This window comes from Macaca nemestrina, chromosome 14, assembly GCF_043159975.1.
Source record: "Macaca nemestrina isolate mMacNem1 chromosome 14, mMacNem.hap1, whole genome shotgun sequence".
In the NCBI taxonomy this organism is placed as follows: Eukaryota; Metazoa; Chordata; class Mammalia; order Primates; family Cercopithecidae; genus Macaca; species Macaca nemestrina.
In genome coordinates this window covers 11,052,557-11,196,735 of record NC_092138.1, presented here as the reverse complement: position 1 = coordinate 11,196,735, position 144,179 = coordinate 11,052,557, and the positions used below count along the sequence as shown (strand labels likewise).

The 144,179-nt window shown below is 40.4% G+C and overlaps 2 long non-coding RNA genes and 1 pseudogene across 6 annotated transcripts; 2 read left to right on the top strand and 1 right to left on the bottom strand.

Annotated features, from left to right (window-relative positions):
• Positions 1–42,968: 42,968 nt before the first annotated feature.
• On the bottom strand, positions 42,969–44,550 carry LOC105498776 (nuclear transcription factor Y subunit gamma-like; annotated as a pseudogene).
• LOC105498777 (uncharacterized) lies at positions 44,521–93,661 on the top strand. Of its 5 annotated transcripts, XR_011612362.1 has the most exons (7): positions 44,521–44,690; positions 45,082–45,196; positions 56,712–56,770; positions 59,871–59,944; positions 81,142–81,345; positions 86,037–86,158; positions 92,967–93,661. It is a non-coding gene; the product is annotated as an uncharacterized lncRNA (long non-coding RNA). The 5 variants fall into 5 exon arrangements; XR_011612361.1 differs by lacking the exon at positions 92,967–93,661 and having other exon boundaries at positions 86,037–86,693; XR_011612364.1 differs by lacking the exons at positions 56,712–56,770; positions 92,967–93,661 and having other exon boundaries at positions 86,037–86,693.
• An 11,078-nt stretch (positions 93,662–104,739) lies between these two features.
• On the top strand, positions 104,740–114,498 carry LINC02872 (long intergenic non-protein coding RNA 2872). Its single transcript, XR_011612360.1, has 2 exons — positions 104,740–106,530; positions 114,108–114,498. It is a non-coding gene; the product is annotated as a long intergenic non-protein coding RNA 2872 (long non-coding RNA).
• The last annotated feature ends 29,681 nt before the right edge of the window (positions 114,499–144,179 follow it).

Sequence of the window (144,179 nt, the reverse complement as noted above, 5' to 3'; positions counted from 1 at the left end):
CAAATTGATCTCTTAGGATGATTATTTGATTCAAGTGAGCTGGGGCGAGGCCCTGTGATTGACGGTGTGAAGTGTAATATAATGGAAAGGAACTGGAATGGAAGTCAGAAAGGCAGGTCTGGAAGAAAAACTGTGTCTCCAGTCAGCTGCAGTTACCACAGGCCACTCAAACTCATGGATCTGCTCCCTCAAAAATTCCTGCAAAAGGCAGAGATTATACCGGATAGTTCTTCCATCATTTACTTCTCTAATCCATGTATCTGATTCCAGAATCGTGGGTTCAATGCTTTCCCTGTGTCACTCTGGTATAGTTGGGTGATAGGATTTCTACTCAGCCTGCCCCTGGGCACTAGAACATGATCAGGTGTCAGCAGACTTTTCTATGAGATGATGTTCTATGTGTCTATCGTGATGAGCAGTTATGTTTCCATCACAGCAAATAGAAATGTGACCTATGTTTGACCATAATCATAGCTAAATCTCTCTTAGCTAATTAATGTCAACGTTATATCTTATGCTGTGATTATTAACATACTGTAATATGTCTAAAAGTTAAATTATTTTGCTTCTCTGGGATGTCTTTTGTCTGGAGGGTGGTGGGGAAGCCTAGATGGGGAAGGTAGGTGTGATATCCTGGGATTTATTGTGATAGTTCCTCTTATCCTGTGTTTCCCATGATGATTATGATATACCAGCCTAGGTAGGAACTTCTGCACATTTTAAAGCTCAACCATCTTTTTAAAAATTACGAGGCCAGGCACAGTGGCTCATATCTGTAATCCTAGCAATTTGGGAGGCAGAGACAGGTGAATCCCTTGAGCTCAAGAGTTTGAGACCAGCCTGGGCAACATGGTGAAACCCCATCTCTACAAAAAAAAAATACAAAAAAATTATCCAGGTTTGGTGGCGGGTGCCTGTAATCCCAGCTACTTGGGGGACTGACATGGGAGGATATCTTGAGCTCAGGAGGTTAAGGCTGCAGTGAGCCAAGATGGCATCACTGCACTCCAGGCTGGGTGACAGAGTGAGACTTTGTCTCAAAAAAAAAAGATAAACGTTTCAGACATGCAAAAGAATATAAAGACTTACATAATGACTACTCTTGTAGTAACCATCCACCTTAAGAATGAAACCTTACCAATACAGGTGAGCTGCCCATGGCCCCTCCCAGCTGTATTCCTCTCTCTCTCTGAAGGGCTCATTATCTGGTAGGGTTTTTTTTCTTTTTTTTCTTTTTTTTCTTTTTTCTTTTTTTTTAATTTATTTATTATTATTATACTTCAAGTTGTAGGGTACATGTGCATAACGTGCAGGTTTGTTACATATGTATACTTGTGCCATGTTGGTGTGCTGCACCCATCAACTCGTCATTTACATCAGGTATAACTCCCAATGCATTCCCTCCCCCCTCCCCCCTCCCCATGATAGGCCCCGGTGTGTGATGTTCCCCTTCCTGAGTCCAAGTGATCTCATTGTTCAGTTCCCACCTATGAGTGAGAACATGCGGTGTTTGGTTTTCTGTTCTTGTGATAGTTTGCTAAGAATGATGGTTTCCAACTTCATCCATGTCCCTACAAAGGACACAAACTCATCCTTTTTTATGGCTGCATAGTATTCCATGGTGTATATGTGCCACATTTTCTTAATCCAATCTGTCACTGATGGACATTTGGGTTGATTCCAAGTCTTTGCTATTGTGAATAGTGCTGCAATAAACATACGTGTGCACGTGTCTTTATAGCAGCATGATTTATAATCCTTTGGGTATGTACCCAGTAATGGGATGGCTGGGTCATATGGTACATCTAGTTCTAGATCCTTGAGGAATCGCCATACTGTTTTCCATAATGGTTGAACTAGTTTACAATCCCACCAACAGTGTAAAAGTGTTCCTATTTCTCCACACCCTCTCCAGCACCTGTTGTTTCCTGACTTTTTAATGATTGCCATTCTAACTGGTGTGAGATAGTATCTCATTGTGGTTTTGATTTGCATTTCTCTGATGGCCAGTGATGATGAGCATTTTTTCATGTGTCTGTTGGCTGTATGAATGTCTTCTTTTGAGAAATGTCTGTTCATATCCTTTGCCCACTTTTTGATGGGGTTGTTTGTTTTTTTCTTGTAAATTTGTTTGAGTTCTTTGTAGGTTCTGGATATTAGCCCTTTGTCAGATGAGTAGATTGCAAAAATTTTCTCCCATTCTGTAGGTTGCCTGTTCACTCTGATGGTAGTTTCTTTTGCTGTGCAGAAGCTCTTTAGTTTAATTAGATCCCATTTGTCAATTTTGACTTTTGCTGCCGTTGCTTTTGGTGTTTTAGACATGAAGTTTTTGCCCATGCCTATGTCCTGAATGGTACTACCTAGGTTTTCCTCTAGGATTTTTATGGTATTAGGTCTAACATTTAAGTCTCTAATCCATCTTGAATTAATTTTCATATAAGGAGTAAGGAAAGGATCCAGTTTCAGCTTTCTACTTATGGCTAGCCAATTTTCCCAGCACCATTTATTAAATAGGGAATCCTTTCCCCATTTCTTGTTTCTCTCAGGTTTGTCAAAGATCAGATGGCTGTAGATGTATGGTATTATTTCTGAGGACTCTGTTCTGTTCCATTGGTCTGTATCTCTGTTTTGGTACCAGTACCATGCTGTTTTGGTTACTGTAGCCTTGTAGTATAGTTTGAAGTCAGGTAGTGTGATGCCTCCAGCTTTGTTCTTTTGACTTTTCTTTTTTTTAACTAAATCTTACCTAAAACTCCTTTATGCAGAAGGCATGAAAGCTAAATGTCAGCATAAATAAGGACAATAAAGATGTTTGACAGAGAAAAGAATGTTTCATCTGTGATTGTGGATGATGACTGGTGTCTTTAAATACCCGTATCATTTATTTATGGATCGTCTTACCTAATGATACATCAGAAATATCCTGCAAGGATAGGCCACCATGTTTTCAGTCTTTATCCTATTACTAGCTATTTAGATTGTTTCCAGCTCCTTAATAAAGTAAACAATGTTCTAATAATCCTATGTGTGTGCAGATAGATGGACAGATAGATGAATGGATAAGAAGATGGATGATAGATATAGATAGATGAGACATAGAGAGAGATAGATGATAGATAGATAGATAGATAGATAGATAGATAGATAGATAGATAGATCCATTCTAATGTACTGAGACATTTTATTTCTAATGGAAGGATTCCCCCAAAGTGTAGGTGCTAGGTCAAATACAGTATGTATTTTTAATTTTAATAGAGATTGTCAGAGTTTTCCATAAGGCATTAATTTGAAATTGAAGTTTTCTACACTTGAAGCACAGTTATGGAATGTTTGAGTTTCTTGAAACATTTTGAAAACCATTGGACCTAGGATTTTCAGCTATTTTGTTTACCATGGCTGCCTATGTGGCCTTTGAGAAATGTGAAACTGTAAAATATCTTTATTGTCCTATGATACAAAACAGAGAAAGAAAAATACCTAGCTGGATGCTAGAAAATGGAGCTAAGGCCTGACTTCCTGACTTCCTAGACAGTTTCTGGTTAGAAAAATGGAAATAGGTCCCAATCAGGGAGGAAATAGAGCATTTATTTGATGCTGCATTTCAGTACAAGCATTACAATATGCCAAGTAATGGATGAAAGCCCTTTGTGATTATTTAATGAAGACACGGAATTCTGTGGAGTTCTGCTTCTTATGTGAATAAGAGACCCTCCAGCAACACAATATTTCAGCTTCCATTTGTGCAAAATTAGATGAAACAAGTTACTTTAAAAATAAACAACAACAAAAAATCACAACTCAGAATCATGCATTATTCTCAAAAGTAACTTCCTAAAGTCAGTGTGAGCAAGACTAGATGAAATGAAATCACTGTGAAATAAAGTCTAGAATGTATTCTTTGCAGAAAATTAATTCTAGGTCATAGGAAAGACTCAGTCTTAATTAATAAAACAAATTTGAACAAAATCAGAATGTGCAGCAATTTGTATCTGCTGCTCTGGACTTTTGGGTCTCCTTTGAACTCTGGCCTTACATATTCTGATGGATTTTCTTCATAAGCCCTTATATTCTCACGGAGTAGGCTAACGGCCTTTTGAACAAGCACAAGAATTTCCCCCTTTGCAGTCACCACATATGTAGGCAGTACATCTCTAGCAAATCTCCAAACCATCCCAGACAAAGTAAATCCTAGAAAAGAAGAAAGGAAGAAGGGGTGGGGAGGGCAAGAATCTTCCCCTGAGCAAACCTTCAATGCTCAATAGTTAGACTTAATGTTGCGGTGGCATTGGAGGCAAAAAAAAAAAACAAAAACACTCCTAACTTGAACTGCTAAGAGTTTTTTAAAAGAAAGAAAAAAAAAAAGAAAGAAAGAAAGAGGCAGAAAGAAAGAGGCAGAAAGAAAGAAGCAGAAAGAAAAAGAGAAAGAGAAAGAAAGAAAGAAAGAAAGAAAGAAAGAAAGAAAGAAAGAAAGAAAGAAAAGAAAGAAAGAAAGAAGTTAAAAAAAACAACTAAGCCATGTAAGCAAGCAAACAAACAAAAAAGGATAAAGGGAAATGTTGGGATGCTTTCAATCAAGCCCTTTTAGATCAATTAACACTGTTGTTTATTTAATCTCCAAATTCCATCACATGTGGCAGGCAGGAGTGCTGTTCTTCTTTTCAACTGAAACAGTGCAAAACATAGTCTGAATTCAAGGAAATCCTGCCAAAATCCCTGGCAATGTATCACTTTTTTAAACCCTGTTTTGCTTTTGTGCTCATGGTAACGTTTGCAGCTGTCGAGCGTGGCTTCGGGCTGTCTGACTCCCTTGAGAGAATTTATGTGTTTTTCTACTTCCTTTCCTTATTAGGAGGCAGGAATCTGCGACACCTATTAGAACAAGTATGCATAAAGGGTAATGACCATGCGATTTATTAGTGGTCTGTTCTTCCTCAAATGAGCTCTCAGCCCCTGTTCGGCAAGGGCCATGCCCAGGTTTGAACTGGCCTCCGCTTTCTCGACAGCAGGTGGGCAGAGTGGCTTTAGTCAAGGGGACAAGGAAAGATGCTGGCCTCTGGGAAAAGCCGGTTCTTTCTTCCACACCAAGGCATGGAAAACAAACTGGAGTGTCAAGGTTTGGATTTAACGAATATGAAGTATTAGCTGACAAAGGTGAATGAGATCGAAATAGAAACATGAGCTAGATTTTCATAATAGCTCTGTGGCAGGAAAAAGGCTCCCAGAACCCTTTTTTGTTCTTTTTAAAATGGTAGAATGTAGGGATGATTTTGTTCCTAGAGGTCTGGGATAGGGGAATGAGCCTTTCCTAGGAAAGCATGGGAATTCCTCTTTCCTCTGTTTCCAAGGAGTAAAAAAGTTGCCATTTGGGGAAAGGGATGACTTCAAGAAGCTAAAAGTGGGCTCGTCTGCAGCGGACCTCTCACAAAAACGTTCAAACAAGGAGTCAGGAAAGAAGCTGCAGGTTTTAATAAAATCCACACATCAGCCTGAAAACAGTGGGCCAACTACACCTCTGTCCAGCCTCCTGCTAAGGTTTGGAGTCCAGACGGAAAGTTCAGGAGAACAAAATGCTTGGGGCCAAATTCATTTTCTGCGAAAATCACCAGTATGTTCAAGAAAACGTAATCCATATGTTTTTGATTCATTCATCAAAACGTTTCAGTGAGCCACTGGTGTCCACAAAGTTTGTCGGGCCATTCTTCTTCAAGGCAGAAAATCATGTTTGGCCACAGAAGGTGGATTCTAACCACAGAAAGGGCAGGTTCAACTTGAAACTCACTCTCAAGGTGTGAGTGGGCTCTACCTTGAAAACGTCTAATTAGCTCTACTGAGAAATACCAGGAAGAAAAATGAATACATTTTCCTCATGCAGTTTTTAGGGTGGGGATAGTAACTGGGGGAAGACAAGGGATCAATGTTCTTCTGAGCTTTTAAGTATGACCAATATTGTGAGATGAAGAAAATTCTCTCAATTACCCTTAGTCTGTTGAGAAAGTTAAAACTTCTCCATAATCAGTTTTTGCTTTTTTTTCTCATGAACTCTCAAAGACTCTTCTCCTCTCACATCATCTATGATCTCCTACTGGATAGATTTATTTTTACATTCCCCTAGTACAGTATCTGAAACATTCTAGTAGGCACCCAATGAATGTTGACCAGAACTGAAACAACAAATATATTTCTTTCCTATACTGATCAATACATAACATTTTGCTTCCAGCTTGGGTGCAGTTATATCCAATAGCTTGTAGTGTTAAAGTCAGAGAATAGGCATTCTGTGTTGAGAAAATAAAAATGATACATAGACCTAATGGTGCAGATAAGTTGACAGGAAGATAAGGCTGGAAAGCACACTAATTAGTTCCCCTCTTCTACTGGGGTCCTCTGGCATTTTTCATTTGGAGCATGCACTGGAATAAAGAAGGAAGGGACCTACTTCAGGCTTTGTCCAGAGTCATAGCAGAAGGAGAACATTTCATTACCGTGCTTCATGCAGCTCACCCGGGTCCCCCGACACATTCACTCTGAACTGCATAAATCTCTCCGTAAGCAGCAAATGAGACCCATGCTTGGGTTTCTGACTAAACTTCTGGCTTCTTTTCACATTTTGCGCAGTCATTTCAAGTGAGCTAGCCAAAGCTGCTAATTAAACAGAGAATGATTTATTTCATAAGTTTTCTTTTCCCTCAGGAAACATAACTCAACTCCAGGCACAGCTAGTTTACCTCGCCCTAGTCAATAAATTACACCCACCTCATTAATAGTTAATTAGGAAAACTGGAAACCCCTTGACAAAACCTCAAGAAGGAAAGGGTCAGCCAGCTCCAAGCCAGAAATGTACAATAAGCCTGATCTGATGCTCCTCTGGTGCTCCCAGGCCCAGGTGCCCAGCCCTGAGTGGGAGCCTTGGCTTCTCCCTGTGTGCTTAGGAAGCTCATTCTGCCCCGCACTGCCCTCCTGAAGTGAATCTTACATGCATGTCGTCTTTGTGAGGCAGGGGATGAAAACCCTGTCTTTAACCTTCTTTTAAAACTGTTAAGAATTTTTTTTTTAATTATGGCAACAAAAATCTAGAGATCAATTTTCCTTCAATGTAGTGTATGTTTCTCCAACAATGAACACATCGCTAAGGTTTAACTCTCAGGAACAAGATACTTTTTTTTTCTTCTCATAAAAAAGAGAGATTGCAAAGCTTATATACTGCTGACTCGGTCTTTCCATATATAAATATTAACTGGAGGAGAGCCAGACCATGCCAGCTCCCCTAGTTCTCTATATATGGCCAATCAGTGCATTGGTGCAATGCAAGAGGCAGATTTATGTACAATGAGAAATAGAAAACTAAGGTCCACTTATAGTGCCTTGGCATTTCGAAGTATTTCACCAACATGTCACCTAACAGTTACATAAATTTGACTGATATTTTTCAAACTTTAATGTTCACACATATCTCTTGAAGGTCTTGTTCAAAGGCAGATTCCGATAGGTCTGAGATGAGACCAAAGAGTCTGTATTTCAAACAGGCTTCCAGATGACACCAGTGCTGCCAGTCCTTGAACCACACTCTGAGTAGCAAGGACCTGGGAAGCATCTTCCACCTTCCTGGGTGGGTCTGAGTACTCGCGTGAACAGGTATAAAAACCAGGTCTCGGTATGCGTTTTATTTCTCCTCCTATACAAATCCTTTTCTAGAACAGGGTTTAGCAAACATTTTCTCTAAAGTGTCAGTTAGTAATTCTCCTAGGCTGTGCAGGTCATCCAGTCACTGTTGCAACTCTTCAACTCTGCCATTGTAGTGCAAAAGTGACCTTTGAAAATATGTAAATAAATGGGTATGGCTGTGGTTCCAATAAAACTTTATTTATTTATAAAAGTAAGCCATGGACCAGATTTGACCCATGGACCTTAGTTTGCCAGCTCCTGAACAATGGTTTCCAAAGGGTTGTGTACTCAGCAGTATCTCCCATACATGCGTATTCATTTATAAATTCTATATACATCCGACTGCACTAACACAGACGTGAAACACAAAGGAGGGAAAGTTGACACAGAAAAGTCATATTTCTCTGTTCATCCAGTTGGAGCATCTTGCTATCCCTTGGGTATGCACACTCAACTTAGTGATAGAATTAGAAACTAATGATGGGGAGAATTTTAAAATACGTTTTTCTTGACAAAAGTGATCACATTTCTGAGAGTAGACCTTGGTGTTTTGATGATTTTTTTGCATTCCAAGACATAGAACAGTTATAATATGTTAAGATCTGATAGCAAAGACAAGAAAAACAAGCCTTGAATATAATTATTTTATGCAATCAATATGGTGACACAGTCGCTCTGCACCCGTTGGGGCTTATTTGGGCAGCCGTACGTGCCAGGTTCTAAGCTGGCACTCACAGTGTCTTATCTCATTTAATACTCACACAGTCCTCCAAGGCAAGTGATGACTGTTGCTGTTTTATAGCAGAGGGAGCAGAGACTCAGTACGTTCCTTATTTAGTTCATTGGTTAGATGGGGTGTAAACATCATATCGGCCTACTTAAAAAACCTGTGTCCTTAATGGCTGCTATTTACTGCCTCATCACATCATAATCATTTTCAAAATTGTACTATTTACTTATTCTATAATGACATCATACTGATGGAAAAATCCCTCTGGTTATTGTGAATGGGTTTGACATACTCCACCCAAACTCCTTCATCCCACCAAGTTGCCAGTGAAGGTAACTAGGCCTCTGTGCTGAGAGAGACTGTCATCTAATTTCAACAATATTGTTGGTTTCTAAGAGATGCTTGCTAGCCATAATGTACTGAGAATTCTTGCTCATCTGAATAGTTATGTACTCAAAACCTTCTTATTACTAAAAATCAATCAGAGATGACCAGGTGAGCCAAATGCCTATGACTATTTCTATGTAAGAAGGACCTGATTTGTAAGGCAAATAGCTTTACTTGCTTTGCAAGGTCTTCTACAGATCCAAATCAGCCATAGAGTGCCTATCCATATATCTCATTCAGAAGTGAAAGGTTCGAGTACAAACACTGACATTTATGTGACAAGGAAGGCCTTAGAATTATAAACCATGGTTCTGCAGTTTAGGAGAGAAGACTATTAGCATATTTTTAAAACTTTTATTTCAAAATAAATGATGCATCAGTGTAAGTGTGTGGCAATTATAACCAGTGCATTGATACTCAGACTGAGGATTCTCTCAATAAAACTTGGCCAGTTAATCATGAACTATAAATCAAGAGTAAGAGAATATGTTCAATGAAGAATATTGGGAATAGGAATGCAGATAAATCTAAAACCAATGAGAACAGAAACTAGGGTGACAAGATCCATATTTTGAAAAAAGAATCAGACATAGTGTGACAGATATTTCTGTTCTCAAACTTTCTCTTTGTCAGGTTGTCCTGGAACACTTAGGGCAATGATTTCTGTCACTTCAAACATTAGTCCTACTTAAACTGTTGTACATTTCACCATTATTGTTTTTTTTCTCTCCTGTGCTGTTTTACTTACCCACCATTTTACCAGTGTCTTTTGGAGTCATTTTCAAAGTAAATAATCAACTTGCCATCCTTCTTATTTAATATGACTTTTAAATATAAAATTCATACTGTGTATGGCCTTCCTTATTTATATAATTGTCTACCTCAATTATACAATTCACAAAATCTCTTTTTCAAAATATTTTAGTATAGTTTATGACCTCAAAAATGCTGTCAAAGATATAAAAGCAGGTTATAAGAGCAGAAAATATTCTTACAGAAAACTGTTATATTAAGAACAAGATGCTTTTAATTAGTAAACACATAATAGTAGATGTTTTTGTATTTTTTGTATAAATTAAACATTTAACTATACAACCTTCATAAAATACTTGAGGGTTAAAAAGTAGCCAATTTTCTGATAAGTTGCATGAAAATAATTACTTAACAGCAATACAAAAACAGTCACCAGCCTTGATTAAATGCTATGCCTTGCTTAATAAATGAAAACATAAGTACATATATAGAGACAAAACTTCTACCCTTAAGATCGTTATCCTACATGGTCAATTTTGGTACAAAATTCAGGCTTTTTTTGTATTATACTTTTGTTTTCAATGAAATTGTCAGTATTCTTTTGGCCACTTATAAATTCTTTTAATAAGTGAGTGTCTCTAATGTTTATTATTATGATTAAGAAGACAATTACTTCTCTAACTTTAAAAATAGTTTTTATTAACAATCTAACAAAAAGATGGATTCAGAAAGAAAACTTCAGTAGGGATCAATGTCTAAATGTCATCAGTGCTACCAGTGGAAAAATACTTTTTGATTGTCTAGCATCCCAAATGTCCTTTTTTTTTTTTTTAGGAACAATCCCTTATTGTATGTGCCACTGTGGTAATTCTATGCTCTGTATCTCAGTTTGAATTATCTCAGAAGCAAACTGGGAGACAATAAGTTATTTGCAAGGAGTTTACTTTGACAATTACTCCAAAAGACACTGGTAAAATGGCAGGAAAGTAAAACAGCAAAGGAGAAAAAAAGCAATAAATGCTGCATTATCAAGAGAGTCATCACTGTAGGCAATAGGAGCTTAATCCTTATGAGAAACTCTGGGAAACAGCATATAACACAACTCTCAGGGTTTTCACACCAGAGGGTGAGGGAGCTGGGGAACTTAAACATTAACACTGTGATGGTTAATATTACATGTCAACTTGACTAGGCTACGGTGCCCAGATGTTTGGTTAAATACCAGTCTAGATATTGCTGTGCAGGTATATTTTTAGATATGACTAATGTTTAAATCACTAGATTTTGAATACAGCAGATTACCCTCCACAATGTCACTGGACCTTATCCAATCAGTTGAAGGACTTAAGAGAAAATGACTGCCTGCAGACTGCTTCCAGGCTCAAACTGAAAGGTCAGCTCTATCCTGGATCTCCAACCTGCCCCACAGATTTCAGATTTGTGAAATCCTGTGAGCAAATGTACTAAAATATCTCTTCTCTCTGTCTGTCTCTGTCTTCACATACACACACACACTCTCTCTCTCTCTCTCTCTCTCTCTCTCTCTCTCTCTCTCTCGCTCTCTTTTGGTTTGGCTTCTCTGGATAGCCCTGACTAATACAAACAAATGCCCTTGATTGAGGGCTCCCTCAGGCTAAAGGGTGCAAGTACTGACAATAGAAAGTTGTGGAGGCTTGCAGTGAAATGAGAGGAGGGAATAATGGCAGGCCACCAATAGTGGCTGTTATACTTTGCCTACCACTGCTGAAGACCAAAAGGGATGAGCCAAAACAATCAGCAGCTAGGGACAGTGGCTTCTAGCAAGTCAGTGGTGGAGTCTATTTATGCAGGAGTCTTATGTCAATAGCAACGTCTTGGTCTGACTAGGCCTCTTACAAAGTGATTGGGTCTTTGGACCCCCAGAGCAGCCTCATTCTCACACATCCTTTAATTTCTATTTGCTAGTTTCCTATCAGTCCCATGAGCTATCAGTTGCTTTCCAATGAATGCCAGTCTTTAAAACTAATGACCAGAAACTATGGTTGTTCATTGCAGTAGGGAACTTTGACTGGTATTTATGCTTTTCTGAAACATTTTGATCATTCATTACTGCTCCTAGCTCATATTTAATGCATTCGTTTTTTATTTTTATTTTAGAGTCTGGATTTTTCAGCCTAGATTATCTTATTTAGGCATACATCATTATGTTTAGTAATTTTTTTGAGATATAGAACAGAAACAGATACTAATGCACATTTTATCAGGAAGTAGCAACACTTTAAACCATGGCAGTAGTAGCCATTAATATAGAAGTGTGTTCCTTTGTTCATTCAATTACAATTTGTTAAAACATTGCTATAGTAATGAGTATTCAGAATATGACAGTGAATTACACCAAGTCCTTGTCCTTACAAAGGTTAGTTTATAGTGGAGAAAGATGAAAACAATGATGAAAACAATAACAACAACAACAAAAAATACCCACAGCATTCTACCATCAGGGAAGAGAGAACCATTTTAAAGAGTGGAATGAAACATTCATTAAACAAATGAGGTATTTCAGCAGAGATGAATAGCATCGTTTTAAAGTTTCAATTGAGATACTAGAAATTTTTTTAAAAATCAGAGTTTTTTTGTAAAATTTTTTTTTCTGGGGCCCATGCACAGACTGGACATTGCCAAGAGGGCAAAACTCAGTGAATTTGAAAACAGATTGAGAGAAATTACTCAAACTGAAACAAAACCAGGAAAAAAGAACTTTACAAAAATGAAAGACAAAGAAACAAGGAAGAAAGGAAGAGGAAAATGAAAAAGGATACAAGTGCAAGTATACTTCAAGATCAAACCACCAAAAATCAAAGATAAAAAGGAAATATTAAAGGTAGCCAGAGAAGAAGAAAGGAAATTATTCAAAAGGAAGAAAGAAAAGAATTACCATAGGCTTCATATTGTAAATTATGCAAGCTGAAAGACAATGGGTAGATGTCTAAAATAAAGAAACAAAAACTTTCAACCCAGAATGCTATGCCCAGCAATAATATCTTTCAAATATGAAGGTGAAATAAAGACTTTTTCAGCAAACAAAAGCTAAGATAAATCAGTTCTGGCAACCTGAATTATAATAAATGTTAAGCAATGTTTTTCAGGCAGAAGGAATATGATACCTCATAGAAATATGAATCTAAACAAAGAAAGGAAGAGTGCTGAAAATGATTGAAAATGAGGGCAAATAATAAAGAAATATCTTATTACTTTTAATCCCTTTATACAATAATTTATTGTCTAAGGCAAAAATAATAACAATGTATTATAATATTTAGAACATACGTAGGAATTAAGAATAAAATGTGTGGTAAAAAATTGAACAGAGGCTAGGAGGTTAGACCTGGAAGTACACAAATAGGAGGTTCTCAGACTATACTTGAGATGCTATACTTTTGAAGGTAAGAGGTAATACATTAAAGATATAAATTGTAAAACTTAGAGCAACCACTGAAAAGATAAATATTCCATTAATCCAAAAGAAGACAAAAAAGACTTTGAGGGGAAAAAAAGAATATATAGGACATAAAAACAAATATAATGGTAAATCTAAATCTAATCCTATCATTGATGACACTAAATGAAAATGATCTAAAACCACTTAAAAGGCAGAAAATAGCAGAGTTGACAAAAGAAAAATAGCTAAATTGGAATTTATCAAAATCAAAAACTCCTGTGCTTCAACTAACACCATCAAGAATGTGAAAAAACAGCACACAGAATGGGAGAAAATATTTGCAAATTATATTTTTGATAAAGATCCTGTATCCAGAATATATAAAGAGCTTTTAGAACTTAACCATTTAAAAAGACAGATAACTCCATTTCTAAAAGGGAGAAAGGGCTTGAACAGAAATTTTTCCAAAGATAATATAGAAATGACCAAGAAGCACATGAAAATGTGTTCAATATCAGTCACTGGGGAAATGAAATAAAAACCATGAGACACTACTTCACACCCACTAGGATGGCTATAATAAAAAAAGATAGTGCTGACAAGCATATGGAGAAATTGGAACCTTCATATACTGCTGGTGAGAATGGAAAATGACACAGCCACTCTGAAAAACAGTTTGGAAATTTCCAAAAATATTAAACATAGAGTTATCATATAACCCACCAGTTCTGCTCTTAAGTATATAACCAAGAAACTGAAAATATGTGTCCACACAAAAGCTTACACAAAATGTTCTTGGTAGGATTATTCATGATATCCCAAATTGGGGACAAGCCAAATATCCATCAACTGATGAATGGATAAATAATGTATAATATATTCTTACAATGGAATACTATTAAGCGATGAAAAGGAACGAGGTACCAATACATATAACAACACAGGTGAATCTTGAAAACATTACCCTAAGTGAAAGAAGCCAGTCACAAAAGGCTACATATTGCATGATGCCATTTATACAAAACCTCCAGAATGAACAAGTATACAAAATTGATTTTGACTGCATAGAGCTGGTGTGGGAGGGAGAATGGAGAGTGACTGCTAATGGGGACAGTTCTGGGGGGAAATGATAAGAATGTTCTAAAATTGGACCATGGTGTTGGTTGCACAACTCTGAGCTACAATAAAAATCATTGCCTTGTAAACTTTAAATGGGTCAATTTTATGGTCTGTGAATTATAGCTTTATAAAGGTGTATTGTTTTGTGATATGTTTTTATTTTTTATTTTTAAAAACTTCATCTTTTATTTTAGATTCGAGGGTGTGTGTGTAGGCTTGTTGCAGAGATATATTGCGTGATGCTGAGGTTTGGGGTATAGTTGATCCTATCACCCAGGTGGTGAGCATAGAACCCAATAGGTAGTTTTTCAACCCTTGCCCCCTCCCTCCCTCTGCTTTCTGGTAGTCCCCAGGGTCTATTGTTCCCATCTATATGACCATATATACCTAATATTTAGCTCCCACTTATAAGTGAGTACATGTGATATTTGGTTTTCTGTTTCTGCATTAATTTGCTTAGGACAATGACTTCCAGATGATCCACGTTGCTGCAAAGGACATGATTTTGTTCTTTTTTATGTCTGCATAGTATTCCCTGGTGTATACGTACCACAGTTTCTTTATCCAATCCACTATTGATAGGCACCTGAGTTGACTCCACATCTTTGCCATTGTGAATAGTGCTGCAACGAACATACACATGTATGTGTCTTTTTGGTAGAACAATTTATTTTCTTTTGGATATATACCTGGTAATGGGATTGCTGGGTCAAATGATAGTTCTATTTTTGGTTCTTTGAGAAATCTCCAAACTGCTTTCCACAGTGGCTAAATTAATTTACATTCCCACCAACAGTGTATATGTATTTCTTCTTCTCTGCAGCCTCACCAACATCTGTTATTATTTAACTTTTTTATAAAAGTCATTTTGACTGGTCTGAGTTGGTATCTCATTGTGGTTTTGATTCACGTTTCTCTGATGATCAGTGATGTTGAGCATTTTTTCATATGTTTGTTGGCCGCTTTTTTGTCTTCTTTTAAGAAGTGTCTGATCGTGTCCTTTGCCCACTTTTTAATGAATATATTTGTCTTCTCTTGTTGAATTGTTTAAGTTTCTTATAGATTCTGGATATTAGACCTATGCTGGGTGCATAAATTGTGAATATTTTCTCCTATTCTGTAATTCTGTAGGTTTTCTGCTTGCTCTGTTGACAGTTTCTTTTACTGTGCAGAAGTTCTTTGTTTTAATTAGGTTCTATTTGTCAATGTTTCTGTCGCAATTGCTTTGGAGGACTTAGTCATGAAGTCTTTCCCAAAGCTGATATCCAGAAGGGTATTTTTTAGGTTTTCTTCTAGGACTTTTATAGTTTAGGTCTTACATTTAAGTCTTTTTTAAAACCTTCTGTTTTAGGTTCAGGGGTACAGGTGAAGGCTTGATACATAGGTAAATTCAAGTCACAGGGATTTGTTGTATAAATTATTTTATCAAACAGGTATTAAGCCCAGTACCCAATAGTTATCTTTTCTGCTTCTCTCTCTCCTCCCACCTTCTATCCTCAAGTAGACCCCAGTGTCTGTTGTTTTGTCCTTTGTGTTCATGAGACTCAGCAATCCCATTACGTGATATATACCAAAAGAAATATAAAGCATTCTACCATAAAGATACATACACATGAATGTTCATTGCAGCACTATTCACAATAGCAAAGACAAGGAATCGACCTAAGTGCCAATCAATGGCAGATTGGATAAAGAAAATGTGGTGCATATACTTAATGGGATACCATGCAGCCACAGAAATTAGCAAGATCATGTCTTTTGCAGGAGCATGGACGGAAATGGAGGCCATTATCCTTAGCAAACCATGGCAGGAACCGAAAACCAAATGCTGCATTTAAGTCTTTAATCCATCTTGAATAAATTTTTGGGTATGGTGATAGGTAGAGGTACAATTTCATTCTTCTACATATGGATAGTCAGTTATTCCAGCACCATTTGTTAACTAGGGAGTTCTTTCCCCATTGCATAAAGTTGTATTTTTAAAAAGGCAGACTGTCAGATTGGTTGTAAAAGCAAGACGCAACCACATGCTGTCTATAGGAAAGCACTCTAAGTCTAAATAAGTCAAGTGGTGGGTGATGAGGCTGCAGAGGTGAACAAGATTATGTACAACCTTGTATGCTCCACTGAAGAGTTTGCATTTTATATCCAAGGAAATAGGGATTTCACAGAAATATTTTAAATAAAATAGTAAGGTATAAGCCAGGTCAGTACTAGGGTAGGACAAGCCAGGAGCCTAGCAAAATGTAAGGCACCATTCACTCTCAGGCCATGTATATGCAGGGGCAGCCCCCAATTATGAGCACCCCCTTCAATGTTGTCTCCCACCTCCTCACTTGCCTCACCCTGGCCTGACCCTGGCAACAAGCTCTCAACTTTAGAAAGGGAGCTCTCCACACTCCACCATGTGAAGGTAGATTCAAGGCGTGAAAATCAGAGGTAGGAAGATCACCAGAAGATTTATTCATTTATTGTACATATTTAAGTACTGGTTATGTGATAAAAATAAAGCCACACTGCCATGGAGCCTACATTCTGACAAGGGCAGGGAAAGACAGATAACAAACACCAATACATAAATTAGATAATTTCAAGTGTGTGGTAAGTGCTAAAAACCCAGCAAACTAATATATTCTGAGAAATATATTTATTACTTTAATCTTAGACTAACGTATCTCTAATTCTGTGTGACTAATATTTTTCTAAAGATTTTTTTAATAAACATTTTTATTCATACAAATGCCTACAATCTTAAACTTTGCCTTTTAAGGTGGATACATTTGAAATTCAAATAACTCATCTGTTGATAAGAGATAAGAATAACTCTTACCTTGAAATGAAGGATATTTTCAGTTCTACTTCACATCCGGTCTTTCTTGTTATGGAAATGGGTAAATGTTTTAACCTGACTTCCTAGGCGGCTCCACCAACAGAACTGAGCAAACAGTTAAATGATATCATCAGATACTTTGGATAGAAAGTCAACCAAGTCAATTCCAATGATTGTTTTTTTTTTTTCATTCAGCTCATGAAAACAAAGTAAAGCTTTTAAAAAATTCATCCTAAGATAAACCATATGTTATTATCGTGAATACCATTGAAAGTTACTTAAAACTGAAGATATAAATATTGTTTTTGTGATGATACCATGAATATAGATTTTGGTTGCAGTGCAAATTCATATCCCATTGCTGTTGTAACAAATCACCACAAACTGGCTGGGTGTGGTGGTGCACGCCTGTAATCCCAGCACTTTGGGAGGTCAAGGCTGGCAGATCACTTGAGGCCAGGAGTACAAGACCAGCCTGGGCAACATGGAGAAACCCATCTCTACAAAAAACAAAAAAATAGCCAGGCATGGTGCTGTGCTCATGTAGTCATAGCTACTCAGGAGGTTGAGGTGGGAGGACCGCTTGAACCCTGGAGGTGGAGAGTACAATGAGCCGAGATCATGCCACTGCACTCCAGCCTGGGCGACAGAGGAAGACCCTGTCTCTAAAAAATAAGAAGAAAAGGGAAACATTTTTAAAAATAAAGAAAAAAAAACAAAAACCAAATTACCACAAACATAGTGGGCTTAAACTAACACACTTTTTAAAAATCTTACAGTTCTATAGGCCAGAAGTCTCACTGGCCTAACCTTGAGGTGACATCATTGCTATATTTCTTCTGGACGCACTAGGGGAGAATCTGTTTCTTTGCCTTTTCCAGGGATGCAACATTGTGGGGAAAGGAGGATTCCCGACGGAGCCTGAGCACCCAAGCCCTTGTGAAGTGATATAAGACCACTTCCAGCCTTGGAAAGGGGGTGATATGGTTTGGCTGTGTCCCCTCCCAAAATCTCATCTTGAATTGTAGCTCCCATAATCTCCACGTGTCATGGGAGGGACCCAGTGGGAGGTAATTGAATCATGGGGATGAGTTTTTCCCATGCTGTTCTTGTGGTCGTGAATAAGTCTCAAGAGATCACATGTTTTATAAAAGCCAGTTCCCCTGTACATGCTGCCTTGCCTGCTGCCGTGGAAGACATGCTCTTCCTTTGCCTTCCACCATGATTGTGAGGCCTGCCTAGCCATGTGGAACTGGGATTCCATTAAGCCTCTTTTCTTTATAAATTACCCAGTCTCAGGTATTTCTTCATAGCCATATGAAACTGGACCTAATACAGGGGAGAGAGAAGAAGAGGTGGGGAAGAAGAGAAAGATGAGGTTGGGAAAATTGTGTTACTTCACCAATTTGTGAAGGGCTAGCTTTTAAGCAGAGATGACGGATGACATTAATTTATGAGTGCTTCTTAAACTGTTCTTTGCGGTCCCCTTGGGCCTACTGATTTGGAATCTTCTGGAGCAGGGCAGGGAATTGGCAGTTGATTTCTCTGATGGACACTAAAGCTTGTGAATGATGATGCAGAGGTTTCAGATGCCCATGAAGGTCTCAGGTCCTCACGTGAATGGCTTGTGCTGTGCATACTTACACACAGTGGAGCTCTGTGCTGTTGGTTCATGCTTCTAGGTCATGCCACAAAATCCTGTCTTAGTCCAGTGAGTCCTGAACCCATTTGATCATGAGGCTCATCTGGAACTCTTGTTAAAACACAGATTTCCAAGCCAAGTTCCTAGAAATTCTGATTCAGTGATGCCAAGGTCTGTGTATTTAACAAGTTGTCCCCAGGTGATTCTCATGATCCGGCAAGGTTGGGAAACATTGCTTTAGTCAAAGTTTTTTTTTGTCTCATATGTGAAAATCTAGGAGCAGATCAGAAGCAAAGGGCAAACAAAACCCCAGCTGAAGAAGCAAAGTAATTCTCAAAGTCTTCCAGATGTTTCCCTGTTTGTGAAGCAAAATCTGGTTTCATTAGCGGCCTCACTTTCATTTATGCTTCTGGTTGAGTTAACCATTCAGATAATAGAGTTCTATGCAGAGACAATGTGGAGAATTATCACTTAGATTATCAAGCAAGAAACAAACAAGCAGGAGGCAAGAGAGGTAGGGGAAGGAAGGAAAGTAGGGAATTCTAAAATCATTTCATTAAAGAGTAACTAGAATAGATTTTGTTTTGTTTGCAGACAGGGTCTCACTCTGTCACCCAGGCTGGAGTGCAGTGGTGTGATCATGCCTCAGTGTAGCTCTACCTCCCAGGCTCAAGAGATCCTCTCACCTCAGAATTCTAAGTAACTGGGATCACAAGCACATGCCACCATGCCTGGCTAATTTTTCTTTATTTTTTTTGTAGAGACAGGGTTTTGCCATGTTGCCCAGGCTGGACTCGAACTTGTGGCCTCAAGTGATCCCCCTGCCTTGGCCTCAAAAAGTGTTGGGATTACAGGCGTGAGCCCTCACACTCAGCCTAGAAGAGATTTTGACGTGATATAATATTATAGTATCTCTATAGAGTTCCTTCCTCCTGTCAATTTCCCAAATAATTTATCAGCTTTCTTATAGAATTATGGATCTAGTTTATAACTCATTAATTAATTTACAATTCATTGCCTAACACAATTAAACAAAGGGATCTACTAAGCCTTCTCAAATCTATACTGTTTTGCTCCAACATTCCTCCTTCCCCATGAAATATGTATTTAGGAGTTGATTAAAACACTCTTCTCCCACCAGTCTACTCAATTCCTGCTTCAGATATCAAATGTTCAACTACTGAGATTGAATAGCAAAGGAGGCAAAATTGACTTAGTTCTGAATCCATTTGGCTCTTAAGTTTCACAGAGCAGGCAGCAAGTCTTTGACTGCAAGGAATTTATTCTTCTCATTTTTACTGCAGAATTAGAAAGCTCAGCTACTGAGTTCAAATGGTGAAAATCTGGAGAGCAAGAGTTGAGAGAGCAAGAGATTACTACAGTTTTACCGTTAGTGCAGAACACAGCAACATATCAGCAAGCATTCTGCATACAGTAATGTTTGAGACCTGTGTCAGATTTGTCAGTTATTAAATATTTGAGAAAACAACAAAAGACTGTCATCTCTAAAACATTCTTTTTTCTCTAGCTGCAGCTTAAAAATCAGGCAGTGGATTGTTTTAAACATGAATGAACATGTAAAGAAAACATAGATATTTAGCATATTATGGCTCCTGACACCGTCCCCAGGGCACTTGCAGTAACCACAACACAGGGACCCTGTAACCTTGAGCTTTGACCATGTTTGAAGACTGCATAAAGGGTCTTCTACTCAATCTAATCTCAGACTCGGGATTTTCATGATGCTTCCCTTTCACCTTCTCCTTTAAAATCTTTTTATCAATACCTTATCTCATTTTCACGTACAATATTCTTTACACAAGCTCAGTTCTTTCTTTATTTTCTTTTTAAAAAAGAGTAAATGCAAATAATAATTTTCTGTTTTAAAACCTTTTCCGTTTTTGACCATATCTATCCGGAATCATAGAAATACCCGGTCAGTTTGGTCTCCAAGCCTCCTAGAGAGTGAGACAGGGTCTCACCCTGTCACCCAGGCTGGAGTGTAGTGGTGTGATCACGCTTCCCTGCAGCCTCTACCTCCCAGGCTCAAGTGATCCTCCCACCCCAGAATCCTAAGTAGCTGCTACTGTAGGTGCATGCCAGCACACCTGGCTAGTTTTTCCTTATTTTTTGTAGAGACAGGGTTTTTTGTGGACCCCTCTGGGCATTCTGCTTGCAGTACATTTAGTAAAATGCAGCACAGAACGATGTGTGAAATGCACCTGCTGATGTTGGATGCTACACATGCACTGCTAAGAGTATATAGCTGTTCCTTTGGAGTGCAGAGATTGGGAACCTGAGGCACACAGAACACAGGAATCATAAACGTTGCTCAGAGAATTCTGTGGCATGGGCACTTCAGGAGGAGCTAGTTTAGGGGTGGATGGGAGGGCACAGAATCCACGTAACCAGGATGTGAAGAGGAATTGGTCAGAAACAACATATATTTGAGAACAGATGTGGATAATGGCAGTGGGGGGCAATAGCAGTGACAAATGGCCATGGAAGGGCCACTGGGAACAAAACTTGCCTACTTCATAATTTTCTCTTGGTCTCAAATCAATGTTATAATTAATAAGAATTTCAAGACTCAGCTCAAAGTTTAGAGACTCAAGAGAGAGATGGCTTGGAGGCAAGCATGAGTTTTGGAAATGAATTTTGAGTTCTGCGTTGCTGGCTATGTGACATGGGTGCAGTTATCCAGCTTTCTTCAGCTCCCATTCCACCATGCAGAAAATAGAGATAGAAATTCCTTAGACATGGGATCACTGCAACAATTAAATATGGTGATATCTGTAAAACTTTTAGCAAAGTGCCCGGCCCATGGAAAGCTCTAAATAATTAACCAACCCTATTATTGTTACCCTTGTTATTATATCTAGGCAATGAGTGAAGTTGTGACTTTAAGAGAATCCCATTTCTAACTGGTCAAGAACAGTCTGTTCTCCTGCAATGTGTTGTTTGTGTAACGTGAAGAAGCTCACAAACAAACGGTAAATAGGAAAATGTCATCAGTGTCACAGGAAAATCACGTTAGCTCATGCACAAATTTTCCTGGAAAAGGGGAGACAGAAAAGCAGGAAAGGAAAAAAATCTCAACTTGGCTGCTACTATAGAAGGAGCTCTTTAAGCTATGTTTTTTAAAAATGAGAAACAAGGTTTACAGTAAGGCTTTCCTCCTCCCACCCCATGTCAAGATTTGGGCTCCCAACTCTGTGCTGCTCCGGTCTCAGGAAAAGTTGGCAACTTAAGAGTAACCACTTCCGTCCAGACTGGACTCAGCTTTTGCAGTTCTGAGCCAACCCAAGCATTGCGGCCATCTTCACCCTGGCAGTTTTATTCACTTTTAGTGTCTGTCACCAGGAATGTCCATGATATCTTCCCCAGGTTCCAATGGTTGCTTTTGCTGGTGCTCTAGCTGAAGAAATGCATGGACATTGAACATTTTGCCTCTTCCCCTTCCTCATCTTTTTTTTTTTTCATAAACTTTGCTATATTTGGTGCGAAATTTTACAAAATGTGAAGTTTTGGGGGGAATGAATATGTTGCTTTATTTCAAAAACACCTTAAGTGCCATAGGACCTAACGGGAGATCCATTGAGGAATTACTTATCAAATTCTCCTGCAAAATAATTCAAGACTGAAACTATAGGCTCCAGGTGAAGATCTCCCCTCCATATCACTCAGTTAATGTCAATGATTGTGGAGGAAAGTCAGGAGGAGTGGAAAGAGATTTCAGAGAAACAAGAGCAAGAAATGAGAGGAAAATACGGAAAGTGCTTCCGAGATTATCTTTCTAAAATATAGCCATAAATCGTGAAAACATTTTATTCTATTTTGCAATTGCACACCCACAGACATTCTTTCCAGTTGACTTTTGGATTTGAGGGCTTGTGGGTCATTCACAAAGTACAGCGCGCGTGTGTGTGTGTTTGTGTGTGTGTGTGTTTCCATTATAACCTTGGTTCAACTAAAAATGAAGTGGGATTAGAGTCAACAATCTCCTTGAGTAGTCTGAGAGGCTGGAGCCAGAGCATTGTGATTTAGTGGTTAAAGCTTCTATTAAAGGAACCCTGACAAGGTCATTGTCCTCAAGAATATAGAAGTTTCAGTGAAGATAAAATTTAGGGCTTTCTGTGGCCTTTGGTATTTCTATTTTGCTATGGTTTTGTTTTTAATCCAAAGAATATTCAGAATTTACAGTTACTGTCATCAGGAACCTCCAACAGATCGCCTTTTAAAGCATTAGCAAAGGAGTTAATATGCCTGCAAGCTCCTGTTTCAGGGTCTCAGCCTTGCTGCTCCCTCTGCCTGCAATTTGCTGTACTTGAGTGTCACATGGTGTATTGGCGAGACACTCACTGATCACCTTTCCCCAGGCACTCCCTGTCCTCTTTCTTGATTTACTTTTCTTTAAAACACTCTTACCAGTTAATGCATTCTATATTACTTTTTTTTTGTTTATGGCTAGCAATTGATCCAGAAAAAATGTTTATAAATTTCAAGGTTATTCAAATTTAAAAGCACCAATTTCCTATTTGGTTTTTTGCAAGGTGAGAAAACACTTTTTACCGGGATAAAGAGAGAGACACAGAGAAAAAAATGGAGAGACAGAGAGAGACAGAAAAATGTAGAGACACAAAGAAATAAAGAAACACAATTGGAGAAAATGCTTTTTTGTAAACCTTGTTCAGATCCTTCTAAATTACATACCAGAGGCCACCCTAGGCCCAAGATTAAATCATGACTATTCTTAGAAGATAGACTGAAAACATATCCTTAAAAGCCACTTTTTGCTTCACAGGTATTGAAAAGGTAACACTTTTTCCCACTCTTGAAGGCACTTTAAATTATAATTAAACCAGAGTTTCACATGGATGCTGCATGGTGGTCACTGCACTGGAAAATACACAGGCTATATGACTTTAGAGCAGGTTTGTAGAACATAAACAGTACACAGTTTTCATGGATCAGCTACAGACAATCTAGGTTAAAAAAATAACTCAAAGAGTTGCACTTGAAAACATACTCATAAAAAGGAATGAACTTCAGAAACACACAACACGCGTGAATCTCAAATGCATTAGTCTAGGTGAAAAAGTCACACTCAAAAGGTTACCTACTATGTGGCCCTATTGATATGATATTTGGACTAGGAAAAAACCATCAGGACAGGAAACAGACTAGTAGTTATCAAGGCCTGGGGCCTAAGGAGGGGATGGGTACAAGAGAGCATGAGGGACCCTGTGAACTTGTCCAAACTCATAGAAGCATACACCACTAACAAGAGTGAATCTTACTATATGTGTATCTGCATAAACCTGACTTTAAACAAACTAAATAGCAAACAACAACAATGATGACAATAAAATGTATGCCCAATAGAAGAACCCAGTAAGAGTGGCTGTCTCTTAGACGGTGAACTGGAAGACTTGGCACAAGGGTGGGAGGAAAACTGTGAAGGTCCCACATTTTGGGACTTCTTGGATGTTATGCCATCCATACATTCTTCTCACTCAAAAATGCTAAAGTGGCAAAAATTGGATGTGTGTATACACGATACTCTACTGATTCTAAATGCAAGCTTTTTCACATTTTAGTATCTCTAAACTCAGAGTGCATCTGAGTACCATGTCACAGGTTTTTTATTTCTTAGCAGTACACACAACACTGACGTGTTTTAGATTTTTTAAAAAATAGCCTATTTTCCAGGATTGCCTGCTAGTTCTCTGTTAGAGAATGAGTTGTCAAAACTAACAAGGTAGCTAGAAAGAGCGCCCGAAGCAATTCAACTCACAGTGTCCCTTAGGCAGATACTATCGTAAAATATCTAACAAGCAAAAAAAGAAAAAGAAAAAGAAAAGAAATTAAAGAGGTGCTATTCTCTTTATTTTGGAAGAGAATATCTGAATAGCCCACAAAATGAGGGAGTCACATGGCTTCTGCAGCAGCCCGAGGGGTGGAAATCAAACTGTTCCTGTCCTCGGGAAAACAACACTGAGCCACATCTGTGATGAGCCAGAAAGCAGTTTTATGTAAAAGAATATGTAAGAGAACAGAAAGGGGAAGAAGTCTTCAAAATCCATGGCACAAACCCACAGCAAATTCATCCTGAAGTTTGCACTTGTCACTTACAATGGGAAAAGACTGGAATCAAGACAGCTCTTCAAGAGGCCTGAAACCATCACGCACTGAAATCAGAATCAAGGACCTCCCTGGGTTTTACACACAGTTCCAGCTACAGAAAAGTTTCAGGATAAGTTAGCATCCACTCGTACTTTGCAGACTAGAATAAGAATTACTCACCAAAGACCATACATGACATGGAATCAGAAAGCTTCCAAATTCATATGGATGTTTGTATTACTTTGCATCTAATTTATCACCAAGCCTTTTACTAGACATTTTAACATATGTAGGGTTCCATTCTTTCCTATCCTGTTATTTGCTAAAACATTTCTAGCTTCGCCTATCCCATTTACATCCTTGTCTAACCCTCCGCCATTTTCACATAGATCTGGGGGCTTTTGAGATATGGAGGTTGGAGGAAATGGTGAAAGGCATGGGGGAGAAAGGCAAGCAGTACTTCAGGCAGGGCTGGAGGGGGAAGCCTCAAAGATGTTGGACACTTCCGGGAATCTTACAGGAGAGAAAACAGAATGTTAGTGTAGTGAGTTTTGTACATCCTTTGAAATAAAAATAAAGAATGTGGGTAATTGAAAGATTACTGTGGGCGTAATCGGATGCATTTTCTGACTGTGCCATTGCTCTAAGGCTGCACCTCATGGATCATGGTTTCAAGTGAGGCTATATCAGGGGCTATTTTCTAGGCCATGGATTAACTGTTACCCTAGACCTAAGCTAAGAGTGCATTTTCCCCATGGCAGGCAGACTCTTGGGAAAATGGTATAAAAACAAAAGAGTCAATGAAGTCCAGCCACTAATGACTGCTAGGATAATCCCGAAGAGCTGAAGAGATGTGGTAAAGACAAATAATAGCTGTTACAATGAATGGCAGAATGCAGGAGAGGTGAACTTTTGTAGTGCTGTGTGAGTTTTGTATGACAATGGTGTTTGAACCCCATTTTGAGAACTGGTGAACTCAAAATGAGTTTTCATCCAACATCTTCTGACAACCAGGTTCTAAAATATTAAGGTACTTTGAGATCAAGAGAAAGTTGGTGTAGGAAATGCCCAGACTAGTTGGAAGTTATTGCCCTATTCTATCAGATGATGTGCTGTGGCCGTGGGGTTTAAAATTAAGCAGACTTTGGAATTGCTGGTACAAGTACTCACTGCCAGAAACTTAAGAAATTAGTGGTAGATATTTTGCTAAGGCCTAGAAAATAAGAATGAGGTTAGAACATGTCTTGGAATTGCTAGAAGGATGGCAAGACTTGGAAGTAAACACATGTTGCCGTTTATGGAGAGTTTGTTGGGCCTCACCCTAATGTTGTTTGTTGATTGTGGTCCTACATTTGTAAAAGACCAATAAGAGAGAATGACACACCATGAATTACCAGGAGATGAATTAACTGTTATATGGATGAATTTAATGGGGTACCTGTCATCACAGTTGTTCTGCCACTGCATAGTGAACATGACTAGCCCTTACCATAGTCGATCTGCTTTTGGATACTGCAAAGTTGACAGTATTTTGTCTGTCTTAACCACAATGTAAGGATATCTGTGCCCACCATCCCATCTGTCCCATCTGTCCCTAGTAAGCAGGAAGTCTATGAGTAGGGGAGTAGAGAATCCAAAACAGTGCATTCTGACTTGGGAAGATCAAAGATGGTCTTGCTAAGATGTGAGATGTGAATTTTGAGCTGAAACTTGAAGAATAAAGTTCTGTGAGGTGACAAATACGGAGAGAAGCATACCCAGTATAGGACACAGCATACTCTAAAATATGAATGTGTAATTGTGTTTGTTAAATTTGGAGTACCTTAAGGCATCGTGTGTGTAATGCAGTTTTCTCTAAGAACATGAAAATAGTGAGCCGTAGAGAGGATAGTTGGGGAGACCATGAAGGACTTGAAATACCATCCAAAGGCTGTAATTTTTTCCCCCATTTTCTCTGACATTTCTCTCCTGGCAGTAGAGTAGCCTAGTAAAATGCTGACGTTGCATGAGCTAGAATGACCCCTGACCACTTGTTCAAAAGTGATTTAACTGCCTAACCCAATACTAAGCAGTGAAAACTTGTTTGTGTCTAGGATTATAATGGCCAAGACTCAGACGCCCTAGGTAAAAAGTATGTTGAGTAAGCTAATGTAAATTTTTTATGTGGGCCAAATTCTAACTGTGGCCACATTCTAAACCCCCCCATATCTCTCCCCTGAGTTAACTGAAATTAACAGTGACTCACCAACCATCAAAGGGATTCATAGGCTTTAAAAAGATGAGCCATTAATGAAGGCATCTCTATATCAGCTTCAAATTGATGTTTTAAATCTTAGTTGACTCCTAGGCATTCAAGTATGAGGCAAAGGGGATCATCATTTTTATTAAAAGAGAAATCCCCAAATCAGAACTGGTTTAATTCCAACCTAATTTTGGCTACTTAAGGAGAGTAAGAATTAAAGAAGTAACAACCAGTTTTTAGTGGATCTGAGAATGAAAAAGTTAACAGTTGTGATTTCATTGGAGCCTATTCCAAATTAGTTTATCTGAATCTTGTATTCCAGCAAAGGCAATAAGTTCATATGAAACCAGTTCTTAGCATTAAACTCATCCATTTGGTGCCCCTTCCAATTGTATGGAGTTGTCTCATGAAGTCTGGGTGAGATGTTGTCTATTGAAGTGCTTTAGTGTATTGCATGATACAAAATTACAGCTCAATAAAAATGGATCTTATCAAAATTTGAAAACCAAACTTCATACTTTTAAGAGAGCAATCGTTTCATCTGAGCCTCACCACAAACCTGTAAGTAGAATCATTCCCATTTTCCCGATGAAGAAACAGTCTCAGGTTTGAGGTAATTCCCAGTAATCACAGCATGACAACACAGATAAGGAGATCAAGCTGCTAAAATGCACCGACTGTGGTTTACTTGCTTGTTTTGACATAGAAGCCCCTAAAATATATTTCCTAAAAGATATGTTTATGTCTGTCTACTGCCATTAACCTAAGTGCCACAAAAGGAAGTTATCACACCTGTCTTATTCACGTCTCCATTCCCAAAGCCTAGGACAGTGTCTGGAAGACAGAAGGTTCTCAATATTCATTAAGTGAGTGAACCACAAAATGCCATTTTATCTTGATTTGTTCTCTCCTTGGATTTCTTAGTCTTTTCTACTATCCAGAAGCTTATCATTAATCAAATGGATGCCTATATGTAGATACCCATTAGCAGGTTTTATCTCAAAAGAAAAGCAATGTGTGACTGAAGGTTTGGTTAGTTTTGTTTTCCACACAGCAGAAATGAACAAATGGGCGTGTACACTGTAAAGCCACCATGAGAACTGAGCTGGCATGGGGAGTTCACTGTTGTGGCAATATTGTTGTGGTAATAAGCTCACGCTTATGGCTGCAGCCAGGCTTTGGGAGAGGATCTGAAAGTATTCCTTCAATTCCACTTGTCTGAAGATTGCTGGGAGGGTTCCCCACCAGCCCCTTTCATCTTTCCCTTCCCTGATTCATCTTGAAGGAGGAACTAAGCAAAGGATGAGAGCTTTCTGTGGTTGATTATGACAAAGTTCAAGGCAGCTGTTCATTTAGAAGCTGTAGAAAGAGATTCCCTCACACGCTTACTTTTAAGGAAACATAAGCCTGGAGTAATTCATTTTCCAGTAGAAATTGTCCTGAGTCATTTCATTTTAAATTAGATCCCTAGTCACAGTTAGGGATGAATTTAGCAACAAACAACATAAGGATTTTTTTCAATCTCAGTTTTATTTTCTGCAACTGTCTTTCAAAAAACCAGGAAACAACTTTAATTTTTGAAAGAAAGAAGGAAAGAAATAAAGCAAAAGATAAAAGAAACACAAAATGACTAATGTTTTGAGATTTAGGGGCAAATTCCGTGCCCTATGGCTGAGTCTTATACAATACAGAGAAGCATTGAGATGCATTTGCAAATACAGAAGCTTGTACCTTTATTTAATTGGGTTAATATGTTTATTTTTTACCCATCTGGACAGTGGGATTTAATCTCACAACATGCACACACAGATGTGCAATGACGTATATATAAGGGGAACTCTTCACAACAAATCTATGTCTCAGTGCTTTGGCCTCATCCTTCCCTGATGCAGTCTGCCTGCACTAGAAACAAGATAACACCTGTTATTCTCTCGCCACGTGTTAGGGACTCTGTAAGTGCTTTACCAGCCCATCTCACAACACTCTTCCAAATTTTCTATTTTCGTGATCTCAATTTTACATGTGAGAAACGGAGGTCAAGAGAGACTAAATAACGTCCCCAAGGTCACCCATGGAATAAAGTACAGAGCAGGAATTCTGGCGTGTTGAGCCCTAGAATTTGAGTATTTAAGCATGATTGTCCACTCCTCTATCTCCCGAAGTGTGTATCCCTGGAAAACAGGATGTTTTCTGTACCAAAAGAACACTGGAGAGATACTTCCACAGCTAAGTATGTCTCTTAAAAGTGTTTGTGCACGTGTGTGTGTGATAACGGTGATGATTATTCCCTTAAAGCATTTTACTGTTGTTAGCTCATCATCACCTCTAGCCAATGAAACACAGGGTCCACAAAAATGCAATTTGTCTGCCCTGGTTCACCAAACGGGTAAAACTTAAAAGACAAAATTCGTCAGACAAAACTGAAAAGATAACCACGAACGTGGCTTGTGAGCAAAGTAGGGCAGGTGTCGCAGCCATCGGGGTGGAATTTTGTTGTGTTCCCTGTAGCAGCAGAAAAGCCCTACATTTGCGCACAGGAAGCCCAATAACTTTGAGTAACTTTAAGCAAAGTACCTAACCCTTCCGAGTCTCAATTTCCTCATATGTAAAATGGGAAAATAACAATTGTTCTGTCTACCTTTTCTAGTTATTGTAAGGGGGTAAAAATTGTGTCCATGGCAAACACGAAAACTCCAGATCAGTGCATTCATTTACTCAGTGTATTAGTCTGTTCTCACGCTGCTAATAAAGACATACCCAAGAATGAGTAATTTATAAAGGAAAGAAGTTTAATGGACACACAGTTCCATATGGCTGGGGAGGCCTCACAATCATGGCAGAAGGCAAATGAGGAGCAAAGTCACATCTTACATGGCAGCAGACAAGAAAGAGTGTGCAGGGGAACTCCCATTTATATAACCATCAGATCTCATGAGACTTATTCACTACCACAAAAACAGTATGGGGGAAACTGCCCCCCTGACTCAATTATGTCCACCTTGCCCCACCCTTGACACATGGGGATTATTACAATTTGAGGTGAGATTTGGGTGGGACCACAGCCAACCCATATCACTCAGCCATTCATTCAACAAATATTTTTTGGGTGTGTACCCTGTGCAGGCATTAGGTCATGGGGCTACGCAATTTTAACTATAGGAAAAGATTCTGGATTTAAATGGAATTTGAGGCCAGGAGCTGTGGCTCATGCCTGTAATCTTAACACTTTGGAAGGCCGAGGTGGGTGGAACACGAGGTCAGAATTTTGAGACCAACCTGGCCAGCATGGTGAAACTCTGTCTCTACTAAAAATACAAAAATTAGCCATGCAAGGTAGCATGTACCTGTAGTCCCAGCTACTCGGGAGGCTGAGGCAGGAGAACCACTTGAACCTGGGAGGTGGAGGTTGCAGTGAGCTGACACCATGCCACTGCACTCCAGCCTGGGAGACAGAGCCAGACTCTGTCAAAAAAAAAAAAAAAAAGGGAATTTGACTTGTTGCGTGGTTGATAACACCAGCTTATTTGACTTTCTTTTTAGGAGTCAGAGGTTACAAACGGAATTGAATATTTTGAGAAGTTCTCAACCTCTCATCTTACATTTGGCCACAGAATGCATGCAGGAAACAAAACAACCAAACTGAATGGAGAGCCCAGCCTAGATGGGGCGCATCAAGGGGAATCCTGGCTGTCAGGAGGGTGACAGCTCCTGTGTCAGCCACACTGGTGTTGTGTGCGTAGCAGAAGGAAAGCATACCCACACTGAACTGCATCCCACGCAGCCCGCACCAACTCTGCCTGTCCATGCACTGCCCGCCCACACCTGCAGTTAGCATATTCATCAGTGTGCCTGGTGTTTCCTGGTGATGGAAGGCCCTGAGGTGCTCCATTTCAGAGGTAGGCTCTGCCACCTATAGCTCTTCTTGAGCCCGTCTATTTTCTCCCATTCAGATGTACACCTTTGGATGCATGCAATGAATTTTCTGCTTTCTGTGTAGTCATTAGAGGGAGAGACCCCACGTGAGGAAAATGACCATCGCAATAAGCATGCCTATTGGCTACCTTAATTAGAAACAGGAACGTGGGCCTGAGACCAGAACAATTGCACAGAGTCCTGCCCTCAAGAGGGTTGTCCTTAGAATTTCGTATTCTGTGGTTGCCATCTTGATATTCTTAATCTTTGGCTTTGTGTTTTGTAAATAAAATTTGATGAGACAGGGAAGCAAGCACTGAGGCTGAGGGCTTGGAGGTTTGGTTTACACAGGGTCCTCTTCGGGACATATTCTTGGCCTTCCTACTCTCTGGAGTTCTGGCTCCTGCTCGGCCTCCTCCTCCTCCCTGCCCCCACCTAGCAACTGCCCCTGGTGGGGACCTAGGCACAGGCATGGAGATGGTCAGATGTCTCAAGGCAGCAGCACCATGGTGCATTGGCGGGGTGACTTGGTGGAGATGAGCCTCTCACCTGCCTTGACTGCATGTTACAAGGGTGACAATACCTAGGGGGTCATCCATCTGCCTGGGTCAGGGGAAGTGGATCCAGGGAAGGGAGGGGGATCATGGTAGCCAGTGCACACGCTCAGGCTCTGAAGACCTCTGTGGGCTTGTGAGGGTCTGCACTGGCCCTGCGGGCAGTGACACTAAGTAGGAACTATAAAACACCATAACAGATCGAAAGGGAATGGAGTTGGGGGAGAAACGCTTGATACTTTAATTCCTGACACTGCTCCCTGCTTTCTGCACAGGGGCCCCCACAATTGTACTTTGAACTGGGCCCGAAAAATGATATAGCCAAGCCTGAGTGAGAAGCTCATTTCTGGGATTCTAGAGACTTGACTCATTGTTTTTAAATAGACAAACAATAATTGTATATATTTAGAGGGTACAATGTGGTGGTTGAAATATGTATACAATACAGAATGATGAACTCAAGCTAGTGGGAACATTCAAAATCGATTGTCTCAGAAATTTTGAAATACAGATTACATTATTATTAATTATCTGACTTCATTTTTTAAAAAATGCTCACAGATTGAAAGCAAAAACAAACAAAACACAATGCTGATAAAGACGACCTATCTCCGCAGTGAAGGGGCAAGGGAATAAAAAAGACAAGTTACTTTGACCGCATGCCCTTTCCAGACAGGAGCAGGGCTGGAGCTTCGGGGACACCACAGAAAGTCTGTTTTGTTGTTGTTGGGGACGCAGGATGGTGAGCAAAGAACATCTTTGTTTTAGAGATGAGGGAACGTAGGCGCAGAAAAGTTAGCTGGCTCACCCCAGACACTGAGCAAGTGCCAAACTTGAGTCGGTGAGCACTAAATCTTTACAAGGGGAGAAAAATGCTCGGGAACCCTGGTCCTGACAAAAATCATTTTTATTAGAATGTCACTTAAATATGTAAAAACCTAAACCTAAGTGTGACCTCTATAGCTGCAAAGCTTATGCAACTGTAAACTCAAAATATATTCGCACATTAAATACAAATGAAACTACAAAGTTAATTAAATTCAAATTAACAAAAATACTGTAATCGAGGGCATTTTGCTCAAACTAAATCAAGTTGATTTAATTAACTTGAATTTATTTAATGTTTAATTTAATTGTATAAATATAGTTTCATGGTTTGTTCTGTATTAAGTATTTCTAAATTTTGACTTATGCATACATGGGGAACTCATGAACACATGGGCATAAAATAATGTTAGCAATTTCAAGATATTTTTAAATATTTTGTTTTATTTTATTATATTATTATGACTACATTTCCCATTTAGGATCATCGGACCTCATGCTTAACAAAAATCGCCACTTTTGATGGGGAGTTGCTTGGTCACTTTATAAAATTGTGTTGCTCAATTGAAGATGAATTTTATGATGACGACACTAACAAATCTGCTCTAAATGAGTATCTAAGCCAATTATTTCTGGACTTAGGACTGGAGCACTTCCATATTGAAAATTTACTACTATACTTTCCACTCATGAAATGTTGTTAAGTATTATAATAGTTGAATATAAAGGGTAGTGATTACTTACCAACCAGTTTGGAGGTAATGCAGTATTTAAATATAGGTTAGGGCTACACCATATCAGCCCAATATCAGTCTTGCCTGTCACAGAAATTTATCCTGCCCTTGGCCATGGCCTTTCCAGTCCTTGCTCATTGATGAATGTACATAAATATGCCTGTGTATGCGTGAGTAGCATAGTGTGAGTCTGTGTGCTGTGTATATGCAGATAGATGTATGTACGTGTGTGTATAAATTTGTATGTGTATATGTAAATGTTAGGAAATTTGGCAAATGGGAGGTAAAATTTTAAGGCTCACCAATAATCTTCGCTAGTTAAAGTTTTTCTTCTGCACATAGTAGGCACTCAAAAAAAAAAAATGGTAGTTGGCCAAGTGCAGTGGCTCACACCTGTAATCCCAGCACTTTGGGAGGCCAAGGCTGGTGGATCACTTGAGCTCGGGAGTCTGAGATCAGCCTGGGCAACATGGCAAAACCCTGTCTCTACTAAAAATACAAAAATTAGCCAGGCATGGCGATGGACACCTTTGGTCCTACTGGGGAGGCTGAGATAGGAGGATTGCTGGAGCCTAGGAGGCAGAGGCTACAGTGAGCTGAGATGGTGCCACTGCACTCCAGCCTGGGAGACAGAGACCCTGTCTCAAAATAAACAAACAAACAAACAAACAAACAAACAAAGTACTTATTAATCTTGTGTCACCGGACACTCTTTTTCTTAAATATTACTTTTTCTTGATCCAGGATTTCCTGTCAAATCCTAGCCAGTAAAGCACGTTATCCTATGTTTTAACTATCTCAGGCTGGTAAAAATAACGTATACTTTGCTTTTTTTTTTTTTCATTTGGCCAATATTGACCTAATACTTACTGTGACTAAGTGAGAAGTGCAGAGCATTTTATAACATTACATTCCTCTATAGTTGTTTTAGACAGTGACCAGAATTTTGCTTGGGAGATAATTCCAAGGAGTGCTAGCAAGGTTGGAGAGGTGAGAGCATGGAGGGAACGGAAGCCAGTACAGGGTGCATTCATGAACAGTTCCTTCTATTGGCAGCCAGGCCTCCACTCCACTGGGAACCTCTAAGAAAGGATGTAGAGCCTCAGAGTTGCCCCCCTACCCCCCACAGAGGCCATTAGGCTGTAGCACTTACCCGCTCCTCCCTTTGTTGGTAAGAAGTCCTGACTTCCTGGCACTCCGGTCTGTCTCACTCATGTGTTGAACGTGACTTGGTGGCCAGGAAGCCCCTGCAAAGACAGGCAGGGAGCCTGGAGTAAGAAGACATCAGTGTTCACAGGGAGAAGGCGTGCCAAGGGGGGTTGAGTGTGGTGCCAGCACCCCTACAATACTCATTGCAAATCTGTTGTTATGCATATTTTGATGGGTGAGGAAGTGGAGTCCCGGAGAAGTTAAATAACTCTCCCAGGGTCATAGGGATAATGAGTACAGGAGCTGGGATTCGAACATGGCCATCCGCTCACAGAGTCTGTGCTCTTAACCACTGCAGTGATAATCAAAATGAATTTTATTCCTCTATGTGTTTTTCTCCAAAATATTCACTTCAAAACACAAACAGGGCTGGGCGCAGTGTCTGATGCCTGTAATCCCTGCACTTTGGGAGGCCAAGGCAGGTGGATCACTTGAGGTCAGCTGTTTGAGACCAGCCTGGCCAACATGGCGAAAACCGGAGTCTCTACTAAAAATACAAAAAATTAGCCGAGTGTGGTGGCAGCACCTGTAATCCCAGCTACTCAGGAGGCTGAGGCAGGAGAATCACTTGAAGCCCGGAGGCAGAGGTTGTAGTGAGCCAAGATCGTGCCATTGCACTCCAGTCTGGGCGACAAGAGCAAAACTCCATCTAAAAGAAAGAACGAGCCTGTAATCCCAGCACTTTGGGAGGCCGAGACGGGCGGATCGCAAGGTCAGGAGATCGAGACCATCCTGGCTAACATGGTGAAACCCCGTCTCTACTAAAAAATACAAAAAAATAGCCGGGCGAGGTGGCGGGCCCCTGTAGTCCCAGCTACTCGGGAGGCTGAGGCAGGAGAATGGCGTAAACCCGGGAGGCGGAGCTTGCAGTGAGCTGAGATCCGGCCACTGCACTCCAGCCTGGGCGACAGAGCGAGACTCCGTCTCAAAAAAAAAAAAAAAAAAAAAAAAAGAACGAAAGAAAGAAAGAATGAAAGAACAAAAGAACGAAAGAAAGAACGAAAGAAAGAACGAAAGAAAGAAAGAAAGAAAGAAAGAAAGAAAGAAAGAAAGAAAGAAAGAAAGAAAGAAAAGCATAAACGGATCTTAACTCTGCACACTTCATAATTTGCAGAAGCAGAAGTCATTTGATAAACATCAGACCCTTAATAATATGTATTTTGCTTTTCCATTGTCTCTGAACAATCATTTCTGAGTGTGTTTCCGCTTTTTCTTGGATGGCTCTCTGAAATAAAGTCTAACACCTTTCTATTAAGACTGAAAGCAAATTGTTCAAAGAGAAACAAACAATTGTGACTGCTGAGTTTGAAAGAGCAGAGAAACTATGCTACCGTCAGAGTTGGCACTGTGTGTCCCAAGGATCAGGAAATGGAACTGGGCATCTCCCAAGATGAGTATTATAGTTTATTCATAACATTTGCATAAAAGTAAAAGGGAGAAAGGCATAGAGCTAACAATAGCCTCAGAGTCCAGGTGACAAGGACTTTGTTGTGAAACGAACTGGTCCTCCTGGCCCTTGTTAGTAACTCCCCATCCATGAACAAGATCCAAGACAGAGAACTTTCAGGGAATGCCATCTGGAGTGAACTGTGGGACATGGAGGTTTCCTGGATCTATGACTCGTAAATCAAAGTCCTGGAAGTAAGTCACGTCTATTTCAACTGTTTCAACCTGACTTTCCCATGCACTAGAAGGCCTTGTGCCCGCATTTCAAATCTATTCATCGTGTTCACGGCTACGTCTGTCAGGTGATGTAACCAACATCACAACAGCACAAGTCATGGTCCCAACTGCAAAGAATATTTCCATGTTGTAGGAAATTGTATGGAGATATCCATTTCTATCAAGTAGGTTATGTCTATAGAGTATAGTCTTCCTGCCCTGGCCTGCCTATTTCCAGGCCTCTTCCTACCTGTAAATTCTTCTGCACCAGGGAGGTTTGTGGGACGGTAGGAACCTGAAGCTTTTAAAGTTGGTAATTCAACTCTTCTTGCCTTTGTGAAAGCCTGGGTGGACTGAAATTTTCTGGATGTCCTTGATACAAAGGACTGTAAGGAGTCTTATCCTTCAGGGCAAAAAGATGGAAGCACGGGCTTCCCCCAGACCAACAAGTGGGTTAAGTTCCAGAGTTGTTGGTGAAACAGGAACCTACAGGCCTGTCTCTGGAAGCACCCTAGTGAGTTTGCAGGGCCCCTGAGGGAATGTGGTGGCGCTGGGCTTCTAGGAAGGCTGGAGCCCAAGCACTGAAGATTCAGCCTCACGCATGGTCCAAAAGCGGAGATCTGCCACCCAGACCCTTTTGTGTCTGGAAATCACAGACCCTTTTCTGCCTCTGAATACCAAACACAAGCCTCTCAGATTTTTTTTAAAATATAGAGAAGGAGAAGTCACAGGAGTGACTCAAAATGACTTTCTAGCCTGCCCAGCGAGGGAGGATGAGGTCAGTTTGAAGCAATTTTAAAGGTATTTCTTGACTGCTTGAGTCTGTAGTTTCACATTCAAGACAAAATAATAATGTGCAACGCACACTTCAGTGTGCCACAGGGCCAAGTACAGTGTGCGGAACTCTCATAATATCCCCACAGAACTCTGTGAACTGGGTGGTTTTGTTTTTGCCACCTCCAAATGAGGACAATGAGGCCTAGAGAGTTCTGGTCTTTGCTCAAGCTAATGCCTCATCAAGGTGAGATGTGACACAGGCCGGTGGATTCCAAAGCCTGTTTGCTTAACAGGACCCTGTGAGTCTAACTTGTGAAACAATTAGGACACCAGCTATCAGGGTATATAGGTAAGAATCCAGTTCCTTTCAGCAGTGAATGTTGGAGTATTTCAGAGAAAGCAAGACCCATGTGGACTCAAAGAAGGAATATAAGCCTCAGGAGGGCTGATGACTTGATTGATTTTGTTCAACAATGTTTCCCATGTGCCTAGAATAGGGCTTGGTCCATAGTAGGGGCTTCATAAATATTTGATAAGTCAGTGAAAGAATGATTGACAGGAGTCTAGAATTCTGTCTTATATGATGAGATGAGAGGGCTTTAAATAATCCAAAAGAAGGAAGAAAGCCATTCCATGGCCATTATTAATATTAAAAAGTAAAACAAAACAAAACAAAAACCAGGTACTGGCGAGATTGTGGAGAAAAAGGAATGCTTTTACACTGCTGGTGGGATGGTAAATTAGTTCAACCATTGTGGAAGACAGTATGGGAATTCCTGAAAGACCTAGAGGCAGAAATACCATTTAACCCAGCAATCCCATTACTGGGTACATACCCCCCAAAACATAAATCATTCTGTCAGAAAGACACATGCACATGTACATTCATTGCAACACTATTCACAAGAGCAAAGACATGGAATCAACCTAAATATCCATCAATGATAGACTGGATAAAGCAAACGTGGTATATATATGCACCATGGCATACTATGCAGCCATAAAAAAGAATGAGATAATGTGCTTTGCAGGAACATGAATGGAGCTGGAGGACATTATCCTTAGCAAACTAACACAGGAACAGAATATCAAATATTGCATGTTCTCACTTTTAAGTGGAAGCTACATGATAAGAACACATAGACACATGCGGGGAAACAACACACACTGGGGCCTGCCGGAGGGCAGGGTGGGTAGGAGGAGGGAGAGCATCAGGAAGAGTAGCTAGTGGATGCTGGGCTTAATACCTGGGTGATGAGATGATTTGTGCAGCAAACCACCACGGCACACACTTACCTGTATAACAAACCAGCACATGCACTTAAAAGTTGGAAATAAAACAATAAAATATCAATAATTTTTAAAAAGAAAGAAAGAAAGCCATTCCAAATGGGGTGAACAACTCTTTTCCAAATCACCTTGCAAAATAATTAGGGATTTGTGTGAAGGAACGCTACTTGACAGCATCCCAAAATGGGCTCATTATCCTTGCTTGTCTGCTCTTACAAGCCCTGATCACTACAGTCAAGGAGAAGGAATTCTTTCTGATTCTAGAATGCAGATAGACTCCATTAGAACAAGTAGTATTTTGGGTAAAATAAAGAAGAGATAAGCTGAGGTAAATACCTAGACTAATGACAAGAGAGCCTTATGTTTAGCATAGACTTCTAGTTTGGTGTTTTTAAGCATATAACTGCTCATTATGTCTTCATTAAAGCATTTCAAGGGATCCCCAGGTGAATTATAATGATTAAAAATAATGCAAAGCAAAAACCTTTTGGATCTATGTCAGTGAACGAAAACACTCCTCTTAAAAGGGGAGAGTGGCTCAGTTCCAATATTCTCATGGAACAGTCTTAAGAAGAAGGGAAATCTGTAACAGGCAATTTTTAGGGTAGAAGATTGATATGGTTTGGCTGAGTCCCCACCCAAATGTCATCTTGAATTGTAGCTCCCATAATCCCCAAGTGTCATGGGAGGGGCCTGGTAGGAGGTAATTGAATTATGGGGGCAAGTTTTTCCCTTATTGTCCTCGTGATAGTGAGTAAGTCTCATGAGACTTGATGGTTTTATAAAGGGCAGCTCCCCTCCACATGCTTTCTTGCCTGCCACCATGTAAGACATGCCTTTGCTCCTCCTCTGCCTTCCACCACGATTGTGAGGCCTCCTCAGCCATGTGGAACTGTGAATCCATTAAACTTCGTTTTCTTTTTAAATTACCCAGTCTCGGGTATTTCTTCATAGCAGTATGAAGGTGGACTAATACGAAGATATACGGTAATGTGAATTTAAGAAGACTCATCTTTAAATAAAACTGTCAGGCAACAATGTAACATGGCTTTATTTCTGTTTGACTGCAGGAGCACGTGAGAAATAGACACCTTAAGGGATTTTCTCCAAGACAGGAGACAGGAGATCCAAGCCTCCTAATGTCCATTCTCAAATCTATTCAGAGATTATTAGGTGACCAAATAAAAAGGGAAAATTACCATTTAACTTACAGGACAGTCTACAACTGAAATTAATAGTGAGATCAAAAAAAGAAAAAACAACCAAAATATTGCTCATCTTTTATATGAACTCAAATACCTTCTGGCTTCTTGAAATGAAAAGTCTGACATTTTTCCTGGCAGTATTGCTGAAAAGATAAGACAAATGGAAATTCCTGAGATGATCTGGGATACTTATCAGGAGGAACAGCTTCAAGGGAAACGTCTGCTTTCTCTCTCTTGGAAATTACGAAACCATTGACAGACAGAAACACGTTGGTATTTGATAATAAGAAGGCAGCATGTATCATAATATTCTAGGGCATATCTGTTCAGTGTAAAAAGAAATTGATCTGCATAATAGTCAAGAGTCATTACATCACTGTTCCCTGCCTTCCCACTCCCTAGTTACCCGCTGTGTGGCCACAGAGTGGCTGTAAAATGGCCCACTGTGCTATTTATGTCCATTGCAGCCAGTGTTCCTTTGATTTAAACCTTGAGATTCACAAACACCAGAAGAGGGAATGTTGGTAATGACGATCACTGTCTCAGGAAATAGTTTACAGTGACAGTGGATTCTATTTCAGTTTCTGGACTCTAAGGTGGTGTTCACCCCACTGAGGCCACCTATGGGATTAACATTGGCAGTGCCCCAAATACATTGTGTATACTTTCTGGTTCTTACCCAGCATCAAATTCAATCCCAAAAAGCAAACACTCATTTCACTTACTCACTTCCTTAAGACTCAGTGCGAACTTGGAGCATATTTTCCTGCTGCAAGATTTCAAGTTTTTATTGGTCCTAGAGGGGCCAGAAAAGCTACAGAAAGGCCTTTGCTTGCAGTACCAGCTTCAAAACCTTTCGGCTAAAAGCAGGAAAGTCAAAAGCATCAAATACAGTCTTATAAAGGCTATTTTGATTTAGAGAAAGCTTTTGAATTTGCGTTCAGATGTGAATCCTGATGGCAAGATTAACACTGTTTATGTAGAGAAAAACCTGCATGGAGGTGAGATGAGTGCCCGTTTTTGGTGAGAATGGCAGGATGTGCTACATGTAGATTGGGTTAACTATGTTGGCCTCTCTCTGCTACTCTTCCGCTTAAAACATTTCACAGGTTCTCTATGGCACTAACGCATATTTATCAGAATTCTGTTGGTAGCAAGGCACAAAAACCTAACCTAAAAAGCTTTAGCTTGAAAGTATGTTTATTGGTTCACATGACTGAAAATTCCAGTGCATGGGACTGGTTTCAGATGGATCCAGGAGTTCAAATAATACTGCCAAGATTTTCTCTGTCTCAGGGTGAAGTCTGGGCAATCTTTGTGCCCGGGGTGCAAGATTTGCGGCAGCAGGTCATGCAAGTACTGACTCTGCTCTAGCAGGGCCCTAAGAGACAGAGCCCATGTGCACAGCCTTGCCTTCTTAAATTTGCACTGTAGGCATCTTGCCTGCCTTACCCTGGACCCTCTTTTTCTCTTAACTCTTATTTTCATGTTGCTTTCTTTCTCGGGTGAGTTCTTCTTGCTCGGTGAGCAGAAGCTCGCCAAAGCACCAGGCACGGTTCTACCACATGACCAAACTTTTTCCTTGTCACATCTGCCTCCCTAAAACTCTTTTTCCATTTATTTCAGGAAATAACAACCCCAGGACTTGGGCTCATAGGCTCTTATTAGCCCCGCTTGAGTGTGGAAGAGTTACCCAATAGAATGTACTCCCCAAACTGTTTCCTTCTCCTCCTGAGCACACAGCTAAGCACATTTCCCAGGTGCCCTGCATCTAGGTCTGGTCATGTGCCCAGGGCCAGGGAGGGAATGTAAGTAAAAATGAAGGCCATCTCCTCCAGACCTGGACCCCACTCCACATTCACTTCTTCACTCATTGTCTGGGCATAGAACATTCAGCAGGTGACAGCACCATTAGAGGAAATGAGCCTAGATCCCTGAGTCACCACTTGGAGGAAGCCACACTGGAGAGCCGCCTGATCAGGAGTGTGCATGATGTTTGGTTTGTTTGTTTTCGTGAGGGGGAAACCAGCCACTGAGATTTAGAGACTGTCACAACAGCTAGTGTTACTCATTCTATGTAATCCATTGAGTGTTTGCCTCTTCTTGAACCCATTAGTAGTATCAAAAATGATGCGATGTTCTGAGCAGCCAGGCATGGGTCATGTGCTCATCTTTGAAGCCCTGAGTTAGGTAGAGCCCTACCCCCAACCATAAACAAGTTAGAGCAGGAGTAATTCCCCCCAAAGAAAACCAGGATGCCGCGGGGCGCGGTGGCTCAAGCCTGTAATCTCAGCACTTTGGGAGGCCAAGACGGGCAGATCAGGAGGTCAGCAGATCGAGACCATCCTGGCTAACACGGTGAAACCCCGTCTCTACTAAAAATACAAAAAACTAGCCATGCGAGGTGGCGGGCGCCTGTAGTCCCAGCTACTTGGGAGGCTGAGGCAGGAGAATGGCGTAAACCCGGGAGGCGGAGCTTGCAGTGAGCTGAGATCGCGCCACTGCACTCCAGCCTGGGCGACAGAGCGAGACTCCGTCTCAAAAAAAAAAAAAAAGAAAACAAAAGAAAAGAAAACCAGGATGCCATTACCAGAATAAGGGGGAGAAGATGCTACACAGACAACAAACCTGATGTGCACACAGTCCCGCACGTCCCTCTCGGGCTGGGCTCTAATGCAGTGCTTGAGGAACACCCAGCATTTTGAGGTCCTTTTCAAGTCATGCCGCCGCTCTCATTCTTGCTCTTCCTCTTCGTCTTCCCTTTTGCTCACCTTCTCAGCCCCCACTCTCTTACTCTCCGTTCACCTTCTGGAAATTCTGCTGATTTTTAAAATGCAGCTTGGATATCCCTTCCTTCCTGAAGTTTCTTCACATTCAAGGTAAGTTTTATGTTCTTCTCTTTCTCTCATGGGGCCCTGTGATTTCTCTTTCTTTGTCTTTACTTCATTATTTAGAAATTATTAACTGTGAAACTCTCAAAGCCGGGATGGGCCTAGTCATCATTTTGTCCCCAACACCTAGCACAGTGCTTCCATCTGGTTGAAATGTTCAGATGAATAAAGAAAGGAATATAGTCCAATCATTAAACCGTGGGCTAAATTCACCTTTGCAGTGGCTATCTACAGGATAGCTAAATCCACATTTCTACTCCTATGATTAAGGAAATAAGAAATTTTACAATCAAAAACAATCAGTTGCATGCATGTTTCTGAAACTATATGTCTATTTTGCAACTCTTACTGTGTTAAATCTAAGGACTAACTTTTGAGTAAGATAAGGTCTTATCATTAATTTCTTTTTTTTAATCTAAAATAGATTTATTGCATTTCATGCAGTTTGAAGACCATGGAAAGGGGACTAGCACAGTTTTTAATGCATTTAAAAAATAAAGGGGAGGTGGGCAGCAAATGCCTAAAGTCCTAGACTCCTGGGTCCCTAGGAGAAAAGAGTGTGGCAATGAACCCACCCACTCTCCATGGGGAATAAATCGGTCTCTTAAATGCAAGGACTGTTTCCATGGCCTCTGGATGCAAATACACAGAGCTCCGTGGTAAGAGTAAGGGATGGGGAGAGGACCACTAGTGAAAAAGCAGCTACACATATTACCTAATTCAATCTGAGGGTAGAACAACATGGCAAATCTTGGGGGCAGCAACTGTTCCAAGGGTCAAGAAATATCGCACACCCACGGGCAGATTTGCTCCTTAAAAGAAGTGGCTGTAAGAAACAAAAGGAGAAATATTTCTTCAGCCACACTCTTCAAGAAAATGCCAAAAAATATGTGATTTAATATTTTAATTTCATAGCATTGGACACACAGCTCAACATATTGAAATATTGATTCCTTGGAGAAAAAAGGAAACAAAAAATACTGCATCTTTCTGTTGGAGAATCTCGGCCCCCAGGCATGGGGCCTAGTGCACCAACGCCCTAGCCTGCAGGAGGCACTGAGGTTAGTCAGGTTCTCTGGGGAGGGAGGCTGTGCCCATGACCTGGGGCTGTATGGCAACGATTGTGTTGGATGTCCTTGGCCTTGACAGCTCAGGCTCTCAGTTGCCAGTCACCTGGGGGGCCTGCCCATCGGAGGGCTGGTTGACTGACTGGATAAACATGGGCTGGGCAGGTCCTGGCCTGCAGGTATGGTTATTTGCTGGATCTGGTAGAGCTGCTGTCCACCTGTGAACTGGCTGAACTACTGCTGTCTTCGCTGGACCTCTGTCTGTGTAATCGGTTGAGAGTTGGTGTCAAGTGTCTGGATCTATCCCTGCAGAACCTGGGTGCCTGATACAGACTGGGCTAAGCAGATACACTGCAGTTGGCCAGCTTTCAGCTGCACTGGGATCTGCTGGATCTCTCCTGTGTTAGTGAGGATCTGCTGCGTCACCTGCACGGACCATCCAGTACCACTCTGGGCCTATTGGGCTTGACCCTGTGGCTGGGTCTGCACAATCTGCACCTGCTGACCTTCTGCAACCTGTGTTGTCACGGGTGTGGTCTGGCCCTGCTGAGGCTGTGCGATGATGAGCTGCCCAGGCCGGATGGTGGTCATGGAGCTGGCAGTGGGCTGCTCTTACTGCTGCCCCTGAACTTGGACGGTGGTGGGCTGCTGAGCCAGCGTGAAATAGTACTGGACTAGCTCAGCAGGAGTTATAGACTGCAGCACCTCCTCCTGACACTTTGGAGGTTTCAGTTCATCTCTTGGAACAATATGGAGGAGAAAAGCAAATTGATCAAATTCCACGGGGATATCATTTCTCTGTAGAGTCTGGCACTTGTTATCCTGTGTGTGAATCCAGGCTCGAAGAGTCAACTCCGTGATAAAAATCTGAGCCGCCCTGGCAAAGAGCACAGGGGCCTCTGCACTGATCATCTTCACATCCTCATCCAGTTTCATAATCTTCTTTTTTTTTTTTTTTTTTTTTTTTTTGAGACGGAGTCTTGCTCTGTCACCCAGGCTGGAGTGCAGTGGCGCGATCTCAGCTCACCTCAAGCTCCGCCTCCTGGGTTCACGCCATTCTCCTGCCTCAGCCTCCCGAGTAGCTGGGACTACAGACGCCCGCCACCTCGCCCGGCTAGTTTTTTGTATTTTTTAGTAGAGACGGGGTTTCACCGTGTTAGCCAGGATGGTCTCGATCTCCTGACCTCGTGATCCACCCGTCTCGGCCTCCCAAAGTGCTGGGATTACAGGCTTGAGCCACCGCGCCCGGCTCATAATCTTCTTAATAACGAGCCAGTGGGAGTTCGTGCACTCAGAAATCTTTCACTGCTAAATTCCGGACTTCTTCCATGACCCGAGGCCAGAAGGACTTAGGCTTTGCTGGCATCACTGCTGTTAGTACCACTAAATCCTCCTTCTGTGGACATTTCGGCAAACGCCTTTGCAGGGAGTCTAGGAAGAGCAGGAGCCGCCCTGGCGCTCCTGCGGAGTCGGGCAATGCAGAGGCTCAGGCACCGTGGAGGGAAGCGGAGAGCGGGAAGCGTGAGTCCTGGAGAACGGCGCATGCGCGAAACTGGGGCACAAACAAGATGGCGGGCACGCCGTTTGCACCGTCTCGCGTTTTCCTCTCCCTTTCCCCTGGTGCCCCGACTCCTATAATTAATTTCATATAAGAGGTATTCTGAGAGCGTAGTTATATCAAAAACTCACCTGCATTATTTCCGTGTGTGTGTGTATGTGTGAAAAATGAAGATAAAGAACATATTTAAAAGTAAAATCTGCTTTGTGGGAATGGAATTTACTTTTCACTTTTATTTTTCCTTCCCTTTTACATTGTTTGGGATCCACAGAGTGTGAGTGCTCAACGTACAGCAAACAGGAGGATAAAGCTGTAAGGAGTGTTTCGGATTTGATTGTAATCTCTCTCTCTTAAATAAAGATAATGTCCTCATTGTCTGATTGAGACAGAAACTCCCCACCTCCCTATTAAAATTTTTTTTTAAAAAAACCCTGACCCAGAGGTTTCTGAAGCCTCCATTGATAACACACAATGGCCTGTTCTTCTAGGATGTTTCATGGCCCTTAAGGAAGCCTCTGTTCGCCCACATGATGAAAGGGTGAGAGATGAGCAAGGAGAAGCCGAGGTTCGCCTGCCTCGCCCTGCCTGGGCAGAGGACTGTGGGTAAGTGCAGGAATCCATTAAGGACATGCTGGGCCGAGGGAAGTTTGTATCTCAAGGACGAGAAATAGGCAAACTTTCACAGGAAATATTTCCCAGCACCTTTCAGCTTAGGGGATAGAGGAAAGAGGAGGCAAGAAAGAAAAGGGAAACAAAGGCACAGAAGTGGGAGGAAAGGGAGGGAACCTAAGCAAACACCACCATGAGCCACAGCCAGTGCTCAAGGTGGCTTTGCCCTTTTTCTCGTCGTGGGCTTTCCGATGCCAGTCCTCGCCGCCCTGGCCCTTGGCTGAGGCCATTTTTCAATGGTCTAGAGGTGAAGTATCCCAAGCGGATGTGTCGTGCTGAGCTGTATTAGCTAAACTCTGTGCTGGAAAAATAAGACTGCACTCTCTGTCAGCTTGACCTGGTGCTCACCCATTGTGAAGGCCCTCACTCTAATCCCTGAGCTTCTGAATGTGTCACCTTACATGGCACAGGGGACTTTATGGATGTGAGTAAACGTCCAGTCTTTCAGATTAGACTGGGCTCGTCTGGATTATCCAGATGAGATACAACGTCACTGGCTTTGAAACTGCAGGGAGGGGCCACAAGCCAATGGAGGAATGTGGGCTGCCTCTAGAGGTTGGAAAAGGTCATGGATTCTCCCCACATTGGCCTTCAGATAGGAAAGTAGCCCCGCTGAAACCTCGATTTTAGCCCAGTGAGACCCATGTCAGACTTCTGACCGACAGAACTATAAAATAATACATTTGTATTATTTTAAGCCACTAAATTTATGGTCATTTGTGGCAGCTATGGAAAGCTAACATATTCATTAACAGATCTTGAGAAGAGCTAGAGGCCAGAGGCCAAAAAACACTTCATAGTCGGCTTGGCAGCTAATAGCAGGAAACAAGCATTAAATTGTGTGTCCTGTGCTGCTCTGCACTAGTCCCACTCTGCTCAGTTATAAAGGGCTGTAATGAGAAGAGGGAGATGAAAAAGAACTGAAAGTATTTACCGACGTGGAGAGGAAGTAGATGACAAAGGTCAGCATAAATTGGGCTGTCTCCCGTCTTTTAGGGCAAGTAAAAGGCTGGTGAGCCATAGAGTTGTGAAAATTGTATTTTAAAATCAAAGTTGGGAAAGGCTTCGAAGTTGGAGTACTTTTTTCAAGCTCTAGGATTGTAAATATATTAAGGTGATAAAATAAAATGGTGCATGTGAGATCTCTTTGAAAACTATAAATTATAAGATGAAGTGGGCTAGATAGTTGTCTCCAAAAGAGTAAGTCCAGGTCCTAATTCCTAGAACATCTAAATGGACCTCATTTGGAAAAAGGGTCTTTGCCAATGCGATCACATTAAAGATCATGAGAAAAGGTATTCTGAATTACCCCTAAATGCAATCACATATATTTTCCCAAGACAGACACAGGTAGGAGAAGAGGAGGAAGCAATGTGGCCACAGAGACAGAGACTGGAGTGATGGAGCCAAAAGCCCATGTTGGCAGCTGTCATATGCTGAAGGAGTCACAATCTTTCCTCATAATCCAGAGGAAGTGGCACCCTGCCAGCACCTTGATTTCAGACTTCTGGCCTCCAGAACTGTGGGATAATACCTTTCTGTTATTTTAAGGCACACAGTTTCTGGAAATTAGGTATGGCAGCCCTAGAAAACTCATATATGTAAGGTTAGGAGCTAAGCTAGAAAATACAAGTACTACTAGAAATGGCAATATGTTCATTTATGAGTGTTATTAAGTGGTCCACTGACATTCCTATGTTATAGTAGGATGATGTGAGTAGCACGTGAACACCTAATCGGATTTCAAGTTCATGAGTAGGTGGTGAGATCCTTGAGGATCCTGTCTTCTCCTGGTGCCCCCCATAGTGCTGGGTGCCAAATAGGTGCCCAACAAAATATTTTCGGATTTGCATCTCGTAACAAGGAGTAATTCCTCCAAAGAGGAACTCATCAAGAATGTGGAAAAGTAGAACTGCTCCCGTCAGGAACTGTGGCCCTGTGGAACCCCAGGTCACTCTTTCTCTTGGGAGCTACTGAATTCTCAGGAAAAGCCTATATAAGTCCAGCAACTTCAGGGTCATCTATGACACTCTGTGGACCCCTCATGAAGGTTTTCCCCCTAACTCATGCAAGAGAAGTTGACCGTTCCCCAAAGCCACATTGACCAGATGAATTCACGTGATATGAGGGGATGGGATCAAATTTTCCAAGGTCCGGGTGGTGAAGCTACCTCTACCCAAGAGGGAGCCTGTTACGTCACATTCCCATTGGCCTCCATTCAAACCTGAGTCCTGCTGCACCATGAATTTGAGAAAACTTTTGATCTTCGGATTGCTGCCTCATTTTCTAGAAATATCTAGAAAGTTTCTAGAAATAGTCATTTTGTGTGGAAGCTTCAAGGTCCTTTACTGGCTAGCTTTGGCTCCTGTCACAATACCTTTCTCTCAGTCAGCATGACAACCATCTGCCCTTGAGGCTGACAGGCCAAAACAAATATGATTAGGGTTGCTATCTTCAGAGTGCTGACAGCACCCTAGGTGTTGGACAACTGGCGTGTTGGTTCCAGAATTGTTCCCCAGCCAAATGCAGCCAGCCCAAGTCACAATGCCAAGCCTGGTTCCCAAGGGACTTTGCAGAAACTGAAAAGTGAGAGAGGATACTATATACATTTGGATGAGAAATATGCTTCCATCAGCACTGGTTCCCCTACCCGATTCAGCAATACATGAAGCTATTAAAAAGAATGCATGTTTTAGTTACAAGTTTGGCAATTGTTCATTTATCACTATACAGTCTCCTTCCACCCAAATATGCCCAGGAGTCAAACGCCCCGAATCTCTTTTCTCTCTCATGGATGAAATTAATCATCTATCCAAATGAGATTTTCTGTGCTACGTTGGCATGACTGCCCCTGTCTGGGATCCTGATGTCCCACTCAAGAGAATGGCTCTGTTGTTCTCCTCAGACTGAAGCCCGGAGCAGCTAATTCGCCTCCTCACAGAGGCAGCCTCCACACTGAATTTGTAGGTCAGAACGTCTGTTAATTCTTTTGATCCTAGGCTTCCTTCCTTGCTGCAACAGTTCTTGCATCTAGTCTGGTTGTGTTAGGATGGCTATGACCAGTCTTTGTCATGGTAATGGGGTTATATTCCATTCTATTTTAAAAGTAGAAGTATGATGTTTTGTTGAGGAAGTAACAATTCCTGTTATGTCAACTGCACATTGCAGAACAAATTCAGTTTTCAGTGATTCTGTTTTTTGAGATGAAATTGGAAAGGAATTTGGAAATTGTCTGGCTCAGATTCTCCATTTTCATCAGGAAATCAGAGATTCTTCCAAAGTCAAAAGCTTGTCTGTAATGGAGCAGGATTTGCAGTCAATTCTCAAAGTCCCCGTTCTAAGCTCTAACCATGACCTCAAGCTTCCCAGAATGATTGTCTGAAGATCCTTGACCATCCTGCACTTCCTTGTTAGTAGTCCCATGTCTCATGCTCCTCCTGGAAGGTGATTTTGATATCCATTTATTTTGATAGGAGAGTCCTGGCCATCATCTGGCATGAGCTGCAGAGAAGCTTGTGTCCATCTGTGAGGTGGGAGGCGTATTATTTCTCAACATAATTGCAGCGAAGCCACCAAGACTCTAGATGTTAGGGTGAAATGTCAGTCGTCCTGAATATTGGCTCTTGTTTGACAGCATCATTCACTCTTACTGCTGGGACTCACACATGGCAGTGACAGAACCCCTGAATGAGTTAAGGTGGATGCACTGATGGCCCCTCCTATACTGCATTAGATGTCATCTGTGTACCCAGCTCATGAAGTTTGGCAGAACATGCAGAAAGATATGAGTAAGGAAGGCATGCTCTTCCCTTAGATGAAAGCACTATTCAAGCATCTCTCAGATAAGAGTTCCTGGCATGATACATCATCCTATCTTACCTTCTAAACAGGGTTGTGTTGAGGATAACATAGCAAGATGACATGTAAAAGCACGTAGAAGGTTTTCATCAGCAAAAATTAATATGACTGATAAGTACTTGACTTTATGTTACCAGTCCCTTTGAAAATGTATTTCTTAAACGTGGACAAAATTGCCACATAATATGTAATGTAAATTATCTGGGAAAAATTTGCTAACCATCTTATTTTGGCCAAATGACTCCCCCAGATGGACGTGGAACAAAGACCCAGATCCAATATTGGCTGTGCCAAATGAAGAAATGGAAATAGATTTGAAAGGTGGAAACTTTGAATGGAAAACTTTTTTTCCTTGCTTTCCAACCTAGAATCTGTTCAAAAGTGTTAGACAGCTCTCAGAATCCACAGTGGGAGAATGAAATTTCAAATGGAAAATTGTAAGTGCCAAGAGCCTCTCATCACTAGGATAACGTTTTGTTTTTTTCTTTCTTGAATTCTCTGACTTCCTCTCCTTTGCTGAACTATTTTCTAACCATTTTATTAGTGTTTATCTGTTACAGTGAATCTTTTGGTTTGGGTTTTCTATAGGTTTTTGTGGACATGTGGAATAACGTCAAATCTTGTATTTTTGTAAAATTTTATCAATACATTCCAAAGAAGAGGTTCAAAGGGTGACAATAGAGAGAGGAGAGCAATTAGTCCTAACCCTTCATGTTATTCTCCTCTTTTGGCACTTTGATTCTTAGTAAGGAACAAGTCTTTCTTTTTCTTTCTTTTTTTGTTTTTTGGAGAAAGGGTTCACTCTGTCACTCAAGCTGGAGTGCAGTGGCACGACTGTGGCTCACTGCAGCCTCAACATTCTGGGCTCCAGAGATCCTCTTGCCTCAGCCTCCTTGAGTAAGTCTTCCTTGAACATTTACTTTCAACCAGGTTTGATTATCAGTTGTTTTGTTTCATTTTGGTTTTGCTTTTGCTTTTTTCTGAGTTCAGCATTTTCTTACAAATTGTCACAGTTACGCTAATTCTTAAGGAAATAGATTCACTCCACATTTGCGTTGTTGGTGTTGTAGCTACCTTCTTTGTGCAAGTGGTTCACTGATGTGTTTTTTTGGGATAATCAATACAGGTGAATATTATATATTCATCAGATTTCAGATTAGTAGTCCTCAAACACAAGGACATTGCTGGGTAAATATGAGTGAAAGAGGAAATCTTTAAAGTTAGTGTGGCTGACTCACAAGATTGATGCACTGAGAACAAATCCCATGTCATCTCCATCCCTGGATCTCAGGGAGGTGGCCTTCTTCCTCTCTTGCTCTCTGATATGTGACAGTCTGTAACATCACACAGGAAGTTTATCTGGATGGTGGCCTCCAAGTAGACCCCCAGTGGTCACAGAACAGAAAGACTCACAAGTTAATGTCCAATCGAATTTGGACACAAATTAATGTCCAACCAATTTGGACAAAACCAAATTAATATCCTTGAGTCACACAGTTTATTGACTCAATTTAAAACCATTAGTCAGAAGCAAAGGAAAAGAGATGGGTAAGAAGTTACCCCAGTCACACAAAGGGTAGAAGGACTACACTCTTACAATCCTCAGTTGTGCAGTATTGATCAGCCCCGTCTCTCTCTTTCTCTTTGCTGCCTGAGCCTTCCCACTGACAGGCATATGTTAAGAACATAAGAGTGAGGCTTCGGCAAGCCCAATGCAAGCCCAGTGAATGAAAGAGGTAACAGCCAACAATACACACTCTATTGCACGGATGCAAGCTGTAGCTTGCCTGTGAGCCTGATAAATAGCTTTAGATTGTATCTGCCTTTTTTGGGGAGAGGACAAGTTGGGCCAGAATAGATGTTACTAATGGGTAGCTGATGTAAGGCTTCATGAATATTGAGTGCCTCTGTGACTCATGTATATTTAGGGTGTCATGAATATTCAGAGCCTCGTATATCTCATGAATATTTGGTTTCTATTGCCCTATGTATTAGTCTGGGATCTTCAGAGAGACAGAACCAATGGGATAAGTAGATGGATGGATGGATGAATAGATTAGATAGATACATGACTGATAGATGATTGATAGATAGATAGATAGATAGATAGATAGATAGATAGATAGATAAGATATTTATTAGGGAAATTGGCTCACCTGATTATAAAGGCTAAGAAGTTCAACTCCAAAAGCCTCAGAAGCAGCAAGATAATGTATAATTTTCGGTGTGACAGGGAAGGCCTGAGAAGCTGAGATGGGGCTGAGGGAGGATGCTGGAGCAAGTCCTGGAGCCCAAAGGCCTGGACTTCTGATATTTAAGGACAAGAGAAGGGTGTCTCCACTCCAGGAGAATAAGAAAGAATTCACCTTTTCCCTGCCTTTTTGTTATATCCATGCTCCTAGCCAATTAGATGGCACCTGCCCACAATGAGAGTGGGTCTTCCCTACTCAGTCCACGGACTCACAATCACCTCTGAATACACTTCACAGACACACCCAAAGGAAATGCTTAATTACCCCGCTAGGTATCCCTTAATCCAGCCAAACTGACACCTAAAGTTAACAGCACACCCTACTTCCCTTTGTTTCTTTGTGTAGTGCACATAGACTGTTTTTGTCCATGCATAACATGTCTCCCAGGTTACTAACATATCTGTATCTAACACGTCATGAATCTGTATATTCCTCATAAGCTACTTGCCTATACATCTATGATTTGCATCTATCCCATTTGTTTTCTATAGCAGAATTGAATATTTTCAAATAATACGACAAACACAATATAGCAACATGCACAACTGGTTGAGTGGTGTATTAGGAAAAAAATAGAATTAGTAGTCATTCATCAAAAAGTGTTCTTTATTGTTGGGAAACATTTATTTGGACTGACACCCTCTTAATGGTCACATTGAGGACAAAACAGTGCCCCAGAAATCTTAAAAAATAATAATAATAATAGTCTTCTCATTTGAGTTAATAACACTGTGCTTTGCCCAGTTGTTTAAGTCCAGAACCCAGCACTATGTTGATTTCTCACTACCTCGTATTTCATCCATCAATCAACCCTGCTGATTGCACCTCCATCTCTCTTTAACATTATCACCCACACTGGTTTAGACCACAATGGTCTCTTGCTTTGACAGGGCAGTAACCTACCAACCAGCATCCCTGTGGCCACTCCCGTCTCTCTGCAGCTCATTTTCCACATGGCAAGCTGAGTGGTTTTTTAAATATGTCAATTCGTGTGAGTGTTCTCCAACTGCTTCTAGATGAGTGTCAAGCAAAGTATGGTCAGTGAAGATGGAAACAACCAAAATGTCTATAAATTAACAAATGAATAAATAAAATGTGGTATATCCATATCATGGAAGATTATAGGTTATTTGTCCATAAAAGGAAGAAAGTTCTGACACATGCTACAACATGGATGAATCTTGACATTATGCGAAATGAAAAAAGCCAGTCACAAAAGCCCACATATTGTATAACTCCATTTATACAAAATGCCCAGCACAGGCATTTTATATAGAGGCATTTTTATTATAGAAATAGAAAGTACATGAGTAATTGCACAGAGCTGGGGAGGGGTGGGTGGCAGCAGGGCAGGGAAGTAGCTACAGAGTCAAGGGTTTCTCTTTGCAGGGTGAAAATATTCTAAAATTAACTGTGGTAACAATTGCACATATCCATCAATATACTAAAACTAAATTCTACACTTTAAAATAGGTAAATTGTATGATATGTACATTATTTCTCAATAAAGTTTTTTTGTTGGTTTCTAAAGTAGTTTGTGAGCAAGCATCATCTGAATCACATGGCAGCTTGGAGAAATGCAAATTCTTAGGGCCCACTTCAGACCCACTAAAGAATCTCTAGAGATGGGCCCAGCAATCTGTGGTGTTGGGTTTTTTTAATCTAATTTTTATTTTAAGTTCAGGGGTGTATGTGCAGGTTTGTTATATAGGTAAACTTGTGTCACGGGGGTCTGTTTTACAGAGTATTTTGTCACCCAGGTATTAAGCCTAGTATACACTAGTTATTTTTCCTTATCCTCTCCCTCCTCCCACCCTCCACCTTCCAATAGGCCTCTCTGTTGTGTTAATGTGTTCTCGTCATCTAGTTCTCACTTATAAGGGAGAACATGCTTTGGTTTTCTGTTCCTGCATCAGTTTGCTAAGGATAATGGCCTGTAGCTTCATTTATGTTCTTGCAAAGAACACGACCCCATTCTTTTTCATGGCTGCATAGTATTCCATGGTGTATATGTACCACATTTTCTTTTTTCAGTCTACCATTGATGGGCATTTAGATTGATTCCATGTCTTTTCTATCGCGAATAATGCTGCAGTGAACATGCGTGTGCATGGGTCATCTTTATGATAGAGCAATTTACTTTCCTTTGGGTATATATCCAGTAATGGATTACTGGTTCAAATGGTATTTCTGTTTTTAGGTTTTTGAGGAATTGTCACACTATCTTCTACAATGGTTGAAGTAATTTACACTGTCACCAAGAGTGTATAAGCATTCTTTTTTCTCCAAAACCTAGCTAGCATGTTATTTTTTGCCATTTTAATAATAGCCATTGACTGGCAAGAGATGGTATCTCATTGTGGTTTTGATTTGCATTTCTCTAATGATCAGTAATGTTGAGTTTCTTTCATATGCTTGTTGGCTGTGTGTGTATCTTCTTTTGAAAAGTGTCTATTCATGTCCTTGTAATGAGGGCTTTTTTCCTTGTAAATTTAAGTTCCTTATAGATGCTGGATATTGAACCTTTGTCAGCTGCATAGTTGGCATTTTCTCCCATTCTCTAGGTTATCTGTTACTCTGTTGATAGTTTCCTTTGTTGTACAGAAGCTCTTTAATCAGATCCCATTTGTCAATTTTTGGTTTTATTGTGATTGCTTCTGTCATCTTTGTCATGAAATCTCTGCCTGTTCCTATGTCCAGAAGGATATTGCCTAGGTTGTCTTCCAGGGTTTTTATAGTTCTCGGTTTTACATTTAACTCTTTAATCCATCTTAAGTTAATTTTTGTACATGATGTAAGGAAGGGGTCCAATTTCAATCTTATGCATATGGCTAGCCAGTTATCCCAGTACCGTTCATGGAATAGGAAGTCCTTTCCCCACTGCTTGTTTTTGTCAGCTTTGTCATAGATCAGATAGTTGTAAGTGTGCGCCTTATTTCTGCGTTCTCTATCCTGTTCCATTGGTCTGTGTTTTAACAAACACTAAAGTTTGAGAAACACCAAAATAAATTAAAATCTAAATTCTGCACCAGGGCCTACAAGGCTCTGTAAGATCTTGTCATCTCTCTAACACCAGCTCTGATCCTGGCTGCACTGACCTTCTTTCTACGTCATGCAGAGGCCAAGTGGGTTCCTCTCTTAGGGCCTTTGCATAATCAATTCCCCTTACCTGGAATCCCTTTCCCTTTTCCTCTTTGCGTGTCTGGCTCCTTTTCGTCAATCAGTTTTCAGTTTAAATGTTATTTCCTCAAAGAAGCCCTCCTAGACCATCCTAGCTAAATGAGTCTCCCATTCACCTGGTCACATCACCCAGTTGTATTCTCTTCACCACACTTACAACTATCAGATACTCTGTGTATTATTTACTTGCAGACTGTCTGTCTGCCTTCCTAGAATACAGGCAGGTCCTTCTATCTAGCAGGCACTCAGTAAACATTTATTGAATTGATGAGGAAGCACTGACCTTGAGCCCAAGTACCCCGGAATACATACCCTACCGTTCACGACGGCCTCTGCCTGGTTTCTGAGTCCTCTGTACTTGCAAAGGAATTGTGTTGGAAACTGTCTCGCCAAAATTATTCACATTTCCTGGTAACACAAACAACCATCCTGAAGACTGATGCTACAGAATAAGCTAAGGGCAGCTGAGGGAGATGAGCAAAATGGATGAGGAAGCAATATTTCTTCTTCGCTGTACTAAAAATTCTCCAAGAATGGCCCCAGTGCCTGATACAGATTAGATGCCAAAAAGATGTTTGCTTAACTCTTGAACTAAATGCTTAAGAAATGGAAAGAAATTCACTCTCACTTTGTAAGAAACCAGACCCCTGACAGATATGCCCCCTCAGCTCCTTCAACCCTTTGAGAATCACCTACACATTCTATTCTCTGCCCTCCCCCTCCTTTCTCTTAAATGAGATATTTGTGTTTTAAATGAAAACCATTGTTTACCCATCGCTAGCAGAAAAGAATCAATGTGCATGCATTCCTCATGTAATAAGAATTAAATCCCTTAATCCTGTAATTTGCTCTTACTGGTTTAGAATTTTGAAGTCCAAAAACACATCTGCCATCGAGGAAGTTAATTCCGGGGCTGGCTGGCTCTACGGCTATATGTATGTGGCCATTGTTCCTGCCTGAGGAATGGTCAGGAGGGGCTCAGGGCTCTGTTCTCATAATGAACCTTATGTTTCTAAACACAGGTGCGTTTGGATGTAGACATCTGTGTCATTAAATGGGGGGAGAAATAGCACAATAGCAGCTCAGAAATGGGCCCCTTGGAAATGCAAGGTGGGGTTATTGCAGTAGCTCTTATCAACACCATCATGACTTCTTTGATGATGGATCATGGTACTGAGATGGTGGTGACGAATAAAATTATCTCACCAGCATGTTTTCAACGTGCAGCTTTTCACTGTGGGGCGGGTGGGGCGGTCTTGCCAGAGTTCACCCCATTGTCTTCTTATTGAAAAGAGTTGTCAGAGGGCCCCTATTCTATCCTACAATCATGCCAATCTGCTTTTTACTCCAACTTTACATTTCATCTCTGCTATTTGATGTATAAGAATGAAAGAGCTCCTGGGAAATGTTTGTACCCTAATGGCTCAGATGAGATGTCCTGGGAAATTATCAAAAATGCGCAGGGCAAAGAAAGGACGGCTATCAGATGACCCGCAGACACTCTCCTGCCACCCTTCACTGAACAGAGCATAAACGTGTGCTGTGTCACGATTGCAGGATTCCTGTAATTCAGACACCTACAGGTATTTAGGACAGCACAGGTCTTACAGCAATTGATATTTTGGGCTGTTTCACAGGCACATATGCTCTGGGAATTTAGATTTTTGGAGTTAGTCATATGGAACATGACACTGTGCACTTATCCCATATTAATAATTTTTAAACATGTTATAACAAAAGTGTACTTCAGCATCAAGTCAACAAAGTTAATTTTTAAAAATTTTTTAAACTACAAAGAAATGACTGACATACAAGGAGCTGTACATATTTAATCTGTACAACTTGATGAGTTTGGAGAGAAGTTACACTTGTGAAAACCATCACCACAAGCTATGCCATAAACCTATTAATTACCTACAAAAGTTTCCTCCTGCCCTCTTTATTATTATTATTTGTATTCTTTTGTCATAAGAGCACTTAACATAAGATCTGCCCTCAGCAAGTAGTTGAAGTGTACAACACAGCATTTCTAACGGTCAACACAGCATTTCTAATGGTAGACGCTATGCTATCCAGTAGATGTCTAGGACTTATTCTTCTTGTATAACTGAAGCTTTGTAACCTTTGGCTAATTCTTTCCTATTAATCCCTCCCTGCAGCACCTGGCAACTACAGTTCTCCCTCTGCTTCTGTGGGTTTGACTCTTAAGATTCATCATGTAAGTGAGGTCATGAGATATTTGTCTTCTGTGTCTGGCTTATTTTACTTATCATAATGTCCTCCAGGTTCATTCAGGTTGTCACAAATGGCAGAATTGCCTTCTTTTTTTTAAGGCTGAGTAATGTTCCATTGTATGTAGATACCACATTTTCTTAATTCATTCATTCATCAGTGAATATTTAGATTGCTATTTTGAATGATTCAAAGTTAATTTCAAACTTTGCAAAAAATTAATATGCAAAGTTATATTTTAATGGGGATCTTAGATACATAGCTTCATTTGACTAAAACATTCTCCTAGCTTTTTTCTTCTTTCTTTTTTTTTTTTTTTTTTTTTGTGACAGAGTCTCGCTCTGTCACCCAGGTTAGAGTACAGTGGTGCGATCTCTGCTGTCTGCAATCTCTGCCTCCTGGGTTCAAACCAATTCTTCTGTCTCAGCCTCCTGAGTAGTCAGGATTACAGGCATGTGCCACCATGCCCGGCTAATTTTTTGTATTTTTAGTAGAGACGGGGTTTACACCATGTTGGCCAGGCTGGTCTCAAATCGCCCTCCTTGGCCTCCCAAAGTGCTGGCATTACAAGCGTGAGCCACCGCGCCCAGCTGCTTTTTTCTAATTCTAAAACTCGAAGTGAACATAATGTCTCAATAAGTTGTAGATGCTCTGGAGGTGTTTTATTAACATTCTCAAACTTTGAGCTGGAGCCGCAGCTAATGTTCATGTAATCTGACAAAACAGAGATACGGAAAAGTCAAGTGATATTCCAGGAATACACAATGAGGCTGTGGTAATACCTGGACCAGAATCCAGTCTCCCGACTTGAAGTTCATTACTCCAGCCTACATCTGTCTCTCTACCTTCAACCTCAGCTATGTAGGTGGCTTGTGATAAGAAACTGGCAGTCTTCACCCCACAAGGCACACCTGCACCTGGCCCAGGATGCAGACAGGCAGAAGGAGGAAATGGGCAGGAGCCAGGACACCTGAGGCCCAGCCGCTGCCCTTGCCATCAGGGGAGCTCACAAATCAGCACCCAAGTGGGAAGCTGCTGCGACACCAGGTGCCCTACCTTGACCTTAGGGGTGTAATGGCTATTGCCTCACTGCCACCTTTGAAATCTCACGCACATTTCCCTATGGCCAATCCTGACCCAGAATTAAACAGAGAAGGGAAGTCTGGAAAGCCAGCTCCACTTTGGCTAAGTAAAAAGCCACCATGCTATGTTACATCTGTTGTTGTATTCACAGATGCCTTTGGCTTTTCTTTATGACACATATAAAAGAACAGGTATATAGAGGCCTTTCCTGGATTTCCTTGATGGAATTATTGATTTTCTGTCATTCTGAGTATGCCATTGCCTTAGATCACTGTCTCATCATACTGTCATTTTTGGAATGAATTAATGCTACCCGCCTATTTGTGTATCACCTATATATAAAATGTAGAGTCTATTGATCATATTTGCAGCAAAAACAGGTTCTTAAGTATAACATATGTCAGGTAAATGAGGATTAGAGAAAATTCAGGATCTGTATGGCACTAGTATCTTTGTAACCAATAGCAAAGACATGGATGGAACTGGAGGCCATTATCCTCAGCAAACTAACGCAGGAACAGAAAACCAAATACCACACGTTCTCACTTATAAGTGGGAGCTAAATGATACACATGGACACATGGTGGGGAACAACACACACTGGGGCCTGTTGGAGTTTGGGTGGGAGGAGGGACAGCATCAGAAAGAATAGCTAATGGATGCTGGGCTTAATACCTAGGTGATGGGATGATCTGTGCACCAAACCACCATGGCACACATCTACCTTTGTAACAAACCTGCACATCCTGCACATGTACCCCTGAACTTAAAAAAAGGAAAAGAAATATTTATACTATGTTTTTATGTAGGTAGGTAGGTATATACGTATGTGTCATTAACATCTATCTATCTATCTATCTATCTATCTATCTATCTATCTATCTATTATCTAAATGTTTATTCATCTAGCATCTTCTATCTATCATTTATCTATTTGCCTATCACCTACTATCTAAAATCAGAGAGTACTACTTAGACTTAAGAAGGACAGTTTTGACGAACACACAGCCAGATATCTAAAGACTGACAGCTGAGAGACTGAGAAATTGGTGGTGTAACCGCTGAGTAATTTTTTTAACTACTAAACACCTGTTACTCATCCAAAACCCAAAAGAATTGACAGTTATGTAAGCTGTTTCTTCACTTTGGCCTCTGGAGATTACATCGTGGTACAGATAGGAAACACAGAAACAGTAAACAAACAAAAGAAACAAAAACATCTAACTACACATGAGTATCGGGCATTTGTTAAGCTCTCATGCTCAGCTTCTGACTCTAAGCATTTCCTAGATTCTGCAGACTTGTAGCTTGTTTTTATTTTTTTTCTCAGAGCCAAGCCCAACAATTCTACTTTCCTTTCCTCTTTCTAAGGTAAAAAAAAAACAAAAGTGAGACTGTAGGCAAAAATAAGTAAATAAATAAAAATAAACAAATAAACAGAGCTTCACACAACAAATAAGGATACTTGATATAGAGACATTCATATAATGCACTAAGACTGTGAATCAGCCTTCCAGTCATTACCACCAACCCAGAGGGAAAAGGCGGGACAAATGGTTTTTGTGACTCCTGATAGAACATAGAGAGGGTATTTGTGGGTGGAAAGAGCCCTGATGACTTGGATCCAGAAGAACTGAGTTGAATCCATTTATTCATTCGTGACCTCTTAAGCATTATTTAACTTATAAGAGTTTGTGTTTCCTCTTCTGCAAAATGGCTAAATCTTATCTGCTTTCCTGAGACGTTCCAGGGTTGAATGAGTTCATTTATCTGTCTACCTCCTGCTTTCTCTTCCCTAATACTTCCTCACCTACCTTTGACTTCATTTGCCTCATAATTTCCCAAGAAAAATCATCAAATGATTAATACATGCAAATGTGACTACAAGTGAGATCACATTACTTTTACATGGTAGAGGATTAGGATTTAGTAGGCAAGTAGATATTTTAAAAGAACTTATTTCTTAGACTGACGCTTCTGTTTATTTCGTTTTATCAAAACAGTTGAACCAACCCAGTGACCAAGAAAAATATTCATGTCAGAAAACATTGTGAAAGATTTTGAAGTTGGCATAAAGGTAACTGGGTGTTTTGCCCAGAGAGTATGCTTATGGGATATCTATGTCTTTTACTTTGAACTATTTTACAACTTTGTAACCTGTAGATAATTGATGGCAATGCAAATTAGTCGTGTCCAAAGACAAACACAGCCTCGTTATTCATAGTAGCCTAGTTCTACGAAGTTGCCATGAACACTGAATTAAAGAATGCTGACTTTAGTAAAGCTCTAAAATACTTTTGCGGGGATGTTGGCTTTTTTTGTTTTTTGTTTTTTGTTTTTTTGAGACAGGGTCTCGCTCTGTCACCCAGGCTGGGAAGCAGTGGCACCATCTCGGCTCACGGCAACCTCCACCTCCCTGGTTCAAGCAATTCTCATGCCTCAGCGTCCTAGGTAGCTGGGGTTACAGGCTTGAACCACCATGCCCAGTCTTAACCTTTTATACTTGGTAATACATTCTCCTTTTCTTTTACAGTAGTAGCTTTCTTGTTATCTTATGCGATATGACAAATACCTAGCAGGTCGATCAGAAAATACAAATATGATTAAGATACACTACAAAAATGATACATACTTTGTGTGATTTATCAAAATATACACATTTAAAGTTGTTTACCAACATTTGATACAGGGCCAGGATTATTCTTTGGTTTTGGAGACAGCTGATTGAAGTTTTGTATTGTCTTTCATACATGAACCACAACAAAAATATGTATTTTGTAGTTCCCAGCTTCAATTTCTTTTTCTTTTTTTATTATACTTTAAGTTCTAGGGTACATGTGCACAACATGCAGGTTTGTTACGTATGTATACATGTGCCATGTTGGTGTGCTGCACCCATTAACTCATCATTTACATTAAGTATATCTCCTAATGCTATCCGTCCCTTTCCCCCTCCCCACAATAGGCCCCGATGTGTGATGTTCCCCTTCCTGTGTCCAAGTGATCTCATTGTTCAATTCCCACCTCAATTTCTTCTTAAACGAAGCAAGATCTTAAATCAAAACCAAGAAAACCATGAGAGAGCAGAATCCCTCTGGAATTTGAAGATTATTTTCCCCAAAACTTTACAGTTCTCCTAGAAATGTTCAAAGCATTAAGGTTAGTTTTTATAGAGAAAATTCTCTTTCTAAATTTAATTTTCATTAATTTATATTTAATTTAATTAGACAATTATAATAACAAGGACAATTGACAGAGACAGGTTTGGAAAAAAATTCAGCTGACGACAATTATAATAACAAGGACAATTGACAGAGACAGGGTTGGGAAAAAATTCAGCTGATTCTGCTTAAGCATTCAACTCATCTGGTAAGAAAATAATTCACAGGATTCTTAAGTAGAATCCAGTACAGCAAATATTTAACAGACTGTGGGCAGTCATTAGTATGCTTAGAAGAGGAACTAAAAACAGGTAATTCATGGTGAGTTAGAATGCCCTGAAGTGGTTTTTTGTTTGTTTGTTTGTTTGAGATGGAGACTTGCTCTGTCACCCAGGCTGGAGTGCAGTGAGGCGACCTCAGCTCACTGCAACCTCTGCTTCCCGGGTTCAAGTGATTCTCCTGCCTCAGCCTCCTGGGTAGCTGGGAGCACGCCACCATGCCCTTCTAATTTTTGTATTTTTAGTAGAGACGGGGTTTCACCATGTTGGCCGTGCTGTTCTCGAACTCCTGATCTCGTGATCCGCCCACCTTGGGCTCCCAAAATGCCGGAATTTACAGGCGTGAGCCACAGCGCCCGGCCCAAAGTGTGTTTAACTACCTAGGAGTTTAACTACTACAGAGTGATCAAGGAGCCCTGGGAGACTAAGAGGAGCTACACTAAGAGCTAATCTAATCCCAACTGGGGATATGGTTTGGAAAATCACTCAACCCCTTGTTGTCTCAGTTTTATCACCCATGAAAAGTGAAGTTTGAGCTAGAATAAAAGCATGGGGGTCAATTTCATCTCCTAAGTCAGTGGTTTCTTTATTTTTTTTTTTTCATTGCTTATTTTGCTTTGTAGATTGCCTAAAATTATAAACATTGTTTACATATAGTACCAATGACAGTGTTGAACTTAAGCTGATGCTTTATAACTCATTTCCAGGCCTCTGGGTTGGCAGTAGAAGTGGAAACCATTGTCCAAGACTTTTGACAAGAGTTTTTAACAGTTGCATTAGACAGTGGGCTGGTAATATGTGGTAATGGGTACACCAAGGGAAAGCCTGCAGCTCTCAGCATTGCCCTTGGCCCCCGTCACTAACCTGGGGAGAAAACCGTGAACCAGGGAGTCTGAGTCTGATGCCTTTTCTCTTTTGCTCTGTGCTGGAGTGTGTCAGTGCCGACCCTGCAGCTACAGAAATGACCAAATCACACCTGTTGTACTGGGGGTAAAGCTCAAATGGACCCTGTGGCTACTCCTCCTCCTTCCCCAATAAACCTTTGTTCCTGACCAGAAAAATCCATGCTGTGCTCAAAGGAGGGAATATCCTGTTATACACAGAAGAATGTCTTGTTATACCCCAAATTATGTGCAATGATGGTACCAGAGTCTACTATGGATAGCAGATAGTTGGCTATCCACAGGATATCCATAGACTTTGAATGGTACAGTCATTGCATATAATTTGGGGTAATTCATCTGAGTAGCCGTAATTATCATGGGTAAGTGATATATGGTATAAGAAGATATTTGTTTGTCTCATGCATGTCTTTTTTCCTTTGAGGTTTTTAGGAATATGAGTGTAAAATTAGTACTCTGAAATCAATAATGAGTCATTACCTCTTTGCTTTCATCCATTTTTGTGTTGCTAGAAAGGAATACCTAAGGAATACCTGAAAAGAGAGACCGGGCACAGTGGCTCATGCCTGTAATCTTAGCACTTTGGGAGGCCAAGGGGGGTGGATCACAAGGTCAGGAGTTCAAGACCAGCCTGGCCAACATGGTGAAACCCCATCTATACTAACAATACAAAAATTAGCCAGGCGTGGTGGCACGCACCTGTAGACCAAGCTACTCGGGAGGGTGAGGCAGGAGAATTACTTGAATCTGGGAGGTGGAGGTTGTAGTGAACCAAGATGATGCCACTGCACTCCAGCCTGGGTGACAGAAAGAGACTCCGTCTCAAAAACAAACAAAAAAAAAGAGGTTTATTTCTTTCACAGTTCTGCAGGCTGTATAAGAAGCATGGTACCAGCATCTGCTCCTAATGAGGGCCTCAGGCTGCTTCCACTTTTGGCTGAAGGGGAAGGGGAGCCATGTGCAGAGATCGCATGGTGAGGGGGAGGACATTAATCTATTCGTGAGGGATCCACCCCCAAGACTCAAAAGAGGCCCATGAGGTGAAACCTCCAACACTGGGAATCCAGTTTCAACATAAGATCTGAAGGGGACAAATATCCAAAATATAGCACTCTTCATTCTCCCCAGCACATCCTCCTGCTCCCTTCCTTTAATCAGCGTTACTTGAACTGAAGTGGATTTTGAGCCTTTGTTCATTGTATCAAAAAAAGATATTTATGTTCTCTGTTCTAAATTTTAAGATGAATTGAGCATGACATTTCAGGTATCTTTCTCTTACAAAAAGAAAACAAAACATGAGAAAATGAAATTAAGTTTCTTCTATATTCCCATGTGGTTGTGATTTTCTTTTAAAGCAGGTCAACTGCCTTCAATAGAAAACTTTCTCAATTCCTGTTAAAAAAAAAAAAAAAAGGAGGGTGGGTGGAGAATGTTCCAAATCTCACAGTCTAAAGTAGCACTGAGAAACAGATAATAGTGCAAACTACATGAATGAGATTTTCTTTTTTTTTTTTTTTTTTTTTTTTTTGAGACAGAGTCTCACTCTGTCACCCAGGCTGGAGTGCAGTGGCAACATCTCCTCTCACTGCAAGCTCCACCTCCCAGGTTCAAGCCTTTCTCCTGCCTCAGCCTCCCGAGTAGCTGGGACTACAGGCGCCCACCACCACGCCCAGCTCATTTTATGTATTTTTAGTAAAGATGGGGTTTCACTATGTTAGCCAGGATGGTCTCGATCTCCAGACCTCGTGATCCGCCAGCCTCAGCCTCTCTCCTAAAGTGCTGGGATTACAGGCGTGAGCTACCATGCCCGGCGAATAAGGTTAAGTTTTCTAGTAGCCACAAAAAGAAACAGGTAAAATTAATTTAATAATATATTTTATTTAACTCAATATACCCAAAATATCATCATTCCAGCAGGTAATCATTATTAAAAATTTAATGAGATTTTTTTTCTCCTTCTTCTTTTGCATTAAGTCTTTGAAATCCAGCATGGGTTTTACGCTTCTAGCACATCTCATTTGGGATTAGCTACATTTCAAGTACTTTTTAATAGTAGCCACATGTGGCTAGTAGCTACTATATTGGGTATTACCGGCCTAGGGATTCTTTTTCACATATCGACACCTAACTTTTCTTTTATTTCTATTTTGTCGCTTTGTTTTAAAGGAGAGGAACCATTTAGAGCTCAAGTCTTATGTCAGGTGGAAATTTTTCCCAGTTTCTACGTGTTCTATAGCAGTTTCTATGAGGTATAGAATTTTGTCAAATGGCCGCTATTTCTCGTTCTGCCAGGAACGCCTTCCCCGAGAACTTCAGTTTGTATTGAGAGTGAGCAGTGAGTCAAAGCAAAATTCCTTAGCCTTATTAATTCCAGTTTTAACCTCCCAAAACCAATTTTTCCAAATGAGAATTAATCACCATACATTATCTAATAGTAAAAATCTTTCATGCTGTCTTATTCAATATCTCTAAATATACATAGAGCGTTCAATAATTTTCTAGCACCTTGCAAATTGATAGAAGCCTAACTATTTGGTGGAACTTTCAAGGTGAAGAATATGACATGTTACATTAGTTCCTTATGTGTGGATGCTGGAGATGACAACTACTGATAGCTTTCCTCACCCACCCTATGGGAGGGGGCCTTCCTCCTCAGATTTCCCAGATTATTAATGGAATTTCTTCTTTTGTCAACTTCACACTGATCCCACAAATCTAGTACCTGCACATCTCTATCTCATTATCTTTATTATAACATGATAACATCATATCTCCATTATAGGTTTTGGGCATGTTAAGAAAAAATAACAAAACCCACTATGATTCACTATATTGCCCCTTCCCCCAATCTATGAGATCCTCAGGACAGAAACATTCCTTATTCTTCACTAAGTCTGAGTGAACCCAAGTAGCAATGCCCGGTGTATGGTTGATACTCAGCCTTTCAATTGAAAGCAGGAAGTTTCGCCCTCTTCATTCACCTTTGACCCTTACATGTCATATGTCTTCATCAAGAGTCAGGTCAGGACACATTTTCTCAATAATACCTGGGCTGGTCAGTCTCACAACAGCTGATACCTCCTGCTGACTGCCTTCATTCAACAAACAGCCATGGGTGCCTACTTTAAACCAGGCATTGTCTCAGGGAAGGTGGTAAAAACACAGATGTGTTCTTAAATTCAAGAGGTCGGAGGAAACATAGACAAAAATCAGTGCATTGAGTATTGTGGTTTTGAAATACCTTCCTGTGTATTTTTCCTTCTGAGCAGCCTGTTTTGTTTAATCTGTGGTTTCTTTCTGTCCAGTCCTTTCCACTGTGAAGCCTCTGAAAGCTTAGAGTCCCAGGGAGGTGATCACAGGTACTGCTTAGAACAAGCATTTCTAAGGGTAGGGAGGAAAGAGAGGCTCCATTCATGGCCGAGGACGTATAAAGTTGAGAGAGTGAGAGAGAAAGCGAGAGAGATGAAAGAAAAGAGGGAGGAAGGGATGAAGGGAGGAAGAGAGGGAGGGAGGGGAGAAAGAGAGATCTCACAAGCAGGCCTTGCCTTTCTCTGTCACAAGCAGATCCTAGGAGTTGCTTTTAAGTCTTGTCTATGCTAATTGGAAGCCAGAATTTAAACTAGACTGGACTAAGTTTTAAAATATAAATGACTAAATATTTACTGGATCTCTCTAAGCTATCTAGTTTCTGGCTACCCACACAGATGGTGACTCAACGAACAAAATGAAAGCATTAACTGGAAATATTAAAACTGGTCCATATTTGTACAACGTGAAGTTGGACCTCCTAGTCAAACCCACTATCTGTAGTCTGCATATGGTGAGGGAAAAGTTCCCAGGTACTTGTTATATGGCTAGAGTGACTTTTTAAAAACTACATTTCTTTCAATCACCACTTCTTTTTCAAGACCTTATAGGCGGTTCAACTATGAGTATCCTAGACTCAAGACCATAATTGATCAATTGTTCTAGGAGGTCTCGTGCACACAGTCTGTTCAACAAATATTTATTGAGTGGGTGAATTTGTCATTGCTTGTAAAGAAGACAAAAAGTCTATTTTGTAAAGGTCAGATGTCTCAGTGAGTTCTCAGTAACTATTGTTGCTAATTGTACAGAAGTTCAAATGCAGAAATGCTGGTAATTTGTTTTCATACTTCACCATGAAAGAATTTTTCAAACTCTCTATTTTTGTTTTTTAAAAAAGTCAAGGAATACAAGACATAAATTTTAGAACCAGATAAATCTGGGCTCAAATTCCTGTTCTGTTATGGAGTAGCTGTGACCCTGATCAAACAATCTAAGTACTCACGGTCTTGGTAGTCTCAGCTATAGAAAAAAAGGAGGAGGGAGGAAGAAAAAGAGGGAGGGAGAGAGAAAGAGGGAGTGAGGGACAGAGAGGAAGAAGAAGTAAAATATCCTCCTTTGAGGGTTGGTGTTGGGGAAGAAGGATTCGAGACAACTTAAGGAAATACGGTTCTTAGCACAAAATGGATAGTAAAAAATCCTGGTAATTATGATTATCATCATCAGTGCTATGGGTTGATTTGTCATCCTTGAAATAACCACATTTTCCTCTGAAAAGATACAATTGCTTTTTGTCTCTGGTCATTCCTCATATTACCTTCTTTATTGCACTCGTTGCAATTATGGTCTGAATGACACTGGAGATTTGTAAACTGGTCTCTGCCTCCAAGGGATGGATGTCTTCCCAGCTCTTCACCATGTCATTCACTTGCATCTGAGGAATGGCTCAATGGCTCCTCATTGTCCTCAGCAAGAACCTTACTTTCCCAGAGATGGCTTTGGGAGGGGAGGGGCAGGGAGTGGGTGATGAGCATGTGAGTCATAACCTTGCAAGGTATTTTGAAGATACACCACACGGAGGCATTCATAAATAGCATCAATGAAAATTATTAACTACATTAGTCAATATCCTGCTCATCAGGTGAGCTGTGGCCTCTATAACTGGAAACACCAAAAAATCATCAGAGAAGTGTTGAAAATTGTTAAGGATCCTGAAACAAGGAAGTAACCAACTCCAGAGCCAATGTGGAGGGCAGGAACATGAGGGATACTCTGAAGAGAAGGGAGGTTGGGACAGAGTAAGAAGCAGAATGCAGACATGCCCACAGCTCGTGCAAAGATGGACCTCTCAGCCTCCTGGCCTCTCACTAATTCCTTAATGTAAAGAAACTCTCATTTTGATAACTCCTTGTACAGAATTAGTTTGTCTATATGTTTAGGCTCCAGTTAAACTCTAGTAAAATGCTGATAGTTATCATTGCAAAATGTGGATCAGCTTGTATTCAGCAAAGCCGTGCAACTCAGGATTTTATGAAGAAGACAGAGAACTGCTTCAGGTGTTGTCAGAGGAGGGAACCTGGGCAGTGTGGCCATTACTTGATGATTTGTGTCAACATTTCAGTACCCAGAAGACACATGATTTACTTTGGGTCCCTCCAGAGGCTGATACTAAGCTAAAGATACAAGTATGAGCACTTTATATGGGAGGTGAGAGTAGTGTACACTGGTAGGGGAGCAGGGATTGGCATAGGGAGAAGAAACATAGAGTGGAGGATTAAGCAGCTTCCACTGGGGGAACTCTGGGAGCCATGTGGAACCCCTCCCGAGGGATAAAGGACCTGGGGTATTTACACACCAACTCCAGAGGTCATTGGTTGAGGGCTGCTCCCATGGGGCATTAATTCCTTACTGCTATTGATGTAAGGCCACCATACTTCCAATTCTTCTTTTAAACGAAATGAAAATTGAGTACAATTATAGGTAAAGAAAGGAGAAAAAGGGTGATGGGAAGGGAGTGATTGAAACAAAAATGCCACAGCGCCATAAGGCTACCCCTTCCTCACATCAAAGTCCCAGGCACACTCCTTTCTTCCCTGCCACACACACTTTACTGCATTTTCAGTGCTTGGTGCACATTAGAAATGCAGAGCTCATCAGAATGTAATTTTTTCAACACAATGACCCTGCTTGTATAGTGGAAAAAAATCTTCTAAAAGATTTTGACAGGGAACCCTTAAAAATTTATTTTTAACTGTCTGAGTCAAAACTAAATTACAGTGCTTAAGAAAGTAAGGAATATATACCAACCAAGTATTTAAGTTGGTGTGTGTGTGCTTGTAAACACGCCTCTCCTTTCTTATTATGTGAGATTGAGCAGAGATCAAGCACCTGAAGTTCTAATTCTGTCCCAGAAAAGCATTCCCTTCCCAGGCTGTGGCATCACATGCTCAGACACCCAAGTGACTCCATCTCCCCAGATGCATGAGAGCCAGTTCTCTCAGTTCATCCTCTCCCTAGCTCCCACCCCTGGAAGCTCTTAGACATTTTGGGAGCTGTGCCTTTGGCTCCTGTCCAGGGGACAGTTATTTCCCACTTGTGGTCCTGAAGAGTTCATGGGAGCCTCCCGAAATATGTTGCTCTCTTCCCAGGAGTAGTTTTTGTCCTGGGAGACCTGAGATACACAAAAATTTTAAATCTCTTTCCACTTTGAGAAGGGAAAATGAATGATGTATTGATATTAGAGCCATTGTCTTGCAGCTTGCTGGAGCAAAAGAAAACCACTCTGGCTACACTCAACTGTGTATGCTGTGGCTTAGGCTTCCAATTAATTCTAAAATAAGGAAAAATCCTTAGCTTATATCATAAGGGATCCTTTCTTTTCTGGTTCACACTACCTGTCTCTTGTGTGGAGAAATTCAGTACAGCCATGAAGAGACAAGGACTCAAACAGGCCATTGTAACTGATGGAGAGCTTGGACTGTGCCCAGTGCAGGTGGGTCATTGCCCTCTTGGGGAGGTGCTAAGCCCACATACCAGGGCTTGGGGGGAAATGGCCAGATTGTTCCCCAAAATGTCACTTAGTCTTAAAGGGAGTGACTTTAATTCCTGCCTTTGATGGTGGAATTGTTGACTCCTCTGAGGTGCGCGCGCACACACACACACACGCAGAGAGAGAGAGGGAGAGACAGAGTGAAAGAGAGGGAGAGCGAGAAAGAGAGAGTTTTCCTTTAAGCCTGGAATTCCTCAGGTTTGATTTCAAACTAGAAGAGAAATTTTTGTTGCAGAGACAGCTTATAGATAAATCCTCAGGCTATTTGGGAATTTCAGCACTTTGAAAAATGAGAATGTGTGGAGGGATTGTTTTTCTTTGCTGTGTCTCAGCCCTTTTTTTCCCTCCCTCATCCATAATTCCAAAAAGAATACCCTTTTATAAGGTGAAACTTTTTATGCACTTAGTTTTCAAGTCAGATTGTTAAGAAAAAATACAAATTTCTTCATTTTGTGTATGCACCATATTTTTTAAAAATACAGAATCTCATACACTTTTGAAACACATTGCTAGAAAGAAAAAAGAATTATCACATGACTTAGGTCATAAAGGATAAGGTTGGGAAAAAAGATTTTCCTTGTGAACATAAAGTTCATTACTGACTGATGATCCCCACATAAGTGGTTTAAAAGTTTCCCACTGTTGCTGAAATAGTAAGTCGTGCAAAGATGAGCATAAAACTGGATATTTGTTTTTTATCCTGAAATATGTTCTCCTTGCCACTTTTGACCTTAAATGGAGTTTCTGCTTTCTCTGATTCAGTCTGTTTCTTTTGTGCTCTCTGTAGTAATGTGCTGGGTAGCTCAGATGTGACTGTGATACTGTTTTCAAATATCTGTGGCCACAAGTAGTTATACTATTTAATGTTCACAGACTCCATATTCTTTTTTCCAGTACTCCTATGTCTTAAATACAAATTTCTTAAAATATTTTTTTATTAAAAGAACTAGAAAAATGATTTTTAAAATGCATGTAGAGGAGATTGCTTACTTAATAGTTCATTTGGTTACCCAAATACAAGGCCATGTGGAAAATCTTCCACTTACCACCTCAATCTCTTCTACTATTCTCATTAATTCTGGAAAGTTCTGTGAAGAAAGGGGATAGTGCAAAAGGAGAGACAGAGAACAAAAGATGATTGAGTTTCAAGGTTGGCCGGCCTGACAAAAGTATCTAGCCCAATCCCTGCATCCAAAATGCACATGTGTCTATGACATACCTGGCTTTGCTTAAATACCACAGTGACATTTAAGGGTGGGGGACTCTCTTTCCTCATACTACATGCAAATGAATGGAAGAGTTGTTTTTCTTAGAATCTGACTAGTTAACATTCATAGATTTTTTAACCCCATTTGACATCACAAGTTTACCTGTTGATTAGATTATTTTCTGTCTGTACCTGGAGCCTCTAAGCTATGTATAGACAGAGAGGCTTATGTTTTGTTCCCTGCTTTATTGCAGACACATATTGCAAGCACTGTGTTAGTGCTTGACATAGTAAGCAAATACCTGTGGAAAATGTCTATGAATGTGCCTCTGCTCATTTCATAGAAGTTCAGGTGTTTGGAGATGGCTACCTAAGTAGTAAAATTAAATTAAAAAATGGTCCCTGATGACCATGTTCCTTGGTCAGGAGCTATTGGATGCTGGTGGCTGTGACCTACTGATGGGGTCAGCTGAACATTGCATGGCCCCATTTTGCCACACCCTGGTCAACAAGTCAGTCGATCTCTTAGATTCTTAGAATTTGGGTTCATAAATTCTCTGGTGAAGTTCAGAATCTGCATTTCAAAAGAAATTTTCTGGGAAATTCTGATTTACAGTTAGTTTTGCACCGACCTAACAAATGTGATTCATGAACCGGGCAGCACTCAAAACCAGAAAAGGTTCAGAGAGCCCAGCAGTGTGAGTGGTGAGTTTTTATAGGCCAGACTTGGTTGCAGAGAGATCACCTGATTTGGCTACAACCGGGTGTCTGCCATATTTGAGCATGGTGCAATGAGTTGGCTGCCTGTGTCAGGCTGGAACCTGACTGCTCACGATTGGCTGAAACTCAGCTGTTTGCTATATTCCTAAGTCAGGTTTTGGTTTGTTTACATATTCAATTAGGTTGCAGTTTCTTATGTAGGAACTCAAAGTACAGAGACAGCTGCAGTCTAATGGCCTCCTGCTTATTTAACTTAACATCTCAGTATTACACTGATGATATAAACAGAATGCTGTGGGAACACAAAGGAGGGAACAACAAACTTGCTTGAGGGTGACATCCAGCAGCTCTAACTCTGAAGCAAGGACAATGTAGTTGGGGAGAAGTCACCCCAGTCACTGACTTGCGTGTGGATCCCATTTCTTGATAATCCCTAGAAAGATGTCTTGGAGGGCTTTGAAGAAACATTTAGATTTGTACTAGTGGAGAAGAAGTGAAAGGGTTTTGAAAGCAGAGAGAAAAACTAAAGCAAAATGTGCACATCTTATGTTCATGGATATATAAGACTAGGATAAGGAAGAATGGGTGCTAATTCTAAGTCAGTTGCCTAACATGCATCATAAATTGCAGAATATGAGCACTTTACAAAGCAATCTATATTTTTTTTAAAAAAGCTTGTGGATGTCCCAGGATAATGACTTGGTGCTTTTCCATTGAGAGAATCATGTCTCAGAGTCATTTCTGTGCCACTAGTTTTTGACAAATAAAATCTCAAAAAATGTTTGATGAATGACTATTTTACCCACCTGAGGGACATGAAGATCTTTTTATTTGTAATGAATTAGGCTACATAAAATCTAGGAGATGCTGATAGTTATCTTGAGACCAGGAAGAACATTGTAAGGGGAAGCCACAATCCAAAGGAAGAGAGATCCAACTCAAAGATAAAACAATTCCTGGGGATATTACTGAACTGCTGAGTTGAGATGATTCTAAAGTCAGAATATAGCCAACACATTCCATTTACTGCATTTTTCTTTCAACTTTTTGATTAGATATTTCAAATCTGAAGAAATGGATAGAAAATAATATAAGACATATTGGTATACTTACAACCCAGCATTTTAAAACTGTTAGAATTGCTTCTGCATTTTTCTTAAAGAAAACAATCATTAAAGATGCTGTTGAAATTCTTTCTCCCACACCACTTGATCCAATGTCCCTACCTTCTGGTCCTCTTTAGAATTACCTGCTTTCCAGATATGGGATGTGCAATTCCCATTATGTTAGTGATAGTAAGGCCTGGTTGCTGTAACAAAGACACACAAAGCTTCAGCAGTTTCGAGAACACCTCCTTGTTTCTTTGTTACTTAGCCCCAGTATGAGCAATGCAGGAAGGAGAGGAAATGTCCTCCCACAACGTCTTCCAGGGAACATTGTTCTTTCCTCTTGTAACTTCATCATCCCTGGACTGTCATCACCTGCATGATTGAAGCTGAGTCCCTGCCACTTCTCCGTTCCAGATGGTGGGAAGAGGTGGAGAGTCTGAAAGGGGCACATCCATGTCTTAAGACACAAATGCTTAAGTAGCACACACCCCTTCCTTTTGCATTCCATGTCACCCCACCACAGAGCAGTCACAGGAGGGGAGAAATATGGACTGTAGTAAGGCTACTGCATGCCCTACTGGAACTCTACTACAATGGAGGTAGAGAAGAGTGGGTTTTGTAGACAACCAGGAGTCTGCGCTGTTGTACTATAGCCCATGCCTTGATACTGCCACTACCTGCATACACATACCTCAATGCTAGAAAGGAAAATGGCCAACTAGCAGAGGCCACCCAAGCCTAGACATGCCAAAGGAGTCGCAGTGAATGCAGGCATGCTTCTTTCTCAGCCCAGTGGGGAAACTTCTGAAATCTCATTACTAAATATGATGTTTGCTGTAGTTGTTTCATGTATGCCCTTATCATGTGAGGGCTTCTTTTAGTTGTGTTTTGCTAAGGGTTTTTAACTTTTTAGTCATGAATAAGGGAAAACTTCCATTTTATGGTTTTTGGGGATCTATTGAGATGATTATATAATTTTTCCCCTTAATCTGTTAACGATGTATATTGCATTGACAGAGTTTCTAGTGTTGATCCAGCCTTATATTACTGGGATAAACCCTACTTTGTCATTGTATATTCTTACTGCCGAATCCAGTTTTCTGCATTTTATTTAGGATTTTTGAATTCGCGATTATAAGTAACATTGATCTGTAATTGTCTTTTCTTGTACTGTTCTGTCTAGTTTCCATATCAAAGTTCTGTTAGCTTCATAAAATTATATGGGTAGCTAAACCTTTAAAATATAGACTCTGCAAAGGTTTGTACTCGAAGGAGAATGTTTGTTCCTTGAAGTTTCCAAAAACTTGCCAGTAAAACAGTCTGGGCCTTTTGCTTTTGGAGGGTAGGATTTTGATTCCTGATTCAACTTGTTGAGTTGAATCAAGTAGTTTATTTTAAATGTCCTTAAAAATAAAATATTTGTATATAAGGCTATAATTTTACCTATAGGCATGATTTTGCTGCATTCCACAAGCCTTGATATATACGACCTGTGTCATTTGTAATTCTCGCTGTGATTTTTCTTTTTAACTCATATATTAGGCTGAATAATGCTTCCTCTACAAATACATACATATATATGTATATATGTATACACACATACATGCACACACATCTCTTTCTGTACATAGCCTAATCCCTGGAATTTACGACATGGCAAAAAGGCAAATTCTCCCCTAGAGCCTCCAGAGGGAGCATTGCCCTGATATGTTGATTTCAGGCCGGTGATATTGATTTCAGATTTCTGGTCTCCAGAAATGTAAGAGGATTTATTTCTGTTGTGTTCAGCTACCAAGTTTGTGGTAATTTGTAATGGCAGCAATAGGAAACCAATATACCTATGAATTATTTGAAAGTACATTTCTAAGTTTCCTAATCTATATTTAGCTTATTTTTATTCCATTTTTTGCTGATTTCTACTTTAATTGCTTTTAATTGGAAATCGTTATTCACAACATATTGATTATTTGAAATTTGTAAACAATTTCTCTTTGATCTATACATAGTACATTTTTATAGTTTATGTGTACTTGAAAATAAAATATATTCTTCATTTGGAGTTATAGGATTGTTTCTGTATTTATTAGAACAAAGTTTTTACTTTCCTGTTCATATTTTTTATATTCTTTCCAATTTAGTGTCTTCTCAACCAATTATTTCTGATCCATATTAAAATATCCCAACAGGTTTGTGGATTAGTCAATTTTTCCTTTTAATTACATCAGTTCTTGCTTTTTGTATTTTAAGTCTATGTTGTTAGATGCATACAATATCATAACTTTTATCTGTCCTCTCTCTGAGCCCCTGAGTCCCTAGTTCTATGTCAGTGATGTTTTGTGCTCCTGTCCCATGTCATGTCACCATGTCACCAAGTCAGTGGGTGAATTGACAGTGGTCCTATTCAAGATGCTATGCCTTTAGCTTTTCCCTTCCAGTCTCATAGATTTGTAGCCTCAAGAACCTCCCAGGCCCTAGCATCAAGCAGTGAACTGGCCTCTAATTCCTTTTTTTTTTCTTTGCATGTAGTAATGCTATCCAGGCCAAACTCTTAGTCAGTGCTGCTTTCTTCTGTACCTCTGACCCTTTGCATTATTTTTCCATTTGTGGTCTTTAGATGTATTTGTGTGGCTTTGAGCCTCAACTATACCTTTTCTTTTCCAGTATACTTTTCAGGTATTTGGAAGAGTGCCCAGAGCCATCCTGCCTGGAAGTATTGCTGTATTATTTAAATTACTTTGAGTAGCGTGTTCTGTTATTTGCCACTCAATGACATATTATTCCCTCCATTTTACAGATTTAAAAACTGAGACAGAAAAGCTAAATGACTATCCCAAAGTCACATAGCTCACAAGCAAAGAATCCAGAAAACTCATTTAAGTCACCTTGCCGCAAGGTCTAGGTTCTCTTTCTTTCACCATACTGCTTCCAAAAGAACGTTTCTGGAGTCTTTTACCCACACTTGGACTAGCACAGCTGCATCCCATCCTCCACTTACTGCTGCCTCTTATGCTGTCTACACGCATGATACTAGCTTGTTGCATTCATGGCAACCCCATAGCCAGATGAAGCTGACACTGCCAGCTCTGGGGTTTTCTGATGATTCTTACTTTTCTGACTTTGTCTGGATCACATGTTTCCTGTGTGCCTGCCATGGAGAGCACACAGCCACACTGTGTTCACAGGCCACTCTCTACCAACCAATCATCCATAAAACAGACTCCAATAAACACAGCAGCTCTCTTGAAAATGGGCTTCTCTGCAATGTCTGAGTCTCTTCTTGCAAAAGCTTTTGAAGGACTCTCAAATATGACTACATATACCCTTCATCATCAGAGAAAATTAATACTCTCGCCTGCCTGGTTCCCCATCATTACTTTTCTCTCAGCCTCAACATTCAGCCAATTACAGTCATTTCAAAGGAATACATTTCCATTTTCTGATCCTTTTGTTTAATGTAACTGTCCCGAAATTTGGGCCAGGCAACATTCTTTCTTTTCCTTTCTTTTTTCTTCCCATTGACTTAGACAAGAAACTGCTGTGTATTATTTTCCCTTCTCTCTTGGTAAGATGATATTCACCACATTGGCCAAATGAACAGAACTGGAAGTGTTCCATACCCCTAAGAAACCTTCCAGTTATCATAGCATGCAGTCAGCAGATATGAATACAAATAAAGTTAAAATTAAATCAGCTCCAGGAATGTGCTTTCCAGTGTGCATAAATAGTTCTTTCAATGATGAACTCTTTCCTGACTTAAAAAATAGAATAGTAATATATTTTATAAAATTAGATTGATAGTGAACCTTAAGTATAGAATTAAGGGCGTATGTGATAGATAATATCAGAATATCCAAGTAAGATTAGACCCATTTTGTTAATGAAATGATTGTATCATAGCAAGTTAAGAATGAAATTGGTTTCCCAAAGAGCCTTGCATGGAACACTTGTCTCATGAGATGGATGTTCTCTGAGCTTATGTATATGGGATTGAAACAGACACCTCTAGTGCACAATTCCAGATTCTCTCAGTCTCAGCTGTCTCTTCAAGCCAGCAACTATGGTGTGACTGCTTCTGTGCAGGCTCTGCCCAGCTTCCTGCAGGTGCTGATGTTGTGCTTACACAGTGGGGATACCTGAGTCTGGAGGGTAAAGTCCTGCAGAGTGAACTTTAATTGTGCGGAGAATCAGTAGATAGCTGCCACCCCTTCCCTTCTCCAGTAGAGAGCCCCACACTCATTTCATCCAGCTCTTGGAGACGTCTCCCCAGAGGTGCCCAGATCTAGGACACACTTAGCACAGGCTCTCCCTCTGTTGGCCCAATCCCTGGCCTTCTCTCAGGCTTCCTGGACCACAGTAGCCAGTGGAAAGCTTGCACTTAAGCCTTGTTTCAAGCCCTCCTTTCTGGGAAACCCAGGCAAAACATACAGTTCCAAAACATTCTCACATGGGAAATACCATGCACCATATCTCATTTCTGAAAAGCCATGTTGCCTATTAGCTTCTTAAACGTCCTGAGGAATCCTGCACCTAAACAAACAAAGAAACAAGAAAACAAAACAATGCAAAAACCCTTGCTTACTGTTTAACTGGGTTTACCAAATTGCCAAATTATCAAACTTATTTTACATGAAACAGTTGAAAAACAGCTCTTCAAATCTAGGTGTGTAAGAAACACACTTTGGCAAATGCAAATCTAGAGCTTGCTATATCCACCTTGAGGATTTAGGGCTGTTTCTGAGAGTTTATTTACATATATGCTTGTAGGGGGTTAAAACATGACTTTCAGAAAGGTATTTCCATATCATAATGCCTAGAAGCTGTGAAGTTGACCTTATCTGGACAAAGGATCTTTGCTCATGTTATTGAGAAGAGAAAATCATCTTGGGATAACTGCGGTAAGCCCTAGTTCCAAGGACAAGTGTTATTATCAGAGAAAGAGGAGACGATGACACTGGGTACAGAGAGAAAGGCCACGTGACCACAGGGCAGAGATTGGATTGATGTAGCCACAAGCTAAGGAGTGGCTGGAAGCACCAACAGCCAGAAGAGGCAAGGAAATTTTCTTCCCTAGAGCCCTTGGAAGGAGTACATCCTGGCTGATATCCTGATTTTGGACTTCTGGCCTTTGCAATTGTGAGAAAATAAATTTCTGTTGTTTTAAGTCACCAGTTTATGATATTTTGTCACAGTAGCCACAGAAAACCAACACGGGTGCCTTGTGCCCAGTGGAAGAGACACATAGAAGGGAGCCACCTTGTCACCCAGACAACTGAATTTGGAGTTGTTCGAGTCCCAGACTGCTCTCTTTAGAGGCTTGTTTTTGTATCAACAGATTCTGAAGACAAGGTCTATTTCAGGGCAGAGCAGAATTGAGCACAGGAGGCAGCTAAGAGGGACCCAGTGCCTGGGAGACTCAGGTCTGCCTTGCCCAGCACCTGAGCACAGTGCGCAGCAGTCTATGGCCCCAGATCTGGGGTTTCCTCATTTGCGAAAGGTACTGTGTCATTACTAGCTTCCCCTCCAGCTCCAAAGTTCTGGGATCAGCTACAAGAATCCTTACACGATGAGTTCTTCCCATGTGTTTATCTTATTTTATTATTTCATTTCATTTCATTTATTTTGAGACAGAGTCTCACTCTGTCACCCAGGTTGGAGTGCAATGGTGTGATCTCAGCTCACTGCAACATCCACCTCCCGGGTTCAAGCAATCCTCCTGCCTCAGCCTCCAGAGTAGCTGGGATTGCAAGCATGCGCCACCATGCCCAGCTATTTTTTTGTATTTTTAGTAGAGATGGGGTCTCGCCATGTTGGCCAGGCTAGTCTCCAACTCCTGACCTCAAGTGATCCACATGCCTCAGCCTCCCAAAGTGCTGGTATTACAGGTGTGAGTCACTGCACCTGGCATGGGTATGGGAGGGAGGGGAAAAAAACGAGTGTCCTCTTGAATTATCAGGGATGTGATTAATACATGAAAGTTGATTCAAACTTAGGCCCATCCAATATGAATGCCCAGGCAAGGCCAGCTCCTCTTCTTTTCCACTTTGATTGAGTTAAATTTGGAATAACTATGGAGGCTACAGGTGCTTTTAAAAATTGGGGTAACAGTGGCTGAGTTGTCCTCAGTATAACTAGACCCTGCCATTAATTCCCTTCTAACACTTCACTTCTATGAGCTATTTCAGAAGAAACACATGAGCAGCAGCTTCTATTGCAAACCCTTTTGTAAATATAGATTTTCTGAACTTTCTGCAAAGCTGTGACTTCTGTTATCTCACTTTTCTTGATGAGGTATTTTGAGGTGCCAGGAGCCCCTGGGGAGAAGGGACAGATAAAACTCTAACGCGAAGGCTCACTTACCATTAGTCTTCTTTTGGAAACACAAATGTCGCATTTTAGTGTTGCTTTTAAAACCTGTGACTGGTCAGGCACAGTGAATCATGCCTGTAATCAATCCCAGCACTTTGGGAGGCAAAGGTGGGAGGATCACTTGAGCCCAGGAGTTCAAGACCAGCCTGGGCAACATGGGAAAACCCCATCTCTACAAAAAATACAAAACTTAGCCCAGTGTGATGGCACATGCCTGTAGTCCCAGGTACTTGGGAGGCTGAAGTGGGAGGATCCGCTTGAACCTGGGAGGTCGAAGTTCCAGGGATCGTACCACTGCACTCTGACCTGGGCAATAGAGCAAGGCTCTGTCTCAAATAAACAAATATGAATAAAAATAAAACCTTTGACCTATGACTATTTTAGAAAAGTCAAATTAATTTTTTATAAGTTGAACTATATTTACTCGAGCTGTATACAATTTACAGAGAGCAAAGAGTAAACCAGTGGATAGTTATTTGTGGATGAAAATCAGTCTCCTTGGGGGCTCCTGCCCCTGTCTTAGAGCAGGGTGCACCTGCGTGCCCACCTAGCCTTTCTCTCTATTGCGAAGCTGTGCGGTGTCGGCCCTTCCTGCTCTGCCAACCTGCTGGCAGCCATGTCCAGGGTTCTGCAGGACGGCCTCCAGGCTAGAGTAAGCAGCAGAGATTCTTGATAAAGGGCCAGATGGAAAACACAGTGACAGCTCTGGATTCCTTCCAGGGCCTAGAAAGGCAGCACTACAGATATAATCATTTCTCCATAGGGACATTAGAAAAGAAAAAAGAGTTACTAACATCTCTAAAATCTTTCCACAGAGTCAGAAGTAAACAGACTCAGCAAAGAGCATATATTTCATGCAGACATCTTCACAGGACATTTGTAGGATGTCAGAATCATGGCCTTGGTGGAGTGAAGGAAACACAGGACAGGAAACAAGGAGGCCTGAAGTGCAGCCCTGGCCGGCCCCTCCATGCTCTAAGCAGCACCACAAGCAGGCCCCTCGCCACACGGAGCCCTCACTCTTCCTCTGTAGAAGGAGGGGAGGAGACCAGATTCTTGGGGTTACTGTGAGGATACATGCGATAGAAGGAAATATAATTTGTCAAGATGGCATCTGTCATACATATGCAAAATGTCATTAGGGGCCGGGTGCGGTGGCTCATGCGTGTAATCCCAGCACTTTGGAAGGCTGAGGCGGGTGTATCACCTGAGGTCAGGAATTCGAGACTGGCCTGGCCAAGACGGCGAAACGCCATCTCTACTAAAAATAAAAAAATTAGCTGGACATGATGACGTGCACCTATAATCCCTGCTACTCGGGAGGCTGAGGGAGGAGAATCACTTGAACCTGGCGGCGGAGGTTGCAGTGAGCTGAGATCGCACCTCTTCACTCCAGCCTGGGGGGAAGAGTGAGACTCTGTCTCAAAAAAAAAAAAAAAAGAAAAAGAAAAGAAATGTCATTAGGGAAGATCCCAGAGAACACTTTCCTGAGAGGGGCATGCGTGGTTCTTGGATGATTTTCTATGAAGCAGCAGGAGAGGGCCCTAAATGTCCAATCTTCCTTTTTTGAGAAAACAGGGTAATATTGAGGTTCTTTACCTTATGAGGTAGCCAAACACTTACGTGGACTGTGGCCGCTCTGAGTATGCAGTGACTGCAGATTTTGTTCTCAGAATAATTTGTAATTAAGGGACCTGTGGTTATCCCACGGGGTTACATCCGAGAGTGAGACAGCTCTGCTTGGGCGACAGAACAAAAGAAAGGTATAACCCTACAGCTGCCATCACTCTCCTCCCTCTCCTTTGCTCTTGGAAAAATATGTCATCAAGTGGAGCAAGAACACTGAACAACTTTTCCCGTAGAAGTTACGCGTAATTATGGGTCTGTGTTCCTGGTCAAGAACTTGGCGTTAAATGGACTATTGATACGCTGCAAACAGAAAGACAGCACGACTGCATGTCACTACATTTCCGTAAACTAAGAATAGTATGTTCTGGATGGTAAACAGTTCCACCCAGAAGACCCAGGCCAACATCTCACTTCAGAAAAACAAACTGAGGTCCAAAGTATCTCCTCTGGTCACATGGCTAGGTCACCCATGGGCTCCTGATTCGATATTTTTTCATACCCTGCTCTTGCTTTGTGAAAAAAGATCAGTATGAAGACTGTGCTATCCCCTCGAGTATTCAAAAAGGTCACAAATTCCTTTACCTTTCATACATGAGAAAATACAACTCAGGGAGTTTTTAAAGCTTGCTTGAAGTTGCATGGGTCTGAACCATCTGAAATTAATTGATATTTATTATGGCCACTAGAATAACCACTGACTAATGTAGTCTGAAGCTAGGCACTTAATCTCAATCCTTGATACTCAGAAGAGTGAGCTGTGGATCAGCCATGTCAGTGTCCCCCAGGATCTTGGGAGAAATCCAGACCCTCAGACCCCATCCCAGACCTGGTGCATCTCTAACCTCCTTTCCTCTCTAACCCTCCATAACCTCCCAATTCTAAAGAAATATTTGAAGGAGAAAAGAGGCTACAAAGGCAGCCTGAAAATCACGGTGAAGGGAGAGTGGACAGGGGCATGCATTTTCTTGTTAGGGATGCTGGCTTCTGAATGTCAGAAATTGTTCGTTCATTGAGCCAAGTCAAAGAACTGTCCCCTTCATTTCTTTCAGTACCTTTCAGAAAGGCAGAAGTTGAAGGACTCCTGCAACAGAAATGGAATGAGGGTGCACAGACATCCAGGAGTGAAGCACATGTGTGTGAAAGGCAGGCTCCAGCCAGTGGCGGGAAGGAAGGCAGCCTGGTCAATGAGGGCCCACTGGGGGCCTTTCTTCTCCCCATTCATTGCCCTCTGAGACTCTCCACATCCTTTTCAGGTATATGTGTGACATTTAGATCCAATGATTGATGGGGATTGTGTACTGGAGTGGACAGAGCCCTTGACCAGGCGTCAAGGGGGGCTGGGTGCTTCTCTCTGACTGCATGTTGGGAAAGCTTAAGTGTCTGGCCCAGTTTCCTCCTCTCTACAGTGAAATAATTGGTTTTCTAAGTAACTTTCATTGACACTTATCAAAATCAGTTGTTAAAAATTATCTAGATGATTGTAACCAGGCGTGGTGATGCGTGACTCTGGTCCCAACTACTCAGGAGGCTGGGTTAGGAGGATCACTTGAGGCCAGGAGGTTGAGACTGCAGTGAGCTATGAGAGTGCCACTGCACTCCTGCCTGGGCAACAGAGTGAGACCTCATCTCAAAAAATAAAGAGATACATAAATAATTTTTAAAAATTATCTGATTGTTTATCTTACTTGCCTGTTATTTATTGGTCTGTGTTTGCTAGTAGATTCTTCATTTTCAGCCCAGGATTCCCACAGGCATGGAAACCTGAGCCCTCTTTTTACTCAGTGTATTTCTATCATCTTGTGTTGAATAATTGATGGATTGTTTTCATTTTAGTCTGAACTTATTTGAAAAAAACACCTTTTCTCCCAGCCTGCTTATCAACTTCTACCCTCTTCACACAACTAGGGGTGTGCATGCCTGAAAGCTCCATCAACTGACCCCACCTCACCTGCAAAGCCCTTGTCCGTGTCTGTGGAGAGTAGCCCAGTTTCCTCTGTGAGAGGCTCTGCTTGCTTTCCTCTGGATTTTGCCCCATTTCTGTGAGGCTCCAGCTGGTTTTCATGGATATGTACCCCACTTCTGGGTCCTTAGCCTCAACCTTTGTGCACAGAGCAACACGGAGTTCTTCAACTGCATCAGGCGAAATCATGGTCTTCTGTTCTCATAAACACGAAACTTGTAGGAGCCTAAAGTTGACTTTGAGAGTGACATGCAGCTACACAGAGCTTTTGTTTGCCAAACACTTGCAAATCATTTTCCCCCACAAAAGCCCTTAAAATGTCAGCATTCTGAATATCTCTGCCCACGGGCCACTCTCTTTCTTGGGCCTTGGCAGTGATTTACTGTCCAGGATCCACCAGCCCCAGACCCAGAGAAGGGTGTGGATATTTATAGCTCTCGAGGCACGTTTTCTGGAAATATCTGGGGGAAGTAAGGGCCCTTTCACTTCCCCTCTATGGCACTGAAACATTTTTGTGAAGATATTTTGATTCTCAATAAGTGAACTCAACAAGTGGATACTGAGTGAAGACTAGTGAGGTGTGTCAAAATGAAGCAGAGATTGAAGAAAAAAAGGCCTTTAGTGTGATAACATTCTGGTTTTCCTTTTTTTCTCTCTCACTCGCTTTTCTATTTTTGAGGAGTAGAGTATATGGAAAACAGGCATTCAGCCTCTTTAAGAATCAGTTCTGTGTGTAAATCATAGTCTCATGGACTAAAAACAGATCCACGGATGTGGGCTATGGTGGAGGCTTCATTTTCCTGCACAGATACCATGTGAAGGAGATAATTAGTCATCCTGTTCCCCCCTTTAATCAAGACTTCAGGAAAATCAAACTTTGCTGTAAGACTATCATGAATCATCAAGAGAGAAGTAGAATTTATTTTGATTCTTAAATGGGCCACAGAGGCATCTGGTGAGGTTCACAGGGGAAGTCAAGACAGACGAGGGGCAAGAGGCACGCCCAACCTTTCCCCAAACACATTTTTCTGTATTTAACCAACACAATATTCTCAAAAGCAAATGAAGAAAATAATAGCACACTATTTTTTTTTTATCCAGAAAGGAAAGGTTAACCCAGATCTGAAATACATCATGGTAGTGTTCTAATTAAAGCATACTTCAAGCTCATATTTGGTGGAGGAATTGACTCCCTCCCCAAACCTACATTCCCTAGGCACGGAACAGGATGTAAGGGGAATCCCCAAGTCACCCCAGATCATTTCTCACTCAGCTTTTCCAGCTCTGACCGTATCTGACTCTGCAGATGAGAAAACTGAAGACGATCTTCAAGAATGAAAAATTTTAGAAAGTTTTGTGCAACAGTGTTGAACCAAACAATGAATATTGTGGACATAACTAGATTTTATTTTGCTTTTATATTGAGGAGGTTGAAAGAAAATAGAAAAAGCAGACTTTTTTTTAAAAAATCAAGAAAATTTTGCAGATAAGGATAATGAAGAACTTTAAGGGCTTCTAAAAATAGATCGACATTCACATAAAATCTAGCTTTTAGCTGCATTTTATTCTTTTAAAACTTTGTTTATGCTGTCTTCTTCCTTGCAGTTTCCACAGACAGGGCAAACATTTGTAGAAAGCTCATGTCCCAGACAGCTATAAGATATCAAGTAGGCAGTTTCATTTCTAGAAATCCAAATAAACTCATTTATTTTAAGACCAATGAAATGACAATAACATAAAATAACTGGCTTGCTCTTCATGCTCCATGAGCAAACATAGATGTATGTGCACTCACGTGCGCACACACACACACGCAGAGGCACACACAGACATGCACATAATTTCATTTAGCCAAGACAAACCATTCTGAAATAAAATATAAGGGTTTACTCAGTGACTTGGAAGACTATTAGTTTTACTTGAAATTGGGAGAAAAGGAAAAAATAACAACCAGATCTTAAATGCCAAGGCCAGCACAAAGAAGAGGTGATGTGATCAAGTATTTTTATCTTTTATCTTCATGCATGAGTTCAGAAGGTCACCCATATTTCCCTCTGTCTGTCTCCTATAATATGACAAAGTGAACATTCTTTGTAGAGAAACCCCTATAGCATTCATCAATTTCACATTGCTTCCGTTTTGTTTTAGTGAGGTAGGATTTGCATATATTTTTTAAAGTACACAAATATTAAGTATACAGCTCAGTGAATTTTACCTCTGAATACACACCCATATAGCCACCACCTTGATCAATACTGTCATCTCAGTATTTCCCCCAAATGCCTATGCCAGTCAATGAACATTTGGGGTCTTATAGGTCACTGCTAGAACATTTTAAGTTTCATCTGTATTCCACCAGCACAAAGATTGATTTCTAAAAACTTGTAAGCCATTTGCTTTTCCTGTCTCCAAAATGGGTTCCTATGGTAGTACCACCACCAATTAATGTATTTTTAAAATTTATTGAAAATCAACTGTATTTCACTGGTAACTGGCTTTGCCCTGAAGACACTGCTTCCCTTCCAGCCTCCTCAAGGGGATGGCTGTTTACCTTCCTACTTGTTTTTTTCATTTCCCCCCTTGCATGCCACTGAGGTTGGAGGTGAGGTAGGTGTTCTTGATCCAGGCCATTTATCCTCCTTTCACAACACCCTTCCTCACCTGCCCCACCTCAGCTTCTCTGAAGTTCGGGCCATGAGACTGCACCACAAGCTTCTTCTCCTTGGAACAGTCATCCGCAGACCGCCTACTCACTCTTCCTTATTTCTTGAAGAGTTGAGTTTATTCTTTATTTCACTGCCATTCTCTCCACTACTAATCCTGTTATGATTCTTCAGGATTTAAATATCCACAGAAAAAAATTTTCCAATAATTTAGTTTCTTAATTCTCCCTCTTCTTTCTTACCTCCCATGAGCCTGCTTCCACTCTCGCCTACCCAATCCAAATAATCGACCCCCCTCTAGACCTTCTCATTACCATTAATTGTGTCTCCTCCATGATCCTGATTTCAAGCCAAGCTTTCTACTTTTCTTTTTTTTTTGAAATGAAGTTTTGCCCTTGTCACCCAGGCTGGAGTGCAATGGCACAATCTCAGCTCACTGCAACCTCTGCCTCCCGGGTTCAAGCTATTCTCCCGCCTCAGCCTCCCGAGTAGCTGAAATTATAGGCGCCCACCACCATGCCACCTAATTTTTTGCATTTTTAGCAGAGACAGAGTTTCACCATGTTGGTCAGGCTGGTCTCGAACTCCTGACATCAAGTGATCCACCTGCCTTGGACTCCCAAAGTGCTGGGATTACAGGAGTGAGCCACTGCGCCCGGCCAAGCTTTCCATTTTCTGACCATCATCTCCTGTCTTTTCTGATCACACCTCAGTAACCAAATTCCAACTCTTTGATCTCCTAGGACCCCAACCACTTCTCCCTCCATCTTTTTCATCCCTTGTGTCCTCTTGTCCCTTGGCGGCATCTCCCCCTCCCACTACTTGCCTCATTTCTCTATTCTTTGTAGAAAAACTTACCCAAATAATTTTCTAAATTTGTTATTTCTACATTATCTCTTCTGATCCTCTCTTGAACACATTCCAAGAGTTTTTACCTCTATCACTCCACTAAACCACCTGTCAATCCAATTCAATATTTATTTTTATTTATTTATTTGTATTTTATTTTATTTATTTTTATTATTATTATTATTTGTTTGAGACAGAGTCTCACAGTGTCACCAGGGCTGGAGTGCAGTGGCTCGATCTGGGCTCACTGCAACCTCTGCCTCCCAGGTTCAACCGATTCTCCTACCTCCACCTCCCTGTTTATTTCTTACTTCTTTCTTGGTTTAGCTGCAGAATTCATGCCAGTTGATCATTTCTCCTTGAAGTACATTTTTTTCTCTTAGCTTCTAGAGCACCATTTACTCCTAGTTTTCTTCTCATATGATTACCTTCTTATAACTTTGATTTGATTCTTCTTTTTTTTATTTTACAGACAGAGTCTTTCTGTCTCTCCCAGACTGGAGTGCAGTAGTGTGATTGTAGCTCACTGCAGCCTCAACCTCCTGGACTCAAACAATTCTCCCTTATCAGCCTGCTGAGTAGTTGGGACTACAGGTATGCACCACCATGTCCAGCTTGGATTTTTCTTCCTCCTTCAACCTCTAAATGTTGTTGTGTTCCAGAGGCCAGTCCTTTAGTCTCCACCCTCCTTTGTCTATACAGACTCTCCATATAATCTCTAATAAATGCCATTTGCACACTGATGGCTTGCAAATGTCTATCGGCAGCCTAGGTGTTCTCTTAAATTTGAGATTTATTTATCTACCTGCCTTCTTAGATAGAAAACAAATACGTTAAACTTAGCATGTCCAAAGATGAACTCTTATTACCCAACCCAAATTTGCTTTACACCCATCTTTCCCAGTTTGGTAAATAACTCCGTCTTTCCTGTTGTTCAAGACCAAATCCTTGAGGTCTTCCTTCCTTGACGCCTTTTCTTCCCAGATCCTGCTTCCAATATAGTGTCAGTTACTCATGGCTCTGTCTTTGGAATATATTCAGAATCTAGTCACTTCTCAATCCCCTTCTTTTTCTGCTTTCATCATTCCTTGCCCACATTGCTGCAGCAGTCTTCTAAGGTCTCCCTGATTCTATCCCTCTGCTTTTCTTCTGTGTGTGTGTGTATGTGTGTTTGTGCATGCACACACGTGCACACACTTTATTTTTTCTTTTGTTTTAACGCAGAAACCAAAGTGCTTTTAAGCTCTAAATTGGACCTATAATTTCTCTGCCCAAAATCTGCCAGGGGCTTCCATCCCTCTCAGAATAAAAGTCAAAGTTTTCACTGTAGCTTATAAAACCCTCCCTGATTTGGCCCCTGCCTCTATCTCATATCCCACAACTCTTCCCCCTCATTCACTCTGCTCCAGCCACTCAGGCTATCATCTCAGGACATCGTTATATATTTGCTTCTTCCAGATATTGTCCATCTGGCTTCATTCAGGGCTTTGCTGAAATGTCAGTATCACACCACCAAAAAGTGATAACCACGTGAGGTGATGGACACATTAATTGGCTTAATTTAGCCATTCCACATTAGGTATATACATATATCCAGTCATCATGTTGTACACCATAAATATACACAGTTTCGTCCATTTTAAATAAATAAATGTCACTATCAAAGACTCTATCCTCTCTCATATATTTAAAGTAAACACATACTTCCTTCTTCTTCTGTCTACTTATCCTGCTTTCTTTTTCTTTCACATTCACCACCAACTGACATAGGATATTTATTGGTTTGTTATCTGTTGCCTCCAATAGAAAGTGAGCTCTGTGACAACAATGGCTTTGTTTGTTTCACTGCTGTTTTCCAATAGCTTTGAAATATAGGAGATGACCAAGAAACATGTGTTTCCTGAATAAGTTAACTAAGGAGAGCATTTTTAAAATAATAGAACCGCCACATCAGAGTCAGCTGTTGACTTAGTCATCACACATCTTTTGACCATCTTCTTTGGGCCACAATACCAATTGCAAAATAAAAACATTGAGAAACTGAAGACAAATGTGCTCATGAAAGATGGTGTTGATAACTATTTTAAAATATTTTTACAAACACACTGAGATGGTCGTTTGGACCATATATTAGTCCAAAAGGAGGAAATCAAATGGCGCCTATCTGTCAAAGAAAGATGCAAACGCCAAGGAAAGTCAAGGCTTAATGTGTACACATTGGCTAAATGAATCAAAGATGTAAGCACTAGAAATTTTTCAGGAAAATTTGTACATGACACTTTGATGGCCCGCGGAGGACTCTGAGTCACTGTACATCTATTATGTTTCACTGATGACAGATGTAATCTGTCTCCTTGGCTCTCAAAAGTAAGAAAACACCTCTACACAGGAAAAACATAATAAATTTTATTTGCAAATTAATATCTCTGATCATTGTTCTGACACTCTCTTGAAAAATGTTTCAGATGTGGAAAGAGTTCTTTTGAAAGATTTATTTTATTTACTTTAGCAGTTCATGAGAGCAGTGATGCACTGACATGGAGGGTGGGGAAGGGGTGGCTGTGTTTTATTTGCACTACATTTAATTTGTGTTTGACACATGTGCAACATGGGCTGATGGGAAGAACCTGGAGCATGCGCGGAGAGATGAACTACGAAAACCTAGACATCAAGACATGCAGGCCTCCAACGAGGATAAAACTCCTACCTCTCACCTTGGTCTCCATGTGCCTCTCTGCTCACTATAATCTAACCACAGTGGCTTTTCACTAATCATTGTTGCTTGTTTAGGAAATAGTTAATAACTAAATATTTCTCTGATACCTAATAAAATTAAACTTCTTTTCATATGTTCACTAGCCCTTTACGTTTCCTTGTTTGTTTTTTGTGTCGGGTTCTGAACTTTCTCCTTCCTCTGCCCACAATTCATTTCCCCGATCTTCCCTCAGCTGTCCCTTCTCCTCTCTCCTACCTCAACTCAAATATCACCTCCTCAAAGAGACCGTAGCTGACCATCCCAGGCAATGACACTCCAACCTTGCTCATGCTCTCTCTCTGACATTACCCCATTTTATTTTCTTCTTAGACTTTACCATTGTCTGCAATTATCTTGTTTCCTTATTTGTGGATATGCTGATTAAATGCTCCTCCCCTTTTGTAACTGAACAAAATTTCCATGAAGGCAGAGACTGTGTCTGTCTTGCTAAGATCTGTGTCACCAATACTGGAGCTGTGCCTGATACAAGTATTTTTTGAGGGGGAAAAATGATTTCTCATTTCTGAACCTGAGCCCCTTGACTCTAGAATGAAAGGGTTGGATGAGATCAGTGTTCTTTAAGTGGGGCCCCAGATCAGCAGCACCAGCACCGCCTGGGAACTTGTCAGAAACACAGGTTCTCAGGCCCTTCCCAGACCTGCTGCTTCAGAGAGTCTGGCATGGGACCCAGTGATCTGTGGTTTAGCAGCCCTGCAGATGCCTGGATATGCCCTGGAGTGTGAGAGCAACACATGCTCTCTGAGGCCTCTTCTCTTCTTTACACTTAACTTTTTGGCTTTGTTAGTTACAAAGGTTATTTCATATATAGAAATGAGAACAGAGAATAATTCAGTGACCAGCCTGTCCCCAGTGGCTGGATTGAGCAAATCTTAGCATTACATCATATTCATGTATAGAGAATGCAGAAATAAAGCCATGTATTTACAGCCAACTAATTTTTGACAGACAACAATAACATACATTGGGGAAAGGACACTTTCTTCAACAAATGTTATTGGGAAAACTAGATATTCATAAGCAGAAGAATGAAAGTAGACCCCTATCTCCTATCATATACAAAAATATACTCAAAATGGATTAAAGACTTAAACACAAGACCTGAAACTATAAAACTACTAGAAGAAAACATACAAGAAACACTCCAGGACATAGTTGTAGGCAAAAATTCTATGGCAAAGACCCTAAAAGCACAGGCAATAAAAAAAACAAAAATAGACAAATGGAACTATATTATATTAAAAGGCTTCTGCACAGCAAGGGAAATAATCAGTAGAGTACCTGTTGCATGGAAAAAAAGATTTGCAAAATTTTCATCCAACAAGTGAGTAATTTCCAGAATATAAAAGGAACTCAAACAACTCAACAGCAACAAATGATAGAATTAAAAAGTGAGCAAATGATCTAATAGACATTTCTCAAAAGAAGACATGCAAATGGCCAACAGATAAGTAACAAAATGCTCAACATCACTAATCATTAGAGAAAAATCAAAACCACAATATCACCTTACCCAGTTAGAATGACTATTATAACAGATACTTGCAAGGATGCAGAGAAAAGAGAACTGACATACACTGTTGGAGTATGAAAGTGGGAATGTAAATTAGTACAACCTTTATGAAAACAGTATGGCATTTTCTCAACAGGAACTGGACCCTTTCCTTATACCTTATACAAAAATTAACTCAAGATGGACTAAAGACTTAAATGTAAAACCCCAAACCATAAAAACCTTAGAAGAAAACCTAGGCAATACCATTCAGGACATAGGCATGGGCAAAGACTTTATGACTAAAACACCAAAAGCAATAGCAACAAAAGCCAAAAGTGACAAATGGGATCTAATCAAACGGAAGAGCTTCTGCACAGCGAAAGAAAGTATCACCAGAGTGAACAGGCAACCTACAGAATGGGAGAAAATTTTTGCAATCTACCCATCTGACAAAAGGCTAATATCCAGAATCTACAAGGAACTTAAATGATTTTACAAGGAAAAAACCAAACAACCCCATCAAAAAGTGGGCAAAGATATGAACAGACACTTCTTAAAAGAAGACATTTATGCAGCCAACAAACATATGAAAAAAAGCTCATCATCACTGGTCATTAGAGAAATGCAAATCAAAACCACAATGAGATACCATCTCAGACCAACTAGAACGGTGATTATTAAAAAGTTAGGAAACAACAGATGTTGGAGAGGCTGCAGAGAAGTAGGAATGCTTTCACACTGTTGGTGGGAGTGTAAATGAGTTCAACCAAATTGTGGAAGACAGTGTGGAGATTCCTCAAGAATCTAGAACCAGAAATACCATTTGACCCAGCAATCCCATTACTGGGTATATACCCAAAGGATTATAAATCATTCTACTATAAAGACACATGCATATGTATGTTTACTGCAGCACTATTCACAATAGCAAAGACTTGGAACCACCCCAAATACCCATCAGTGATAGACTGGATAAAGAAAATATGGCACATATACACCACAGATACTATGCAGCCATAAAAAATGAGTTCATGTTCTTTGCAGGGACATGGATGAAGTTGGAAGCCATCCTTTTCAGCAGACTAACACAGGAACAGAAAACCAAACACCACAAATTTGCACTCATAAGCGGGAGTTGAACAACAAGAACACATGTACACAGGGAGGGGAACATCACAGTGGGTGGGGGAAAGGGGAGGGAGAGCATTAGGACAAATACCTGATGCATGCCAGGCTTAAAACCTAGATGACGGGTTGATAGGTACAGCAAACCACCACGACACATATATACCTATGTAACAAACCTGCACATTCTGCACACATATCGCAGAACTTAAAGTAAAATTAGGAAAAAAAAAAAAAAAAGAAAAGGAAAATAGTATGAGGTTTTCTCAAAAAACTAAAAATAGAACTATTCCATGATCTAGCAATCTCACTACTGGGTATTCATTCAAAGAAAAGAAAAACAGTATATCAAAGAGATACATGTATCCCCATGTTTCTTGCAACACTATTCACAATAGCGAAGATATGAAATCAACCAAAGTATTCACCAACAGATGAATGGATGAAGAAAATGTGGTGTATTTACAAAGTGGAATACTATTCAGCCATAAAAATGAACAAAATCATGTCATTTGCGGGAACATGGGTGGAACTGGCAAATAACCGTTTAGTTAAACAAGCCAGGCATAGAAAGACAGATATTACTTGCATTCACTCATATGAGGGGGCCAAATCATTGATTTCATGGAGGTAGAGAGTAGAATGATAGTCACCAGAGGAAGAAAAGGATGTGTGTGTGCGTGTGTGTGTGTGTGTGTGTGTGTGTGCAGGGGGAGACTGGCTAATAGGTTCAAACTTACAGTTAAATGGAAGGAATAAGTTCTCATGCTTGATAGTAGAGTAGGGTGACTATAAGTTAACAACAATGTACTATACATTTCAAAAGAGCCAGAAGTGAGAATCTGGAATGTTCTCAACACACAGAAATGATACATGCTAGTGGTGATAAATATCCTAAGCACCCTGACTTAATCATTACATATTCTACATATGTAACAAAATATCACATGGATCCCATAAATATGTATAAATATAATGTATCAATTTAAAAAAAGAAGCCAGTAGGTAAATTTTATTTTATTGAATTTCTACAGAATTGTTTTTTATGAAATTATGCTTTGGGCATACCAAGATCCTATGCAAAGGGCCATAGAAAAAAATCTATGAGGCTTCAAAATCCAAGGAAAGTACATTGTTGAGGACATCATTATATCATGTTCAGGAGGACACCAGGAAGAATTACGTATCTTGCTTTAGTAGAATAATTGAAACCTTTTTCAGTAGTGCATTTTGTTGTTTTCCATCTTAAAAACATTGTCAGTTGTTTAAGTGGCCAGGTTAGGGCCATATCTTAAACCTGACCAAACAGATGTAGATAAATACACAATGTGTTTTTTAAGCTTCATTTCTTCCTTTGTGGCATTCTTCTCGAACGTATCTTTCTTCTTTCATCTAAAGTGTATTTAGCACTATATTGTATAATATACTTGTTTTCATAATCCACTAACTCATTCCTGGAATTAAGTGAAATATAAACAATAAATAATCTCTTAAGGGCTAACACTTGGAAAATGCTAAATTCTAAATATCTTTGAAGTCTCAGTGACCAAAATATAGTTGGACTTTAAGAAACATAGCAAGTTACATCACTTCTTCCTCAGGTTGTACCTTCTCAAATCTTAAGGGAAAAGGAGAGGTAGTTCCACTCCACTATATTGAAACAAACATCCTCCCCTATGCTCAGTTTCCATCTCTGTTGTTTTGACCCTCAGGATGTGGTTATTTGAAAATTCTAGTTGCACCCCTTGTCAAAATTACTCAGGTAACCTTGAGGACACACTTCGATTCTCTAGTCAAAGAATTCTGACTTTAAGATGACTATAAGTGTATTGATGGAGGAGTAGGAGTAGAGGTCATTATAGAGCATATTTCCTAACCTCATTTTTTCTTCCATTGTGTTCTTATCCTGTTCCATTTTTCTCTTTTTGCCTTATTTATATGTGATATGACATGCCCTATATATTCTATGTATATCTTCTCATGCACTATTAATTCTTTTCTGAAACTAGGTGGGATATAAATTGATACATTGTTTCCTGCTCTGTGAGTTTGACAACCTCTAAATTGTAAATTGGTGAAGTCACCAGACCTCAAGCAGGCATTTTGGTGCTACTGTACTTGTGATGGGCAGAATAATGCCTCTCCCTGAAAAGATGTCCACATTTTAATCCTGAGAACCTATGGATATTACACCTTACACGGCAAAAGGGACTTTGCAGATGTAATTAATTTTATGAACCTTGAGGTGAGGAGATTATCCTGGATTGCCTGAACAGCTCCAATATAATCAGAAGGGTCCTGATAAGAGGGAGGTTGGGAGGGATAAGTGTCAGAGAAGAAGACTTGATTAGGGAAATGGGGCTAAGAGTCAAAGGGGTATTTGAACAGACTATGACTATGCTGCTGCTTTGAGGATGGGGGAAGGGACCACAGAGCCAAGGAATGCAAGTCGCCTCTACAAGCTGGAAACAGGCCAGGAAACTAGAGCCTCCAGAAGAAACACAGCTCTGCCGACACCTTCATTTTAGCCCAGTGAGACTCCTGACTTACAAAACTATAAAATAACGAATTTGTGTTGTTTATGCCAGAAAGTCTGTGGGCATTTGTTAAAGCAGCAGCAGGAATTGAATACAACATTCCTTGAGAGTCTAGATGACTGCCATATCCCAATTGTGTTTGCATGTTTTCTGTCTTTCTCTCTTATTCTCTTTTGTTCCAGAGACTTTGGTATTGTTCATTTCTTAGCTCTGAGTTTGCTCCTGGTATATGGACTAGATTCTATTGTCCTGCCCAGAACTGTTCAGGTTTGAACTTTATGCACCTGTTTCAACACTGATACATCAAACCTGTTCTGCCTGAGTACTTTGCCCAGATAGGACATCATCTTTCACTGTTCATTCCTTAAACTACATGGTGCCCACCTTCCAAGTACTGACACCTTCCCACATCTGTAGTGTGATCACTGTGCAGTGCACCTGCCTTTTTGCTTTAGGACTCAGTGCCATCCACAGAACTTCTCACAATGATGGGAATGTTCTACCTCTGTGTTCAATATGGTAGCCACTGGCTATATATGGCTATTGAGCACTTGAAATGTGGCTACTGCCACTGAGAAACCAAATACTTAATTTTATTTGATTGTAATTCATTTAAAATTCGTTTTAGGCCGGGTGCGGTGGCTCAAGCCTGTAATCCCAGCACTTTGGGAGGCCGAGACGGGCGGATCACGAGGTCAGGAGATCGAGACCATCCTGGCTGACACGGTGAAACCCCGTCTCTACTAAAAAAATACAAAAAACTAGCCGGGCAAGGTGGCGCGCACCTGTAGTCCCAGCTACTCGGGAGGCTGAGGCAGGAGAATGGCGTGAACCCGGGAGGCGGAGCTTGCAGTGAGCTGAGATCCGGCCACTGCACTCCATCCTGGGCAACAGAGCGAGACTCCGTCTCAAAAAAAAAAAAAAAAAAATTCATTTTAAATAGGCATCTGTGGCTAGTCATTACCAAACTGGACAGCAAAACTAGGTTTTCACAAAATTCATATAAATAATGATTAATCGAAACAGTCATCAGACACCTTATAATCCTTAAGCTCAAATCAGCCAATTTTCTTTAAATATTGCTGTAGAGGAAAGGCTGTCATAATAAAAAATACATAAAAACCAAAGACGTTTCTCCATGAAATAGGCTTCAGTTGCATGAGAGAGTGCTCAGCACTTAAACAAAATCCCTCTAACTATTAAATCTTTGTGCATGTTACCATTACCTTCAGAAAGTCATAAAAGGAAATGTCCTTAATTAAAAGAGTAATTTTTTATGGCTCTAGGGACATTTAAATGTCTTCAGTATAAATGAACCACATTTGCAGTTGAATTTAAAGGTGTGTCCTTCATTCGTTCCGTTTTCAGTGCCCCAGGTTGTACCCATGCTGGATTAGGTAAGAATCCGGGCTGTGCTGCAGAATGCCTGCTCGTGCATTTTGGCTGGCAGCTGGGTCCCCACACTGCTTTCTGTGATTAATCTTCCACGAAACATCTGTGGATGTAAAAGCCCATGTAAAAAGGAGCAAATGGGAGTAAGAGGAGATTGGTAACTACCAGGCATGCACAGGCTGCATTAACAGGAGGAAATACAGCCAGAGCTTTACTAGAGGAACCTTTAGCCTGGGCTTCAGACTAGACGGCCTGAGGTGAGCTGAGTGACACCAAATGGAAGCTGACATGTTTCCCATGACAAAAACCAGATGGTTTGGTGAAGAATGCTGCTCCAGCTTCCTGCCACTCTTCTGGTTTCTGCAAATCAATTCTGTAAGATTTAGACCAAAAGCCTAAACTAAAAGAGGCATCAAATGCTGATTTTATAAATCTTGCATTTGACATCTCTTAGTTTTACGCAAATAACTATATGCTTAGGTTTGCAAATGCATTATAATCCAGAGAGTGAAGGCACAAGAACCACAAGGACAGCCTGTCAATCAGAGATGACGCTGGTTCAACACAGAGACAGTGTGCAATACTCCAGTGAGGCAGATGTTTATCTCCTTCTGGAGAAGCAATGGGCTCCCTCATTTGGGCATTTCTTTAGCGGAATACAGGATTCATCAGTCTCATACTTGCTTCCACTTGAAAAAAACAAAAACCAAAAACAAATAAATATAACTTTAAAACATAAGGAAATGTAGCCAAAAATATATCCCTATAATATACAGTCTGTTTGTCCAGATAACAGAATATTTTCAATCTTATAATGAAATGTATTCAAGCTCGCTGCATCCTGGATTTTGTAACCTTAGTAGTACTTCTCTGGAAATTTCAAAATGTTGCACAGCTTTATGCACAAATCAGTGACTGAATCGTATGCCAAATATTGCAAGTAAATTCTGAAAAGAATTTAATGTTGTATGAGAATTCCCTATTCTCCCCTCGAAGGTAGAGGGAGCTGGGAGAAACATCTTAATATTCCTTGGTTAAGGGTATCTCCTTTCCCTGTATGTTCAGTCTTCACTCTGGCAGAATTTTGCCACCCCCTCAGCTCTTATGCTCTCTGTGAATGGTAGATGCCACCACTCTAACTTCCAAACCCTGTTAAAAAGGCTGTATTTAAGATGGAAATACCTGGACTGCTTAAGTGGATATTACAATAAATTTTCCTTAATAGCTCACAATTCCTTAGAGCGTCATTATTTGCTTTACCACACTTGAAACCAGCGCCAAATATTCCTTCATTCCTTACCTTGCCAGCTAGGACTACCATACTCAAAATTTCCTACTGCATGCATAAAAAGAAAAAGGGCCCAGGTAAGGCCAAAGTGGGGTGGGAGGAAATAGACTCTTTGCATCTGAAAGATCGCAGATGTCTGAGCCTGATCAGGGTCTGGGGGATGCTGAGTTGCACAAGGAACTTCCATTTCAGTGTAGTGAGCATCAAATGCATATTAGGTTTCCTAGGGACATCTGAAAAGCAATACTGCTTATTTTTCTCTCCATTGAGCACACATGGTGTGGGACTTTAAACATGTTAGGAAAAAAGAAGGCTAGCAGAGAAAGGAGAGAAGCCTAGCTGAGAGGGAGACTAAGAGTCTGTCGCCAGGCAAGAAGGAAAAAATTCAGATGTTCATATTTTTACAAAATGATTTCTTGTTCAAATTGTACTCTTGCTTTTCAAGAGCAGCCAGGAAAATGAAGTTATTCATACATCCAAATTTTCCCCTCTGCAGTCATTTCAATTTAATTTTTGCTCAAACATCTGTAATGGAAAAAGTTAGGGGCTTAGAGCAGGGTTTTCAGTTTGGATCTTTCTAAGTCTGTCCCTGAATAAATGATGGAACTTGGACAAGTGACCATGGCCTTAAGAGAGATTTGTTTCTTTAACTAAAACAAGAGGATCCTAATCTCTACATTACAGTGTGGATGAGAAGATTTAATGAAGTAATAAATGTAACATCAATGTAACAGCAAATAAGTGTAAGTCAATCCTCAGCATGTTAGCTGAGTCCAAATATAATTGTCACATGTTTTAAACTGAGAGTAGGAGTCCTGTTTCGTGCATAACCCTGGAGTTCTTATTTATACCGTATCATCTTGGAGTTCAGGATTTTGCTTGAGACAAATTTATTTGAATTTGAGGAGAAAAGATAGTACATGGTGTCACATCAGAGCAGCGGCCACTGTATCTTCCATCAGAACAAAAGGCATGAGGCAGAGGTGATCTTCAAGGCTCTGTTTGTAGGAGTTGGGGATTCTTTTCTAAAGAACTTGGAAAGGTGGTGATGCCTGCAAAGCCTTCCCTAGACGTGGAATTTCTTTAAACTAATTTGAAATTGAAAAGTAGCTGACTCTCAGAATTTGGGGGATCCCAGATGATCTGGAGTTATGGAATTCTATGGATAAGAGTTAGGTTTGCTTATTTGCCATTTGGATTCTGACGTAGCATTCTATAAGTAGATGCCAACAAAAGACCCAACAAAAACATTACCTTAATTCTGACCTGGCTCAGCAGCAGTCTGTATTTACAGCACTCAATAAAATTAAAGTTTTGTTCCAACAAATCGCTTTTTTTTTTTTCAACTCTTTTATAGACACGGGGCCATTGAATTTTTTTCTTCTCTGGTGTTTTATTCTACAATTGCCTAACTCTCAGAATTGAGCAGAAATAGAGAAACCTTTTCCAATGCATACAATTGATGGTTTGGCTCTTACAGTCTTCTGGTCAAGCTGAAGCAGGCAGGGAATGCGATGCCAACGTCCCCAGGCTCAGCTCAGGGCTTCGAGTCCTTCATTAGGTTCTCCTACAGCTCTGTTTTTAGAAAAGCAACAGATCCTCTTTAACCAAAGGGAATGAAAGGAGTCCCTTTATCCACCACTCATGTATTCTTTCCAGTCCTGATGGTAGATTTTGTCAGCAGGAGCCACAGCAGGCTAGGAGTTTTATGTAGGTCAGACGCTGAGGCTCTTTCCCCTCCAGCAGCATTTCCCAGCAGGCTAGGTTTCCTCATCAATCACGCGTTGCCCATATTGAGTTTCCTGGTTCAGCTGCTCATGGGACCATGCTAAAGCTGGGGGAACTGGAGTCAGCATTAATCATGAGACACGTCACTCTTGGGGCTGGATTGGCTTTGAGGATGCCTATAGTTAGGCTTTTTCCCTGGAGAAATGTCGGTTTAGACAAAAAAAAAAAAAAAAAAAAAAAAAAAAAAGCTCAACTTCTGCTTGATGTTTAATAGCTTGGTCACTATGAGGGATCCTATAAAACCCCCACCCCCTGCTGTTATGTGGGTGTTTTGTAACCATAAAATCAGTCGTTTCTTCCACAGCATGTTTACCAGCTCCATGGAGGAAAACCTGCAAGGATTCTAACTTACATTTCACCTGTCTCCTTACCTAGTTCCCACACAATCATCCCTGGAGACGACGGAACCCTGGCTTGTTTGTTTAAGTGTGCTGTCACTCAGCTGTGCACTGTCTTTAAGTGACGCCGTGTTGTGTAATTAGTGCAGTTAGCAAAGGTGGCATCTACAGAGTTGCTGGCCGTTGCTGTCAGGTACTGTGGCAAGTTTCAATCACAGTTTGCTTTAGTGCTAGATGTTGCCTCCGCTTTGAGGTGTGGGAGCTGTAAATCAGTATCTGAAACGTGCATCTGTATTCCTGCTGCTGTATTTCCCCTCATGGCCCCGTCACTGTGACGTCGAAGTCTTCTCTCTGGGAGCTGTTTGTTGAATTTAATTCCACAATGGAGAATAAATATAGGTGTCCTAGGAATTAGCCCATGGAAGGAATCTGCTGAGAATCTAACTACCTTTTAGGGTTTTTCTTGAAGATGACCCTGTAGCAAGGATTTGAGTGCAAGTTGTTTATTTGGGAGGTGATGGGTGGCCCCAGAAACACTAGGAGGGGAGTGGGAAAGGTAGACAGGAAGGGACACCAGCCAGTAGTCATCCGGTCACTTACTGCTGTGGACAACTGGAGCTTGCCTGACCTCCCTGGGAAACAATGGCGGCCAGGGTAGCGTGATCCCACCTGACAGACAGGTGAGTTGGGGTATTTATCCTCAACAGCCTGCTTCAGTCAGAGTGGGCCTCAGAGCCCAGACAAAAATGCCCAGGCAAAAATGCCCAGGCAAAAAAATGCAGGTGCTGGCAGGTAGAAGTCTTGCCAGTGTGTAACCATGGTAAGGCTGGGACCCAGGGAAGTGGGGGAAGGAGCTCCCCTAACTCCACAACCCAGGTGCCAAAGCAAACTGGCAAAGCTGAAATCCCTGATCATGTCACAACTAGAAAGGACCTGGGAGAGGATGTCATTCAAGCCTTCTAACTCCTACAGAAATATTTTCCATAGCTGTCATCCAACTTCCACCTGAACACCCCCAAGTGATGGAGGGCTCAAAGATGTCCGTTTCATGGATAGATAGTTCTAGTTTTCGTTCTACCTGTTCCTTTCAAAATTTCCATGTTTTATTCAAACAGCCATTCATTCCGTGTTTATCGAACATCTCCTGGGTGAGAAGAACAGTATGAAGAACTGAGATTTACAGATGACACGGCCACTGTCGCTGTCATGGTTCCGTATGGAGGAGGGGAACAGACAAGCAGAGATGTTATTCTCCTACAGCATTTTCACAGGGTGCTCTCATTGCACCAGATACATACATTGCAGAAAAGAGAGTGATTACCTTTCCACAAGAAGGGAAGGCGAAGCAGTCAGAGTAGGTTTCACAAAAGAGTGAAGAGTGATTAAAGCTCACTGAGTGGTAGAAGAAATGGGTGAGATATACTCAGCATGAAGTTAATGGTGGTGACAGCCACATTAGATTCCCCCATGCTTTGAAAACTATCGATGCCAATAGAAATTCCCCACACCTACAGAACGAGCGCTTTATTAGTATCTTAAACTAGAGCTATACTTACAATGGGATTCAAAGAAATAACTTATTCTCTACTTTTAAAAGCATGAGGCCAGGCACAGTGGCTCACGCCTATAATCCCAGCACTTTGGGAGGCCGAGGCGGGTGGATCACCTGAGGTCAGGAGTTCAAGACCAGCCTGGCCAACATGGTGAAACCCTGTCTCTACTAAAAATACAAAAATTAACTGGGTGTGGTGGTAGGTGCCTGTAATCCCAGCTACTCAGGAGGTTGAGGCAGGAGAATTGCTTGAACCCGGGAGGTGGAGGTTGCAGTGAGCCAAGATCATGCTGCTGCACTCCAGCCTGGGCAACAGAGTGAGACTCTGTCTCAAAATATAAAAATAAAAATAAAAAAATAAAAGCATGGGCCTTTTAAAGGGGAATATCAGTATTTTTTGTTCTATCCAGTTTTCCAAACCTCCATCAATTTCTTACCCTAGTGGCTGAAAATGAGCTCATTTACGAGATAATTTTTTACTTCCTCTGCAGATATTTTCAGAGGTATTAGGAGCAAACACTTGGATACACAGAAACTACCACCAGTTGTACCACATAGAAATAGATTCTATAAAAAGTAGCTCAAGTCAACCACACACTGGTCTGGTAGCCTGTGACTAAATAGTGCTGATCACTGTACTTGCTGCATGTGGGAATGCAGAAAAGAAGATAAGTCCACAGCTTGTCATAACATTCGCAACCTTCAAAATGAGGCGAACCTAGAAAATGGGCTAATCAAATATGGGTGTGACTGCGTATGTTTATTGCAGCACTATTCACAATAGCAAAGACTTGGAACCAACCCGCATGTCCATCAATGACAGACTGGATTAAGAAAATGTGGCACATATACACCATGGAATACTATGCAGCCATAAAAAAGGATGAGTTCATGTCCTTTACAGGGACATGGATGCAGCTGGAAACCATTATTCTCAGCAAACTATCACAAGAACAGAAAACCAAACACTGCATGTTCTCACTCACAGGTGTGAATTGAACAATGAGAACACTTGGACACAGGAAGGAGAATATCACACACCGGGGCCTGTTGTGGGGTGGGGGAAGGGGGAAGGATAGCATTAGGAGATATACCTAATGTAAATGACGAGTTAATGGGTGCAGCACACCAACATGGCACATGTATACATATGTAACAAACCTGCACGTTGTGCACATGTACCCTAGAACTTAAAGTATAATAAAAAAGAAAAAAAATTTCAATAATAAAAAAATAAATAAAATTCCATTAGAAAAAAAATGGGTGTGACTGGTTTATATTTGCATACATGTATATATAGAAAAGGGTGGGTGTGTGACAGACATTTACCCTGAAAAACGAATAGAAAAAATTGGTATATACCTCCCTAAAATAAGTTTATATTCAACAATTTTGTGTCATTTTAGAGATAAAGCAGGAAAAAGTAGCCGAGATACCATCATGTAGAAAAGTCACAAACTGGCTGTCTTTAAGCCAAATTCAGCTTGTAGACAGGTCATGCTTGGCTCACACAGTGTTCACCCACAGGGAGTTTTAAATCTGAACTAGTTGCCATCCTTTAAAAGTAATGATAGTATAGATCAAAATTCAAGTTTCCAAATTCACTTAAGGTATCAAACTGCCTGGCAATTCTGAGGCTGTATTTCACATGACATTCAGCGGTTCTCTCCTTTTAACAAGCATAATACTTTCTAGTAGGCCACTCTCCTCCTCTTACTATGGAAGGTAATTATCACCCATCATTTCATTTCTCCTTGCTTCTTTCATTTACATTCCCTATCTGGCCCTTGCGAAACTTTGAGATGGCCAGAAAGGTATAAACTAAGAAACGAAGAACAAGACTTAGATACTTAAATTTTATTTTCTATGTTGCACTTCCCAAGATCACTGGGAAACTGAAAGATGCTCCAGAATAAAAGACACTCTGTAGGAAAATAAGTTTGATAAACTAACCCTTTTGAAATTCTCAATGTGCCAGGGCATGTAGAAAATGATGAGAAGTTTCTAGGAAAACTCATGACATGCAAACTTGCTTGGCTTTGGTTAGACAATAAAGAGCTACTGGAAGGTTTCAGGTAGTGGAGGTTGCAAATTTGATCAGAACTATGCATTAGCTAGTTAAATTTGCTGAAAGTACAATTTCCCTAAAAACAAGAGTGAATGTAAATTAAAGAAGCACTATCTGTAGCCTTCATGTTTTTCCTCTCATTTTAGTCTTATGCAGGGGTTCTGCACTGAGCATCTTTCCCAGTTTCACCATTAGTTGACCCCTGCAACTTACAGTCCTTGTACTTAAATTCATGTCTCTATAAATTAGTAACAATGCCTTATGTTCTGATACATATGAGGATTAAATGAGAGAGTACCTATATTCTCATTTAGATCTTCTTGCTACTGCTATTATCTACAGATTCATAGATTTCTATATACATATGTTCCAGAAAAATGTCCTGTGCATTGTGATATATTATATAGGACACTGAACTCATCTACTTGCCCAGTGCAAAATGTACGTCCTCTGAAGTGCATTAATGAGGCTCCTTTGGTTGAAATTCTAATTATACTGTATGGAGTTATATATTTTTGTCTTCCTCAGGGAAAGGAAGTTACAAATTTTTGTCTTCCTCAGGGAAGAACATATAGAAAGAAAGGGGAAAGGAAAAGGAAAAAAGAAGGAAGGAAAGAAAGGGAAGGGAAGGGGAAAGAAAGGACGGGAAGGGAAGAGAAGGGAAGGGGAGGGAAGGGGAGGGAAGGGGAGGGAAGGGGAGGGGAGGGAAGGGGAGGGGAGGGGAGGGGAGGGAGAAAAGAACCTTCTTTCCCTAGAGAATAAGAGTGAAAGTAAGCCAGTGTGGCAAGTTAATGTTAGTCAGAAACAACAGAAGCTCCTTTGCAAACTAGGAGAATAGAGAATCGGCTCAGTCATTTCCCAGAAATGAGAATTTCTAGGTCAACCGCAAAATTAGAAGTTTATAACCAAGAATTCAGCCAAAAAAGCCAACAGTTCCCCATGAGTCTGAGGGTTGTCCACTACAGTTATGATCAAGCCTATGTTCTGTTTTCAGCTTGGTATTCTAACCATGCTATGGCAGAAATGTCCCTGATCATGCCCTTCTTGCAGTGATTTGATCTTCCATCTCTGAAGTCAACTGAGGCCATACGCAGTAGACATTTCTGTAAAGACCATCACCAAGCGTGGGATGCTTGGTGCAAAGGCATAGATGAGATACCCAGAGCTATGATGAGGTTACCTAAAGAATCTCAGGAGGCCGACCCCCAACTACCTGAAGGGGGAACATTTCAAAAATATTAGGATCTTACTATGTTTCAGGAACCAGGCTACAGATGGGGAAACAACAATAAACAAAAAGTAGACCAATATCTGCCCTGTAAAACTTACGGTCTAGAGAGGAAGGCAGACAAATTCTGCAACTTTGGTTAGTGTTCATGAGGAAAGAGGCTTAGTACTTTGAGGGGCTGTCATCTGGCTTCATCTTGGAAGTCAGAGAAGGCATTCCTGGGGAAGCAAAATCTAGATGATGACTAAGAATTAACCAGGCAAAAAAAGGGATGGAAGTAAAGTTTCAGATTCTATTTGCACCAGCCTCATAGCAGTAGCATCGGAAATATTCAAGGATCTGAAAGAAAAAACACAGTGTAGTTGAAGTCTACAGAAAAGATCCAACTGATGCACCAAGAGAAAAAAATGAAAGAACAAAATAGAACATAAGAGATATAGGGAACCCAATCAGATGCTCCCTAGCACAGCTGCAACTTAAGTCCCAGAAGGAGAGGACAGGCTGAGATGGGGCAGAGCATTATTTGAAGAAATAATGTCCAAGAGTATTCCAAAACAGGTGACAGACTTTGACCCACAGACTAGATCTAAATGTTCAGCAAATTCCCGCAAATGATAAACAAATTGTAATATGCCCATACAATATTCAGCAATAAAATAAACAACATAGAAGACTCTCAAAAGCATTATGATAAATGAAAGAAGCTCGTCACAAAGGGCTACATACTGTATGATGCCATTCATATCACATTCTGAAAAAGGCAACATGATAGTGATAAAAATCAGACCAGTGGCCACCCATGCCTGGGGTGGGTAGGAAACTGACTAGAACGGGGTACAGGAAAACTTCTGGATTGGTGGCCTCTCAGATATTAACAGTATGATAAAAACAGACTACAAAGTAATATCGCCAGTAGGATGGAGATTTTGTTATTTTAATAATAGAAAAGTCTAAAAGAAAACATCCATAATTCAACCATCAGGAGTTAGCTACTGCTTCATTTTTGCTTGCTTTTAATTGTGTTGTTTATACTTTTCTTTAACTACTGAGTTTTCTACAATGAGAATATAACTATTACAGTTAGGGAAAAGATTATTTTTGAAAACAACTAGTATTATTCACACTGATTCTACAACATAAGCAAGCTATTTCCTAGTAAGTTTATAATTTATTTTCTCAGTTTAAATGTTCTCCTTCAATAAAAGAATGTTTTTAAAATAATTTTACAATTTTATATTATTAATTCTACACACACACACACACACACAAGCTTCATCCATATTTCAAAATCTCTGTCTATAGTAATCACTACCTATGGGTTTGCAGAATGCTTAGCTACATTATTCACTTACCTGAGGCCCCCCACAAGTCCCCAAATAAAGTGAATTTCCAACATGGTGTTTGCATTGCTAATTGATGTCTACCTGCGAGATTTTCCAAGTGGAAGGTACAAAGGGAGATGGCAGGACTCCAAGAAACAGATCAGGGCTCCCCAGCCCTTGTGCCCCACACGTTTCTAAACAGCACAATTAGAGCAATAAATGCTGCAGCCCCGTGTTTGGCCTGACAGGATGATGACCCTGCAGCTGAGCAAGGCCACGTATGACAGACTAACTACTTGGAAAAGGACTCTCTTGAGGGTTACTTAACACAGTCACCTGTTGATTTATGAACACACACACTCACACATACCTTGTCTCACCCTTTTAATTATATCAATTTGCTACATCTCAGCAAAAGAAAAGAAAAAAAAACTGAAACCACTAATTACTCACAAATAAGTCAACGGCAAAGCTCCACATTTGCTCAATCTGGATGGACAAAGTTTGTAAACCACTAACACCTCATTTTCCCCTATTTTGTAATGAATTTTTAATTACATAAGAAATAACTGAATTCACTTTCTGAAATATTAGGACATTTACTCAAAAATGCCTTTTGACCACATTCTCCAATTTCTATCCCTCTGAACCCTCCCCTTGGATAGTCTGGGGTTTGGGGATTTAGGCTTGCAGTCCTTTTATATATAGCCTATAGTACAGCACAGAAAACAGTATTGCTTCATGAGGGTTTTTCTTGTTTTTCTTTTATTCTTTCTCTCTCTCTCGCCCTCATTCTTTTCTTACATAAATGGTTTCATACTGCAGTTTCATTCTGCAAATTGCTCATTTTATTTTATTTTTTGAGCCTTATCCCAGGCCAGTTCAACTAGATCACTTTTATTTATTTTAACTGCTGTATACAATTCCATCCTATAAATACAGCACACTTTACTTATTCCCTGTTTGATTTCCTGTTGATAGGCATTTAGGTTGCTCCAAGTTTTCACCATCACAAGCAATAACACCATGCACATAGTCAAATCTGACAATCCATGTCCACATGTTCCTCTCACCCAGGCACGCCCGGTCCATTGCCACCACACTGAAATGTCAGGCATCTTGACAACCAAGTCACGTGGTGCCTGGGTCTCGGTTTTCCGCGGTCTGGACCTCGGTGGAGCAAGGCTCTTAGGATCTTGCGGCCACCTCACTGGGTCAGGCTCTCCCCGGGGTGGTAGGACAAGCTAATAGCAGAAACAGGGCCATTTCTTCACCCAACCACTCACACGCTGACACACTCATGTTCAGATTCGAATGCAAAATTTCATTATTTCCCCTGAAACCTAAAAACCCACCTAAAGGCGGTTGAGTATTTGGCATTCCCTCTACATTGATCCTGGCTGAGGAAGGCCCAGGGGACTCCGGCCTGAGGAGGCCACGTTTTCCACAGCGGCCCTCCTTCCAGGGCTGCCAGGAGGGGGAAAAGGAACTCAGGGAGTTTTTGCCGGAGATAAGAGCAATTTTTAGTAAGGCAGGAGGTGGAGTCTGCCACGGGTGTCTTTCACACTTGCTACTTTCCAGCCCGTGAATACAATCCCGGCCCTGTTTCCCGGCCCCGCGGCCATTGCAGAGTCATGAAGTCATCGCAGCTGCGCCTGCAGCCAGGCGGGAACGGGAACGGGAACGGGCTGGCCGCCGTCCCATCCCCCGCCAGCCGGAAATGTCCGCGCACTGAAACGCAGACGCTGCCCGGGGAATGGCGAGAGCGAGCGAGAAAAAAAGCCTGAAGGCGGCGCGGGAGCCGGCGAGTGGGGAGACACAGATTCACACCCAGGGGCCTCCGGGCAGGGCCCGCGGGACTCAGGCCGTGTCCCGCTTGGAATGTGGAGCAGGCGCGGCCTCGGCGTCCGCACAGCTCCCCTGCATCTCCCCCTGGGGGTGTGGGGGCCGAGTAGGAGAACTGGGGGACAGAGGAGAGGCGCCTGGCTCCCAAGGCCCGGGCGGGGAGGCCTGGCCTCCTGCTCAGTCTGTGCAAATGGAAAAAGAGACGTAAGTGCCAAGTCCCAAAAGAGCAAGTCATGGGCCCGGGCTTTACAATCTGTTTCATGAGTTATTCCTCCAAGCATGCCTGGCCGTCGAGTTTTTTCATTAGTGCTGCAGCAAGCAGATGGGAACATGAGCACCGGAGAGCATGGAGGCCTCGCAGGCAAGCAGGTAGCGGCCCCCGACATTCTGGACAGGCTCTGGGGTCGAGGGAGCACGTTCTGATGCTTAAATAGCCTCCCCTTTTATTCTGACTGGGATAGTCCTGTGTGGTGGTTTGGTGTCAGTTTTACACCTAGACCCTCTCCCTACCCCTTGCCTTCATCCATAAGTAATGTCTGCCTCCGCCTGATCCCAGGCTGCCTTTCTGTGGTTCCAGAGACGCTGGTTGTGATGAGCAGCAAAGGGCCTCACTGTCTAAGTCACCCAGCAGTTCCCTTGTCCTCGGGAAGGCTGCATCTTAATGGAGACCAGGAGAAGTAATGCAGGAATGGAGTCTGGATGAGGACCCGCCAAGTTGCGAGGAAGGCAGAATGGCATAGACGGGGCGTTCCAAGCAGCCTGGGTTAGCCAGTCAGCTTTCCCACTGATAGAAACCTTGGAGGCACTTTATCCTGTGACCCCAACTCTCCTCCTCAGGTGTCAACTTCCTTTCTATTACCATTAACTCCTCTTATTCCAACCACAGCTGTTGTCAACCCTCTCAAACCTCTGAAAAACAGGATAAAAGCTCCAGTAGGTATCAGAATCTCTGCCTTGAAATCCTTTCAAAACGAAGGTTGTTATTGAGGGAGGATTTGAGAATGAAGAGGAGGCTGCTGCAGTCTGAATGTGATGGTATTAGGAGGTGGGGCCTTTGGGAAATGATTAGGGCATGAAAGTCCTCATGAGTGGGATCGGTGCCCTTATAAAAGAGGCCCCAGAGAGCTGCCTTGCCCTTCCCACCATATGAGGACACAGGGAGAAGGCACCTTCTATACAAACCAGGAAACAGACCCTCACCAGATGTTGAATCTGCTGGTGCCTTGCTCTTGGACTTCCCAGCCTCCAGAATTGTGGGAATAAACATCTGTTGCTTATTAGCCACCCGGTGTGTGGTATCCTGTTAGAGCAGCCTCAGATGACTAAGGGAGCAGCTTTCCATCCCCATCTCTGTAGGCCTCAGCCCCCCCCCCACCAGCATTCTCTTCCATCTTCATGAACATGGGATTTCGTGGGTCCCCCATAGCCCCTGATCCCTCTAGCACTTTGGTTTCATAATGAAAGAAGTAAGAGGAAAGAAAGATGGCAGAGAAGCAGCACATGGAAACCATCCTCTCTGGAGCAGAGGAGCAAGGAGAGAGGACAGTGTGGCGTGAGATGTTGCTGAGGAAACCCCATTGGGCTGAGGAGTGACTGGGCTCACCATCTTCCCTTCTTCTGTCTGCCCCTCCCTGGGACAGTGCTGCTCCCCATGTCCAAGGTCAGGGACAGGGGACAGGGTGGGATTGCCACTTGGGCAGCATCAGAAAGAAAACAGAAATTCCTGAGGGATGGCTGAGATGGACATGAAAGACAGCCCTCAAAAGTGGCCCCCACACATCCCTTTTGGGAGCCTTTCCTGTCTTTTACCTGAAGTACCTTCATAAATGAGTGTCTGCTTAATTTGTTTTTTAAAAACAGAGTGAAAAACATGCAATGTTTATGTCTTAAAGAAGGGTTTCTGATGAAAAACTGAGAAAGCACAATAAATGCAGTTTTGCAGTACCATGCAAAGCAATAAACGTGGAGTAGCTTCATACTGGGAGTTTATGTGTGAAAAACTGTAAATACTCATTAACAAAATCACCCAACCGAAATCACGTGAAAAAAGTGAGCTCTATAACTACGTATTGGCTATAACCTGGGTGTCTGTATAATCTGTCATCCAAACAAGAAGCTATGGGCACAAATCAAACCATCTAGAATGCTGGTCCCACTGGCTACAACTAAACTTGTCAGAGGTTGCATCTGTTGTCAATGTTGTGATGTATCATAGCCAGCAGTGAACTCCATGGAACTAATAATGAAAGGTGAACAGCAAGAACACAGCTGTGTCTTCATAAAGTTGTGGCTCAGATGCAATAAAGCATACCTCCGCTCATTCTCCTCCACAAGCTACTGACAAAACACAGGAAACAAATGGCAATATGTGGATTTCACAAAAGAGGAAACCCCACTTCCAGTGACATTGCTTCCTGTCACCTGTTCCTCCTCTAAGAGCAGAAAGCCATCATTCTTCGTCTCCAAATTTTATTTTCGAGATCATGACACATGAGTTTCCTTGTATCTTTGAAATTTACTTGAAACTTAAGAAGAACAGTCTAGACTGTTTTGTGCATCATGATCATATGATCACAATGATCAATGATTCTAGGCATTGTGAGAACCCTACTTTTGCCCCTTGAAAGACATCCCATTTGCTCTCAAGACAAATCCACAGTACAAGATAGGACATGCTGTCTTTTCATGAGACCATGAGTTCCTCAAAGACAGTGAACATGTTCTAACTTTATCTACTTTCTTTTCAATTTGAGGATGATGCATGCTTCCGGATAGGAACTGAAATACTAGTTCCATTCTCATTCCTAAAAATGTATACCCACCCATCTTCCATGAGCTCCTAGAAGTTGAGTGGTTCTACATTTTAAACAGAAAGCTTACTGGGAATTCATAGGTGCTGTGGTGATACAGGTAATGGAAGGAAGCCCATGTATGGGAAGGCTGGAGATAGAGGCAAGAAAGAGTCAAGAGCGCATCAGGCCCTCTGACCTGCCCTTGGCCATCTGCAACATAGGAGGATGCCCCTTGTGCCAGGTGGCTCTCAGAATCTGGGGACTGTAAGAACCAGGATCAGCAACCGTCAGTCACATGCTGAGCCCAACACTGACAATGAACATGTTCTGTCTATGACTCAAGATATACTCCCCATCTTCTTGAACCTTAAGCATATTACATTGAGTTCCTCAGGAAACAGCATTTAGAAATGCAAGCATTTTCATCTCATCCTTTATCTTTAAGACAAGTTTCTGGAGCCTCCCAAGAACTGATTTAAGGGTACTGAAAAAGGACTGGGTGAGGCTTTAGTTTGCTTAATCTCAATATTTGAAGTACATAACATATTTGAACTGAAGTTTAATTTGTGAAAAAATTCAAATTGTTTATTCTATAGAATATAATTGATTTTTAATGCCTCCTATATGACAAGTGGGAATAGACTGTGGTTTGCTCTCAAGACGTGTATAGGGTAGTAGGGTAAGAACATGTATATATCCAGACTGTTACAGTCTAAGGCAGATACGGGAAAGCTCTGCTTTGAGTTCTCACAATCTAGAGCCTTACCTAGTCGCTGAGGGGTGATAAGCAAATATCAAGACATTGTCCATTGTTGTCTAGGAACTAACTTTTGGTCTCTGTCATATAACGCTGGGTTTCTGAGGGTCCCAGTGTGCGTCAGGGGCAGGAGAAACAGTAGGAAGCTCTGTCTGGCTTCTTGCTTCATCACACAGGACCCGGGCGTTTTTGCCTTATTTAGAAATCTACTTGTTTTATTATGACACCAACCGTTTGTTAGCACAGAGAGAGACAGAGAGGCTCACAATGTTTGAGTCCCTTATCTCGAATTGTTTATGTTCTTAAAATAATTTAATTAACTTAATAAACAAAAGCATTTTCAATTCATAAACAAAGAGAGCTCAGAAAAATTAAATGTTCCAAGAGGCAAAGTGAATAGAAAAGTCACATCATCCCAAGTCATCCTCTCACCCTCTGTCTTGCACATTCCTGCAAGCCCTGTCCCTGAGAGCCAATGGGACTTCTAAAAACTGTCTTCATATCCTCATTTTGTTAAGATTTTAGTGGGATCTTGGAAGCCTTCTAGATGGATCAATATTAAAACCGGTTCTAAATGCCATGGCTATGTCTACCTTCTGAAATGACTCTAAAAAGATAAAGTGAAAAGGACAGTCAAATGTATGATTTAGAATTTACAAAGCTGTTTCAAATATATAGATAGATTCAGGTTTGGTTTTTTGTTGTTGTTTGTTTGAGATGGACTCTCCCTCTGTCACCCAGGCTGGAGTGTGGTAGCACAATCTCAGCTCACTGCAGCCTCTGCCTCCTGCCTTCAAGCGACCCTTCTGCCTCAGCCTCCAGAGTAGCTGGGATTACAGGCATGTGCCACCATGCCCGGCTAATTTTTCTGTATTTTTAGTAGAGACAGGGTTTCACCATATTGGCCAGGCTGATCTTGAACTCCTGACCTCAAGTGATCCACCTACCTCTGCCTCTCAAAGTGCTGGGATTACAGGGATGAGCCACCACCACACCCGGCCTGATTCAGTTTTTAAAGAAGGAAGAGTTTAAAACTCTAGGGCTGAAGGAAGATCTCTGAAAGAGCCAAAGGAATGAAGGAGTTACATCATTCTGGGTTTATGCCATCAACACAAGCAAGTAGACTACATAATTTTAATCTTATACTTTTATTAATTTTTGAGATATATTGTTATTATAAACTTTTTAACCCATAAATGATTAGAAACAGTATAACACTATTTATATTCATGACCTCTGAAGTGTACTATAATCTCTGCACTTCAGTAACACAAATGCAGTTCCTGAATTATGAGTGTAAATGTACGTGGATGGAATATAAATTATTATAGGGACAAATGCGCTATCTGCAAGTAGTTATGTATTTTATACAGTTAATATTAGCCAACTTGGCTTAAACATTAATTACATGTTAGGTACATTCTAAGAATTTCAAGTGTATTATCTCTAATCCTCCATGAACCCATGAGGTAGACACAATTGTTTCTTACATTTTACAGATGATGAAACTGAGGTTTGGATTTTGCCCAACGAACATAGCTAGAAAGTGATAGAGCCAGCCTCGAACCCAACCTCGAACCCAACCTCGAACCCTGTCCTGTGGGATGGTGAAGAGACGGCATGGAGAGATGATTAGTTGTAATATTATTATGCAATTATTATTTTAAAAGCAGGTGATTTGTCATTGTTTTTGACATGTCTCAAATTTTCCCTGATAAACCCTGTCATCTATGTCAGTCATAGTTCAATCAGAAGCAGAATCACTAGGAGGTAATACATGTTTTATGTATGCATGTCAAATACACAGACACACACTTATACACACACATATACATATATACCTCTGTGTGTGTGTGTATATATATCTTTGTTATGGGGATTTGTACCTTACAAAGTTGTGAGTTCTTGCTAAGCAATCTCTGTAAGGCCATTGTCCACAAGGCAGGCAGTGGGGAAGCAAGGACAAGATGGAGCCCGTGGGCACAAGCTGGAACCCATGAGGATGGGCTGAGACCAATTCTTGCTGCCTCTGACTTTGATGGTATGGGTGTCCTACAGGAAGAGCTTGTGCCCTTCATCACAGGAGCCAAGAGGCTGAAGCAGGACAACAGGGGGCCTACTGTCCCACACCAGCAACAAGCAGCATATGTGTGAGCTACAAAAAAGGCTGCTGCTTCACCTCCAACCTTCACATGTCCCACAGGAGGCTCTTTTGTGGCTCACTCTAACCAGAAACACGCAGGGGAGGGAATTCTGGGAAGTGTAGTTCTATCTAGGTAAGTTGACACGTTGCAAAGCTATCACACCAAAGTGCACCAAAGGTACGAAGATGGATGGGATATGGCTCCTGCCTTCAAGGGGCTAACCCTCTAGGGGTGTGAAGGGAAAGAGAAACATGAATGTATAATATCAGCACAAGTATTATAACAAGCATTATGATAAGTGCACTCAGGGTGCAATAGAAGCCACAAAAGTGGCTCACCCTACCCAAGGTGGGAGTCCAGGAGAGCTTCCTGGAGGATGTGGTGTCTAAGTGGCCTTAAAGGATGAAATAGAAGTTGACTAAGAAAAGAAGGATTAGCAAGGATATTAAGGTGGGTGGGGAGAGGGAATAACCACGAAGGTCTATGGCAGAGGCAGGATAGAGAGATGTATAAGCAATACATGCGGAGGGCTAGGAGTGGAAGGAAAAGATGTTGGAGAAGTCAGTGTTGCAAACCCTAGAAAGTCTATGCATTGTACTGTAGGAAACTTGGACTTCATGTCCCAGTGATTGGGGAGCAATTCAGGAGTTAGACACATGAAAATGATATGGTCATTGAGGTAGATAGTCTCCAAGTTAATCGCCTCACCGGCTTTCCTCTCTGTACATGTGTATTGCTCATTGCATTAAAAGGTAGGCTTTAATTTTTCTCCTCTTGAGTTTAGGCTGGCCTAAGCAACTGCTTGGCTAAGGGAAGGTAACAGAAGTGACATTCTAAGAAGAGGTCTTAAGAAGTCCTGCAGCTTCTGCCTAGTTCTCTCAGAATACTTGCTCTCGGAACATGACATCTCCTCTTAGAAACAAACTGCCATGCGGTCAGAGTCTAAACCCCATGGAGATGCCACATGTAGGTGCTCTGGTCAGTCATCCCAGCTGAGCTCCCAGCCAAAACCACCTTGTGCATTGCTATTGTGAACATCCAGCTAAGTCAGGCCTTTAGATCACTCCATTCCAAGCCACCATCTGAATGCAACTGCATCAAATACCCCAACTGAGGATTGCCCCTTATCAACCCACAGAATTGGAGAGAGAATCATAAATTATCTTAGACTTCCAAGTTTTCATGTGGATTGTTACATAGCAATAGATAACCCAAATTGCCATGTTTATGTTTTGGGTGTTTTAAGGGGAAGGAATGGAAGAGAAAAGACACTTTAAGTGAAGCTTACTGACTTAAAAAAAAGATAAAATGAAAGTAGGAAGACTTTGTAGGAATTCATTGCTATAACCAAAAGAGAAGATATGAGAACCTGAGCCTGAGACTACTAGTTGGGGTGAGAAGAAAAGCTGGATTCTAGAAACAGGAAATAAAATTAATAGGCTTTATGGTAAGTGAAGGGCAAAGGAGAGAGGAGGAGTCAAAAGTGTTTTGTGTGTCCCCTGTACAACTGGGTGGAAGCTAGCTATCTCAATCTCAAAGACCCAGAGCACAGCAGAAGGATCAGGTGGCATAGAGGAGGGAATATTATGAGTTCTATGAGGTTTCTAAGTGAATGGTTAATTTTGTGTGTCAACTTGACTGGGCCATGGGATGCCCAGATCACTGGTAAAACATTATTTCTGGATGTGTTTGTGCAGGGGTCTCAGAAGAGATTAGCATTTGAATCAGAAAACTGCACAAAGAAGATCCACCCTCACCAATGTGTGTGGGCATCATCCAATTATTTGAGTACCTGAATAGAACAAAAAAGCAGAAGGAGAGCAAACTCTCTCTCTGTGTCTCTGCTGGAGCTGAGGCGTCCATCTTCTCCTACCCTCAGATATCAGCACTCCTGGTTCTCAGGTTTTTGGACTTAGACTGGAACTCTTACCACTAACCTCCTGATTTGCTGGCCTTTGGACTTAGACTGAATTACATCATTGGTTTCCCTGGTTCTCCAGTTTGCAGACAGCAGATCGTCTGTTGAACTTTCAACTAACAACAGACATGAGCTAGATCCTATAATAAATTTTTTTTTGATATACCTATCTATCCTATAGGTTGTTTCTCTGAAAAACCCTGACTAATACAGTAGAGGATATCCAGATTGACAAGTCCAGGAGAAAGTCTGATTCAGGAGTTGAAAACCCAGATCGGAAAATCCTTTTGATAGATGTCAGTTGGGAAAGACCATGAAAATAGCCAAAATGATTCAAGGAGAAGATGCAAAGTGAACTGTGAAACAGGCCAAAGATGAATGGCTTTGGTAAACCTATACCTAAATCCTCTGCCATGGAATAGCTGCCTAAACTTGGGCAAATAACCTGACATTTCTCAGTTTCCACATTCCAAAAATGGATTTTTATGAGAATTAAATGTTATGATGCATTCCAACTACCTGGCCTAGAACCTGGCATAAGAGCTCAGTACATATTGGGGAGGGTTATCATCAGCAGCAGCAGCATCTTATTAACATTCCTGTGGAAGGGATGATGGGCTGCTGAGCAATTCATGAAGAAGATGAAAAACTATTAGAGAGGTGGGAGGAAAAAGAGAGGACTATCACAGAAGCAGAAGAGCTGAGAGTATCGAGAAAGGGCGAGGAGTTAGGGGGGACTAGCAAGTACCCTCTAGAGTTGGCAATATTCCGTTTGTTGAAGGCCTTAATGAACTAACGAAGTTGTGAGAGTTAGACAAAGCTGAGATGGGATATGAATCTCAGGGAGGATATAAGGACTCATTGATTACCATTCCAAGAAGCTTGTCTGGAAAGGAAAGAAGAGATGGTGGTAATCAGAGCAGAGTAGCAGGATGCAGGGAGTTTTTATTTATTCCTTTGTTCTTGTTGCTGATGTTGTTTTCATACTGTTTTGTTTGTTAAAGAGAGAGAGTTGTAAGTATAAAATAACCTATAAATAGAAAGAACCAGAAACAGATTCATGTGAAAGCCCTTGACTGAGAACAGAATTAATTACCCCTGCAGAGGTAATCTTCAAGCCGTGGCAGGTAGGCAAGTGTCTGAGGCACAGCTGGCTCGGGAACAGGGGCCTTTCTTCGGCTGGCAGGCTAGAGGCAGCATGATTTGGAAGCGGATATGAGAAAGGGCATAATAATGTGAAATTTGCCTGCTTAGTGGGGGAGGAAACTTTGAATATTATGAGGCGGTTATGAAAGTATTTCCTTCTTATGGCTTCAATGGCACTGCCTCTGAGCATTAGTGTTTGTCCTCAGGAGGTAAGTGTGGTGACTGTATCAGCAGTTACTACCTAGATAAGCATGGTGTATAGCAGTAACATGGTTTATAGAGCATGCAAGCCTTCCCCTCTTTGCTAGATGAGATGTGGAGCCTGAATTCGGAGACCGCGTGACCCCTGAGGCATGGGGAGGTGGGGTCAGAAAGCGTCACTGGCCGTGACCCAGACCCAGGCATGGAGAAACAGCCTGCTGGGGTTTTCAGACAGCAGGAAGGTAGGGCAGGTATGGAGTAGATGCTGGGGGACAGTTTCATAAGAAGTGAGTAGATCTCCACAACTTGGTTTCTAGACTAAATGGACTAAGCATGTTCCGCCCTATTCTTCCTACTAACAATAACAAAAAGCTCTGGACAAAATTCACAAAGCAACCCACAGAAGACTCCGAAGTTGGATAAAGAAAGAAAAGCTGGTGATTTCCTCCATACGCAAGGCATCAGGTAGCAGGGAGAGATTTGAGTGTTGTTTATGTGTTTGTTTTCTTTTGTTCATTAATTTTTTGTTCCCGTTTATGGCAGTGTGAGCTCTGGCAATGTCTATAACCCAGAAACGCAGATGGGTACAAATTTAAAAATCCTAAGAAAACTCTTTTTAGCCAAATGACCAGCGTTTCCAGCAGAGCAAAAACATTTTGACCACATCTGCCCTTTTGTGCTGGCTAACCCCTCCCCCTGCCACCATGTGCTGCTGGGGGGATGTTGTGGATGAAGTCCACTCATCTATTCCTTCCCCTGCAGTAACGTGACCATACTCCTCCCACTCCTAACTAGAGGCTGGGGGAGGACTATGTGGAGGACAGAACTGGAGAAAGCAATTTTCTAAATTTGTATATGAAATCCTGGGTAGAACTCTGAGTGCCCCATGCACAAAACAGACAAGAAACAACACAGCAAAAAGTTTCAAGGGTCAGAAAAGCTGAACACTGGTCTGAAACACTGCCTGGGTTTCAGATTAGCCTCAGGGTAGCACCCAAGTGGGGCAGATTGTAATAGCACTCTAAAGGCTTTGAAAATGAAATGACTTTTGACCCACAGCTCACAAAGTGAACCGGAACAAGCATTCTGAACTTAAACAGGTCAAGTGCCTACTAAAATCAAAGATTTAAATAGGAACCAGAATAATATAACATACTACTGAAAATGTCTAGGATGCAATCCAAAATCTCATCACACTGAGAACCATAAAAATCTCAACTTGAAGGAGAAAAGGCAATTGTAAGCACTGAGATTACACTGATGTTGAAACTATCCAGCAAGAATCATAAAGCAGCTATTATACAAATGCACTGATTTTAAAGCAAGTATGAATGCTTGAAACAAATGACAAAGTGGAAACTCACAGCAGAGAAATAGAAAATGTAAGGAAGAACCAAATGGAAATTTTAAAAGTGAAAAATACATAACCAGTTTTTTAAAATTACTAGATTCAGAAGGAAAGAGCAACAACTCAGAAAAATGGGCAAAGGATGTGAAGAGTTTACGGAAAAGGAAATGTAGATAACTCTTACCCATATAAAAATATGTTCAGCCTCACCCATATAAGAAAAATCAAAATGAAAATTACACTGAGATACTGCTTTTTACCTGTCAGAATGGCAAAACTCAAAGTGTGAATATACGCTATGAGAATGTGGAAAATTCTCATAGATTCCTTGTGGGCATCTAGAACAATTTGGTTGAATCACTGAAATCCACATGCCATTTGGCCCTGTAATTCTACTTTTAGAAATTTATCATATAGGAAACTTGCATATGAGTGAAATGACATAAGTGGAGTGTTATCCCTGGCTACATTGTTGGTAATCACAAAGGACTACAAAACATTTAATGTCCATCAATAAGATGCTGATTAAATTAATTCTTACACATCATACAATGGAAAGTTACAAAACTGTAAAAAACTGAAACTCTCTCTATACCTTGCTACCATATCATAAAAGGAGAGACAATGATCTATATGTATCTGTTTGGATATGCATTAAGAAACTTCAAAGGACAGATAATAAGAAGTGGCTGCCCAGAGGAAAAGTGGGGGATGGGAGGGAGTCTGGACTGTATGCCTAATAAAAGCCCCAAATCAATAAAAACAAGCTACAAAGCACAGAAATAATCCTTAATGTCCAATCCCAGGGCTTTATCATAGTGGTCCCTTTATGTTTGGATGAGGTAAACCTATCCAGTGTTTCAGTTAACTTGGCTTACTATTAAGCCAATAATATTAAGGAACTTAATATTAGCAGGGATACTCTTTCATCTCGGGCATGTTAGATGCCTTCCATGATCTCCACGAGGAATAAGAGCCCCTGAATCACCAGGGACACCGGTGAGGATGAAAGCATTTTGTTATGGATTCTTTTTCTTGGTGGCCTGAGCTGCTGGGGGCTTGAAGCCTGCCTCCCTCCCTGCAGGGCACCCCACCCAACTGCTTTCTGATCATCACACAGGGTGCCCTTGCATGAGCACTATCCACCCACTCCTAGGTGTCTGGTTCTGTGTGTGTGGTTTCCTACAGAACCGGGCAGAAAAGTGAGTTCTGTTTTCTTCTCATCTTCCAGGCACCCAAAGCAAAACTTCACAAACCCAGCCCTGAGCACCTGTCACATTGGAAGTGCTTCCTTCTCTGGTTCAGGAATTTGGTTTTCATTTTTGTTGGGGTTGCTTGGACCCTATTGAAGGACAGAGTTTGAGGCTGGGGGTCTCTCCCCAGACTTCTCCTGATCCTTATGAAACAACCACAAACGCCATCACTTTCCATAAGAGGATCAAGTTGCTTTTCTAAAATCGTGAGGAGTCACTGATCTGCGCTAGCTTTCTCACGAGGGCACGTGTGGGCTGGGGCACAGCTGTTCCCGTCTGTTACTTGGGCTGACACACAAGGACAGCTGTGAAGGGAGCGTGTCTCCTCCCCGTCTCTGTTCCAATGAGGCCTTGGTTTAGCCCAACTTCTGAATCCAGGTGATACTCCCTAATTGGCAAACAAAAGCCCCAGGAATAAGGCAGAGAAGACTGGCCCTCACAGAGCTCGGCTCCAGTCATTTAAAATGAAATCAATCTCACTTCTCTCCTTTTCCCTCAGTGTCCTGAAATAATATTTGAAGTTCTGTTTAGTCTCTTTGGAGAACTGCCAATGACTTCGAGGCATGTAGTGAAGCTGTATTTCAAGAGATGATTACACCCAGGACTTTGGAAAAGTGATTCTCACTTAGGAATAACATATGATATATATTTAATAATCTGCCATAATACTTGTCTCCCTACTTTTTTTGCCTCAACCAAATAAGAATAAAAAACTGACAGTAGCAAAAGGAATCTCTCTTCCATGGATGTGATTGTTAAAATTTTCTTTTTTTTAGTTGAATGAACTATTATCAATGGTGAGTTTTGAAAGGAACCACACACACAAGTTCTTAGATTTTCTGCTTTTGCCATTAACTATCGTAAATGTTTTCAAAAATCTCTTTCCATCTTTTGCTCATAGAAAAAAAAAATTCTTAACTCCATTGAAGTTATGAGTGAAATAAACGTTTTTGAGAAAGAACAACAGAAAGCCCACTGGCCTGTTTTCTCCACTCTGACTACAATTATGTAATTAACTGTCAAGCTTGGTGATTCCCTTTCACAATCTGGAGAAGTGGCACTCACTCTTTTTGAAAAATATGAGAAGCATATATTTAATTATATAATCATTATATAGGGGCATCCTTATAAAATATTAATGAAATATAGAAAAATCCACTGTCATGTTGAACTGACTCTCCTGTAAACTAAGGGTTTATTCATTCTTGCATGTGTTAATTCATTCTTGCATTGCTATAAAGAACTGTCTGAGACTAGAAAATGTATAAAGAAAAGAGGTTTAATTGGCTCATGGTTCTGCAGACCGTACAGGAAGCATGGCTAGGGAGGCCTCAGGAAACTTACAATCGTGGTGGAAGGTGAGGGAGAAGCAGGCATGTGTTACACAGCCAGGAGAGGGGGAAGAGGGAGAAAGGGGAGGTGCTACACATTTTTAAACAACCAGATCTCAAGAGAACTCACTCATCATCATGAGAACTGCAAGGGGGAAGTCCACCCCATGATCCCATCACCTCCCAGCCGGTCCCTCCTCCAACATTGGGGATTACAATTCAACCTGAGAGTCAGGTGGCGACACAAATCTAAACCATATCAGTGGCATATCCTTCCAGACCCTTTTAATAGATATGTACACATAGAAACATTTATATATGTAGATACAAATATTTATATGTAAATACAACTACAAATATAGAAATATATAATGTCAAGATTGTCTTTTACATAAATAGAATCATGTCGTACACATTATTCCACAACTTGATTTTTAACTTAATATCTTAATGATGTTTCTGTATCAGTATATGTAAATTTACCAACTACTGTGAAATATTCCATCCCTTCTATATGCCACAATTTGTTACACTTTTTCCTATATATTTAGATGGTTTCCAATATTTTTACTATTAAAAATGATGTTCCAATAGACATTCTTGTGCAAAGTTCCTCATGCACATGAATATTTTCCTATAGTACACATCTAGACATGGAATTGTTAGGTCAAATTATCTGCATGTTTTTGTTTTAAAAGATGTTGCTAAACAGTAGTAGTTACGGCTAAATACAGTGACAAACTCTATATTAGCTTAAATAATCCTCATAATCTATGATTAGGCACTATTATTACCCTGAATTTGAAGTTGAGAAAACCGAGGTACAGAGAGGTCCAGTAACTTGTTCAAGGTCACACAGCAGGTAACAGTGGAACCAGAATTCAACTCCTGGTATCTAGCTCCAGAATCTATGCTCTCAGCCTAACAGTTGGATGCCTCTCTCTAAAATGCAACTGTACAGATATATTATGCGCATTATAAACTATATACAAAAATAGAAATTAAAAAAGAGGCTATAAATTAGGTAACATTTTATGATACTTATTCATACTCAAAAGGTTTTTCTTTCAGTAAAACTATTATTAATAGTAATATTTTAGTGAGAATAAAATAATCGAATGTGTTCCCCTTTTTCAAAAAAATTGACTGTACCCTTTTTGATACAGCCATTGGAAACTTTGGTTCTAAGTTCAATTTATTGTCTGTCATAGCTGAAAATATTGCTGGGCAAAGGTAAACTCTAAGGGAAAAAGTACATCATTGGCTTCTAAATCATAATATTCATTTTTAATCTCATCCACAAATTAGTCAAAGTATTTTCCAAAAGTTTGTCTAGAAATGTTCTTTTTCCCATTTATCAATGTATTTTCCTTAAAAAGTAATTAGGGCGGGGCAGGATGGCTCATGCCTGTAATCCCAGCATTTTGAGAGGTTGAGGCAGGAGGATCGTTTGAGCTCAAGAGTTTGAGACCAGGCTGGGCAATATAGCAAGACCTTGTCTCTACAAAAAAATTTAAAAATCAGCCCAGTGTGATGACGCACACCTGTTGGTCCAGCGACTCAGGAGGCTGAAGCAGGAGGATTGCCTGAGCCCAGGAGATCAAGGCTGTAGTGAGCTATGATCACACTACCGCATTCCAGCAGAGTGGAGTGGGTGGCAGAGAGAGACTCTCTCTCTCTCTCTCTCTCCAGAAAAAAAAAAAAAATCAGAACATGTCACATTTTTTGTATTTTTAACAAATTAGATTTAAAAGTTTGGTAGCATATTCTCAGTGTGGCTGCCATTATCTCTTTCCTATATATGCAAGCCACTCCCCTGTCGAGATAAGAAGTTTGTTCTTCCATTCCCTGGAATCTTGGCTGGTTAGTGACTGCTTTAGCCACAGAATATCATAAAAATGATACTGCGTGGCTTCTGAGACTTGATCATCAGAAGCCTTTGGCTTTTGTCTATCTGTTAGTGTCCTACAGAGAAACAGACGCAATTGGATGTACAGTCATCCCTTGATATCTGCCAGGGATTGGTTCCAGGACCCCCACAGATACCCAAATCAACTGATGTTCTCAAGTCCTTTGTATAAAATGGTGTGGTATTTACATATAACCCATGCTCATCCTTTTGTACACTTTAAATCATCTTTAGATAACTGATAACTAATATAATGTAAATGTGACGTAAATTGCTGAGGCTTCCTATAATAATAAGTATTACAAAATGCAGAGAAAGATGAAAAGAGATGACTGACCAGGCCCCAACCGCTGCAGTCATCTTAGTCCAGATACCAGACATAGAGTGAAGAGATCGTTGGATAACTTCAGTCTCACTCACCATCTGACTGCAGCTGTAGAAGAGATCCCCAAATGAGAACCATCTAGACAACCCTGTCTACATCCAAAATTGTGAAAAATAGTAAGTTATTTTAGGCCACTTAGTTTTGGAGTGGTTTCTTATGTAGCGATAGTTATCTAGAACAGAATTCTACTGAAATACCACACTTGAGAGACTTTGCAACAGGTTAGAAAATTTTATTCTCATGTTTTTATTGAAGTGTGCAGATACAAGTATTCTTTATGAGTATACTCATAAAATTTTTGCAGAATCATGATAATGAAAAACATTTTCAAGCATTCATTCCCAAAATGCTCTTTTGTGGGCAAAAGTTTCTATTTAAAAAGCATTCTTTTAATTACTTTTTAAAATTTTATTTCCTTAGGTTTTTGGGGAACAGGTGGTGTTTGGTTACGTAAGTTATTTACTGGTGATTTGTGAGATTTTGGTGCACCCATCACCCAAGCAGTATGCCCTATACCCAATTTGTAGTCTTTTATCCCTCACCCTCCTCCCACTCTTTACCTCGAGTCCCCAAAGTCCACTGTATTTAGATTCTCATAGCTTAGCTCCCACTTATGAGTGAGAACATATGATGTTTGGTTTTCCATTCCTGAGTTACTTGATTTAGAATAATGGTCTCCAGTTCCATCCAGGTTGCTGTAAATGCCATTATTTTGTTCCTTTTTATGGCTGAATAGTATTCCATGTTTCTCTCTCTCTCTCTCTCTCTCTCTCTCTCTCTCTATATATATATATATATATATATATATATATATATATATTACAATGTCTTTATTCACTCATTGATTGATGGGCATTTGGGCTGGTTCTATATCTTTGCAATTGTAAGTTGTGCTGCTATAAACATATGTGTGCAAGCATCTTTTTCATATAATGACTTCTTTTCCTCTGGGTAGATGTCCAGTACTGGGATTCCTGGGTCAAATGGTAGCTCTAGTTACAGTTCTTTAAGGAATCTCCACACTGTTTTCTATAGTGGTTGTACTAGTTTACATTCCACAATCTGTGTAAAAGTGTCCCCTTTTCACTGCATCCTCACCAACGTCTATTTTTTTTACTTTTTGATTATGGACATAAATAAACAATTTCCAAAGGAAGATATACAAATGGCCAACAAACACGAAAAAAGTTCGACATCACTAATAATTAGGGAAATGCAAATCTTTTAATTACTTATTGTTTAAGTGGCACTTTTCCTTATAGGAGCAGATTAAGTACAATATTTTTTCCAAAACTATCTGCTAAGCAGCATGCCACTAATCACAGTTGTCATCACAAAAAAATTAACTTTTTGTAACATTTTATTGTGAAGTAGCTGTGAGAACAGTACAAAGGGTCCTTGAGTAATCTTCACATAGATTCCCCAACTGTTATCATTTTATCATATTTGGTTTATCAGTCTCTCTAAATATGTATGTATGTATATTAGTTTTTAATGAACGATCTGAAGGTCAGGTGTAGGCACAACGCTCCTTTACATCTACGTAGTTCAGTGTATGTTTCCTGCGAGCTAGGGCATTCTCTTACAAACCCACAGGGCAAAACCAGGAACTTAACACTGATAGAATACTGCTATCCAATCTACAAACTTTGTTCAAATTTTACCAATTATTCCAATAATGTCCTTTTTAGCAAAAAATAAAAGTAAAAGTTTTATTTAGAATCAAATTCAGAATTACGTGCTGCATTTAATTGACATGCTTCTTTTGTCTGTTTTAATTTGGGATGGTTTCTTACTCTTCCTTTGTCTCCCATGACCTTAGTTTTGGAAAGTTCAAGCAATCTGAGTTCATTTCCTCATGCTTAGAATCATTTTTGGCAACAACACCACAGAAGTGATCTGTGTCCTTCTCAACGCATCTTACCAAGAGAGAAATGAGGTCCTTTTGTTCCATTACTGGTGATGTTAACTGAGATCAGTTGGTTAAGGTAGTATTTGCCCTGTTTCTCTAGCGTAAAATTGCTATTTACTTCTCCTTTTGTGTTTAATAGTATTTTTGGAGGAGATACTTTGAAACTATATCAATATTCTGTTCCTCATGAAATGTTCACCCAGAGTTTTGACATCTACTGATGATTATTACTCTGATGATTGCCAAATGATAGATCAGTTGTTCTTGAAAATTTATAATTTTGTAAAATCAAAATGTATAATCAAGTTTTAATTTTGATCATTCCTTTAAATATTTTACATGGGATAATTAGTGAACTATTTTTTATTAAAGAAGTAACTTACTGTTAAAAATACATCTTTTCCTATAACATCTTCTGCAATGTTTCACAACATGTTAGTATTCTTAAATTTTATTTTTGAAATAATACTAAGGAATACCATGAGGTGGAGCATGTTAGACATTTGTCCTTTCTATCTACAGTGCAAACCTCCCACATGGCATAATTTATTCTAAGGGATGCTTCTCCATACCTTTGACAATATTTTCTAGTCATCTTTCAATAATATTTGCTACCAAAGAAATGTATATCAGTTTGTTTCAAAATTGTTCTTGTGCAGTAATTCAGCTATATTTTTTTACCATACGGTGAAAACCAAATATATACTTATATCTTGTTATTAAATTAAAAAATTTAAGAGACTTTTAAATAATTATTAAGTTTAGAAAATTTTGGAAAATAATGTAATGAGGTGACATTAATTTGAATCACTCTAAATATTTCTACAGAGATTTTTCTTCATGTTCTGAATTATTAGTTATCAAACGGGTTTTTTTTGGTATCAATAGGCTCATTAATGGTCTTATTAGTAACTTAAGATTCTTTACAGTGAAATTACTTGCTAACATTACTTCATGTAAATCTAATTTTCAATAATATTCCTGATAATTTTCCTGTTTTTGACCACTTTTTGTAAGATCTGGTTAGATTTGTGGAGTTTTCCTTATATAGAGAGTCAGTTTTCATTATTTGTGATAGTTATGTTCTGTAAAGTCACCACAATGAATTAGCAAATACTGAACCATTGTTCTTAGGGGAAATACAAGGTTAGGTGCCTGTGAACATTTGCTCACAATATTTTCATCACCCAATCATTACATAGCCTTATTTAATGTGCTTCTGTTTAAAGACATCTTAATATATACTTACGGCCAGTAGCACTATAAGTCATGTCAGAGGCAAGCTTCTCTAACACAAATTGCCTCCTGAAGGCACACCACAGCCTCTTACACTTAGGAACAACAGACAGCACTTCAGCACCACTCTTCAGTGACATGATCAATAAAAAGCACAAAAATATGAGAAACATGGCACTAAATAGCCCCTGAAAAAGACGCTTGCTTACAATACGAGAACTGAAGCAAGAGGGCAGAGCGTCGCCTTGTGTGACTTCAGTTAGCAACATGCAAGTCCATTGATGCAACTGTTTCACTGTTGTGCACATGTCTGTGAATTACCACAAAAGCGCTGTGAGTATTTATTGACATGGGGATTACAAATAAATTTCAGCAAGTATACAAATTCACAAATACGGAATTTATGAATAATGAGGGTTGACAGTATTTATAGATCAAAACACTCAAACTAGGACTAGAAAAAGTGTTATGTCTTCCTTTTCTTCTAGTACCTTCTTATGCTTTTATTATTAGTCTTATCTCCTGTCCACAGTGTCTTTGCATAAATCTCTTAAGCTAACTGTCCATCTTCAGAGGATTTGTTTAGTTAAAACTAGATAGTAGATCCCAGCATTCTGCCTAACTAGATATCTATAAAAATGTGAGCTACAATATAGCCATCATCTAAAGAGAATGGGTGGAGGCACCACAGTGAGTCATTTTTCCTCCCTCAGAATGCCTCACATACACTGCACCACACATGATCTTCTGACAAACAGACCGAGTGAATCAGCAGTGTCGAGCCACATAATAAATATTATAAAGTTAATTTCCTTATTAATTTATTGAGGAACATAAATTTATGGAGAGACTTTGAGAGTTGAACAGGAAGATGACAAGTGTGGATGTTTCCTCCTGATATCTTTGATGCCAACAACCTAACCCGAGAGAGGGAACCAAAGGCCACGAGGAGTGAGGGAGTAACAGGGAACAAATTTATCCATCAACGTGAAACAACTAAAAAGTAAACAAAACATAAGCAAAAACTGTTTTCAACACGATCAGACAACAAAGGGCAGTGTTCTAAGAGATGGTAAACAAATGAGGTAAGTTCTATAATGGCCCCAGCTTACTCCCTATAGAGAGTTTCCAAGTCATGGTACATGGTGAGGAAACCCAGGTGGAGCCCAGCAATGTTCCTGAGTCTGAAGGCCTCCTGAGGTAGGCGTCCAGGGAGGCCAAGATGTCTAAAGTTCACAGAAAAAAAATACCAGGAAGGAGAGAACTTCCCAAAGAGCTCCAAAGAACTGTGAATAGTCCCTCTCAAATCTGCTCAATACTGGTCAGTACACGTGTACAAAGAAACTATCCAAAGCTAGAGAAATAACTCAGGGATCAGAGGGAACCATCCCTAAAGCTCACATAGACTGGGAGTGATTTCTGTTTCCAGTAGCCAGGGTGAAAAACCTCATAGTCACGGAGCATTGTGGAAAGTATTCAGAAGGGTGTTAACCTCAGTAGTGGGGCAAAATTAGCCACGGACAACACACTGGTATGGTTTCGCTTAGCAAAGATGAAAGCAAGACCCAAAGGGATCAAGCTGCTTTTATACCTAACTGCATCCCAGAACAAAGCTCAAAAATATTTACAAGAACACAGAAATTTCCAGGACCCAACAAGGTACAATTTGCAATGTCTGACATCCAATAAAAAGTTACCAAGCATGCAAAGAAACACGAACTTACAACATATAATCAGGAGAAAAAAATAGTCAATCAAAATTGACTCAGAAATGAGACAATAGAATTTATAGACAAGAATATTAAAGCAGTAATTATAACAGTATTTTGTATGTTCAAGAACTAGGCAAAAATTTAAATTTAAAAAATTTAAATATAGACATGGAAAATATAATAAAGATCCACTTTAAATATCTAGAGATGAAAACTACAACGCCTGAGATGAAAAATACACAGGTTGAAATTAACATCAGATTAGATATTGCAGAAGAAAAGATTAGTAAATTTGAAACTATCCAAAATAAAACACAAAGAAAACACTACTAAAAAAATTAACAGGGTGTCAGTCAGCCAAGGAAAAAGTTCAGCTCTTCTAATGCATATGTAATTGGAGCCCCTGAAAAAGAAGTTGGACAGAAAAAAATATTTAAATAAATAAAGGCTAAAAGTATTTTGAATGTAATGAAAAATATTAACCCACAAATCTAAGAAGTTCGATGTACTACAAGCACAGAAAACATGAAGAAAACTATACCTAGTACATCATCATTCAATTGCTTAAAACCAGTAATATTGAGTAGTATATCTTAAAAGCAGCCAGAGACCAAAAAGACAACAGCAGATTTTACACTGGAAACAGTGTAAGACAGAGGATAGTAGAGTAACATTATTAAAGTACTAAAGGGCAACATGTATCAACCAAAAATTTCTACCCAGTGAAAACGGATTTCAAAATAAAGATTATTTTAAAACTTTTTAAGTTCAGAAAAATGAAGATTTCTTTTCAGAAACAAAAAGCTAAAAGAATGTATAACCAGCAAACCTTCATTGTAAGAAACTTTGTAGGAAGTCCTTCAGCCACTAGGAAAATAATACCAGAGAGAAATAAGAAACCGTAAAAGGAATGAAGAACACCAGAAATGGTCATTTCGTGGTGAATATATAGGATTTTTTTGTTACTTATATCTCTTTAAAGTATAATTCCTTAAAAGAAGATAAAAATAACAGCACAGTGTGTGGTTTATAACATATATAACAGTAAAACTTGACAATAACAGTGCAAGGCCTCAGAGAGAGGAAATGTAAGTACACCGTTGTAAGGAGGTTATACATGAAAATAGACAGCGTTACGTTAAAGATGAATACTATCAAGCTTAAATCCGAAAGCTAAAATAATACAACAGAGTTGTAGGTAGTAAGTCAACAAATGAGGTGTATCATTTGTACTCATTTTAATTTTTGGAGGTGACTGAGTGATGACACAAAGAAGCTAATGTCAATTTTTTCTTTCTTTTTTTTTTTTTTTTTTTGAGACAGAGTCTCACTCTGTCACCCAGGCTGGAGTGCAGTGGCGCGATCTCAGCTCACTGCAAGCTCTGCCTCCTGGGTTCACGCCATTCTCCTGCCTCAGTCTACAGAGTAGCTGGGACTACAGGCGCCCGCCACCACGCTTGGCTAATTTTTTGTATTTTTAGTAGAAACGGGTTTCACCGCATTAGCCAGGATGGTCTCGAGCTCCTGACCTCGTGATCCACCCGCCTCAGCCTACCAAAGTGCTGGCGTTACAGGCGTGAGCCACCGCGCCCAGCCACTAATGTCATCTTTAAAAGATTTTTATAACTTACATTTCCTGAGAAGAAGGCACGTAACACACCATGCAGGACCATGTGAGGAAATACCATTGTTGATCAACAGGCAGAAAGGGGTGAGGGGAAAGCCTAAGCCAGAGTCTTTAATATGTTTTCTGTGGGAAAAACAAGTAGGTCAGAGGAAACAGCTTAGGACTGACTAGTCTGAATAATTCTGATAGGCTTTGGGGCACAGGGCTTGTCCCTAGTTGTCTGGTACCTGGCCCTGAGTTGATTTAGTGAAGGAGAAATAATGACTTGGTGTGTGAGAGTTGGATAAAGGAGGTGGTTGGTTATATGAGCTCAGAATTTGTGGATCGTTGTATACCAAGTTATTTCTAAGAATTAGCTAGTCCTGGGAGAGGCAGTTTCTTTCCAGCCAGTAAGGCCCTCGAAGATGTCAAAACATTATAAAATTTAAAAAAATTAAAATTATGGTTAATATAAGAGGTGAAATGAAATTATAAAAATACTGAATCCAAAAGAAAGTGGGAAAAGAACAATGAACAGATAGCACATTTATAAAACAAATAGAAAGATTTTTACTTTAAATCCAAATATATCAATAAAAATATTTACTGTAAATGGACTTCCTAATTAAAATCTAGAGACTTGCAGATTGAAAAACAGTAAAACTCAGCTATATATACTGACTTCACAAAACCCACTTTAAATATAAAGACACAAATAGATTAAAAGTAAAAAAAAATTGAAAAAGATATGGCATGCTAACAAAGGAAAGCTAGAGTGCCTATATTAACATTAGGCAAAGGCAATTTCAGAGAAAAAACTATTACCATCAATAATGAAGACCATTTTATAATGATAAAGAGGTGCATTCATCAGAGGACATAACAATCCCACATGTTTATACGCGTAATAACAGAGCTTCAAAATATATGAAGCCAAACTGATAAAATTGCAATGACAAATAAACAGATCCACAATTATAGCAAAATAATAAATAGACAGAAAATGAGTGAGGATATAGAAGACTTGAACAACTCTATTAACCAACTAGAACTATTAATTTTTATAGAACAGTTTATCCAACGACAATAAAAGACATATTTCTTTTCAAGTGCATGTACAACATTTACCATAATAGAGCAATAGAACATATTCTGGGCCATAAAACAAATATCAAAAAATTTTAAATGATTCAGACAAAACAAGTATGCTCTTTTATTACAATAGAACTAAATTAGAAATCAAAACCAGAAAGCTATCTAAAAATTTCCCCCTAATATTTGAAAACTAAATAATACATTACTCAACAGCTTGAGTCATAGAGAAAATCAAAAGGAAAATTGGGAGATACTTTTAACCTAATTAAAATGAACACATTGCATACCTAAATGTATCTGATGAGGATAAAGCAATACTTAGAAGAAAATTTATAATTTATATCAAAAAAGAAAAGAGGCCTCAAATGTTGACCCTCAATGTGCACCCTAAGAAATGAGAAAAAAAGAAAAACAAGAGACCTAAAGAAAGCAGCAGAAAGGAAATGAAAATCAGACAAAGATATTACAATAAAAGGCAATGGCAGACCAATTTCCTTTATGAACACAGAGGCAAAGAACAATATATATAAATATAATACATTATGACTAAATGGAGGCTTATATTCAAAATGCAATCGGTGCAATTCAGCATATTAGCAAATCAAAAAGACAAACCATTTAAACATCTCAACAGATGCAGGAAAAGGATTTGACAAAATCAAGCAGCCATCCCTTATAAAAACTCTCAGCAAACTAAAGTGAACATTCTTGACTCAATAAAGAACATCTACAAAACAACTACAGCTAGTGTCTTAATTATAATAGACTAAATGCTTTCTCCCTCAAACTAGGAGCAAGGAAAGGATATCTGTCGTCAACATTGTATATGCAACATTGTAGTGTGGAGCTTCTAGCCAGTGCATTAAGGCAAGTGGGGAAAAATATTTCCAGATTGGAAAGGAAAAAGTGAAATTATCTTTTATCATAAGACAACATATTGTCAATATAGAAAATCCTACAGAATCTACAAAAAAGCTACCTAAACTAATAAGTACATTTAGCAAAGATGCAGGATATGAGATCAACATACAAAAATCAATTATATTTCTAAAACTAAAAACAATATGACATTGACATTTTTAAAATACCATTTACAAGCATAAAAAATATTAAACACAGCTAGTTGCAGTGTTGCATACCTGTAGTCCCAGCTACTCAGGAGGCTGAGGTGAGAGAATCATTTGAGTCCAGGAATTCAAGTCCAGCCTGGGCAGCATAGCAAGATCCCATCTCTAATATAATTATAATATATAATTAATATTTTACATAATATATAATATCTTATATAATATATAATAAAATATATATTTTATATATATATTCACACACACACTGTGTGTGTGTGTAAATATCTGAAAGAGTGGATTAAAGAAAAGAGTGATGATGAGGGATATGACAACCAGAATAAGAGATTTCGCCTGCCATGCTTTGAATGAGCAGATGAAGGAGAGAGGCAGGAGGGTGAGGGGGAGGGAGTGATGACTTAGAAATGCCTTTAGCTAAGTTTTCTGTAAGGACACTGGCACAACTGTTTGGTTTTGAGTAAGCCATCTTCATCAATAACAAAATAGCAGTAATCCTTTATTGAAAACTATGTATCATGAAATTATCTTAATGCTTCCTTTATATAATCTCATTTAATTCTTACAATACCCCTATGAGGTAGATGTTGTAATCCTAATTTCACGGGTGCAAAAAATGAGGTTCAAAGAGGAAAGAGATTTGCCCATGTAGGAGTAGGTGAGACAAACTCAAAAGCACTCTTAGTCCGTTTTATGTTGCTATAACAGAATACCTTAGACTGGGTAATTTATAACTAAAGAGGTATCTTGGCAGGCTGGGAAGTTCAGGGAATGACACTGACTTCTGGCAAAAGCTTTCATGCTGTGTCATAACATGGTGGAGAAGGTCAAAGGGGAAACAGACATGTATGAAGAGGCAAAACCCAAGGGATGTCCTGACTTTACAACAACCCACTCTCACTGAAACTAATTCATTCCCATGAGATCTAATCTAGTCTCACCAGAGAGAGAACTCACCTACTCCCTTGAGAATAGCACAAAGCTATTCATGAGGGATTTGCCACCACAACCCAAATACTTCCCACTAGACCCTGCCTCCCAGCACTGCCACACGGGGAATCAAATTTCGACGTGAGTTTATATGGAAACAAACCATATCCAAACCATGCCATGCTCACTCTTAAACACATCACTTCTAGGACAGGGTCATACTCATACTCTATTGATAGTCAATGAGAAGTAGAATAATCTGCATACAATGGATTAAAAACATGTTGAAAACAATCTTCTCTCTTCTAAAAACACATAATAATGACCAGATGTTCTGAAACGTATCATTAGATACTAGTACCAAAATAAAGAACCTGCCACTGTCAGCTTGGAAATGCATAAGAAAGCCAAACACTAAAGGTTTCAACTCCATTTAAATAAGCAAGTAAGTCTTATGGCAATATCATCATGTGACTTGGTCTTAGAACATAAAAACTGTAAGAATAAATGAATTACAAATTATTTTTACAAGCACAAATTGTTCGCAACCATCTTCTTTATAAATGGTCAGTTTCACCTCTCAAAATCCTGGGCCAAAAACTCTATGTGACTAGAGATTAAATTCCTTCATCAGTAGGCCAAGAATCAAAATATATTGTGTTTCTATTTAGATAGTCGGAGAGTATTGAATTTGTGCTTTTCTTATCATTAACATTCATCTCTCTGGATCATCCACTTTTCTTTGAACTTGAAAAACAGAAATTTGATAGCATAAAATATTTAAATCAATTAAAACAAGAACCCAGACAGAACCAAGTAATTCTGGGAGTTAACAATAATAACTCTTTGATCTTGATAAAGTTCAGTTTAACTGTTTATTTGAAAAATGACCAGCATCAACACTAACTTTCCAGGGTGCATAAATGTGTTTTCCCACATTTACAAATGCTATGTTCTGCTTTTCTAAGATGAAAAATGAACCAAAGTCATACAAGTACTTGTTAGCAAAAGAAAAAAATCTTCATTTTAGAGATTAAAAATTTGAACCAACTTTGCAAAATTTTCTATTTTGTTCAGGACAATTTGCACATAATAGGTATTCAACAAAATTTCTTGACTTAGGGTATGGTCATGGCCATCAATCATTGCTGTTGTGCATTAACCAAATAATACAAAAACTTCAGTAGAGTGGGGATAATGCTGCCAGGTATCACTGACAAAGCCAGAATAGAGTTCATGAAGTTTTATTTGATCTGATTTTTATTTGGCTAAATTTTATCTGGTCAGAAAAGTACAAAAAACAAACAAAAGTAATAATAATCACTCATATTCCAACCCAGAATTATTGCTATTAATGTTTGAAATATTTACTTCTAATTTTTCTATTTATACATACGATTATAGAAAGTGTACAAGCTATATGGTAGTAAAATTTTCTTTTAAAGGAATAAATAGATCTTTTCTAATAAGGCTAAGTATCTTTTGCCCTCTACACCTGTTATGGACTAAATGTGTTTCTCTAAAATTCATATGTTGAAGCTACATTTGAAAGAGATATATGATTATATAAGTTTAGTGAGAAGGGCTTTGTAAGAAGTGGTGGCTCTTTGAAGATGTTCTCATCATTAAACAAATCACAGCATCTTTAGTCTTGAAGCCACTGTTTTTCTTCTGCTTGAAAACCTTTCCTTTTACAAGCTTTTTATGGTAGGTAGAATCGAGAAAAAAGAAATTATTCTGAACTTAGTGAGGAGAGAAACTTCAAGCATACATTGATAATAATAACCATGTACATTTGCATAGATCTTTTATTTAATATATATTTATATATATTATTTATTTTGAACTCTGACAATATCAAAGACACTTACATTACGAAATAGACCACTGGTTTGTAGCCATCAAAGTCACGGATCCAGCGTAGGAAACAAATTTCCTTTTGGACTAGATAATAAACTCTCCTTTTGATTTATTTTCCATGCTATGTTGGCCTCTTGAGTGTTTGTGTGCATTGTTCTTTTTTGGATCAGTGGAATACATACTCTTAGAACCCATACAAAAGGTCAATTGATATGGTTTGGATATATGTCCCGCCCAAATCTCATGTTGAATTGCAATCCCCAATGTTGGAGGTGGGGCCTGGTGGGAAGTGATTGGATCATGGCGACTGATCCCTCTTTACTTGGTGCTGTTCCTGTGATAGTGAGTGAGTATTCAGGAGATCTTGTTTAAAAGTGCGGTACCTCCTCTCTCTCTCTCTTTCTCTCTCTCTGTCTCTCCCCCCACCACTGCCCATGTGATGCACCTGCTTCCCCTTTGCCTCCCACCATGATTGTAAGGTTTCTCAGACCTCACCAGAAGCCAGGCAGATGTTGGTGCCATTATTGTACAGAATCAGGAGCCAATTAAACCTCTTCTCTTTATAAATTACACAGTCTCAGGCATGTCTTTTTAGCAATGAAAGAATGACTTAACACAGCAGTTATAATTTTTAAAAAGGAGATTATATCCAGTAAATCATAAATCTCTGAAGTTCCAAGCCATTCTTCCAATAGACTACAATGACCCATCTTAATATCCCCCTATCCAGAGCAAGACATTCCTCCTGATTCACAGGAGGCCTTTACTTTTAGCTGCATTATGACACGTTATGACACTGGGTGTGAAAGAATTTGGAAGAACAAAAGAAGGAAAGGAGAAAAAGAGGAAGAAAGAGAAGCAGACAATCAAAAAAATCTGTATTAAATAAAGGGAGAAAAACAAATCAAGTATGTGAGTGGGAAAGAGTCAGGTTAGGGGTTGTATTAGACTGGGTCACTTTAACATCAGACATTTGTTTCCCACAGTTCTGTAAAATAGGAAGTACAAGATCAAGGTACTGGCAGATTTGGTTATTGTTGAGGATCCTCTTCCTGTCTTTGCAAATGGCTGCTTTTTTGATCATATGGCAAAGAGAGAAAGAGCTCTGGTCTCTTCCTCTTTTTATAAGGACACTGATCCCGTCATGGGGACCCAACCCTAATGATTTCATCTAAATCTAATTACTTCCCAAAGGCCTCACCTCCAAATATTATCATGTTGGGAGTAGAGCAGGTATGTGGTGGGCGTCTGAGCATATGATCATCACACATCACTCCAGGTGCTTATTTATTGGGTATACATGTTTTTATTTCTGAGTATAGTTAATCATCTTTCTAGTGTCCATCTCAAAGTGAACACACAGAAAAAGACCATGATTGAGAAGATGGGCATGAGGGAGCTTCAGAAGTCTTTCTATTTGGGAGCTGGGGAATAGAAGTAGTGGACATTTTGAAAGTATAATCAGTGCTTTTAAAAATCTAACTATAAGTAAAATTCCTTGTGGCCCATATGGCATTGAGGATAATTTATGAGGCTCTGTCTCAGACAAGGAGGGGAAGGTATGGCCTGCTATAACAAAGAAATTATAGTTCAGTTTCAGTTCACCAAGTAGATTGTTCTGGGTCCATAAGAAGACAATATTTTTTAAATCCGGGCTTTTATTGAGGACTTTCTTTTCTAAATTCCTCCTTATACATCTTTATGTCTCTGCTTTAATAAATATCCCCATTATACATGAGTTCTGGTCTACTCAGAAAGCAGTATGGCTGTAAGTTAGAAAAGGAGGAGGATATGAGGAAGAGAAACTCCTACCCAAGAGAAAAGAAAGGACTTTCTCACTGGAGAAGATGAATGGGAAAGGGTGGAGGAGATTTGAAGGAGTTTCTTATGGTGAGAATGCTGCCTGGGTTCCTACCAACCTTAGGCTTCAGCCCAAAGGGAGAGGACAGCACAATGGAAACTCTGATGGAACCCTCAGATAGATGAAAAGAAAATCTGAGGACATCCCGACTGGCGTTCTACTTGTCTATAGAGAGCAATATGGTGCAGCACAGTAGAACAGCAAGGGCAGTACAAGAGTTACAGATGATGAGCTTGAAGTGGCTTTTCTTAGTCTCTCTGCGCTCCATCTTGGGTGCGACGGCTGACTGACACACAAAAGAGGGCTGATAGAGAAGACTGTCTAACCTACCTGGGAGAATCACCACAACAGGGGGCAAAGAGACAACGAGGGCTCTAGGGCTCTACAGCATTGTGCCCACATTGGGATTTACTTGTGGACTTGGCAAGACCAAATCTATAGAACTACAGAAAGCCAAGCCTAATAAACTAGGGAAGATGGATAGGTCCCCAAGAGTAAGTCCTCAGCCATGGCACCTATCTTTGAGGAGACAAGGGATGACAACTTATGCTGTCCTTGCATGCATCAGCTGCCAAAGCCAGCCCCCAACAGAACCAGATAGCACAAAGACCAGATGCAGACTTCCGGTCCTCCCAGCTCCTATTCCTAGAATACGATGGGGGCACCTCTCCCACTCCCATGCATAGAGCCTCCAGCTTGAGGCTCAATGAGGAGAGGAAGAGAAGAGAAGCCATCCTGACAGAGACTAACCTTGGATTGAACTTGAATTAAGCCAGTAGAGATTGTGTTACTTTCAATTTGGCAAGTTTCTATTAGCTGGAAGTCTCCAGAGAAAAATGAGTTCAGTAATACAGAATAGAGGAAGTTGCAGTTTTTTGTACATCAGAAACTTAATACATAAATTTCAACCCAGTTGCCCTACTTTTAAAGGCCAGTCCTCTCCCGTACTCTGAGAAATAATCTTCTGACCATTTTCTTTGACAAAGCAACTTGAGCTTTATCTTACAGATTTTCCCACAGGCATTCTAGGACCATCTCAGCCTAACTAGCTTTAGTTTTTTGACTTTGTTGCTTTAACCTTTGGTTCTGGCATTCCTTTTTTTTTTTTTTTTTTTCTTGAGATAGAGTCTAGCTCTGTTGCCCAGGCTGGAGTCCAGTGGCACGATCTCTGCCTACTGCAACCTCTGCCTCCCAGGTTCAAGAGATTCTCATGCCTCAGCCTCCTGAGTAGCTGGGACTACGGTCGTGAACCACCACACCTGGCTAATTTTTGTATTTTAGTAGAGATGGGGTTTCACCATGTTGGCTGGGCTGGCCTTGAACTCCTGACCTCCAGTGATCTGCCTGTCTCGGCCTCCCAAAGTGCTAGAATTACAGGCATGAGCCACTGCGCCCGGCCAGTTCTGGCATTCTTATTGACCCTCAAGCCTGATCAAACCTGAGCACCCCTACTCAACTGGCACTTCAAGTTATAAGCCAACCTTTCTTTCCATCCCTAAGAGGGTCTACATTCCCCCAGTTACCACTCACTGGTTCCATAGCTAATCAGTTTCTAAGTTCATTAAGGGCAAAAACTATGCCCCATACATCCATATCCTAAGTTCTTAATAACAATGTGTGTATGTACATGTCCATATGTTTTTGCCCACATAGAAAAGGTATTTTTTGTAAATTAGAAACACACACACAACACACAACATACACACATACGACACACACACATACACAACACATACACACAACAGACATATATACAAAACACACACATACATACCTCTCTATTCACACTAAGCATTAAAAATTGGACCTGTTTCAAAGTGTATGTAGACAGTTAACATAGGCATCATATCTAAACTGAGATATTTTAAGGACGCAACAAAAAGCTAGTTTAATCGTCATTATTAATCATTATTATTGATAAATGTGGGCTGTGCTGGTATGTAAGCAAAACAACATACAAGTATGGCTTTTTGACTGAAATCATTGTCTATCCAGTTACATGACAGTAATAATAAATTATCGTAATTAGTGACAAAGTTTTCTTTTGTTGTGTTTCTATAGAGAAGAACCCTGGGGCTAATTTTACCAGTATGCACATATGATATCACTTCCTGAAAATGCATGAACATGAAGGATTTTGTTGTGGTGGTTGTTGTTTTAGTACAACAGGGCAAGAAATGCTGTAGAAGAAATGGCCTCCAGAAACATGGTTGATTTATATCTCAGGAATGTCTGCGAAGGTTAAGGGCTGAGATGGGGGGACAGATTTTCTCAAATAGCTGCTAAACCAAGCAGGCTCCAGCTAACAGCCATTTGGCAAATCAATCCCAAAACTACTACATGCATGCATCTTAGGTTTCCTTCTATTTCACCAGCTTTTCATTCAAATGGAGTCACATCAATAGCGATAATCTGTATTTTACCCCCACCAGTCCTCTGCTGCTCATTCTAAATTTATTTTCCACTCAAAGTGCCCCCAGATATTTCTGAGACAATCCAGGATAGCTCGTATGAACTTATTAACAAGTCTGGTCAGGTGTCATCCCCCGGAACGGTTGTCATTTGCAGCACAAAGTATTTCTCTGGCCACACCCACTGGCTCTCAGGATGCAAGCGAGTTCTTCCAGGGAATAGCAAGCTGGTGAACAGCTCCACACACTCTGACCACCTTCTCCGTGCCCCACGATGGAAAAGGTCCCATTCTGGAAGATGCACTCAGAGCCAGAAAACTTCCTTTCTCTTTTGTGTGTGTGTTTCTCCTTTAGGGACACACAAAGTAGTGTCACACACAGTTTTTCATCAGAGGCACTTTTTTAATTTTTTACATAATGTGAGCTTTTTTGGAGGATCCAGATGAGAGTCCAGAGGACTGGGCCCAGGGCAGAAATAAGTAACAGACAGCACTGTACCAGCATAGCCTGTAGCCTGAACTGAGCCTTTGCCATCAGGGCAAACAAACTTCCAGCAGGCTTATCATGTTAGCTCATCTGGAAGGCCTGACAAATAAAATTTCCAGCTGTGATCCAAGCAGATCCCTTACTCCACACTAGGTATGGGGACATATAAGTTTTATCTACATATAAAAATAGTCTAAATTGGACATTGAAAAATAAGCCTCCAAAAGCATTTTTGATCAAAACTACAAGAAGATACTACCTCATATCCATTAGGATGGCTACTATCAAAAAAAATTTTTTTAACTTTCAAAAACAAAATAGAAAGTGTTATTAAGAATATGGAGAAATTGAAACTCTTGTGTACTGTTGGTGGGAATGCAAAATGCTGCCGCCACCATGGAAAACAGTACAGTAGTCCCTCAAAAACTACTATTTTGGCTTCCCAGAGGCAATCATACCCAACTGCTTTTAGTGTTTCTTGTGGTATTTATGTCCATATTTTAAACAGCCAGCTGGAATCCTGCTATTCCTTGATTCTGGTCAGTTGTAAGGATTCATTGTTTTCATGTTATGGAAGGCAAGGAGTTAGCTCTCCCCACCTTCCTTCAATATGACCCATTCTCTTCCCAATATAATTGTTACTTTTATTTTTAAATAAATAGACCCATTGCTTGTGTTTTTCTGGCTGTGTAAATATTCTTGACATTGAGTCACATCACATACAGTACTAACAGTACATTCTCTTCTTATAGGAAATTTTGTTTTTTTAGGGTTAATTTTTAAAGAATTATTTTAGATATCTTAAGAAGCCATCCCCAAACTCTTACAAAGATATACTAACACACTGTCAGTTTTATCTCAATGTCTGGCTGCTTTTCATATTTATTTTCAACCAAGACTCCCATCCCTCCCCTGACTCTTACATTTTAGACATTCTTGGTCCTCTAATTCCTGAGGTTTTCCTGAGCTTCTGCAACTGTAGAAGGAAGAATCTTGCCAGATCCTTGGCATGAAACCTGCACAGTACAGCAGGCTATGACTGCAGATGAGCCCAGACGTCAGCCCGGATGATGGTTGAGGTGAAGTTAGGTGGTCTCTGATGCTCCCTCCACTCCCATTTCTATGATTTTTCATGGGTTAAACCTCTTTCTTTTCACTCATCCTTTCAAGCTGCCTTTCCCAATCCCTGCAGTTCTGGGGGATTCTACCTTAAAGATGTGTGTGTGGGCAGGTGCCGATGCAGTGACCCAATAAATTTTTTCTCTTCGCTGAGTCACTCGGAGTAAGTTTTCTTTTTAAAATTCATCTTCCTGTAATAATCCTTTCCTGAAACAATCCTTGTTGACTGGTACAGCTGATGCCCACCTGCTGTGAGAACAGGCTGGGATAGAGGAAACTCCAAGGCTGGAGGAAGGCATTTTAAGTCACCTGACATTATACCAGGCTGACTTCCCTTTCCTCTGGACTTTCTCCATCTCAGCTTGGTGTTCATCTTAATCATTATTTCTCTAATTGTTTCTCACTTTCCACAAATTCACATACAGAGGTGGATTGTGGGTTCCCTCTCATATTCCATGCATGACTAAGCTGAAGAAATAGAGCCCCTGGCAACCATCCACACTGGCTTTCTACTTCTCTGTAGAGACCAATATGGCGCAGCACAGTAGAACAGCAAGGGCCGTACAAGAGTTACGGATGATGAGCTTGAAGTGGCTTTTCTTAGTCTCTCTGCGCTCCATCGTAGGTGTGAGGGCTGGCTTGGGTGTGAGAATTGGGAAAAAACTATTATTTGCCAGTGTCATCATGGAACAGCAATCACCACTTCACCAGTCTGTGGAGGGTCCCCATCATGGGGCATGATAGCATTGACCCTGGGTAAGGAGCTCCACTGTGGCCCTCTCATCCTCTGATTTGGAGTTTTCAAGTGATTTTTTTTCACCCGATTTATCTCTTCCCTACCCCTTTTAATTTCCCAGTACATTTGAAAATGCATAAAACCTCCATTTCTCCCTTTGTAACCTCCAGATGCTGATGTTTCACTCTCAGGCAGTGTTTTTATCCTGAGGCAAACTGCTTACATTGTGAAACTCTAGTTTCTATTTTAATCCACTTTTAAGGCAATACATCTGATTACATACCAAATCTAACACTTTTTTGAACAAAACCTCTATCTCCACCTACCTTCCCTGCTTCTTCCATTATAACCTTGGCAATGCTTTATCCCTTAGAGACTGCAAGGAGACACAGGTTGGGGAAACCTGACAGTTTTCATCATTTCCCAGATACTGTTTAAATGTGATGCTTGTGTGAACTTATTAGTAGCTCACTTATATTTAAACTATTGTCATATATTTTTGTATCTTTTTGTTCATACGTTAGATCATCTTGTAAAATGTAACAGAAGTAGAGAATCATAGAATAAATAACATGTGATGGTTAATTTTAATGTGTCAACTTGACTGGGCTAAGCGATGCCCAGATAACTGGTAAAATATTATCTGTAGTTTCGTCTGTGTGGGTGTTTCCAGAGAGATTAGAATTTGAATAGGTAGACTGAGCAAAGAAGATCCACCCTCACCAATGTGAGCAGGTGTCATTCAAATCACTGAGAGTCCGAGTGGAAGAAAAGGAGAGGCATAGAAAGGGTATATTTGCTCTCTGTGTTTAAGTTGGGACATCCGTCTTCCCTCTCAGACTGGTGTTCTTAGTTCTTGGGCCTTTGGACTCAGACTAAATTACACCACCAGCTCTCCTGGGACTCCAGCTTATAGACCATTGATCATGTGACTCCTCAGTCTTCGTATGTATGCCCTGGCTCACATGATACGTAATTCTATTGCTTCTACTTCTCTGAGGAACCCTGATGAATACCCCCATGTACTCACTCAACAATTAACTCATAGCCTCTATACCTTCATTTCATCTATACCCTCTCTCACTTGTACATCCCAGGATTATTTTGAAGCAAATCTAGACGTCATAATTTTCACTCTAAATTGTTGCTCTAATATATAAATATTTACCTCTTTATTTAAATTTTATAATACTATGATCATATCTGTAAAAATGAGTTTCTTACTATTATCAAATGTCTTCAGTGTTCAATTTTCCCTAATCATCTCATAAATGCTTTCTGCTTTACAGTTTGTTGTTTGAATCAGGATCATAATAAGGATGATACATTGCAATGAGTTGGCAATGCCTCTTAAGATCTCTTCTATAATGTATTCCTCCATCTCTTTTTTCCACCTTTGCAATTTATCTTGTAACAAAACCAGATCATTTATCCTGTCGAGTTTCCCAGTCTGGATTTTGTTGGTTGCACCCACTTTGTTATTTAACATATTTCTCTGTCCCTGTGTTTCCTGTAAACTGGTGGGTAAATCCAGAGGCTTTTGCAATTTAGGTTTGCCTCCTGATATGGACTGTGTAATAATATCTTTTTATGCAATGTTCCCATTAGCACTGTTGCTTCCAGGAATCACAGCGTGATGTGTATGCATATTTTGGAAGGAATATGGCTTTTTTCTCTCCTACTTAACTGACATTCACATATTCTCTGGGACTTGCTTTCCCTGTACTTTTTGAACTAAAATTGTGGGTAATTTTTCTTCCCAAAGGACATTAGGGAGATTAATTTATGAGCTTATTTTGGTGAAATCAGAATTCTTAAATCCCAGCACCCCCTCCCCAGCCACATTCAAGAAGAACTATTCCAGCAATAGGCTCCATCTGACTTCCAGTGACCACAATAAGTGCATGGAGATTGTGGCTCTTCAGAACACATTCTCGGGAAAAAGTAATGAGCTATGCTTTTGCTGAAAGCTAATATGATCCATTTATCCTTCCATTTCCCACAAACATTTATCTAATTTAGTCCATGTGGATGTAGTTTGACTAAAATAATTAGGGAGTTTCAGTGTGACTGGCTCACCATTCTTTGTGGACAGAGCTCTATGTATCCCGCATGGCACCTGGCAAAAGGGAGTACACCCAGCCCCTGGCCTCAGGGAACTTACAGTCTTGTATATAAGCAAATGCCCAACTGACTACAGTGCAAAATGTGCCAGAATAAAGATTATATAGGAAGATGGACAAAACCCAGTGAAGCTTTGAACAAGATTATATAGACCATATAGGAAGATGAACAAAGCTAAGAACAAGAGTTCTCAGCAAGGAAAGATAACAGCCAGGGGACAAAATCTTCACAGAGATGTGATTTGGAAACAGCCTTCCAGGACAGAAAGAATTTTGACAAAATTTCAGGACTGCATTCAGGACAGAGGATCTAACACAGACCAAGGCAGAGACAGGAAACATTTTGCTGGGTTAGGATGTCCTGGAAGTATCTAGCAGTGGTTCTCCACTTTGGCTGTCATTAGAATGACTTAGGAGCTTTGAAAAATACAGAGGCCCAGGCCCATCCCAGACCAATCAATTCAGAGTCTCTGAGGAAGAGGTCTAGGTATTTGTGACATTTAAAAAATTCCCAGAAGTGATTTTACCGGGCAGCCAGGGTTAAGAACCACAGGCAAACAGTGAAGCTTAGCAGAGAGTTAGGACTAGGGAAGTGAACCGTTAGGGTGCCCTGAGCTGGGCCCCTCTCACCTGCTTCTGGCCATGGAGAAAGTCACCACAGAGTGCCACAGAGTAGCCGAGATGCCAGAAACTCTTAGATCTTACCTGAGTCTATCCTCTTTTGATTATATGAGCTTATTATGCAACTAATACCAGAATGGAGTCTTGTGGTGAATGACCTAAACATTACGAATAAACACAGAATAAACACCAGAAAGGCCTTCACCTCCATTCTCTAAGACTCCCACTGGAAAGGTGACTGTTGAAAATCATCTCTTTTCTAACCTCTCTTTAGATATTTACATTCTTGTACATGGGAAAAATGTTTATTCACATACTAGGGCGAGAGAAATACCACACATTTATTTTCTCTCCCTAAACAAATGTAATCCATTCTAAATTCTACATCACTGGACTGGTGGGGAACTCCATTCCAATAGACATTGGGGTTCCCTCTTACACTTTGGCACCAGCAGCACTGACTTTAGAGTTTATGCCTTCCAGAAAATTCTAGAAGGGCTCTCTCTTTTTATTTCATGCTGGTTTGCCTGTCAGCCTCATGGCTTAAGTCCATCTCTACCTTGAAAACAGGCAACTCCCTGAAGATTCTGGGGCATACGTAGGCATAAAGGTGTACTACAATTGCGCCACGCCATTTCTCTTGGGATGCAGTCCCAGCCCCACCCTGAGAATCATGGTTCAGCTCCTATCTGGGTGCTGCATAAAAGTGGAATCCTGGCAGGGCGCAGTGGCTCAAGCCTGTAATCCCAGCACTTTGGGAGGCCGAGGCCGGCAGATCACGAGGTCAGGAGATGGAGACCATCCTGGCTAACACGGTGAAACCCCATCTCTACTAAAAATACAAAAAATTAGCCAGGTGTGGTGGTGGGTGCCTGTAGTCCCAGCTACTCAGGGGGCTGAGGCAGGAGAATGGCATGAACCCAGGAGGCAGAGCTTGCAGTGAGCTGAGATCGCACCACCGCACTCAAGCCTGGGTGACAGAGCAAGACTCCGTCTCAAAAAATTTTTAAAAAGTGGAATCCAGATTTTCACTGCCACCCCTAAGGAAAGGAGCATATCTATTTTTTTAAGACCAGCTAAATGTCACCTCTTTCTTCAAGTTTCAGCTTTTTTTTTTTTCTTACTAAACTTAAAATATGTTCCTGTGGCCAGGTACAGTGGCTCACACCTGTAATCCCAGCACTTTGGGAGGCCAACATGGGAGGATCACCTGCGGTCGGGAGTTTGAGACTAGCCTGACCCACATGGAGAAACCCCATCTCTACTAAAAATACAAAATGAGCCAGGCTTGTTGGCGCATGCCTGTAATCCCAGCTACTGGGAAGGCTGAGGAAAGAAACTCAGTTGAACTCAGAGGCAGAGGTTGCGATGAGCCGAAATCATGCCATTGTGCTCTGGCCTGGGCAACAAGAGTGAAACTCTGTCTAAAAAAAAAAAAAAAAAATTATGTTCCTGTTTCCCTATTCCCTTTTGGGTCATTCCCCGATAGTCCCCCATGAATCTAGGCTTTTACAATAGTAGCCTGGAGGGTGTCATCTCTTGGGCTAGCCTCCCAAAAGATGAGCCTCCCTTGGTTCCCATGTAGCATGGGTGCCGAGTTGGGAGACAGAGAAATTTTGCCATCAGATCAGCTATGGCCTGGCAAAGTGGCTATCAGCAGAAGCTGGAAGCAGGCCAGGAGGCCAGGTGGAGGATATGGCAAAGACACACAGGGAGGGTCAATGACAGCCTAAGTGAGCTACAGCTAGTCCTGACTCCACCTGGCTGTGAACAGGTCAACAAACAGCAAACAAATCATAACCTACAGACTCTGGCATCAGACTGGCAAACAGATGGCCAGGACAGAGAAGCCCCAGGGTAAGAAGACATTACAGGGACATCCCATACAGA